The sequence below is a fragment of the Procambarus clarkii genome, chromosome 43 (genome assembly GCF_040958095.1).
Source record: "Procambarus clarkii isolate CNS0578487 chromosome 43, FALCON_Pclarkii_2.0, whole genome shotgun sequence".
NCBI classification, from domain to species: domain Eukaryota; kingdom Metazoa; phylum Arthropoda; class Malacostraca; order Decapoda; family Cambaridae; genus Procambarus; species Procambarus clarkii.
This window is the reverse complement of record NC_091192.1, coordinates 15,444,253-15,551,837: the sequence shown is the minus strand read 5'-3', so window position 1 is coordinate 15,551,837 and position 107,585 is coordinate 15,444,253. Positions and strand designations below refer to the sequence as shown.

At 44.9% G+C, this 107,585-nt stretch overlaps 2 protein-coding genes across 11 annotated transcripts in view; one reads left to right on the top strand and one right to left on the bottom strand.

Annotated features, from left to right (window-relative positions):
- Positions 1–11,832, bottom strand: part of LOC123755786 (uncharacterized) — an 85,409-nt gene extending 73,577 nt beyond the window's left edge. For all 5 annotated transcript variants that reach the window (XM_045738579.2, XM_045738575.2, XM_045738577.2 and 2 more), the window contains exon 1: positions 11,611–11,832. The gene's annotated coding sequence lies outside the window, so the exon portion shown is untranslated. The remainder of the gene's footprint in view (positions 1–11,610) is intronic.
- Positions 11,833–30,111: 18,279 nt separating this feature from the next.
- Positions 30,112–95,143, top strand: Tbp (TATA binding protein). 6 transcript variants are annotated; one of them, XM_045738583.2, is made up of 8 exons: positions 30,112–30,172; positions 35,152–35,419; positions 36,336–36,481; positions 43,584–43,827; positions 60,415–60,518; positions 68,354–68,448; positions 93,464–93,543; positions 94,163–95,143. In XM_045738583.2, the coding sequence occupies exons 2-7, from the start codon at positions 35,180–35,182 to the stop codon at positions 93,538–93,540; spliced, it is 906 nt and encodes a 301-aa protein (XP_045594539.1). In that variant the 5' UTR covers positions 30,112–30,172; positions 35,152–35,179; the 3' UTR covers positions 93,541–93,543; positions 94,163–95,143. The 6 variants fall into 6 exon arrangements, with proteins under 6 accessions (XP_045594539.1, XP_069156163.1, XP_069156162.1 ...); XM_069300061.1 differs by having other exon boundaries at positions 30,135–30,259; positions 94,163–94,275; XM_045738584.2 differs by having other exon boundaries at positions 30,168–30,292.
- The last annotated feature ends 12,442 nt before the right edge of the window (positions 95,144–107,585 follow it).

Below are 107,585 nucleotides of genomic sequence, written 5' to 3'. Positions count from 1 at the left end.
TCCCCCCCCCTAGTCGTCCTATATTATGTGATGGGTGGTTAAGTTGATGCTATCAAGCATCTTGTGTGTGCAAGATAATGTGTTATACATGTGTTATAATGTTATATTTGTACAATTATAACAAAGTTCCCCCCCCCCCCCAGGCTACATTATAAAACATGTTATATTTAGTGTCAATATAAACTTCTTAAATATTACTCATTGTAATCTATTATTATAATTATATTAATATTATAATTAAGAATATCAAGATATTCCTCACTCAAACTCTTGGTAAATAAATATTATATATATATATATATATATATATATATATATATATATATATATATATATATATATATATATATATATATGTCGTACCTAGTAGCCAGAACGCACTTCTCAGCCTACTATGCAGGGCCCGATTTGCCTAATAAGCCGAGTTTTCATGAATTAATTGTTTTTCATCAACCTAACCTAACCTAACCTAACTTTTTTGGCTACCTAACCTAACCTAACCTATAAAGATAGGTTAGGTTAGGTTAAGTAGGGTTGGTTAGGTTCGGTCATATATCTACGGTAATTTTAACTCCAATAAAAAAATTGACCTCATACATAATGAAATGGGTAGCTTTATCATTTCATAAGAAAAAAATTAGAGAAAATATATTAATTCAGGAAAATTTGGCTTATTAGGCAAATCGGGCCTTGCATAGTAGGCCAAAAAGTGCGTTCTGGCTACTAGGTACGACATATATATATATATATATATATATATATATATATATATATATATATATATATATATATATATATATATATATATATATATATACGAATATAATAAATATAAACAATACTTTAGTTCCTCGCTCTTCATAAAATATATAAAATATCTTTCTTGATACTTTGTAATGTTTTTAATGAAGGATTGTTGCCTTAATCATATCACCCAATAATATTGGTTGATATGTATAATCAATTATATTCCTGCCAATGGCTGCCGATGACACTACAGAGGATAATCACGGCAGAGGCTTGGGACAAGCTACAGGAAAACCCGGACACACTTTAAGAATAGTCTAATAAGTGGCTGCAAGAGTTTAACTGCAGCAAATGCACATTCAACAACGAGGGGAAGAGGTGGACACCACACCACACGTGACGGGGAAGAGGCTGCTGCGAACAAAGAAAACGGGTAGATAGCCAGCCCAACCTGTCTCTTGAAGCACACTCACCCGGGCAGCATCACCTGTACACCAAAGCTCGACCAATATTATGACTGTCTTCATAAACCTCAACACGGAGCTATTTAGCAGGCGGGAATATGCGGCGCCAGCGAGGACTCTTATTTCTCCTCAAGCAAGACACAATTGGACACATTGGAGAGGTGTACTACCAAATTAGTCCCCGAGGTGAGAGGTGTGAGCGAGCACTCCTCCAGCCGCAACCTGTCCTCTTAAAAATAACGTCGCTTATGGCCGTTTGCCCGTATGGCCGAAAGTGGACGTAATTTGAAAATGAAAAAAAATGAAAATAAATTTGGGATTTTTTTTTCAACAACAGTAAGTTAAGGGTCCTCTGAGAGGTTAGGTGGGCAGGAAATTCTCATAAAGTTTCAAAACGTTATGAAAAATGTTAATTGAAAGTTTCCTCTCCTAACCTGTCCGAGTAACCCGGACGACTCAAACAGAAAACGGGACAGTACGTCACTTTTGTGAGTCGATTTCATTTCAAATTACGTCCACTTTTGGCCATAGCGCGCATACGTAGTGACGTTATTTTTAAGAGGACGGGTTGGCCTGAGGGGATGACGCAACACACAAGGCTCTGCTCACGGCATGCAAAATACTCGGGGGAATTTTTGTTTAGTTTATTTTCTATCACAGATGTGGCCATACATTTATACAATGGTAAAGAGCATATGTACATGTTACGTCTGTCTTGTATAGACGGGGTTAAAATTGATAGCGTAGGTAACGATAAAGTGTTTGACATGAGTTGGACACGTACTAGGGAGGGGGGGGAGGAGGCCCAGTGACCTCATCAACACAAGCTTATAACATACACAAGAGACACAAACTCAGTGCCGAGCAGCAAATAAATGGGATAAACTAGGAAGTAAAGTGGTGGAGGCAGACGCCATATACAGCTTCAGATGTCGATATGATACCTGGTTGATGAGGTTCTGGGAGTTCTTCTTCTCCCCAAGCCCAGCCCGAGGCCAGGCTTGACCTGTGAGAGCTTGGTCCACCAGGCTGTTGCTTGGAGCGGCCCACAGGCCCACATATCCACCACAGCCCGGTTGGTCCGGCACTCCTTGGAGGAAACAATCTAGTTTTCTCTTGAAAATATCCACAGTTGTTCCTGCAATATTTCTTATGCTAGCTGGGAGGACGTTGAACAACCGCGGACCTCTGATGTTTATACAGTGTTCTCTGATTGTGCCCATGGCACCCCTGCTCTTCACTGGTTCTATTCTGCATTTTCTTCTGACAGAGGCTAATTGAATAACCTTAGGTATCTGCACAGCAGTTGATTGAAGATTGCAAGGCGGGGCCTAAGAGCTATAGTCCAGCTCTAGGAAGCAGAGATAGTTGAGTGGAGCAGGCGAAGTGGTCAACCGCAGGAGTAAGTAGGGCAATTCTGGTGGAAACCTTTGTATCATTTACACGCGCGGCGGCGGAGTATGGTGAGAGTAGGAGTACTCACCTGCGTGTGCTGGCGCGCCTCACCTTCCGCTCATTGATCCCGCCTCTCAGCCGTCACTCTACTGGTGTACAGGTTCCTCACCTTCTCCAGCTCTATCATATCTACACTTGAAACTGTGTATGGAGTCAGCCTCCACCACATCACTGCCTAGTGCATTCCATTTACTAACTACTCTGACACTATAAAAAAGTTCTTTCTAATGTCTCTGTGGCTCATTTGGGTACTCAGCTTCCACCTGTGTCCCTTTGTTCGTGTACCATCCGTGTTAAATAATCCATCCTTGTCTACCCTGCCAATTCCCCTGAGAATTTTGCATTTAGTGATCATGTCCCCCCCAAGCTCTTCTGTCTTCCGGCGACGTGAAGTGCAACTCACGCAGCCTTTCCTCGTAACTCATGCCTCTTAGTTCTGGGACTAGTCTAGTGGCATACCTCTAAACCTTTTCCAGCTTCGTCTTGTGCTTGACAAGGTACGGGCTCCATGCTGGGGCCGCATACTCCAGGATTGGTCTTACATATGTGGTATACAAGGTTCTGAAGGATTCCTTACACAAGTTTCTGAAGACAGTTCTGGTGTTAGCCAGCCTCGCATACGCCGCTGATATTCTTCTTTTGATGTGGGCTTCAGGAGACAGGTCTGGTGTGATATCAACGCCTAGATCTTTCTCTCTCTGTCCGTTTCGTGAAGGACTTCATCTGCCATTCGGAATCCAGTGTCTGGCCTCCTAGTTCCTCCCCCTAGTTTCATTATCTTACATTTACTTGAACTTTAGTAGAAATTTGTTGGACCATTTGTGTGTGTCATAATGGCTTGGCGCTTTCCCCATAATAGTTCCCTTCCCTTGTTGTGTGTGTGTGTGTGTGTGTGTGTGTGTGTGTGTGTGTGTGTGTGTGTGTGTGTGTGTGTGTGTGTGTGTACTCGTCTAGGCCTATAGCTGTACTTGTGGGAACTTTAAATCTTCAGTCCCGCCTTTCAATCTTCAGTCGAATGTCTCTCTTTCTAATGGTATCTTAAACTAAACTATAAACGCCCAGTCTGGATGAACAAGTAATAGATGAACATGACAGTGGTGAAGAAAGTGACAGCTGAACATGACGGTGGTGAAGAAAGTGACAGCTGAACATGACGGTGGTGAAGAAAGTGACAGCTGAACATGACGGTGGTGAAGAAAGTGACAGCTGAACATGACGGTGGTAAAGAAAGTGACAGCTGAACATGACGGTGGTGAAGAAAGTGACAGCTGAACATGACGGTGGTAAAGAAAGTGACAGCTGAACATGACGGTGGTGAAGAAAGTGACAGCTGAACATGACGGTGATGAAGAAAGTGACAGCTGAACATGACGGTGATGAAGAAAGTGACAGCTGAACATGACGGTGATGAAGAAAGTGACAGCTGAACATGACGGTGATGAAGAAAGTGACAGCTGAACATGACGGTGATGAAGAAAGTGACAGCTGAACATGACGGTGATGAAGAAAGTGACAGCTGAACATGACAGTGAACAAGAAGGTGACATGTGAGTATAGTGACCAAGTTAGGACGAACAAAATAACATATGAGCAAGCCAAGGAGAACATAAATGAACAAATGAACAAACCAAGGAGACTTCTAGAGTAACACGCGTACAAGCCAAATATCTGAACCAGGAAAAATAGAACAATAACATGAGAAAAAGTGAGCATGAGGAGCAGAATAACACTGTGAACTAGAGGAGAACACTGAACAATACAGGAACGGTAGAGCAGTACGACACGTTCAAGTTGACAAAGGACAGTGATCTATGTTGCGCTGCCTGACGCATGAGGCACCTCCACCCTTCAAGAACATCGTGCCAATGAGATTCTCTTCTCTGGGTGTGAGGTGTTCCAGGTGTGTGAGGTGGTCCAGGTGTGTGAGGTGGTCCAGGTGTGTGAGGTGCTGCAGGTGTGTGAAGTGCTGCAGGTGTGTGAGGTGCTCCTTCAGGTGTGTGAGGCAGGGGGGGGGGGTTGGTTGACACCATGGTGGCAGATCTGGTGTCATCTGGAAGAGGCTGGTGAAGAACTTGTCAACTTTCTCATGATTGTTTATGTGCGTCACGAGGTGTCCCCCCCCCCCAACACTGGTCCTGCATGCTGCCTGGGCTTTCTTCTACATAACATTGCTTAACTAACAGTGACTGTGGGGGAAGTGACCTCTAGCTCCTCATGCCCTGTCTACTTCCCTTCCGAGCTAAAGCTGTAGATGGAGGTGGCTTCCACAACTTCCTTCAGTGCATTGTACTTATTCACCACCCATACAGGAGTATTAAAGTATGTCCTTACATTTCTACGACACATTTGGGCTTCTAGTTTTAACCTCTTATGTCCTCTAGTCCTAGTTGTCCTGCCTTTAATGAGTCTTGTCCTCGTACTGACCGCAGTATCTTGTGTTAGGGTCGTATCCCCTGTCTTGTCTCTAGGGTTGCCACATTTACTTCCTTCAACATATGTTCGTCGCAACTTTTGAAGTGCAAACTTCAGAACGTTATAAAGTTTCCATTTGCGCTGCCAAAGGTGCAGACTGCAGGTCAGTGCTCCACACTAGTGTACCACTATGACAAATGCTATGCACATGGTTTTGAAAGAGTCCTGCTATGGGCTTTAAGGGGGCGTTATTCGGGTATATTAAAGTTGTTGTTTAGTGGCAACCATAATTTTTGACTAGTTGTATATGAAAAGGGCTACAATTGTTCGAAGTTTCAGCACTGTAGCCTAAATAGTAAGGGAGATTTTTAATTTTTTTATTTTTTTCAACGAATTTTACACATTTTCAAGTGTAAATTTACAACCACACCTTTCAGATATAATCATTCTATGACACTTTTCTGACACATTAACATATAATAAAGGATCTCTAGCAAAAGATTTTCCAAAACGTCTTTAGTTTTCCTAATACAAATAGTCTAAGTTCCCCCCCAAAATTATGCAAATATATCATGTTTATTGCTATTATAAAGTCAATAAAGAACTCAAGATAAAAACATTTGCAAACGATTTTAGAGACATAAAATTTATATATAATGTGTAAGTTTCATGTAAATTGCATAAAAAATGAAAAAGATATTCACGTTCAAGTAACAAACTTTCAAGTAAGTAAAAAATAAAGTCTAAGGTGTTGCCCTCTGTGGCTGAAGTTGACATCAACCAATTTCCTCCAAAATTGACACCCTTACAGATAGGCTTACGTGCAGTCAGGTGTATAAGTTTCATGCAAATCGCCCCATAAACAAAAGAGAGATAAAATTAAAAAAAAAAAAAGTGAAATTTGACTTTTTTTTTAACTAAATTTTTTGTTAATAAAACTAATAATAATTTGTTTTTAATATATGCTATTGTGATACCTGTGAGTCAGACATGATTTCAGTTGACATTTTTGTTTGATAATCTTTTTTGACCATTTTTGAAAATTTTTGACACATAATTCAATATTTTTTTCATCCTTCCTATTTATGCTACGATGCTGAGACTTGGACCAAATGAAACCCTTTTCATATACAACTTGTCAAAAAAGTTTGATTGAAATTGAACGAGTTTTCATTTTTTGCATATTTTGTGAATAACGCCCCCTTAAAACTACGTGTTAATATTTGACACAGTCCGACATGCATCAGGTGATAATAGCCTGTTGATGTGTGCATCTGGTGGTGTTATGGCAATTATATCTACTACTATTTTTTATTTGTTTTCATATTCCTGTAGTTGCCTTCCACTTGTGTGTTTATATCGTCATCGTCTTGTGTTCGTCTCCTCCTGCACTTCACAAGGTGCACACATTCCCTGGGTTTCTTCCGTTCTCATCTTCGTGACCTTACACTTGTTGGTAATGAACTCTAGCAACACTTTTGTCTGCCCCGCTCTAGGAGCTTGTCAAGGTCATCAATTTCTTGTCCTCCTTATGTGTGTGTGTGTGTGTGTGTACTCACCTAGTTGTACTCACCTAGTTGTGTTTGCGGGGGTTGAGCTCTGGCTCTTTGGTCCCGCCTCTCAACCGTCAATCAACAGGTGTACAGATTCATGAGCCTATCGGGCTCTGTCATATCTACACTTGAAACTGTGTATGGAGTCAGCCTCCACCACATCACTTCCTAATGCATTCCATTTGTCAACCACTCTGACACTAAAAAAGTTCTTTCTAATATCTCTGTGGCTCATTTGGGCACTCAGTTTCCACCTGTGTCCCCTTGTGCGTGTTCCCCTTGTGTTAAATAGACTGTCTTTATCTACCCTATCAATCCCCTTCAGAATCTTGAATGTGGTGATCATGTCCCCCCTAACTCTTCTGTCTTCCAGCGAAGTGAGGTTTAATTCCCGTAGTCTCTCCTCGTAGCTCATACCTACGAGTGTGTGTGTGTGTGTGTGTCTGTGTGTGTGTGTGTGTGTGTGTGTGTGTGTGTGTGTGTGTGTGTGTGTGTGTGTGTGTGTGTGTGTGTGCGTGTGTGTGTGTTTACTAGTTGTGTTTACTAGTTGTGTTTTTACGGGGGTTGAGCTTTGCCCTTTCGGCCCGCCTCTCAACTGTCAATCAACTGTTTACTAACTACTACTTTTTTTTTCCCACACCACACACACACACACCCCAGGAAGCAGCCCGTGACAGCTGACTAACTCCCAGGTACCTATTTACTGCTAGGTAACAGGGGCATTCAGGGTGAAAGAAACTTTGCCCATTTGTTTCTGCCTCGTGCGGGAATCGAACCCGTGCCACAGAATTACGAATCCTGCGCGCTATCCACCAGGCTACGAGGCCCCCTTTGTGTGTGTGTGTGTGTGTGTGTGTGTGTGTGTGTGTGTGTGTGTGTGTGTGTGTGTGTCTGTGTGTCTGTGTGTGTCTGTCTGTGTGTGTGTGTCTGTGTGTGTGTGTCTGTGTGTGTGTGTGTGTGTCTGTGTGTGTGTCTGTGTGTGTCTGTGTGTGTGTGTCTGTGTGTGTGTGTGTGTGTGTGTGTGTGTCTGTGTGTGTGTCTGTGTGTGTGTCTGTGTGTGTGTCTGTGTGTGTGTCTGTGTGTGTGTGTCTGTGTGTGTCTGTGTGTGTGTGTCTGTGTGTGTGTGTCTGTGTGTGTGTGTCTGTCTGTGTGTGTGTGTGTGTCTGTGTGTGTGTGTGTGTCTGTGTGTGTGTGTCTGTGTGTGTGTGTCTGTGTGTGTGTCTGTGTGTGTGTCTGTGTGCGCGCGCGCGCGCGTGTGTGTGTGTGTGTGTGTGTGTGTGTGTGTGTGTGTGTGTGTGTGTGTGTGTGTGTGTGTGTGTGTGTGTGTGTGTGTGTAGGCGTGTTTGATGGTAGAGACTTCAATGCTGCCCAAGGGAGTAATCCTGGTATTGTTCTTGTGAGTACTCGTGTATCAACACTCGCAGGGTGAACCTTCACCTCCTGGGACTCGCCTCTCAATCGTCAATCATCTTGTTCTCTATTCTATTGTGGGTCCGTGCATGGGGTGCATGTGCTGCTGCAGCAACTGAGCTCCGTGTATTGTGCCCCGCCTTACCTGCTGACCACTGCACTGTCTCCTGAACATTTCTGCTCATCATATCTGCATTTAAAATTATGAATAGATTTAGCCTCCATGACTGTCACTGATACATTGAACGTGATGACAACTCTCACATTTCTCCACCTATATCACCACGATCTGCCTCCCACACCTCGGCCTATTTTAAGCAATCACTCCATGTACATTTTGTCAGCGTCATCGAATATTTTGTATGCTGCAATCAGGTCTCCTCTAGTTTCATTTTCCAGTGGTGATAAATGCAGTTTGTGGTTTCCCTTCTGGTTGTACTGTTCCTCTCCTTGCATTTGGTGGGATTTAATTCCAGTAGCCACCTACTGGTTCATTTTTGCAGTTCCTTTGTCATCTATTGTGGGTATTTTTATCTATTTTAATTATTCCCACATCATTTGTAGTGTTCAACATTTCCAACAAAAGTTTTCTTTAAGGCAAATGGTTGAAATTTAAAGGTTTCAAAACCAGGATAAACGAAATTTTGTAAAGTCTTTTGATATTGTTGAAGAAATTTAAGCATATTTTAGTTTGTGAATGCTGGATAAAAAAAATTGTTAGGCTTTGAACAATTAATTAATTATACAATAAATTTGTCAACCCAGACTGAGCAGTTGAAGCCAACTTTGTGAACACTTATTGAACAATAAGCTCAGGACAAAGGTTGAACAAATAGTCAAGCTTCTGAAAACATGACAATTTTTTTTTACTAAAGGTTTGTGAACACAAACTGAACAACGAGGTTATATTTATGAACACAAACTGAACAACGAGGTTATATTTATGAACACAAACTGAACAACTAGGTTATATTCTTGTTTGAAGAATTGGAAAGTTTCTTAGCCTATTCCTAGACAAGAGACTCAACTTCAGCACTCATATTCAACACATAACTAAGAAAGTCTCTAAGACAGTTGGTATATACTCTCCAAAATCAGATATTATGTTCCTAACTCTGCTCTCCTCTCACTATATTATGCACTAATCTACCTCTATCTTAATTATGGTATCTGTGCATGGGGGTCTACCACTGCAAACCACCTCAAGCCCATCATCACACAGCAAAAATCTGCTATCAGAATAATACTGTAACTAACTCTGCTTTCAGACAACACTCAGCTCCCTTGTTTAAATCCCTTAACTTGCTAAATATTAACTCCCTCCACACATTCTCTTGTGTCAACTACATTTACAAAACTCTGTTCTTAAATGCAAACCATGCTCTGAAACTCTCCCTGGACAGATGTAATAGGACCCATTATCACCACACCAGAAATAAATATATCTTTGATATCCGCAGAGTCAAACTTAATCTGTGTAAACACTCTATGCAAATTAAGGGACCCAGTCTATGGAACTCACTTCCAAGTGAATTGAAAAGCTGTCAAACTTTTGCCTCATTAAAAAGCAAAACCAAAAAGTACCTAATTTCATCTTCATAGTTTCCTACACTGAGCTTTAAATTTGCTCTGTATCTAGTGTTACCCAATCTCCCAATCTTTATGTACTTAACCCAAACAACTTTATCATTGTGTTCATTGCTGTCTTCTTTTATGTGGTAGCTATATGCTGTATTGTGACTACTAATTTTTGTTAAACTACCATTCAAGCTGTCATTGAAATCAATCTCAGCTACCTATGTGCTTTAATATACCTACAAATTTCTCTCATCTTCCATTTTTTTCTTGCTATGTAACTGTTACCATTTGTATAAATTTTGCTTGTATTTACCTACTTAAAATTTTTAGAGTAAGGACCTGCCCGAAACGCTGCGCGTACTAGTGGCTTTACAAGATTGTAATTACTATGCTATGTATCCTCACAATCCCAATGTACCTTCTTGTATATATATAAATAAATAAATAACTATGACAGGGAGGATCTCGCTGAAACTTAAAATACTAAACAACACAATTTGAAGGATGTAGACCCAAACAACTTCTTCATAAGGTCAGATGTAACACGAATAAGGAGCAACGGGTTCAAGCTCAACAAGCCACACTGTAGCACTGTAAACAGGACACGCTTTTCCACCCACAGGGTTATAAACCCGTGGAACCGCCTACCCGCCGATGCCGTAAATGCCAAAAAAAAAAAAACGGTTGAATTTTAAAATCCAACTGGAAAAAATCATCAGGACAAATGTGGGGGACCTTTGACAAGCCGCCGCCTTCCTGTCCTCGTCAAGGCCACTCGAAGAGATAGTGGCCCTCAGGACAAATTCAGGTAAACATGCGAGTGAACAACAATGAACAATATAATCAATGGGTTAACAATTAAGATGATAGGTCAATAGTGAATTAATAGTGAACAGTTATGAATTAAGTAAATTTTAACACTAGATGAACACGAGTGGATAATTATAAATACGGGGTCAGCTATTATGAAAACATCTGGTGAATAATTAGGCCTACGAATGCAGAAATGAATAATTAGGCCTAGCTACGAATGTAGGGTGAATATAATAGGCTTACGAGTACAGGGTGAATAATAGGCCTACGAGTACAGGGTGAATAATAGGCCTACGAGTACAGGGTGAATAAATATGCCTACGAATAATTCCCTCTAGGTCTTCAAACGGTGGATAATTATTTCTATGATCACGTTATAAATTATGCCTGCAATAACAAAATGAACAGGCCCGGGAACATGGGGGTGAACAACTAGGCCCGGGAACATGGGGGTGAACAACAAGGCCCGGGAACATGGGGGTGAACAACAAGGCCCGGGAACATGGGGGTGAACAACAAGGCCCGGGAACATGGGGGTGAACAACAAGGCCCGGGAACATGGGGGTGAACAACTAGGCCCGGGAACATGGGGGTGAACAACAAGGCCCGGGAACATGGGGGTGAACAACAAGGCCCGGGAACATGGGGGTGAACAACTAGGCCCGGGAACATGGGGGTGAACAACAAGGCCCGGGAACATGGGGGTGAACAACTAGGCCCGGGAACATGGGGGTGAACAACAAGGCCCGGGAACATGGGGGTGAACAACAAGGCCCGGGAACATGGGGGTGAACAACTAGGCCCGGGAACATGGGGGTGAACAACAAGGCCCGGGAACATGGGGGTGAACAACTAGGCCCGGGAACATGGGGGTGAACAACAAGGCCCGGGAACATGGGGGTGAACAACTAGGCCCGGGAACATGGGGATGAACAACAAGGCCCGGGAACATGGGGGTGAACAACAAGGCCCGGGAACATGGGGGTGAACAACTAGGCCCGGGAACATGGGGGTGAACAACAAGGCCCGGGAACATGGGGGTGAACAACAAGGCCCGGGAACATGGGGGGTGAAGAACTAGGCCTAAGAATAACTGACATGTGGGGGTGACGATAAGACGTGTTCTTGGGCCTAGTTCTCTAGGCCTAAGAACACGGGGTGAACAATTAGGCACTCACCTATGGCAGGCAGACAGGCTGTAGCGGCCGCTGCTATCACAATCCACCACACGACCCCCATGTCTACCACAGCCGCCCACCGCGTCTCTCACACTAACTATTTGTTCACTCTCCTTCCTAAACACATGTTATATTCCACCTACATGGGAATATATCGCACATGAAGCCATTTGTGTATATAAGACGCACACACGGAAGTCATACACCCGACCACACCAGCGTCTGGGGAGCTACTGAGGGTCTAACTTTCCCCGACACCCTCAACTTCTTCATCACAGTTGCCACATATAACAATATAAGGAAATACAATAGCAATTAAATCTTCTTTTTAATAGCTTCTTGTGTCTTAGGCCGTGACTGAACACACTTGCTGGATGTTATCAATGTTCTTTTGGACATGTAATAGCCTATTGTGCTTTATTTTTTACGCCCACACTATGTCTTACCGTTCATAAGTATGCTTTTGTATAATGCAAAAATTTTGTATAGTGTAAAAGTGGGATGTGTTTTACCTGCCTATAGCGAAGCCTACACAATGCAGCTACGTATCTTTATATAGCTCTGTGTGTAGTTATATATATGTAGCAGAAGACGCAGTGATGGTGGAGACAGGAAGTGAAACTGCGTGTGTGCTCATGTTTACGCAACCCGGCTTAAACACACCTCGATAATTACCTCTATATTTCCTTACATTTAAAAAGATATTCATTCGCTTTTATTTTATTATAAATACCTACTGCATACATATATATTCCGACCTCTTTATTTTCAAGTATTATGTTCTTGTTTTTTTTTTTAACAAACACTGCGGCGGGTTTTCTCTATTCTATATGGTTTAAAGAGCTCGTCCTCTGACCAAATCCATTACCATGAGACCCCCCCCCCCTCAAATCACCTGAATAAATATTTGTAATCATATTACGGTTCTAGTAATAATCTAAGTGTAAACTAGCAAGTGAACCTTTATCGTAAACAATTAGTCTCGAGTTATCACTTTATTGTAATATAGATCGTTGGTTTAAAATATAAAAAATATATGCTGAAAACGTTTTTTGTAAGAATTTGGTTTTCTGTAAACGGAATTTTCAGGTACACTCAAATAGTTTTTGAATTCCCTATTTTTTTTTTGAGATATATACAAGAGTTGTTACATTCTTGTACAGCCACTAGTACGCGTAGCGTTTCGGGCAAGTCCTTATCCTATGGTCCCTGGAATACGATCCCCTGCCGCGAAGAATCGTTTTTTCATCCAAGTACACATTTTACTGTTGCGTTAAACAGAGGCTACAGTTAAGGAATTGCGCCCAGTAAATCCTCCCCGGCCAGGATACGAACCCATGACATAGCGCTCGCGGAAACTTAATGAAACTTCCTGAGAACCTGAGAACAGGTTGGGTTTGAATTGGTTATCATATTCCGGGTAGGTGGGAGAATCCTGTTAATCTTACCAACAGGAGATCCAAATTGGTCACCAACTTCAATGTCCTTCCTTACGATGCAATCGGCAACAGTTGCCTAATTACCAGGTACCTGAATTTACCTGAGGGCCACCATCTCTCTAGTGGCCTCGATGGGAACAGGAAGCCAGAAGTTAGGCAAAGGTTCCCTATTTTCCCCTAATGATGTTATCTTTTCCAGTTGGATTTTAAAATGTAACAGAGTCTTGGCATTTACAGCTTCGACGGGAATTTTTGATCAACTGGGAGAGGTCAACCATCTTACCTCTCTCCCAAGACCAGCCCCCAACATCTAGAGCTGGTCGCCCAAGGTAGAGTTGCTTTATGAGTCCTTATAGGGATAGTCAATTCATTGCCGTTCAGGTCAAGTAGGGAGTGTTAAAGTGACAGGGAGTGAACATATTTAGATTTTGTTTTAGTTTTCTTTTAATAAATTAATTAGTTAATATTTTGCATTTTTATTATTTCCATGTGTTTATGTGAACTTGTCCTGGTCACGTGGTCCACACGAGGCAGAGTTGGATTGGGCGCCGATTCTAACACCAAATCGGAAGTCATCTTTACCGTGTAATTAATTCCACACTCTAAGTTTCCAAGGTCATCGGTTACTAGTGGGGATCAAGCCCCAAGGTTGATTAATTAGCATGATCGATCCAGACCTCGATCATTGCTCTGTGTTACTGGTCTGGTGGTGGCGGCGGAGGCGACTCTAGGGTTTTGCTCAAAGCCTAGGTCACGACATACGGGTTGTAGAATCCTAAGTCGGTCAATCGTCTTAGGACCACATGGCGTGGAGTCGGCTTTAGTAAAAGTTTTGGAGTCCCTTGTAGAGAATAAAAAGTAAGAATACGGGTAGAGGGGGGAAAAGAAGGAAAGATCATTAGTGAACACCCTCCCCGTGTTACAGGTAGGTGGTTCCATGGGTTTATAACCCTGAGGTTATGGACGCAATGTATGAACACAATGCGCAAGATGTATTTATCAGGCTTCTGGTATTTGTGTAGAAGCAACGTCTTGCAACAATCAACCAACGTAAACTCCTGACAATGTTCCTAGGGGGCCGAGAGACTGTGCCCGCATTCTACTCTTATTCCCTCTGGCTATGTGCCTGCTTGTCGTCCCAGTATGTAAGGTTAGTTCCGCCTCACTGGGCACTCCCACTGTGTGCTCCTTTTGTAGCCAGACTCGGTCGTCAGTACTGTATAGAGAGACAGGTTCACAGCTCGCGATTTTACGGGATCACCATAGCCCGTGCAACTTGGAACTTTTTGTTTTGAGTAGCTGACTCTAAAACAAGAACAACAGCTCGCGAGGCGGTTGCAGGTTATCACTGAGGCTATGGTGCCAATGTCAGAATTGTCAAAATGATGTACCTGGCATACGTCAGATCTTTAGTGGATTATGCTGAACCTTTGCCTGCTTTAGTGTCTGAAAGAGAGCTCAATGGCTTGACAAACTGCAGAACAAAGCCTTGAGGCGGGTGTCCGCGGGTGGACAAAAGATGGACTAAATATGAGAAAGGAACTTAATATTCCGAGCGTCATTGGGAGAGTTACTAATATTAAATTTCTAATGAGTAATCAGGAAACAATGATTTCTTGAATTGGAATGGTGAAGTAGGCTATTTTTCAGGTGTTATGTCTCCAACATACACATGTACGTTATCGATCCTAACTCAGGTTAGCTCATCCTAACCCTTGCCCAAAAACCCTCCAGATCTTTCTTACTGAAGGTCGGCATTGTTTAAAATGGATTACTAAAACTGCAACTGAACTCAGAATGACACACAGAAATCACAATTGCGTGATGCATCAAATGAACAAAATTTGTGATCTCTGTGTGTAATGAAGTAAGGGCGAAGAGGGAGAACGGCCTATTGACATAGCTCGAGTGCATGGCGGGGAGTTGTGTAAAACCCTGGTTTGTGCCTCGGAGAGGCTGCAGGATCCAGTAAGTTCAGTAGAACTTCGGTTTCAACTCCTTTTGACCATGTCGTAGCTCAGTCGATTAAGGCAGCGTCTGGGATGCTCTCGGACGCATGTTCAAATCCTCGTCACGGCCCTTGTGGATTTGGTCATATGACGATGACTGCATGTGTATCATGAAATGGTAGCTGGATTTGTTCATGGGGTCAAGGTAAAGTCTATTACATCCACATACACCTATTTTATCCATATTTGCATTATGCGTGTAAAACCCAGACAATAATTGTATAAATCTTCATATGACGATATCCGTATTATCCTGTGAATCAACAGTTGACGATGTCCGCAGCCTAAAGGTTCTACTCCCTCTCTTTCCACCCAAGAAATAAATTAGAGATCAGCCCAAGCTTCGTCTTGAGGCAAAGCTCAACGCCTTAAGCCATATTGATGCTCTGTCCACAGAGCATTCTCTCTCTCAAATCATATACACTAATGGTTCCTTACACCGCCCCACGGGTGCAGCTGGAAGTGCAGTTGTCCTGACAATGGGCGATGGCTTATATTGTGAGTGGGGAGTCCGTATAAACAACTGGGCCTCTACCCTTCATACCGAACTATTTGCCTTGCTTCTTGCACTGAAATGTCTCCAAGTCTCAAATGTGTACAAGTCTCCAAACATGATACATTAGTTGTAAGTGACTCTTTATCATCCTTAATTGCTCTTAACTCTTTAAGACATAACTGTAAAATGCTCGTGTCTGAAGCTAGACACAAATACAACAAAATTATTAATGATGGTAAGAGAGTTCATTTCATGTGGTCTCCATCTCATGTTGGCCTCCGAATGCATGATAGAGCTGATAAGTTAGCCAAAGAATCTGCCTTCAAATGAGTTGATTATAACCTTGGATTGCCTATAAACAGTCTGAGAAAAATAATACACCAAAAACTTCAACAGCACCTTGTAGATCTAAGGTAAAGGAAACTGTACACCAGTGATTCCATCTATCATACTATCATGCAAGAGGAGCCACACATCTATGGTTCATCCAGTAAAATCAGCAGATTTCTAGATGTTACAACTGCTCGGCTTAGACTCGGCGATATATTTTTTATTACCTGCTAATGTAGACCTGACCATATGTAAACTGTGTCAACTAAATTATTCACAAATCCTTCGTCAGTATGTAATGGAGTGCGAAAACATATATGAACTTAGAAACAGCTGTTTAACAAGCTCAGGAAATATGTAAATATTTCATTCAAAATGATCTATTATCAGAAATTTTAATAAAATATCCCCAGTTTGCTAACTGTAGGTAGTAACTGTGAGTGATTTATACTTTCTTACAATGTATTTTTGTACTTTCTTACAATGTATTATTATACTTGCTTACAATGTATTTGTATACTTGCTTACAATGTATTATTATACTTGCTTACAATGTATTTGTATACTTGCTTACAATGTATTATTATACTTGCTTACAATGTATTTGTATACTTGCTTACAATGTATTATTATACTTGCTTACAATGTATTTGTATACTTGCTTACAATGTATTATTATACTTGCTTACAATGTATTTGTATACTTGCTTACAATGTATTATTATACTTGCTTACAATGTATTTGTATACTTGCTTACAATGTATTATTATACTTGCTTACAATGTATTTGTATACTTGCTTACAATGTATTTGTATACTTGCTTACAATGTATTATTATACTTGCTTACAATGTATTTGTATACTTGCTTACAATGTATTATTATACTTGCTTACAATGTATTTGTATACTTGCTTACAATGTATTATTATACTTGCTTACAATGTATTTGTATACTTGCTTACAATGTATTATTATACTTGCTTACAATGTATTTGTATACTTGCTTACAATGTATTTGTATACTTGCTTACAATGTATTATTATACTTGCTTACAATGTATTTGTATACTTGCTTACAATGTATTTGTATACTTGCTTACAATGTATTTGTATACTTGCTTACAATGTATTATTATACTTGCTTACAATGTATTTGTATACTTGCTTACAATGTATTATTATACTTGCTTACAATGTATTTGTATACTTTCTTACAATGTACCTATAAACATTTTTGTAATTTTGCTAGAAATTACCTTCTTACAATTATAAGTTAGATTAAGGCTCTGCCCGAAACACTATGCGTGCTAGTGGCTTTACAAGAATGTCAAACGTCAAATCTCTGTACTCTCATGAACCCAATGTACCTTCTTGTATATAAGTAGATAACATCAAATAAAAAAAAATGTAACCTTTCCCCCGCTGGAAACTGGAGGGGGGGGGGCGGGAATGGTGATAGGGAAAGCGCCAAGCCATCACGGGGGGGGGGGGGGGCAGCATAAGTAAATCAAATTATAGTCTAACTCACTGCATATTGCTTAATTTAGAGGCTGTACTGTTGACTGTCAGGATCGCTACGACCCTCCACCACTTTCCTCTGCCTTCACTTTTTTATATTAACCAGCTGAGGTATACACAGATATGTGCTGCTACCCTGTTATATTAACCAGCTGAGGTATATACAGATATATGCTGCTACTCTGTTATATTAACCAGCTGAGGTATACACAGATATGTGCTGCTACCCTGTTATATTAACCAGCTGAGGTATATACAGATATATGCTGCTACCCTGTTATATTAACCAGCTGAGGTATACACAGATATGTGCTGCTACCCTTTTTATATTAACCAGCTGAGGTATACACAGATATATGCTGCTACCCTGTTATATTAACCAGCTGAGGTATACACAGATATGTGCTGCTACTCTGTTATATTAACCAGCTGAGGTATACACAGATATATGCTGCTACCCTGTTATATTAACCAGCTGAGGTATACACAGATATGTGCTGCTACCCTTTTTATATTAACCAGCTGAGGTATACACAGATATATGCTGCTACCCTGTTATATTAACCAGCTGAGGTATACACAGATATGTGCTGCTACCCTGTCATATGAAAGATCACAGTGTAGGTCAAAAACTGGCTATAAGTTCATCCAATACTCCCATCTCACAGGATAGTCATACATGGAATCTGGGGAGAAAATACCTGCTTCAATGCACAAATAAATTAACTTTGACTAAATAATACCTTCACGATTTGTATAAGAGCCAAGACTAAATCATGAAAATATTATTTTATAATTATTTTTACCAGTTTCTATAAGATTCCTCTCAAATAATGTCTTTTTGTAACAAGCTAAGGTATACACATCAATGTGCTGCGTCCCTATTCTGTATGAAAGACCAAACAGTGTAGATAAAAAAACAGCTATAAGCTCATCAACATCCCTACCTAACAGGGCGGCCAGTCATATATGGAGTCAGGAGAGAACATGGAATGTAAGGCTGATCTATTAGCCTCCACTAGCACAGTCTGGGTACAGCACAAGAATATCTTCCAGTATTCCTAAGTGTATGAAGTGATTACAGAGCTCAAAGTACCTCATAACCTTTGGTCTGAAGTCACTTATAACAAGGCAATCACAGATATAGTGTTGGGGAGTATGTCCCAGCTCTTGTTCACATAGTTTACAATTGGAATGTTCACCATGGGGGGATTCATTACTTGCAGCCGCCTGCCATAGTTATTGATATCCCAGCATAATTCTGGCAATATGCTGCACATGACTAAAGCTAGGACAAACAGAAATTAGAAGCTAGAAGTTAACATTCTGCCATCCTGTATACAAGCACGACACAGCTGATCTGACGATCAAAATAATAACAGTCAAGCGAGCATCCATCCAGTACAATAATAGCTCCGCCCTCGATACAATAGATATGACACTTTTACTACTCCTGAACAAATAGCCTGGATGTGTCACAACGGAAAGGTTGATGATATTCTTGAGAGATATAAGAATTTTGCACCAAGACTAATATTTTCTTGAATTATCTGCATGTCTCTTGCAAATTGTCTATACAGTATACCTAGGTCATAAAGTATTTGTGTGTACGTCTGATAACATACTACTTGTGAAGGAGGAAATGTATATGTTTATCTCTCAGAATGTTTGGTAATATGTTTATTTGTGATGTGTGTCTATGTATGTATTAACACGTTGTACTGAACGGGGTGAGAATAGCTTGAGCTACCTCATCCCTTTGTGTGTATTTTACCTCAATAAACTTATTTCAATTTCAACTACATTCACCCCGTTTAACATTTAAGTAACATAATCCCGAAGATGTGTTGGGGAACCTGGGAACTTGACCTGGGCATATTCTGGATTCACGTCTACGACCTCAACCCCATCAACTAGAGAATCATTTTTGCTTTGCCGTACCTGACGTTTTAGTAGGACAGGGCCTCTGCAAGCAAGCCACGTAGGTAGTGTTCGCCCTGAAGTAGACCTTCTTGTATGCTGGAAGAATCGTTCATGTGGTATGCAATTTGTAGAGGTACACAACAGTGATCGAATAGAGAAGAGTACATCAGGAAGAACAACTTCTCATTGGGATACATCTAAGCCTCTCGTCCTAAGAGCTAGCAGCACTGTCTTCCAAATAATCCCATTGTACTTCTCAGCCTGGCCATTTTTTCTTGGGTTATAACAAGTCGTACGGCTAGTTGCTGCCCCCCTTTTTTGAGTAGAAAATCCTTCAACTCCTCAGACATAAAGGAAGTTCCCCTATCAGAGTGTATATATGCAGGCATACCAAAGACTGCAAACAACTGCACCAGGCACTGAATTACTGTACCAGTAGTCATATCTGAACAAGGGAATGCAAACGGGAATCTAGAGAATTCATCGACAACAGTAAGAATATATTTATTCCTTGAATGTGATGGAAGTGGTCCTTAAAAATCTATGTTGAGTCTTTCAAATGGCTGAGTAGCTTTAATCAAATGCCCAGAGTCAAACTTGCAAAACCGAGGTTTAAGTTCAGAGCATGTTGAGCAAGAATTAGTCATCTTCTTCACTTCTTCCACAAAATAAGGCAAATTTCGACACCGGACAAAATGAGCCATACGAGACACTCCAGGGTGACACAGATTGTCATGAAATTCCTTAAGTTCATCCACACTGGTGGCACCACATACACGTGAGAATGCATCAGCGGGTATGTTCTTTGTACCTGGGCGATACACAATGTCATAGTGGTAACATGAGAGTTCGACTCGCCATCTACCTATTTTATCATTTTTAATCTTACCAGCTGATTTAGAGTTAAACATAAAAGCAACACTGCGTTGGTCTGTCACAAGCCGAAAATGACGTCCAATGAGATATTGTCGCCACTTCCTTACGTGTGGGCAACACAAATACCTTGGTGTTGGTATCATCAGTGACACTGTAAACGATCTACACCGTTGGTTAAAAGAAAGATTTAAACCACTGAAAACACTAGTAAGAATATTGGAATATTAAATATGCTAGATTATTCTATATGATGTTTGTTAGATCTCTAGTTGATTATCATGCTTTACACTTAATTAACTTCCCCGTGGAGCAACGTAGTTTATTAAGAGACCCAGCTTGTCCACGGTGAGAGTAGTTTGTTGTACTGCTAGAGACAAGTTTTGGGACGTCTTGAGCCAGTGACGCCATTCTTGAGCGGCGGTGGTGGAGTTTTGGGTCAGTAGCAAACCGCTCAGGCAGTAGGAACCGCTCCATGTTCATTGGCTGAATTATTTGATCAATAAATTGAGGTAAAGAAAGGCATTGCCATACCTGAGGCATTATTTAGAACATAATTATAGTACAGTTACATCCTGCAATAATACAAGCCATATAATATGCAATACATATATACAGTTTATAGTCACTGCTTCCCAAAGCGGTGAAGTTTCTGTGGGAAGAAAACGTATTACCATGAATTTGTGTCTAACCGACTAAGTTGTGCACGTGCGCGCATTGAGCGGGGTACTTAAAGCGCGCCCGCGGATTTAGCAACCTCTTGTTCGCCTCCTCCTCGCCAGATACACTACAAATCGCTACAAAAGCACTGTCTATTCACTTTCAACACTAAGCAAACAGCATATACCTAAAGCTAGGACAAACAGAAATTAAGCTAAAGTTAACATTCTACCATCCTGTATACAAGCACGACACAGCTGATCTGACGATCAAAACAATAACAGTCAAGCGAGCATCCATCCGGTACAATAATAGCTCCGGCCCCCGATACGGTTTGCTTTCAACTGTTGTTGTCACACTTGTGCCAGGTAAGTCCACTACGGGCTCCCCATAGCCTGTGCTACTTGCGCCGCTCCTGTGCCAGGTAAGTTACGGGCTCACCATAACCCGTGCTACTTGGAACTTGTTCCGAGTAGCTGAATCTATAACAACAACAGGGAGATTTAAATAGGGAGATTGAAGAAATCGAGCGGAAATTGAAACACTCATATCAAACTGAAGAAAGGCAGTTAGAACAGAAAGCAATTCAGGAAATAAAGAAAAATCCAAAATATTTCTTCTCATATGCGAAATCAAAAGCAAAAACCACTGCCAGTATTGGACCTATTCGTACAAGTGAAGGTTCATACACGGAGGATGACAAAGAAATTAGTGAAATCCTAAAAAAGCAGTATGAGGACATGTTTAGCACTCCAATAAACAACATGAAGGTGGAAGATCCAGACAATTTCTTTATGCGGGATATTCAAACCCCTGTAAATATAACTGATATAAACACGAGCGCACTAAATTTTGAAAAAGAAATTGAAAACATGCCCATGCACTCGGCCCCAGGTCCAGACTCCTGGAATTTAATATTTATAAAGAAATGCAAAGTGCCGGTAGCACAGGCACTCAGTATAGTATGGAGGAAGAGCTTGGACACGGGGGAGATACCAGATGCACTTAAAGTAGCAGACATAGCCCCTCTACACAAGGGAGGGAGCAAAGCATTGGCAAAAAATTATAGACCAGTTGCACTAACATCGCACATCATAAAAGTATTTGAGAAAGTGATTAGGAGTCAGGTCACCAATTTCATGGAGACCAATGACCTTCACAACCCAGGCCAACATGGATTTCGAGCGGGAAGATCGTGCCTCTCACAGCTACTTGAGCACTACGACAAAGTCACTGAGGCATTAGAAGAAAAACAGAATGCTGATGTGATATACACGGACTTCGCAAAGGCTTTCGATAAATGTGACCATGGCATGATAGCACACAAAATGAAGTCAATGGGAATAACCGGTAAAGTAGGACGCTGGATACTCAGTTTTCTGTCAAACAGGACTCAGCGAGTAACGGTCAACCATATAAAATCTAGTCCAAGTGCAGTGAAAAGCTCTGTACCTCAGGGTACAGTCCTTGCACCGCTGCTGTTCCTTATTCTCATATCAGATATAGACAAAAATACAAGTCACAGCTTCGTATCATCCTTTGCAGATGACACAAAAATCAGTATGAAAATTACCTCGGCTGAGGACATTGAAAAACTTCAAGCTGATATTAATAAAGTTTTCGACTGGGCATCAGAAAATAACATGATGTTTAACAGTGATAAATTCCAGGTACTCAGGTACGGTAAAAATGAGGACCTTAAACATAATACAGGGTACAAAACAAAATCAAATGTACCCATAGTAGGAAAACAGCATGTAAAGGATTTGGGAATAATAATGTCTGACGACCTAACGTTTAGGGAGCATAACCAAGCAAATATTGCGACAGCCAGAAAAATGATTGGATGGATTACGAGAACTTTCAAATCCAGGGATCCCATCACAGTGGTTGTACTCTTCAAGTCACTTGTGTTGTCCCGTCTTGAGTACTGCTCAGTACTCACTTCCCCCTTCAGAGCAGGAGAGATTGCTGAAATAGAGGGAATACAGAGAACATATACGGCACGCATAGACGCGATAAAGCACCTAAATTATTGGGACCGTCTCAAAGCTCTCCAAATGTACTCACTAGAAAGAAGACGAGAGAGATACCAAATAATATACACCTGGAAGATACTGGAGGGCCAAGTACCAAATCTACACAGTAAAATAACAACGTACTGGAGTGAACGATATGGAAGAAAATGCAGAATAGAACCAGTGAAGAGCAGAGGTGCCATAGGCACAATCAGAGAACACTGTATAAACATCAGAGGTCCGCGGTTGTTCAAAGTCCTCCCAGCAAGCATAAGAAATATTGCCGGAACAACCGTGGACATTTTCAAGAGGAAACTAGATTTATTCTTCCAAGGAGTGCCGGACCAACCGGGCTGTGGTGGGTATGTGGGCCTGCGGGCCGCTCCAAGCAACAGCCTGGTGGACCAAACTCTCACAAGTCAAGCCTGGCCTCGGGCCGGGATTGGGGAGTAGAAGAACTCCCAGAACCCCATCAACCAGGTATCAACCAGGTAACAACAACAACCGATACAATAGACTCCTGGTTCAACCTTGACGACGCGCGGACGTCTGGACGCCACCTCCGCCTGGGAGCCGTTGGATCACGTTCTGTTTTCGCGCTTTGGCTTTGCTACTGCCGTTTGGCATCCCTATTCAACGGTCCGGTTGTACGACGCCTGGCGTACATATCGCCTTGGGTCACGGGATTGTTGATAGTTTTTTTTTTTTTTGGCGTGTTCTGGCTGGTTCTCCCGGCGGGGTGACGGTGTTCGGCGCCGGTTTGGCCGAGAGGTGCCGGGGGTTGGCGGGTCTTGGTGGGCTCCTGGTGTGCCCTCAGCCGGGGTGGGTGGCCGGCTCCTGCTCTGCCGGACGACTCTGAATGACCTTTGCGTTTTAGTTCGGGGGCCGAGTTTTTGGTTTTGCTACCTGGTGTTCTCTGTTTTTGGCGGGGCCGGTGCTTGTCACCCTGAGGGACTCCTGGGGCGGGGCCGGTGCTTGTCACCCTGAGGGACTCCTGGGGCGGGGCCGGTGCTTGTCACCCTGAGGGACTCCTGGGGCGGGGCCGGTGCTTGTCACCCTGAGGGACTCCTGGGGCGGGGCCGGTGCTTGTCACCCTGAGGGACTCCTGGGGCGGGGCCGGTGCTTGTCACCCTGAGGGACTCCTGGGGCGGGGCCGGTGCTTGGCACCCTGAGGGACTCCTGGGGCGGGGCCGGTGCTTGTCACCCTGAGGGACTCCTGGGGCGGGGCCGGTGCTTGTCACCCTGAGGGACTCCTGGGGCGGGGCCGGTGCTTGGCACCCTGAGGGACTCCTGGGGCGGGGCCGGTGCTTGTCACCCTGAGGGACTCCTGGGGCGGGGCCGGTGCTTGTCATCCTGAGGGACTCCTGGGGCGGGGCCGGTGCTTGTCACCCTGAGGGACCCCTGGGGCGGGGCCGATGCTTGTCACCCTGAGGGACTCCTGGGGCGGGGCCGGTGCTTGTCACCCTGAGGGACTCCTGGGGCGGGGCCGGTGCTTGTCACCCTGAGGGACCCCTGGTGGGGGCCGGTGCTTGTCACCCTGAGGGACCCCTGGGGCGGGGCCGGTGCTTGTCACCCTGAGGGACTCCTGGGGCGGGGCCGGTGCTTGTCACCCTGAGGGACTCCTGGGGCGGGGCCGGTGCTTGTCACCCTGACGGACCCCTGGGGGGGCCGGTGCTTGTCACCCTGAGGGACTCCTGGGGCGGGGCCGGTGCTTGTCACCCTGAGGGACCCCTGGGGGGGGCCGGTGCTTGTCACCCTGAGGGACTCCTGGGGGGGGGCCGGTGCTTGTCACCCTGAGGGACTCCTGGGGGGGCCGGTGCTTGTCACCCTGAGGGACCCCTGGGGGGGGGGCCGGTGCTTGTCACCCTGAGGGACTCCTGGGGCGGGGCCGGTGCTTGGCACCCTGAGGGACTCCTGGGGCGGGGCCGGTGCTTGGCACCCTGAGGGACTCCTGGGGCGGGGCCGGTGCTTGTCACCCTGAGGGACCCCTGGGGCGGGGCCGGTGCTTGTCACCCTGAGGGACTCCTGGGGCTCCCCAATCATCTGCCTGTGTGAGTTTCTTTGCCGCGAGGCATATTAGTTTCCAGTGATTAGTGTCACTTGTTTCGCGATTTGGCTTGGCGTTTCACCTTTCCGGGCTTCGTGATTAACTCTTAATGGAGACCCCGGGGCGCATCCGATCCCACGATCGTCGTCGGCCCTAAATCAACAACACCAACAACAACAACAACACACATAAGCATGGTTCTAGTCTCTAGACAAGAGTATATGCCATTTAGCACAGCTCATATGCGTCGATGTAAAAGCTATGAAGACTTTACAACGAAGTCAAATAATGTCAAATTAATTAGTTTTCCTGAGTGTACCTCTAGCTAATCTACATCATTTTGTTTTAGTGTAACTTAAGTAATTAACTGTATTGTAATTATAATATTATAGTAAGTAAGTTTTATATTTTATAGAATTATTAATTGTTAGCTGATTTATATTGGTCATCTATTGAAAGTACCTTTAAGCAACCTCATTTTCTGTATAGTTATATACATATATTTTTTATATCTAGATCTTTTTATAATTATCTTTTTTTCTTTTTTTTTGTCAAACAGTCCTCTTATGCAAACTAGTATTGACCCAGACCTAAACCTCTTATCTAGTATCTATGACAATCATCACTTTAATGATCAAAATTGCAGGTATTATACAGCTCTTGATGTGAACAATGTTTTAACATGTAATCACAATGTTTCTGTAATTAACTTGAATGTAAGATCTCTAAGCAAACACTTTGATGATGTTAATGCCCTGATCCAAACAGTTGACAACAAATTCTCTTGTATTGTGTTTACTAAAACGTGGTTAAAAGAGGATACTACTCAACTCTTCAACATACCAAACTACTCAGCCATTCACAACTGTCGTCCTGTACAAAGAGGTGGTGGTACTTCTCTTTACTGCCACCATGCACTGACTTGCTTAAAAGTAATTAAATCTAGAGACCCTTATGGAGAGTATATATTTGCCTGTTTCAGAGTCAAGGGTAACGATGCTGTCTTGACTGTGGGAGCAGTCTACAGGGTTCCTAACACTGATGTGACTGAATTTAACTCTAACCTGAGAAATCTTATACTAGAGAACAGACTGAACAAAAACCACCTAATTATTTCTGGGGACTTTAACGTTGACCTCTGCGAGCCTGATAACTCTCCTGCTGCCAGTTTCCTCAACTGTATGAATTCCTGCTTCCTCATATCCTTAATCACTAGACCTACTAGAATCACTGACAGTACTGCCACAGCTCTTGATCACATCTGGACCAACATAACCTCTCCGCTTACTTCAGGGATAATCATCGATAGCACTACACACCACTACCCCACATTTCTCCTAACTAACCACCTCTAGATACAAGGAAGATAAGCTTTAGGCTGAACAATGAAACTTCTATAGGCAATTTTATAGCTGCTGCTGCTAATGTCAACTGGGAGTCCGAATTAGGTACCATAGGGGACATCAACCTAGCAGTGCAATCATTTCTTCAAAAAACTCTCAGCCTTTATAACACCCACTGTCCTATGCTAACGAAACAAGTCACAACTAAAAGGCTAAACAATCCCTGGCTTACAAAGAGGATACTTAAATTTATTAATAAAAAACGTGAACTTGAGAAGAAGTATAGGTTAGGTATCGTCTCCTAAGAATTTTCAAAGAATTACTCATCATTGCTATCTAAAATAATTAAAAGAGCCAAAATTTAATACTACGAAGATAAATTTACCCAAACAAAGGGCAACATGAAGAAAACATGGAGCACAATTTCACAAATATTGGGATCAAAAAAGATTTTAAATAACAAACCAATACTCCTGTCCAATAACGATGGTCAGCTTTCAGCCTCTGACACTGCTATTGAATTCAATAGGTTCTTCTCATCCATTGGGTCATCCCATGCTAATTTTTTTTTTTTTTTGAGATATATACAAGAGTTGTTACATTCTTGTACAGCCACTAGTACGCGTAGCGTTTCGGGCAAGTCCTTAATCCTATGGTCCCTGGAATACGATCCCCTGCCGCGAAGAATCGTTTTTTCATCCAAGTACACATTTTACTGTTGCGTTAAACAGAGGCTACAGTTAAGGAATTGCGCCCAGTAAATCCTCCCCGGCCAGGATACGAACCCATGACATAGCGCTCGCGGAACGCCAGGCGAGTGTCTTACCACTACACCACGGAGACTGCAATGATATTCCATCTTCCAGTACTGATGTTAAGGACTATCTTACAGGTAACTACCCACAGTCTCTGTACCTAACGCCCGCTAATTCCACTGACGTAAATGAGGTAATCCTTTCCCTTAAGACCAAGTCTAGTGCCCTCGAGGAGATACCAACTCTAATCTACAAAAAAGCCTCCAGATCTCTAGCCCCTGCTATTGCTTTGCTCTTCAACAAGTCACTTGAACTCCAAACCTTTCCAGATATTCTAAAAAAAGCGAGAGTAACGCCTGTCCACAAATGTGGTGATGTCACAGATGTTAACAACTACAGACCTATATCAATTCTGCCAAACTTGTCAAAAATATTTAAAAAACTAATCTACAAGCAGCTTTACTCTTATCTAGCCAAACACAATATACTAAGCTCTTGCCAATATGGCTTCAGACCCAAAAAAGCACTAACGATGCACTTATTAGTATGATTAACTTGATACATGCAGCTCTTGATAAAAAGGAGTTCCCTGTTGGGTTATTTGTGGACCTGCGTAAGGCTTTTGACACTGTCAACCACCAAAACCTTCTTCTTAAATTACATTATTATGGAGTCAGAGGTCACTCCCTGCAATACCTTCAGTCCTACCTTACTGACAGGCTCCAGTAAGTTTCTGTGAATAATTCCATTTCTCCGACACTACCTATAAACATCGGTGTTCCCCAGGGCAGCATACTTGGCCCTCTCCTCCTTCTCATCTACGTTAATGACCTTCCAAATGCCTCTCAACACCTCAAAATAATCTTATTTGCTGATGACACAACTTTCATTTTCTCCAGTCCTGACCCTCTTCCTCTAAATGTCACTGTGAATATTGAACTGAATAAAGTCCATCTGTGGCTAACTGCTAACAAACTCACCCTTAACATTGACAAAACTTTCTGTATTTTGTTTGGTAATAAATCCTCAAATGAAACTAATTTAAGAATATACAATATTCAAATCAGTAGTAAAGTTGATGGTGAATTTCTTGGTGTCCTCATAGATAACAAGCTGAATTTCCAGGGACACATTCTAAATATATCAATAAAGTTTCAAAAACTGTTGGCATTCTTTCTAAGATCAGATATTATGTACATCGCCCTGCCCTGGTGACGCTCTATTACTTCCTCATATATCCATATCTCAACTATGGTATTTGTGCTTGGGGTTCTACTACCCCAAGCACCCTAAGGGAGCCGGTCGGCCGAGCGGACAGCACGCTGGACTTGTGATCCTGTGGTCCCGGGTTCGATCCCGGGCGCCGGCGAGAAACAATGGGCAGAGTTTCTTTCACCCTATGCCCCTGTTACCTAGCAGTAAAATAGGTACCTGGGTGTTAGTCAGCTGTCACGGGCTGCTTCCTGGGGGTGGAGGCCTGGTCGAGGACCGGGCCGCGGGGACACTAAAGCCCCGAAATCATCTCAAGATAACCTCAAGATAACCCAAAATCATTTACGTCCTCTAATTACTCAACACAAAGCTGCTATTAGGACAATATCTCTGGCCCCAGACATCACTCGGTACCCCTACTCAAATCTCTGAATATGTTAGATATTAAGTCACTGCACATCCTCTCATGTGTATTATATATATATAAAACGCTGAACTGTAATATTAATCTTGACCTCAAAAGCTTCCTAGAAGGTTGTAACAGATCCCATGAGCACCACACCAGAAACAAATACAGTTTTGATATTCCAAGAATACGACTTAATCAAACCAGAAATGCTCTACAAATCAAGGGACCCAGAATGTGGAATGACCTTCCCAACCGTGTTAAAGACTGTACCTCTCTCAACTTTTTTTTTTTTTTTGTGATATATACAAGAGTTGTTACATTCTTGTACAGCCACTAGTACGCGTAGCGTTTCGGGCAGGTCCCTGGAATACGATCCCCTGCCGCGAAGAATCGTTTTTTCATCCAAGTACACATTTTACTGTTGCGTTAAACAGAGGCTACAGTTAAGGAATTGCGCCCAGTAAATCCTCCCCGGCCAGGATACGAACCCATGACATAGCGCTCGCGGAACGCCAGGCGAGTGTCTTACCACTACACCACGGAGACTGTGTTTTAGTTTAAAATAAAAACGAAGCACTTCCTAATAAATTCCCTGTAACCTACCTTACCCCTATATTGTCAACCCATGTCTGTTATTTTTTAAACAACACTTACCTGTCCTCTTAAAAAGAACGTCGCTTTTGGCCGTTTGCCCGTATGAACGAATATGGATGTAATTTGAAAATGAAAAAAATGAATATAAATTTGGGATTTTTTTTCAACAACAGTAAGTTAAGGGTCCTCTGATAGGTTAGGTGGGCAGGAAATTCTCATAAAGTTTCAAAACAGTATGAAAAACGTTAATGGAAAGAATCCTTTTCTAAGCTGGGACGACTCAAACAGAAAACGGGACAGTACGTCACTTTTGTGAGTCGATTTCATTTCAAATTACGTCCAAATTTGGCCATAGTGCGCATACGAGCCCAAAGTGACGTTATTTTTAAGAGGACGGGTTGGTTTGTCGACCTAATTGCATTTGTGCTGCTTTTTCTGCCATGTTCCCCCCTTTTTTATTTTTATTTTCATTTGTTCTCAACACATTTTATACTTTAATCTCAATTACTATTAAGTTTTAGTCTTTAATGTTTTTCCTGCCCGAAACGCTTTGAGTGGCTTTAGGTATTGTATGTACTACCTCTATCTTTAAATCTAACAGAATGTTTGTACTGTAACGCTGCAACTATGTATGTACTGGTACTAAATAAATTATTATTATTATTATTATTATTATTATTATTATTATTATTATTATTATTATTATTATTATTATTATTTTATACACAAAGTCCCTGTTACAAACGTTTCCAGTAAAATCTAAAATACAGGTAAATAAAATAAAATAAAAATAAAATAATATGCTCATTTTTTTTTAAATATTGCAGTTATCAACGTCAAATAAAGAGGAGGTTTGGTTCAGTTGTTAATTAATAAATTGTAGACAGTGTTCGAGGTTTGTTTACATGTAGCGGGGCAGCGACGGGTTAGTGGGTGAGTTGTGAGGCTGTGAGAGTTTACCTCAGTTGTGGTGGTGTGGAGGCTCACAGGACAGCGGTGGAGCTGCACACACACTGACAGGTGTGTGCTGCTGGTGCTCACGTGTGCTGTTAGGTGTGTGCTGGCACCTGAGTGTAGTATAGGAGTAGTGGAGCAAGCTGTGCATCAGCCAACTTCAGACGTGCTGATGCTACACAGGTGCTTCGATAAGCACTTTACCATCTGATAAAGCTTGAGATGAACTGAGCGACTCTTCGTTATCTGATGCTGAAAATAGTTTGCAAGTTGGACAGTTAATGTCAATGTATTTTGCTCGTCTAATGATCTCAAACGACGATGGTCCTCGAATTTGCTCCTTTTCGTGGCATCCCGGTCACACCGTGTCTTGTCCTTGCCATCCTTCTTGGTTGCTATTGGGCAAATAAAAAATCCTTGTCCTCTTTTGATTTTGAGGAGGATGAATGTGCCCGGATGTGTCGTGTTCAATAGATTTTTTAACCCTCTTACTGCACAAGCATTACAAGAGACCCTCTGGTGCACAAGAAAAATGATTTGAAACAAAATTTGTTGTGTTAATATTGTTAAAATGGGTTCCCTGTTAATGTGAAGGCATAAATAAAATCAATATCGCACATACTTTGGCTGTAGTGAAGTGACAGAATGTTGCCATGGCATCACAATTTCCTGGGCGTTCGAGGAGGCATCACCTGGAGTGGGTCGTGCTATTTAAGCAGCAAGAATTGCCACAATTATTTATTTATAATATTTTATGAATGTCGTCCACTTTTTTTGTTTGTTTACTGATATTGTGCAATATGCTATCATAATGATGCACTAACAGGTATGAAACATCATAAACACAAATACCTGTATGTGCATTTCACTAGTATACTAACCAATATGGTATATTATTCACCAGTTTATAATGTTTTTATCATTTCCACTCCCACTTGCTCACTTCGACAAACACTATTTACATGTTTATACTCCATACTACACACTTAAAAGTTCAGTAGAATAAATATTTGCCTGAGGGCCACTAACACTAGTGACCCCGATAACAATGCCACTTCCTGTCCTCAATGAGGACAGGAAGCCGGCAGCTTCTTGAAGGTCTCCCTATATGCTTTCATGATCTTTTCCAGTTGTACTTTAAAATTTAAGAGTTTTTGGCAGTTATGGCTTTGGCGGGTAGGCAGTTCCTTGGGTTTATAACCTTGTGGGTGAAAAAATCATCTTCTGTTCTCATTGTGGCTTACTGAGCTTGAAACCGTTGTTCCTTGTTTGCATTACACCTGACCTTCTGAAGAAAGTGAGCAGTTCAACATTCCTCCAAATTGTTCAGTATTTTAAGTTTCAATGAGATCCAATGAGATCCACCGAGTCATGCCTGGTCTGCAGTGTTGTTAGCCCTGAGCCCCTCAACCATTCTGATATGTAAGTTGACCTAGCTCTGGAATGATTTTTATTGCCCAGTGTTGCACCTTCTCCAGGGCAGCTATGTCATTCTGGAGATGAGGTCATGATATTCGGGTGGAGGTGGCTTTGGCGTTGCATGCGCATTCTAGGCTGCTGCAGCATGCTAGGTTAGTTGCTCACCCGGATGCCTCAAGCCTGCCCCCCTTTGGTTATAGGGACCCGGACTTTGGGGTATTAGGCGCCTCGACTTTGATTTCGTCTGCATCCCCTTGTCCTTTCCCTGTTGTTGTTCATCCTGTTCCTTTTCCCCTGCTTCCGCTCCGGAGCGTCTGAGAGTTTCGGAGTTGGGGCAGGGTGAGATAGTCAGATGCAAATAATAGTGAGGGGCAAATAGTGAGACTCGGGCCGTTTCGGGGAACCTTGGAATGCTCCATCCGGTGTGGCGCTGGCAGCATTCAAGCCCGTTCCTCCAGTCGGTGCTTCTGGTCTGACCAGTGGGCCCCCATTGTTCCAGTTCTTCCCAGAAGGGTCATGCAAGGGCTCTGGATTTCTCCTATCGTGGTGGGCCAGTAGTGACAGTTTCTAAACCAGTGCAGCCTTCGAAGCCGGCGGCGTCCGGTCAGCGCGGTAATCGCTCTGCTTGTTGGTTGGCTTCTTGTAAAGGACATTGACCCTTTCGCAATTCGTCCCATTGACGGGGGGGTGGGGGTGGGGGGGGGTTAGGCTCGCGTTGTTTGCCCACGCCTGGTCCCACGATTTGTTAGGATTTGTTGGGTCGTTTCTTGTGGCTTGCGTTGGGTAGCCCATCAACCTTTGGGCGATTCAGAGTTGGCGGGGCAGGCTTCTTCTCCTGCACTGTCAGGTCATCTCGAAGTGGGTTCGCTTGGGCATTGTTGAAACAACCTCATCCCTCCGGTGGGTTTCCTGCCGGAGGGATTTTTACCAAGGGAGACTTGTCCTTCTGGCCCCTTGGTGGCCGGCCCAGCCTTGGTTTCAGGCGCTGATTGCTCAGTGTCCAAACCCCAAGGGTCTTCCCACAGCTCCGCCTCTTTCAGCAGATCGGTCCAGTCCGTTATGTGGCTGATTCGATCTTCTTGAGTCTTCGTGTCTGGTGTTTCTGACTAGATTCTATCACCACTTGTATGGTGAGCAGGTGGCTTCGTTGATGGTGTTGTAACGTACGATTATGTTACGTTGTTGGGTTGATTAGATACAGTGTTTAGTGAGTTTCATATTTATTTAGTAGTCCTGGATACAGCAGTGTCGTAGACGTTGAGACGAAGCCTGAAGCAGAGCAGAAAGCCGAGCGTGGCCGGAGTCGCGGAGCTCTATGTGGGAGAGCGTTGTAGCTGGATGAGGTCGTAGTTTGCTGCCTGCTCTGTGTCGAAGCTGTAGCGTCTTGGGTCGATTAGAACTGCCTACACCGAGTACTACATTCTTGACTGGAGATTGTACTGTCCGCTATTCATCAAATCGCTTGTTTAAATACGATGACTACACCTCACAGTAAGATAGGAGGGTGGAAAAACCGTTACCTGTAAATAGGGATAGGATTATAGCATGTGTAATTAGTTATGCCATTAAGATAATGAGATAATGGAGCGAGTATTAGGATTACTCGCTACAGTGTCCCACCTGCGTGCTTCGTCTCAGTGGCAGTATGAAATTTCCTGGTGGTCCTTCCGTTATTTCATATCCCTTCATAGGTTTCCTTTGGTCTCTGATAGGGTTGTCTTGTCCTTTCTTTAGTGGTTGTTTCAGTACCATCGTCTTATTCCGAATACTGTTGCTTCATATTGTGTGGCACTGGCGGAGTCACTGCAGCTTGTGTTCGGCATTGATGTTACTTCTGCACCGTTCTGCAAGCTGTCTCGTGCATTGTTTCACCTTCGGTCTGCTCAAGTGCCATCTGAGCCGTCCTGGTCGTTGGACAGGGGGGCTCTTTTCTTTCGTCTCCTCGGTTTGTATTGGCCCCTTTGGTTAAGGATTGTTTTCCTGTTGGCATTGGCCTCTGGGGGTCGGGTTGGGGGAGCATCATGCTCTTCTCCGGCGCAGGAGTTTCTGCTCTTTTGGTCCTGGTAATAGGTTTGTTCATTTGCAGCCATTTCCTTTTCTGGCGAAGAATGAGTGCTGCTGCTTTCCGGACGGGTCCTTGTGTTGTTGGTGCTTGGTTGGTTAGGCCAAGGGTGCTTCATGTCTTGTGTCCGGTTGCGGCTCTGCCGTTACCTGCGAGCCACGGCCTCCAGGGCCAGGGATGCGCTTTGGGTTGATCCGGTTTCCCCCCTTCCCTGTTCCAGGGTTCAGGTCTTCCAGGTCGTCTGCAGTGTTATTCGGTCCAGCCAGCCTGCAGTCTATCCTTGTGCCCATGACGTTCGTAAGTTTACTGCGCTGGCTGCCATCTTTGGTAACATGTCTTGGGCTGACATTTGGGCACGTGGTTTTTGGAGATCGAACAGGGTCCTGGCCGTTTGCTACCTTGTCATTGTTCCTGGGCCTAGTCATCTAGTCAGGTTGTTGCTGTGGATGGGTGGTTGCAGCCAGTTGTCTTGACTTCGCGTTGAGGAGCGAGGGCCGACCGCCTCTCAGGTAAGTCCCTCTTGTTTTCTCTTTCGGTAAGTAGCTCCGGGAGTCGAAGGGACTATCGCCAGAAAGCTAGCGTTGAATGTAGTAAAATGCCAGTTTCTGGGTGAGACCTGAAGCTTCCCGGCATCACTCCCTCCGTTTGGCGGATTTTTGACATCCAGCCTCAGAACTGCAGGGTGAATAGCCGGCATGGGGGTCTGGGGCTCTCTCTTTTCCCTCCTGGGGAGGTGGGGGAGATGTTTGCGCAGACAGCGACCCGGTGACGTCATGCTCATTTGCTCGTTTTCATTTGGGGAGTTCTGTCCGTTAGTTTGGCTTTCAGTAGCAATATTTTAACCAGAATAGGGGTTTGACTTGAGGCGCTTGCCTTTCTGGGTGCCTGACCTGGTCGATGGCAGACAGAATGCTTCCAACCACACGGGAGTGTCTATAGGCCATTGCTCCTTGTGTCTTTCTGAGGAAGCAAAGTTCTGGCTTGTGGTCCCCAGTAGGCCTAAAACTCGATGTGCATTGACTGATGCCAGGGTCCAATACATTCATATCAGCCCGGTTAGCTCCGGGGCGTCTCCGGGTCTCGCCCAGAAACTTGCGTTTCATTACATTCAACGCTGGTTTTTTATGCATATCGGTGCAGCACATGATGCAAAATCTCTGAAGATGATGATCGCCATTCTTTGTTGACTGCTCCGTGGTTGATTGTTGCAATGGAAGGTGGTTTATCTCTTGGTTTTAAAAAAACAGTGATATGCTGAATGCAAAAATAATCTGATATTTATAATACTATACATGATTAAAGCTCTAGGGCAGATTAGTAATTAGTTTATTTACTTGGCCTACTATCTGTAATTGTTAGTAATTATAGGTGTGATTTTCTTCTTCAATTTATAGATGCAATATCTTTTTTTTTTTAATTTGAGTTTGTCAGTGAGATGGATATAAAACAACTTATTATTTTTGTTTGTTACTTTCAGAGTTTAAGTTGTTGCCACTACCGACATCATGGATCACATGCTGCCCTCTCCGGGATTCAGTATCCCAAGTATTGGGACACCCCTGGCACCTGCAATGGGTGAGGAAGAGATGATTCTCCCGTCTGCTCAGCAGCAACAGCAGCAGCAATCTGCACAACAGCACAATCAGCAGCAACAGTCACAGCAGCAAGGGCAGCAACAGCAGATGACGCAACAGACTTACAGTAGTGGGTTCACACCCCACAGCCTGATGCAGCCACACACTCCGGTTAGTTGTGAGTTGTTGTTGTTGCTGACAGAGATGTGAAGACGTGTCCTATGGCACAAGGCTGAACTTGTACCAAGGTGTAATGTAACTCTGAATGAGCCATTCAAAGTGTGGTGACTTTTTTAAGTTCATCACAAACAAAACATTGTATGCAACAAAGAGTTTTATATATGGTGTTACTCATAACATTTTTCTTTAGTTAACTTGGACTTGAAATTTCACATCAGATAAGTTTTGATAATTCTTTTTTAAATTTTTTTAGTTCATTTAACAGTAAATAGGTACCCAGGATTTGGGCAACTGTTGGGGGTTGCATCTGTGGGAATGTCGATAAGCCTAACAGGCTTCCTGTCCCTGACTGTCGGATTGGGGGGGGGGGGGAATTATTATTATTTTTTTTTTGTGTAATGAGTGTGAAGTAAGAGTTGTTTGAAGGAAGCATAATAGCTGATTATTGGTGCTACTGCATTGGGGTGATAATTTATTCTACCAACAACAGCTGGTAATATTTGCCAGGCCCAGGGGGTTCTTATGAAGGCCAGAGGACCTGTTTGATCTTTATATGATTTGGAAACATTTTTTAGGCAGGTGGACTGTGATCACTTATTGTAATTTTGGTCTGCTTTTCATGAGTCGACCTCTTCACCAAAGGGTTAAGTGTATTGCAGACAGGAAAACACTTAACACCTGTGCTGACACAATACTTTCTTGTTATGCATTTCAACTGCACTGAAAAAAAATGCATTTTGGTAAAATATACAAAATTATTTAGTGCTTTTCTTGGTTATTTTTACCCTAGGTAATAATTACTCCTTAATTTTGATTTGCATCAGTATTTTGATATTTTTTAGTCGTTTATATTAACTTGAGGAAATTTGACTATTTAATTTTTAATTGTCACTCGTTGACATTTCAGAGTATGATGTCACCTGTAGTAGGAGGCGGATCACAAGTGGGTGCAGGCATGTTTGGGCCAGCCACAGGACCCTCCACTCCAGGTGGGGGACCCATGACTCCCATGACCCCACATTCCAATGATCCAGCCATCGTTCCACAGCTACAGTATGTGCTTGCCTTGGTTTCCTGCCTGTGTCTGTAAGGAATGAAATTGCAGTAGCTTTAGGGCCCCAACTCTGATCCCTTGAACCTGGTGCATTTATACCTTTGTAAATTCTAATGCTCTGATATCTGGTTTGAAGCTGTGATTCGTTCATATTTTCTGCAAGCGTATTCCATTGGTTTACCCCAGACACTGTAAGTGCTGCTACAGCCGAGCCTTAAGGAGCTGCACCAGGCATCCGAGACCCACCCTTGCCTAACAGGAGCCAGGACCAGAACGTGGCTTTTTCTACAAGAAAAAGAGAGCTTAGAGATTGACCCAAAATTGAGAAATCCCAACTTCTGGGGAAGAAAGGGGAATTTGTTTGGAAAGGTCCTAGGTTTGCCCTATCTTCCTCATTGTGTCTTTGTTTTAGCTAGGCCTGAGGGGGTTATTTTCCAGTGAAGTTTATCTTCCCTCCCTGAGGCCTCCTCTGTCCTTTCCCTTGGGATAATTTTCATAGCCCAGATTTGTTGCTTGGTTCTGCTCACGGCAGATTTCTGCAATCTAGTTTCCCTGAGTTTTGGTTTGCAGAACCTTCCCTGGATCTTGCAGTGAAGCCTTGGTTTTGAGTTTACATTTATTGAGATTTTACCCATTTGGCACATTTTCTGACCCTCGGTGCTGTGTTTGAGACTTTTTGGGTGATTGGTCACTGTGGTTTCTTGCTTGTGTCTTGAGGAAGTGTCTTCCTTTCTCTTGCTCTTCCACAATGTTCTCAAATGACAGTATAAACACATAAAAATATTTGTTTTCTGGATATTTATTATATTGCAAAAAACCAGCGTTGAATGTAATGAAACACCATTTTCTGGGTGAGGCTCCTTGGAGCTATCCAGCTGATACGAATGTATAAGCTTTGGGCATCAGTACATGGAGTTTGAGTACATGTAGTCCCCAGTAGGCCTAGAACTCCAAGCTGGAACCTGCCCCCTCAGAGAGGCCCGAGGAGCAATGGCCTATAGAGACACCTTATATGTGGTTTAGAAGTACTCTGCCATCGACCGGGTTGGGCACCCAGAAAGATAGAAATCCCAAAACACCCCTTTCCCCATTCTGGTGATGAAATGCTACCAAATGCTGAACGAGAGGATAGAACTCTGTGAAGAAAAACGATCAATCGAGCATGACTTCATCTCGCCTCAAACGTGCCGCTGTCTGCACAACCCCTCCCCCCCCCAAGGAGCCCCAGATCCCCTGCCGGCTACCTGAGCCTGTCGGTTCTTAGGCTGGATGTCAAAACACGTGAAAAGAACCGCTGACCGGAGGTAGGGGGGATGTCGGGGAGCCTCCGGGTCTCGCCCAGAAACTGGTGTTTCATTACATTCAACGCTGGTTTTCTCGAGGGGGAGCCCCTTCATTTCCCTGGAGTTAACTACCCAAAGAAGGACAAAAGAGGGACAAACCCGGGAAGTGGAAACCACACGCCCGAAAGCAAGACACCTGGCAACACAAAACGACCCCTGCAGACAACCCAGGAATCCCAAACCCTGGAACAGGGATGAAGGTAACCCGGGCAACTCAAAGCACGTCCAGGGCGACAGAGGCCGCGGCATGCAGGCAATGTCTGTAAACCACAACCTGACACAAGATGCACCCCCGGCCAAACCAACCAAGCATCAACAACCCCAGGGACCCCTCCGGAAAACAGCCGGCCCAGCCTTGCCAGAAAAAAAAGAGATGGCTGCAAACGAACAAACTGGACACCAGAACCCAAAGGAGCAGAAGCCTTCAAGAAACATTCTCGAACTGAAGGAGCCATATCAAACCGAGGGAAAGAGAAGAGTGCACCCAGGCCAAGACCAGAATGGCTCAGGCAGCACATGACCTGGCCGGAGGTGAAACAACGCCTGAGACAGCTTGCGAAACAGTGCAGAAGAAACATCAAATCCGAAAGCAAGCTTTAGCGGCTCCGCCAGAGCCGCACGAGACAAGGCGACAGTATGCCGCACAAAATGACGGTCCTGAACCACCACGAGAGAAAGGACAAGACCACTGCAACAAAAAGCCCAGTAAACCTACGATGAAACGAAAAGGAAAAAGTATCGCCAGTAAACCACATACTGCCACTGAGATGCAGCACACAGGTGGGACACCATCAACAAAGCCACCTGATCACCAAACAGATGGAGTTAGACTCGAGTTAAAAGTACCTGAAGTGAAGATTTGAAGAGAAGATTGAACCAGCCACGTAACAGACTGGACCGAGCATCTGAAAGAGGAAGTTTTTAGATTTTAGGTTTTCCATCTCGCCATGGAAAAAAACCCTGGTTGCGAACACTGAGCAAACAGCGCCTGAACCAAGGTTATTAGGGAACTAGATGAAACCTCTGCTAGGGCACCATGAATCCAAACCCGGCGAGCCGGGAAAGAACCAAATCCCTGGCGAGCAGAAACGCCCCGACCGGGAGGAACCCCCTCCCAGGACCGCCGAAGGACCAACAAGTCCGACACGGACGACAACTAGAAGCAGCAGCTTGCAGAAACTGCCCAACTGCAGACTCCGCAAACAGCTAGGACAAATGGCGACAAAAACCGAAGAGCAAGGGCCCAGGCAGAAGCAAACGAGGAAACGAGCACCACTAGCCGACATGCAAGACGTGAATCGAAAAGTTGCAACACTGCATCCCGCAGGAACAGAGGAAACGGCTCCAGCAGAGCAGACGACACATGTGCCACCGATTTATGGAGGAAGAGAACACTGGAGGTCATGTACTGCACTAAAATACAAAGATTCAGTACGTAAAAGAAATACAAATAAAAATCCGCAGCCAGGGCTGGAAATCCTAGTTCCTCTCGTGCTAATGACAATGAGATTTAGGGGGGCAAGAGTAGTTGATAAGAGATCTACCTCCACCTGCCGACATGTCAACAGATCAGCTTGTAATATCGTACAAGGAGAAGAGGAAGTAAAACAGTTCTATAACTGAACACTGGCACTGTGCAAGATCAGGAATCCGAACACATACATAGTCTAGCCTAGCACTATTAGTGTTATGGCCAATATGCACACTAAGAAACACCGCTCTCGTGAACCTTGTTGTATGAAGTATGCAAATATGCAAGTAAAAGACCATAAATATGACCCAAGTACTGTTAACTAGGGACAAGAGTACATTCAAGAAAATGAAGTAATATGATGTAGGTAGCCAGTGGAAATGTAATATATAAAAGCTATTACATATACAGAACGATGCCAAGATATATAAAAGGAGTCAGTCAGGCATTGAATGACTGTCAATGAATGAGCAGCCAAATTGCAATGAATGACTGTCAATGAACGAGTGTCCAGTCAAGAAAAGATTGTCGTTGAATGAAAATCGGGGCTAAGCACCAAAGTGTAACGATGAACAATATTTGTTTGTTACAATATTCTAAATTTCCATCATACAACCCATCCAAAAATTATAGTATTTATAGGAACTCTTGGTTAAATGTACACAGACTTTTAAACCCAAAAGTTCAAATCTTGTACAGTGGCACCTCGACTTACGATTGCCCCGACTTTCGATAATTTCGAGTTACGATGTAAATTTGATCGAAAAATGTGACTTGACTTGCGATAGTGTTGTTGACTAACGATATTTGTTGGTACACGTTCGGGTCGACCGAGCGCGCGGTTTTCGGTCATGCGGGCCGACCTGCCTCAGTTTACTAGAGCTGCCAGCTTAGTGACAATCACGCCTATAAGAAATTCCATTTTTGTGGTGATTTTTTTTGCTTTTTGAACATAAAACTAATTATTATATATCACGCCATGGGTCCCAAGAAAGTCAGTGGTAAAGTTCAACATATGAAAACCATGTAACGATGACCATAGAGCAAAAACGAGATCATTTGTAAATATGAAGATGGTGTGCGGGTTGTTGAACTAGCTAGGCAGTACAACAAATCTGTCAACGATATCCACCATACTTGGTAAGAAAAAGGACATTATGAGTGCTAAAGTGGCAAAAGGCGTATCAATAATTACGAAACATAGAACACAAACACTTGCGGATGTTGAACAGTTATTATTAATTTGGATACACAGCAAGGCGTTAGCAGGCGATAGTTTCAGAGGCCATCATTTGTGAAAAAGCAAGGAAATTGCATGAAGACCTTTTAAAGAAAACCCCTGGAATGAGTGATTCAAATGATGCAAATGTGAAAGAGTTTAAGGTGAGCAGGGGATTGTTTGAGAAATTTAGAAAAAAAAGTGGCATTCATAATGTTCTAAGTAATCGCAACACAGACTTTTTATCGCAACACTAAGTAATCGCACTAAACACTAACACAGTAATCGCAACACAGACTTTTTATCGCAACACTAAGTAATCGCACTAAACACTAACACAGTAATCGCAACACAGACTCGCAACACACAACACAAGTGTTGTGTGTTGCGAGCTGGTGGAGGAACACAGCAAAGAACTGACCACCAAGGAACGTCACAAGGAGCAGCAACGAGAGACAGCTGAGGAAATTTCTTCAGGGGAGGAGGAGACAGTACAGAATGTTCCTTCCTCGTTAAGAATATGTGTGCAGCATGGGAAGAATTGCAAACTTTTGCTGAAACGACTCGCCCAAATCACAGTGCAGTAGGCCGTTGCCTTAACCTTTTTAATGAGACTGTGATGCCTCACTACCGACAAAAATTAAAATGTATGGAAAAACAAAAATCTATGGAAAGGTTTTTAGTGAGACAAACAAGCAGTGAATCACGACCAGGTCCTAGTGGTATGCAGACAAAACGTAGGAGAGAGTGTACCCCAGAAAAGTATGTTGTTGTTGTTACTGATTTAGCTACTCAGAACAAAGTGTCCATGTAGCACGGGCTATGGTGAGCCCGTAATTGAGTTTGGCTATACGTGATAACCTTGTTTCTGTGATATTTGGGTCTAAGTTTAAAATAGAGTAGGGGATTCCTCCTTTTTCCATGTTTATTTACCAGAAAAGTAATCACTGCCTGATGTTATAATGGAAGGGGACTCTCCTTCCAAACAGTAACACCTCTTCTCCTCCCCCCTCCTCACCATCTTCCATACGCATCAAAAGTCCTCCATAAAGGTAAGATAAACATATGTACTGTATTGTAGTTAGAGAAAAAAATTGTTTTCAGCATAAAATGTATTTTTAAGTTAATATTTTTGTGGGTGTGGAACGGATTAATCCAATTCCCTTTATTTCTTATGGGGAAAAATTGCTTCGACTTATGATATTTCGACTTACGATACGTCTCTGGGAATGGATTACCATCATAAATAGAGACCCCACTACATTATTGTAATACTCAAAATGACATACAACCTATCCTATCCTAAGCCTAAATTAGCAAACCTAGGCCCTAATATATGCCATCTTAGTCCTAATTTAGCTTGTGCTATACCAGGCCAAGGTAACTTTAGATTTGGTTGCCTTTTCTAATGCCCTACACAAAATTAATAGTACAAAATGTGAACTTTTGTGGGTGCTGCAGTAAATTTTTTCACATTCAACTAATAGTTGGCATAAATAGTGTCATTTATTAATAAGAACATAAGAATGAAGGTAACTGCAGAAGGCCTATTGGCCCATACGAGGCAGCTCCTTTAATATCCACCCAATCTCATTCATATATAGTATGTCTACCTACGCTTGAAACAATCTAGGGATCCTACTTCTATTATGTTGCATAGTAATTGGTTCCACAAATCAACAACCCTGCTACCGAACCAGTATTTACCCAGGTCTTTCCTAAATATAAACTTATCCAATTTATACCCATTGTTTCGTGTTCTGTCTTGTGTTGATACTTTTAATACCCTATTAATATCCAATTTGTTATGTCCATTCATCTACTTGTACACCTCCATCATGTCACACCTAATTCTTCGCCTTTCTAGAGAATGTAATTTAAGGTTGTCAATCTTTCTTCATATGATGGTTTCTAATTTGGGGGATTAACTTTGTCATCCTTCGCTGGACGCGTTCTAGTGAATTTATATCCATTCTATAGTATGGCGACCAAAACTAAACTGCATGATCTAAATGGGGCCTAACAAGAGTAAGATATAGCTGAAGAACACAAAGTGTCTTGTTACTAACGCTTCGATTAATAAATCCCATTGTCCTGTTTGCCTTATTACGAACATTTATACATTGATTCTTTGGTTTTAATTTCATACTAATCATAACTCGAAGATCCCTTTCGCAATCCGACTTCGCAATCTCGATACCATCTAGCTCATATCTTAACTCTATCATTACCACCTAGCCTCAAAACCTTAAATTTGTCAGCATTAAACTGCATCTGCCAATCTTTTGACCATTTCAAAACCCTATTTAGATCGTTTTGAAGTGATAGCGAGTCTTTTTCCGTGTTTATTTCCCTCCCGATTTTTGTATCATCGGCAAATTTGCAAATATTGCTGCTCAAACCTGAATTTAAATCATTTATGTATTATGAATAACAGAGGTCTCAGGACAGAGCCTTGAGGCACTCCACTTACATTTTCCCACTCTGACTTAACATCATTTAGACTAATTCTTTGTTAGAAACAGGCTGCATCATGTGTATTGGTCAGGAATTTTTAACATTCACTGTACTGTAAATAGAGAATGATGGCAAAGTTATTCCTGGGCATTAGGAGATGAAGATACAGTAAAAAGGAATATGACTGAAGTGTACAAGTGGAGGAGAAGGGTTTAACTAGGGTGGATATAAACAAGTTATGAAAGTATTCACCCAAGCTAGAACACAAAACAATTATTTAAAATTTGTTCAGGTTTAGATTTGGAAGAAAAAACTAGGTAAACATTACCATAGTTTGAAAGTAGGGTTATACTGTATGTAGTTCTGTGGAACAAGTTGTCATGTGCACACTGTAATGTCATAGAATCATTATCACAAATATTTAGAGCAGATACCTTATTAATATTGATAGTGAAATATTTATTTAATATGTATGATGAGGTACTTATTAATGCACAGATGGATTAAATATTTGATTATACATTGCAATATGTTACATGGATAGACTCTAAAATTTCCTAGCATTTAACATGTAATGACAGGTACAAGTAAGACCCCCTTGTCTTTTACAGGAACATCGTTTCTACAGTCAACTTAAATTGTAAGCTCGATCTAAAGAAAATAGCTTTGCATGCTCGTAATGCCGAATATAATCCCAAACGTTTTGCAGCCGTCATCATGAGAATTCGTGAACCCCGAACAACGGCACTTATCTTTTCCTCTGGGAAAATGGTATGTACAGGAGCAAAGAGTGAAGATGACTCCAGATTAGCTGCAAGGAAATACGCTCGGATTGTACAGAAGTTGGGCTTTCCTGTAAGTTGATCAGAATTTAAACAATTCTCATTTACTTTACATTACAGCTTCATTATACAGTACTGTACAGGGATTACATGAACACTACTGTATACTTAAGTTACTGGTGTGCCAGTATACCATTGTCACCACACTTGACTGAAGAATATTGCTAAAACTTATAAAGATATTGTGATAATTTTCATGTGTTTTATGTTAGAGCATAAAATAGTAAGAGGAGGAAAAACATTATCTTGCATATACGAGATAGTTATTTGTTGTAATTCAGCAGGTTGTTGCTAACTTCTTTCTGATCTTCCTCTTGTGTTTTCAAGATTTACAGCTTTGTTAGACAAGAAAAAGCTGCCCGAGGAATTGTGTGTGTGTACTTACCTAATTGTACTTACCTAATTGTGCTTGCGGGGGTTGAGCTCTGGCTCTTTGGTCCCGCCTCTCAACCGTCAATCAACTGGTGTACAGATTCCTGAGCCTATTGGGCTCTATCATATCTACATTTGAAACTGTGAATGGAGTCAGCCTCCACCACATCACTTCCTAATGCATTCCATTTGCTAACTACTCTGACACTGAAAAAGTTCTTTCTAACGTCTCTGTGGCTCATTTGGGTACACAGCTTCCACCTGTGTCCCCTTGTTCGCGTCCCACCAGTGTTGAAAAGTTCGTCCTTGTTTACCCGGTCGATTCCCCTGAGGATTTTGTAGGTTGTGATCATGTCCCCCCTTACTCTTCTGTCTTCCAGTGTCGTGAGGTGCATTTCCCGCAGCCTTTCCTCATAACTCATGCCTCTTAGTTCTGGGACTAGTCTAGTAGCATACCTTTGGACTTTTTCCAGCTTCGTCTTGTGCTTGACAAGGTACGGGCTCCATGCTGGGGCCGCATACTCCAGGATTGGTCTTACATATGTGGTGTACAAGATTCTGAATGATTCCTTACACAGGTTCCTGAACGCCGTTCTGATGTTAGCCAGCCTCGCATATGCCGCAGACGTTATTCTCTTTATGTGGGCTTCAGGAGACAGGTTTGGTGTGATATCAACTCCTAGATCTTTCTCTCTGTCTGTTTCATTAAGTACTTCATCTCCTATTCTGTATCCTGTGCCTGGCCTCCTGTTTCCACTGCCTAGTTTCATTACTTTGCATTTACTCGGGTTGAACTTCAACAGCCATTTGTTGGACCATTCACTCAGTCTATCCAGGTCATCTTGTAGCCTCCTACTATCATCCTCTGTTTCAATCCTCCTCATAATTTTTGCATCGTCGGCAAACATTGAGAGGAACGAATCTATACCCTCTGGGAGATCATTTACATATACCAGAAACAGTATAGGTCCAAGGACTGACCCCTGCGGGACTCCACTTGTGACGTCTCGCCAATCTGAGACCTCACCCCTCACACAGACTCGTTGTCTCCTGTTGCTTAGGTATTCCTCTATCCACCGGAGTACCTTCCCTCTCACTCCAGCCTGCATCTCCAACTTTCGCACTAGCCTCTTGTGTGGCACTGTATCAAAGGCTTTCTGACAATCCAAAAATATGCAGTCTGCCCACCCTTCTCTTTCTTGCCTTATTTTTGTTGCCTGGTCGTAGAATTCAAGTAACCCTGTGAGGCAGGACCTGCCATCCCTGAACCCATGTTGATGCTGTGTTACAAAGTTCCTTCGCTCCAGATGCTCCACTAGTTTTTTTCGCACAATCTTCTCCATCAGCTTGCATGGTATGCAGGTTAGGGACACTGGCCTGTAGTTCAGTGCCTCCTGTCTATCCCCTTTCTTGTATATCGGGACTACGTTAGCTGCTTTCCAAGTATCTGGCAGTTCCCCTGTTGCCAGTGATTTGTTATACACTATGGAGAGTGGTAGGCTCAGTTCTCTTGCTCCTTCCTTTAGAACCCAAGGGGAGATTCCATCTGGGCCTATAGCCTTCGTCACGTCCAACTCTAGTAAACACTTCCTTACTTCCCCACTGGTAATCTCAAACTCTTCCAGTGGTTCCTGGTTAGCTATTCCCTCACTTACCTCTGGAATTTCTCCTTGTTCTAAGGTGAAGACCTCCTGGAATTTCTTATTCAATTCCTCACACACTTCCTTGTCATTTGTAGTGAATCCTTCCGCCCCTATCCTTAATCTCATAACCTGTTCCTTTACTGTTGTTTTTCTCCTAATGTGGCTATGCAACAATTTAGGCTGAGTCTTTGCCTTGCTTGCGATGTCATTTTCGTATTGTCTTTCTGCCTCTCTTCTCATCCTGACATATTCATTCCTGGCATTCTGGTATCTTTCTCTGCTCTCCAGTGTCCTGTTATTCCTATAGTTTCTCCATGCCCTTTTACTTTGCTGCTTAGCTAGCCTACATCTTTGATTAAACCATGGGTTTCTCATCTTCATTTCTCTGTTTTCCTTTTGGACTGGGACAAACTTGTTTGCTGCGTCCTTGCACTTCTGCGTGATGTAATCCATCATATCTTGGGCCGTCTTTCCCCTGAGCTCTGTTTCCCATGCTATATCTGTTAGGAATTTTCTTATCCCCTCATAGTTTCCCTTTCGGTATGCTAACCTTTTGGTTTCGGTATCCCTCCTCGAGTTCAATAACCCTTCTTCAATCAAGTACTCAAACACCAGTACACTGTGGTCGCTCATTCCTACTGGGTCCTCAAAACCGATTTCTCTTATGTCGGAGTCGTTCAGAGTGAAGACTAGGTCGAGTCTCGCTGGTTCATCATTGCCTCTCATCCTTGTGGGTTCTCCGACATGCTGCGTTAAAAAGTTGCTTGTCACCACCTCCAATAGTTTGGCTCTCCACGTATCCTCGCCTCCATGCGGTTCCTTGTTCTCCCAGTCAATCTTTCCGTGATTGAAGTCGCCCATGATGAGCAGGTGGGATCTATTTCTACAGGCAGCAGAGGCTGCCCTCTCAATTATAGTGTTAACTGCCTTGTTGTTGTTTTCATACTCTTGACTTGGTCTCCTGTCATTTGGTGGAGGGTTGTATATTACTGCTACTACTATTCTTGGTCCTCCCATTGTTATGGTGCCTGCTATGTAGTCTCTGAACTCCTCACAGCCCGGGATGGCCATCTCCTTAAAACTCCATTCCCTTCTCATGAGTAGGGCCACTCCGCCTCCTCCTCTACCTTCCCTCTCTTTCCTTATTACTGTATACTCCTGGGGAAACACGGCATTCGTTATGATTCCAGAGAGTTTTGTTTCAGTGAGTCCGATTACATCTGGGTTAACTTCTTGTGCTCTTTCCCTTAGTTCACTTGTCTTGCTTGTGATCCCATCTATGTTCGAGTACATCACCCTGAAACTGACTCTCTTCTGCTTCTTTTCTGGGGGGGACCTTTGGGATCTGGGGTGAGTGGGAGCTGGGGGGACCTGGCACGGGGGGATTGGTGGAGGAGGGGATAGGGGAGATGGGGGGGCTTGGGGGAAGAGAAAAGGGTGGAGGGCTTGGGGGGCGTGGGGGAAAAGGGAGGGCTGAGGTGGGTGAGGAAGAGGGGAGGGTTTAGGGGAGTGGGGGAGAGGGGAAGACTTAGGTGGGGTGGGGGAGAGTGGGGGGCTTAGGGGGGAGGGGGAGAAGGGAGGGCATGGGGGTGGGAGAGACGGGAAGGCATGTGGGAGAAGGGAGGGCATGGGGGATGGGGGAGAAGGGAGGTCCTGGGGAGAGGGGTGAGGGGGAGAAGGGGGGTGAGTGGGGGGTGGGGGGTGGGTGGGGGGAGGGTGCCCTAGGTGGGTACTTAGTGGGGGGCTGACAGGGGATGGGGCAGGTTGGGTGTCTGTTGGGTAGAATTTGGGGGTGGTGCCCCAATCCCTGTGGCTGTTGCACTGTTTGAGGAGGGTTCTCCACTTCCCTCTGGGATTGTAGGGTTCTGGGTTGTGGTACTCTGATTTCCTTCTCTCTTCCTGCGCTCCTTCCTCGCGTCTGCTGTCCGTATTCTCTCTTCCCTTGTCATATCCCTCTGCAGGAATATTTTCTTGAACTTCTCTACACCTTTTAGACAACACTTCCTTGCTAGCAGTTCCTCTTTCGCGATTTCGCTCATGAAAACCACCTTTATCATTCGGTCTCTGTCCTTGTTGTACTTTCCAAGCCTGAAAACCTTTTCAACATTTCGCTCAGCTCCCTCCATCCTTACCTCTTTAAGGATCTCTTTAATCATGTTTTTGTCCTTGTCTCTCCGCTCCTTTGGTCTGGTCCCTGTTTGTTCTTCAATGCCTGCTACTACTACTGCTCTATTTCTCTCTATCAGCCGGCTAGTACATCTAGCTGCTTCCTGAGAGGAAGCCACTTCCATGGCAACTTCCTTAACCGCAGACCTAGCTTCAGGGCTCTTTTTAAGCATTTCAGCAAATGAGATCTGGGTTGTGGTGGTCCCCTCCACAGTAGCATTCCCATCTCCCTGGGGTACGGTTTGTGCCTGGTATTGTGGAAGAGTCTCCTTTAGGTATCTTATCTCCTCCTTTGCTGCCCTTAAATCATCTTGCAGGTTGGCTACTGTCTCCCTCATTACCCTCAGTCCTTCACTGAATTCATTCTGCATTTGCTGGAGTACTTCCTTCATCCAGGCTTCCTGTTCCATCCCATCCTCTGTGTTTGTTCCAGTTGTGAATTTCCTGCGTTTGGCAGTCAGAGTTCGTCTCCCTTCCATGATTTCCCTATGAGTGTGTGTGTGTGTGTGTGAGAGAGAGAGAGAGAGAGAGAGAGAGAGAGAGAGAGAGAGAGAGAGAGAGAGAGAGAGAGAGAGAGAGAGACAGACAGACACAGAGAGAGAGAGGGGGGGAGGGAGAGAGAGGGGGGGAGGAAGAGAGAGAGGGGGAGGAAGAGAGAGAGAGGGGTGGGAGCGAGAGAGGGGAGGGAGAGAGAGGGGGGGGGAGGAAGAGAGAGAGGGGGAGGAAGAGAGAGAGGGGTGGGAGCGAGAGAGGGGAGGGAGAGAGAGAGGGGAGGGAGAGAAAAAGGGGAGGGAGAGAGGGGGTGAGGGAGAGAGAGGGGGAGGGGGAGAGAGAGAGGGGGGGAGAGAGAGAGGGGGAGGGGGAGAGAGAGAGGGGGAGGGGGAGAGAGAGGGGGGGAGGGGGAGAGAGAGGGGGGAGGGGGAGAGAGAGGGGGAGGGGGAGAGAGAGGGGGAGGGAGAGAGAGAGGGGGGAGGGAGAGAGAGGGGGGAGGGAGAGAGAGAGGGGGGAGGGAGAGAGAGGGGGGAGGGAGAGAGAGGGGGAGAGGGAGAGAGAGGGAGAGAGAGGGGGAGAGGGAGAGAGAGGGGGAGAGGGAGGGAGAGGGGGAGAGTGAGAGAGAGGGGGAGAGGGAGGGAGAGGGGGAGAGTGAGAGAGAGGGGGAGAGGGAGAGAGAGGGGGAGAGGGAGAGAAAGGGGGAGGGAGAGAGAGAGAGAGAAAGGGGGAGGGAGAGAGAGAGAGAGAGAGGGGGGGAGAGAGAGAGAGAGAGAGAGAGAGAGAGAGAGAGAGAGAGAGAGAGAGAGAGAGAGAGAGAGAGAGAGAGAGAGAGAGAGAGAGAGAGAGAGAGAGGGGGGGGGGGGGAGAGAGAGAGGGGGGGGGAGAGAGAGAGAGAGAGAGAGGAGGTGTGTGAGTATATGGGGAGAGGTGGAAGGTGGAAGTGAGGGAGGGGGATGGAGAGGGTGTGTGGGGGTGGGTTAGTGCGGGAGGGTACAGAGAGAGATTGTGTGTGTGTGCGTGTGTGTGTGTGTGCGTGCGTGTGTGTGGTGTGTGTGTGTGTGTGTGTGTGTGTGTGTGTGTGTGTGAGTGTGTGTGTGTGTGTGTGTGTGTGTGTGTGTGTGTGTGTGTGTGTGTGTGTGTGTGTGTGTGTGTGTGTGTTTGTATGTGTGTGTGTATGTGTGTGTGTTGAGTGCGGGGGTGTTTGTGTATAGGGGGAGGGGTAGGGGGGTGTCTTGGGGTACTGTAAGGCGTGGGAACGTGAGGGGTGAGGGTGGGTGAGTGAGGGTGAGCGGTCACCAGTGTGTGCGTGCGTGCATGTGTGTGTGTTTACACTGGCTTGTTGTGGTGAGGAGGAGGGGGGGGGGGTAGGTCTAGTCAGTGGCGGTGTAATGTCACACACAGGTGTGAGAAGCTGGTACCAAGCTGAGGCTCTTGAGCTACTTTTTCGTATTTTAATTACTTATGTTCAAAGCTAATTACTATATAAAAAAAAAAAAAAAACCACTGTACACCTTATATGACTGACTTTGAGAGGCACTCACCTCCGAGTAAGCATCCCACAGCACAATTAGGTGATTTATGAAGCGATGTCCGATATTGTTGTTGACGTCCCCGCCAGAGGTCCTCCCACGTCGTGGTCCAAAACTCTTCCCTTCGCGGCCTCTGGTGCCACCGTCTTGCCACAATCTCGTTCTTTTTCAATTTTTTTTCTTATCAAACGTTATAAGAATTCACTATGTTGCGTTATCACTGCGTTGCTGTACCTTTCATATGCCCAAAAACTATGTTTTGGGCTCACTGGTACGTAAATATCCCGAGAATATTGAGGTAATTCGCGGACTGCACGTCCTACCCTTGTTCACTGACCGCCGTCCTACTGCCTACTACTGCCTGTGTGTGTGTGTGTGTGTGTTTGTGTGTGTGTGTGTGTAATTACCTAAGTGTAGTTACAAAGCGTCATATAACGCTTTGAAATTACTGACAGTTTTGGCCTCCACCACCTTCTCGCCTAACTTGTTCCAACCGTCTACCACTCTGTTTACAAAAGTGAATTTTCGTATATTTTTCTGGCAGCTTTGTTTCGTTAAATCTATAACTCCTTGTTCTTGAAGTTCTGGGTTTCAGGAATTCTTAAGAACATAAGAACAAAGGCAGCTGCAGAAGGCCTATTGGCCCATACGAGGCAGCTCCTATCTATAACCACCCAATCCCAATTCTTCCCTATCAATTTTATCGATTCCTGTTACTATTTTGTACGTAGTGATCATATCGCCTCTTTTTCTTCTAGTTTTTGCATGTTTAATGCCTTTAACCTCTCCTTGTAGCTCTTGTCCTTCAGTTCTGGGAGCCACTTAGTGGAATGTCTTTGTACCTTTTCCAGTTTGTTGAAGTTCTTCTTAAAATATGGGCACCATACAGCCGCTGCATATTCAAACTTTGGTCTAACAAAAGTCGTGAACAATTTCTTTAGTATTTTTCCATCCATGTATTTAAAAGCAATTCTGAAGTTAGAAAGTGTAGCATACGCTCCTCGCACAATGTTCTTAATGTGGTCCTCGGGTGACAGTTTTCTATCTAGAACCACACCTAGATCCCTTTCTCTGTCAGAATTCTTTAAAGATTTCTCACATAATTTATAGGTTGTGTGGGGTCTATGTTCTCCAATTCCACATTTCATAACATGGCATTTATTCATATTAAATTCCATTTGCCAAGTGGTGCTCCATATACTTATTTTGTCCAGCCCTTCTTGAAGGGCATGACAATCATCTAGGTTTCTTATCTTCCGTATTATCTTAGCATCATCAGCAAACATGTTCATATAGTTCTGTATACCAATTGGTAGATCATTTATGTAGACAATAAACATCACTTTTGCTAGAACTGAACCCTGTGGTACTCCACTTGTGACATTTCTCCATTCCGATACATTGCCTCTGATTACTGCCCTCATTTTTCTATCGGGCAGAAAATTTTTCATCCATGTTAGAAGCTTCCCTGTCACCCCTCCAATATTTTCCAGTTTCCAGAACAACCTCTTATGTTGAACTCTATCAAAAGCCTTTTTTAGGTCCAGATAGATGCAGTCAACCCAACCATCTCTTTCCTGTAATATCTCTGTGGCTCGATCTTAGAAACTGAGTAAATTCGATACACAGGATCTTCCAGATCGAAAACCATACTGTCTGTCTGATATTATATCGTTTCTCTCCAGGTGTTTTACCCATTTAGTTTTGATTAGTTTTTCCAATACTTTCACTATTACACTTGTCAATGATACAGGTCTATAATTGAGGGGGTCTTCCCTGCTGCCACTTTTGTAGATTGGAACTATGTTAGCCTGTTTCCACACGTCTGCTACGATTCCTGTACACAGGGATGCCTGAAAGATCAGGTGAAGTGGAATGCTGAGCTCAGGTGCACATTCTCTCAGAACCCATGGTGAAACGCGATCTGGGCCAGCTGCTTTGTTCTTACCGAGTTCCTTGAGCATTGTGTGTGCGTGTGCGTGCTCCAGGTTGGTATATATGATTAGAGGGCATACAACGCCAGGCCATTACTGGGTATACAGGTCGGATAATGAAACTTTTTCACCCTAGTGTTTGCATTCTCAGTAAAGTATTATGCTCTGACAAACAAGAAAGTTGGATGCGCATATTTATACATTTGACTCGATTTTTACCAATAGTGCTTAGCCACGTATAGTAGTAAATGTCTTATATTTTCATTATACTCTATTGGAGATTATACCATCATTATTTAGGACTATCCTGTATATTTATTAACCCTTAAACTGCTCAGCATAAGGAGGCAGGGAAGCGAAAAATATTCAAATTGTGTAAAAATTACTTAATGTTAAACAAATCTCCAACTTATTAGCTTCAGCATCTTTTGTTATATATCATATAAATACATTGCCCAATGTTAATATCAGTTACTTTCATTAATGTCCAAAAACTTTTTTTTTATGGGATTTTTTTTTTTATTTAGGATTTATTTTTTCTCCTTTGTTTATTATCTGATTTTGTTGTAACCTTTACATCCTGGAGAGTGCATACCTGTCCCTAACTATGTGAAGACAGAATTAAATTGGTCAACAAATAAATCGGCCACAAGTTGCAGAACTTGGGACTTTGAATATTTTTTGGCCGATTTTTTTCAGATTTTAAACTTTATTTTCCTTGTCTCTTTAGGTTGTTTTGATGATTAGGGACCAGATTAGGGCTTTTCTGGGGGGAGTCCCTACGGCTCCCCGGAGCTATCCAGGCTGATAGGGATAGTCCTAACTTTTGGCATTCAATCGATGTGGTTGGAGTTCTAGCCCTACTGGGTACCACGGCCAGAACCTGGTCCCCCTCAGAGAGGCATGAGGAACAATGGCCTATAGAAATGCAGATGTGATTTTGGAGCATACTATATCTGCCATCGACCGGGACAGGCACCTAGAAAGGTAAGCGCCTCAAAACAAACCCCTATTCTGGTAAAACCAACGAAAATAACAAAACAAAGGGACAGAACTCCCCCAAGGGAAAACGAGTAAATAAGCATGGGGTCACACGAGCTGCGCTGGTCCCCCCCTCCCCGAGAGGGGGAAGGGGAGTCCCAGACCCAAGTGCCGGTGATCCATACCTTCAGTTCCTCGGTTGATGGGATAAGGCTTAGTCATTGTGGCTCCAGATTCTCTCTGTGCTGTGCCTGGGTTCAGTACTTCTCTTCAGTGGTGTGTGAGGTGGGAGACATATTCCAGGGTACTCGGGCTGCATACGCTTGGGGGTTAACTTCCCTAAGTGCCCTGTAAGTACTGCCCTAGGGGCTTGGGGTTACCTTCCACAAGTCATCTTGGGTCTATCTCTGTTGGTCTTTTGCTGCTTGGCGATTGACCGCCCCGAGTGTCTGGGGGATTCCTCCCTTGTTTGCCTTTGGGTAAGTGGTAGTTTTTGCACTGGTAGGGACACGGGGTACTGCGTAGCAAGTTTTCACTTATAACAGCAGCCGGCTCTGTTCCCTCTGAGTATGCTGTACTCTTGCGAGGTTTTTCTTTTTTTGTTTTTGCCTGGTGGGGAGGGTCTGCCTTGGCGTCCTTCCCCCTTAATATTAGGGTTGTTTGTGTTTGGTGGTACCCCCTGCTTTGCCCTCGTGGGTGGACACATCCCGAGGGTTCAGTTTTAGCAGTGTTGATTGGTAGCTTAGGCTCCGGTTAGCAGTACCCTGCCTGGGATAACCCTTAGCAGACCCGTCTAGGGGCCTTGGAAAACCCCGCGGGGTGCTCGGGTCCGATGGATGTGACCCCTGAGTCTCCTCTCGCGTTTTGTGAGTTTGAGGGTTGCTCTGTCCCCTTGTCTTAGGGCGACGCTCATTGTTTTTGCCTTCGTCATGCTGACTCTTGGGTCAGTGACACATTCGACCCAGAGTCCTGCGAGCTTGAGTTGAAAGAAAACCGCCTGGGTTTTCTGACCCTCCAAGCAGGGGTTGCTGTTACAAGGAGTTGGGTTTTCTTTTCTCCCCTCTAGGTACGACTTGGATTTGGGTTTGGTTCAATGTCCCTGCGGGTCCTTCGGTTCCGTCCTTCCGGATGGTTTCGGCTTCCTGTATCTCTCCACCTGAGGTGCGGGCGGCCATTGCGGCTTACCTCCTACGCGACCCGGATTATGCCTCTATAATTAATCCTTCTTCCTTCAGGTTTGAGTCTTCGTCTCCATGCTAGGTTCGTTATGAGGTTCCAGAGTCTTCCTGGCTAGCGAACTGCCATTTGTTTTCGCTGGATGCTTGGAACATCTTCTGTCGTACCAACGTGCTGGAGTGGCGCGAGGCATTGACTGTGGTACAGGTTTACCTGGGGGCAACTTTGCGGACCTTAAGGAGTGCCTTTTTGCTCCGGCTCTTCTGAGGGATGTTGGCGCGGTTCAGCATCACGTGCAGGTCCCCTCCTTGTCTGCAGCACTTGTAGCTGAGGACTTGCGTGCACGGGGCGCGTTAGCTTCGGTCCTGTGCTTCTTTTCCCTCCTTGAATTGTCTACGGATTGGCTTATGGAGGATGTAGAGGCGCTTGGGGCCGTTCCTAGGTCTAGCGCCTTGCCCTCGGCTGCTTGTGTGTTGTCTGCCCTTTTGAAGCTGTTTGCGTCGATCCTGCCAGATGCGATGTTGGGGTTTTCGCCGCGCACCTCGTATGTCGGCAGGTGGTGCTCGCCTCCTCCTTGGAATCTGCTTGGGCCCTGGCTCTTAGATTGTCTTCGCCCTTTTGTCCTTTTGCCGTTTGCTGCTTTTGCGGTCGAACAGTATTTGCAGGCGGCTTCTTCCAGCTGCCACCCGATGTCTGACCTCTTGGTTCTCCGGGGGTCCAGGGTGGGTTCCTCCCGGAGGGGTCGTGCCAGAACCCGCGGTACCGCCTATCGAGGTGGGCCACAGGTCCCGGTTTCAGAGTCGGCTGCATCTTGTCGGCGCGGTGCTCGCTTTGTGTGCAGGTCAGATTCTCGTAATGGGCATCGGCCCTTTCGCGGTTCGCCCCATTGATGGGGTGGTAGGGGGGAGGCTTCCTCTGTTCGCTCATGCCTGGTCCCCACGATTTGTGGGCTTTTCAGGTCATTTCTCACGGCCTTCGGTGGCTTTGGGTGGCTGCTCCTCCTTCGGGGGGGTTCGAGGCTGGCGAGGCAGGTCTCTTCTCCTGCGCTCTGTTAGGTCATTTTGGAGTGGGTGCGCTTGTACATGGTCGAAACGACGATGTCCCACAGGTGGGTTTCCGGCCCGTTTCCAGTTCCGAAACGGGACTGTGCGGACCAGCGGTTAATTCTGGACTTGTCCCATATGAACCCCTGGGTTTTTTGCCCCTCCTGTCGGATAACCACTCTGTCCCAGGTCCGGCTTCTTTTGGAGCTGGGCTCTTGGATGGTGTCCCTGGATCTCGGGGACTCGTATTGGCACGTCCTGATTCATCCGAGGTTCAGGGACTGGCTCAGTTTTGTTGTGGGGCATCAGTTACCACTTTCGTTCTCACCCGTTCAGGTTGAACCTGGTACCTCGCATGTTAAGGTTCCACCTTGCATCTAGCGTGTACAGGCTTGCCTGAACCAAGGGGGTTCGATGCAGTCTTTGGCTCTTTGGAGTTGGTCGCTTCGGGTGACTCGTCTGCTGAGTTCTCGGGGGTTTGGCTCTCCTGGTGGTTCACGTCCGGGGGGTGTCCAGCGTCCTGGCAAACGGCCTGTCCCGATTCGTTCCTCTGTCCACGGAATGGACGGTCGACGCCGACTCATTCAGGTGGCTCTGTCAGACGTTCGGGCGCACGGAGGTGGACCTCTTCACGTTGGCGTGGTCGAGGCGTCATCTGGTATATGTGGTGCCCTTCCCCGACCACGAGACCGTTGGGACTGATGCCTTTCGACATGACTGACATGACTGGTAGAGGTGGGGGTTCCTGTACCTCTTTCCTCCGATTCAGCTGTTGCTCCAGGTCTTGGCTCGCTTGGAGACTTACCAGGGGCAAGTTGGCCCCTGATAAGTCTAAGAGTCTTGGCTACATGGTGGCCAGCCCAGCCGTGATTTCAGGCGCTGCTTGCCCTATGTTTGAACCCAGAGGTTTTTCTGCGGCTCCGCCTCTTTCAGAAGATCGGCCCGGTCCATTATGAGACTGGTTTGCTCGTCTCCTTGAGTCTTCCCGTTTGGTATTTTTGACTCGAGTTTATCACCAGTTGTATGGTGATCAAGTGGCTTCGTTGATGGTGTCCCACCTGCGGGCTTCATTTCAGCAGCAGTATGAAGTTTCCTGGCGGTCCTTCCTTTTCTTTTTGACTCTCCGTCGTTGTACTTTGCTTTCGGTTCGGGTTGTGGTGTTCTTTCTCTCATGGCGGTTCCAGGAACGTCATCTTATGCCGAATACTGTTGTCTCGTATCGTGCGGCGCTGGCAGAGCCGCTTCAGCTTGCTTTTGGTATAGATGTTACTTCTGCTCCGTTTTGCAAGCTGTCTCGTGCGTTGTTTCACTTCCCGCCTGCTCATGCACCGCCTGAGCTGTCCTGGTCTTTAGACAGTGTATTCTCCTATCTCTCCTCTCCTCTTTTTGTTGTGGCCCCTTCAGTTCAGGATTGTTTTTTGAAGGCTCATTTTCCTGTTGGCATTGGCCTCTAGTCGGGGAGCTTCATGCTCTCCTCCGGCGCAGGGGTTTCTGCTCTTTCGGTCGTGGAGATAGGTTTGTTCGTCTGCAGCCGTCTCCTCCTTTTCTGGCGAAGAATGAGACTGCTGCTTTCCGGAGGGGTCCTTGGGTTGTTGATGCTTGGTTGGTCAGGCTGGGGGTGCATCATGTTTTGTGTATGGTTGAAGCCCTTCACTGTTAATAGCGCACTATGGCTTCTGTGTCCGGGGACGCGCTTTGGGTTGATCTGGTTTCCCTTCTTCCCTGTTCTCGGGTTTGGGTCTCTTGGGTCGTCTGCAGGGTTATTAACACTATAGCACTCCATTACCGCCACCTGTCGTCACTCATTTTTCTCCCGCTTCTGAGCGAGTGACTATGGCTCGCTTCATGTATTAAAATATATGTAAAAAGATCAGTTTTTATCCGATCAACTTCTTTGTGGTTTCGAAATGAGTGCCTTTAGATTGCGCACAATTTGATACCAAAATGAAAGACGTAATACGAAATTGATGTCAGAACACTGGAAAGATATAAATAATTTTGTGGTGAGCGTGAAAAAGTGTCCAAAAGTTAAAATATTTGTTAAAATTCCATTTATTGTTCTATTATTATGGGACTAGTTTTAAAATATGCGCCTTTATTTTGCGAGCAATTTGATACCAAAATGAAGGACGTGACGTGAAAATTGATGTCCGAAAGATAAATACTTTTGTGGTCCAAATATTAAAATATTTGCTAAAATTCCATTTATTGTTCTATTACTATGGGACTAGTTTTAAAATACACGCCTTTATATTGGGAACAATTTGATAACAAAATGAAAGACATGACACGAAAATTGGTGTCAGAACACTGGAAATATATAAATAATTTTGTGGTGATGAGCGTCCAAAAGTTAAAATATTTGTTAAAATTCCATATATTGTTTTACTATTATGAGACTAGTTTTAAATTACGCACCTTTATTTGCGAATAATTTGATACCAAAATGAAACTCGTAACACGAAAATTTATGTTATCATACTGAATGAGTATATACATTAGTCTGTAGGTGTGCCAATTGGTGCTCGTTCACAGGTAACTTTGCCGACTTTAGGCTTTGCTGTGGGGAGTCACGGCGGGCTTTTGGATCTTATATGCATATACCCCTATAGGGAATTCTATTGCGAACACAATAATACCAAAACGAACGACGTAGCACGAGAATTAAGGTTAGAAAACTGAAACGAGTATTCACTTTTTGGTGTCGCCGCACGTTCGCCTGCACCGAACAGTGCGTGATAGTGTTAAGTCGAGCTAGCCTGCAGTCTATCCTCGTGCCCATGACGTTCGTAAGTTCGTTGCTCTTGCTGCCATTTTTTGGGAACATGTCCTGGGCTGACATTCGGGCGCGGGGTTTTTGGTGGTCCCGGGTAAGTCCCCTTTTTTCCTTAGTCTTTGAAGTTGCTCCGGGGAGCCGTAGGAGCTCCCCCAGAAAACCAGCCTTGAATGTAATGAAAAGCCATTTTTTGGGCGAGCCCCGGAGGCTTCCCAGCAATCCTCCCTCCCTCTGGTTGGCGGTTTTCACGTATTTTGATATCCAGCCTCAGAACTGAAGGTGTGGATCGCCTGCACAAGGGTCTCCCCCCACTTACTCCTCCCGGGGAGGGTGGGGGGAGCTGTGCAGACATGCGGTGCAGCTCGTGTGATGTCATGCTTGTTTGCTCGTTTTCCCTTAGGAGTTCTGTCCCTTTGTTTCGTTATTTTCGTTGATTTTACCAGAATAGGGATTTGTTTTGAGGTGCTTACCTTTCTGGGTGCCTGTCCCTGTCAATGGCAGATTTAGAATACTCCAAAATCACATGTGCATTTCTATAGGCCATTGCTCCTCGTGTCTCTCTGAGGGGGAAGGGGGGACAAGGTTCTGGCTGTAGTCCCCGGTAGGCCTAAAACTCCAACCACATCGACTGATGCCAAAAGTTAGGACTATCCCTATCAGCCTGGATAGCTCCAGGGAGCTTCCGGGACTCACCCAGAAAGGCGTTTTGGAGAGGTAGAAACTCCCTACAATCCCAAGGAAACAAGCAAACAAGCAAATAACACACTACTGCCGCACCAATCGTCCACGCAGCCCGCTTCGAGAGGGTGAGGGGGGAGCCCCAGACCTCACCGCACCGGCTGCCTATCATCAGTTCGTACGCTAAAGTCAACCGCCGGGACAGACGCTTCTCTGGCCTCGGTTTCCTAGGCGGTGTTTGCCTTTCGTGGCGTTCACAGCTGTGTGTTGTGTTGTGCGGTGGCCAGGTGTTCCTCATCAGTACCAGGGCTGCATGCGCTTGGGGGCTTCCTTCCCTAAGCACCCGTGTGAATACTGCTCCTGCATGACAGTGTTATCTTTCCTGGGGCGTTTGGGAACCATTCCCATAGAGGTTCTTGCTGCTCGGCATTTGCCTCGCCCTTGGGGCCAGCTGGGATTTGGGGCCCTTGTTTGGCCCTGGGTAGGGACTGATGCTAGGCAGGTCCGGGGGACCCCCCTCCCCCTCTCGGGGAGGGAGGGCCGAGCGGACAATCGGCGCGGCAGTAAAGTGTGATGTTTGCTTGTTTCCTTGTTTCCTTGGGATTGTAGGGAGTTTCTACCTCTGTGTTCGGTTTTCTGTTTTAGTTTTTTACCATGTGGGGTTTGTTTTGTTATGCCTACCTTTCTGGGTGCCTAACCCTGGTCGATGGCAGATAAGGAAAACCCCAACCACAAGGGGGTTTTCCAGGGCCATTGCTCCCTGAAACCTCTCTGAAGGGGCCAGGTTCTGGCGCTGGTCCCTGGTAGGTCTGAACTCCTTAGCTAATGTTCCCTTCCGGTCTAATATAACATACATTAGCCCGATAAGCTCCAGGGAGCCGTAGGGGCTCACCCAGAAAATGGTGTTTCATTACATTCAACACTGGTTTTTTTACTTGTTACTTACACACTTCACTCTTACACACACACACTCACTCACTTACACACACACTCACTCACTCACCCACAAACTCTCACTCACTCTCTCACTCACACACACACACACACACACACTCACACACACACTCTCTCACTCACGAGTGAGTGTGTGTGTGAGTGAGTGAGTGAGTGAGTGTGTGTGTGTGTGTGTGTGTGTGTTGTGTGTGTGTGTGTGTGTGTGTGTGTGTAAGAGTGAGTGAGAGAGTGTGTGAGTGTATGAGAGTGAGAGAGTGTGAGTGAATGTATGTATATATGTATGTATGCAGATAGATTTGCAGCAGATTAATGTAATGAAGGGGAATTAGATTAGCCCAAAAGAAGGATGGTGTGGGGAAGCCACGGCAGCTGAACAGGGTGTGTATTCATGACCAATAGGCCAGATTGGAGCCGTTTCCCCAAGTAAAGGTGATGTTGAACCCCCTCTCAGAGTATACAACGATTTCAGGGTGAACCTCCAATATGCACTCCTGTGTCCATCACTGATTGGTTGACGACAGCAGCAGTAGTGCAGTGGTTGATTTAATTTTATCAGGGAAGTAGTAGGGAGGGGGGAGGTCTGTTTGTTAGTAAGTAAAGTTTAAGTAAACCAAAGCTAAGTATCAGTTTATCAAATCTTGATATGATACAGTATACAGTAAAGTTGCAGAAAGTATTAATCGAATGATGCAATAATGGTAATGAAACGTTCCGCAGTGTTGTAGATGCGGTGAGGCATTCCACCACTTACTGTTGCTTGAGTCAATATGTTATTACATGTCATCAGGTTTGTCCAAAGCTTTTGTGTTGCTAAATTTATATCAGTTCAGTTGTCACTGTATGCTATATCTTGCAGGCAAAATTCCTCGAGTTTAAGATCCAGAACATGGTAGGCAGCTGCGATGTGAAGTTTCCAATCAGACTGGAAGGCCTTGTCCTCACTCACAGCCAGTTTAGCAGGTGAGTTATAATCTGCATACTTTAGTTTTATTCCTAAGGCTAACGGTATGTTGCGGTTGAATTGATCCTCCACCCTGTTAGTTTGAATCTCGTTGCTTGGGGCTATGATCTCCAGGTTCTTTGCATGGTTATTTATTGATCATTTGTGTGCCATTAACTTTCTTCATTCATCTCGACTATGTTTCAGGATTATCTTCCTAGGTGCTATTTGTCATTGACCTTCAACCTCCGAGATAGTTTTCTGGAGGGTGCACCTTCAGCTACCCGGAGCTATCCGGGCTGACATGATTGTATTAGATCCTGGCATCAGTCAAACCAAATAGTTTTTAGGCCTACTGGGAACCATGAGCCAGAACCTGGCCCCCTCTGAGAAGCACAAGGAGCAATAGCCTATAGAAACCCCGCGTGTGGTTGGAAGCATTTTATGTCTACAAACCCTATCTGGTTAAAATATTGCTACTGAAAACCGAAGTGATGGACAGAACTCCCCAAACGAAAAATGAGCAAACGAGCATGATGTCGCAATCATCACCACGCTGCTGTCTGCACAGCTCCCCCCTCCATGGGAGGGGAAGGGGGAGCCCCAGACCCCTGCACCGGCTGTCCACACCATAAGTTTTTGGCTGATGTGTGACCTGGCGGGTCATGCGACCCTGGCTCCAATCCTTACAGTGCAGTGCCTTGTAGTGCGGTCCTGTCCAAGTGGTGGTGTGCGAGCCATTAATAGTTTCATCTGTACTTGGGTGGCATGCGCCTAGGGTTACCTTCCCTAGGTGCCCTGTAAGTACTGCCCTTGTGGCTTGGGGTTCTATTCCACAAGTCACTTGGGGGCTACCTCAAGGTCTTTTGGTCTTTTGAGGTCTTTTGCTGCTTGGTGATTGCCCGCCCTTTGGGTCAGCTGGGGTGTTTCATGCACTACTGATTGTCTCCGAGTAGGAGTTAGCGTCATCACTGGTAGGGTCGCAAAGTACTGTGCAGCTGTTCTTCATCCGATTATAGCGGCCGGCACTTCTGCCTGGGCATGTTGTACTCGTACGGGGTTTTTCTTTTGTTTTTGTTTTCTGCCTGGTGGAGGGTTTGCCCTTGGTGTTGTTGCCACTTGTATATATATATATACAGTATATATATATTGTCTTCTTGGTAGTCCTCCACTAGGTCCCCATGTGTGTACATGTCCTGGGGGTTCAGCTATTAGTTGTTTTGCTTTGTAGTTTGTGGTGCTGGCTAGCAGTACCCTGGGCTTCACTTAGCAGAGCGTCTAAGGGTCCTGGAAAACTCCACTGGGGCTCAGTGGTTCGATGGATGCGTCCCCTGGGTCCCATCTCACTTCGTGCGAGTTTGAGGGTTGCTCTGTCCCCTTGTCTCATGGTGACAATTACCTGTTCTGCCTCTGTCATGCTGCCTTGTTAGGTCAGTGACACCTTCAACCCGGAGTCCTGTGAGTGGTGTTGGTTGCTTGCTTGCTTCTCCAGATCACCCAGTCTACTGATATTGATATTCGGGTGCAGGCAGCTTCATCGTTGCATGCACATTGTAGGATGCTGCAGCGCGCTAGGTTGGTTGCTTGCCCAGATATCCCGAGACTGCCCTGTTTTGGTTATAGGGACCCGAAATTAGGGGGGGGCTGGTCGCTTCGACTTTGGTTTCGTCCGCACCTTCAGGTCCTTCCCCTGCTGTTGTTTGTCTTGTTCCTCCTTTCCTCTGCTTCCGGCTCCGAAGTGTCTGAGGGTTTTGGAGTTGGGGCAGGGTTTGGTTGGTGTTGAGAAACTGGCGGTTTTGGGGGATGCCCCATCCGGTGTGATGACAGCATTATTCAAGCCCGTTCCTCCAACCGGTGCTTCTGGGTCTGACCAGTGGGGCCCCCTTCGTTTCAGCTTTTCCAGCGGCTTCTGCCTTTTCTTTTGAGGCAGGGAGCGGGACTACTATTTGTTTTTTTCCAGGCATATTCCTGCGCCTCTGGCTGGCCCACTAAGTGTTGCTTGTTTCTGTTTTACATGGGCGGAGTACGAGTATTTATGACTCGTATATGTCGCTTCAGTAAGAATTTGGCCCATGTGTTACCAACTTCTGTTCTGTTAAATCGAAGTTGAAATCTTAATGGATTTGTAACTCTGCACTGTGTTAGATAATGTTCCAGTGGTCTGTCTGGCATTTCTCCACAGTGCTGACATTTCCTCTCATCTGCTGGAACCTGTAAGCCTATTTCCCATGCACATGGGTATCCAAGCCTGATACAATGTAAGTGTACTTCTGTTGTTCTACTGCTCCCTTTCATCAAAATAAGTGGTTCATAGTTGGTTGAATTCTTGTACCAACCCACCAATCCTGATGTTGCAACTGCTGTGTTGTGGTCACTACATCTTTTGCATTGCTCCATTTCTATTTACTTTCTTAATCTGTGGTATGTAAATGTTTACATTTCTTCTCTTAGGTGCAAGTTTTGCAGCTTGGTCTGCAATGTCATTTCCTATTATTCTCCACTTGTTGGTGCAGGGTGGGGGGGTTTTCTTATCCCCCCTCCTTGTACGAGTTTGGTATGGCATCAACCCCTCCCTGGATTTGATTCTGGGTTTTCCTGGGTACTTCGGTTCCTTCCTTTTGGAGGTTTTCGGCCTCCTGCATCACGCTGCATGAGGTGTGGGAGGCCTTTGTGGCTTACCTTCTGCACGACCTGGATTATGCCTCAATAATGGATCCTGCTTCTTTAGAGTTCGGTTCTTCTTTTTGTTACTGGGTTCATTGCGAGGTTCCAGAGCCGTCCTGGTTGGCAGACTGCCCTATCTTTTTGTTGGGAGCGTAGCATACTGTACATTCTGTCAGGTACTCATGCTTGAGTGTAGAGAGACCCTTATGTTGGTTCAGGTTTACCAGGGGGGTGAGTTTGAGTGCCTCTGCATGTTTGTTCGCCCCCTTCCCTTCCACGGGATGTCGGCCTTATTTAGCTTCACGTGCAGGTTCCTTCCCTTTCGGCTGCCCTGGTTGTTGAGGACTTGCACGCCCATGGCCATTTGGCCTTGGGACATGCGTTTCATTTTCTTTCTCAAGGTGTTTTCTGACTGGCTTGAGGAGGATGTGGAGGCGCTTGGGGCCAATGCTGGGTCTGTTGCTCTGGTCTCGGCTGTGCGGGCATGAGTTGCGCTATTGAAGCTGTTTGCTTCGATCTTGTGGGAGGTGTGTGTGTTCTTTGCGTACCGACAGGTGGAGCTCGCTCAGTCTGTGGAATCTGCGTGGGCCCTGGCTCTTAGGTTTTCTATGCCTTTTTATCCTATGCTGTTTGCAGAATCTGCAGTGGTGCAATATCTGCAGGTGGTTCTACAGGGTGCCCGCTGGGGGTCTTCCTGGAAGGGGCGTGCCAGGACTCGAGGGTTCCTCTCATCGTGGTAGGACAGTGGTGCCGGTTTTGGAGCCGGCGCAGCCTTTGGAACAGATGACGACTAGTCGGCGCTGTGATCGTTATGCTTGTAAGTAGGCTTCACTTAAGGAGTGTTGGCCTTTTCATGGTTCGTGCCATTGATGGGGCGATGGGGGAAGGGGGGAGGCTCATGCTGTTTACTTACACCTGGTCCCATGATTTATGGGCGTTTCAGGTCGTTTCTTGCAGTCTGTAGTGGCGTTGGGTGGCCCCTCCTCCTTCTGGAGGTTTAGAGTTGGCGGGGCAGGCTTCTTCTCCTGCGCTCTGTCGGGTCATCTTGGAGAGGGTTCGCTTGGGTTTGGTCGAAACGACCTCATCTCTCTGGTGGGTTTCTCGTCTGTTTCCAGTTACAAACAGGACTGCACGGACCTGAGGTTCATTCTGGACTTGTCCCATCTAAACCCCTGGGTCTATTACCCTTACTTTCAGATGACTACTGTACCCAGGTCTGTCTTCGTTTGGAGCTGGGTGCTTGGATGGTGTCACTGGACCTCCTGGGATGCGTACCGGCACGTCTCGATTCATTAAAGGTTCAGGGACTGATTAGGTTTTGTTGTAGCGCGTCAGGCTTACCGCTTTTGTTGCCTTCCTTTCGGCTTGAATCTGGCACCTCGCATTTTCACATGCCTTACCCGGGTTGTGGTGGTCCGTTTGTGTCTGTTAGGGGTTCGGGTTGTAGCCTACCTCGACGATTAGCTGGTGTGGTCTCCCAGCCAGTCTGCGTGTCTGCTTGCCAGGGTTTTGGTTCTTTCCCAGCTCGCCAGGTTCGGGTTCCTAGTGAACTGGAGGAAATCCCATCTGGGTTCTTCTCAGGTTCGGTCTTGGCTGGGTATATTGTGTGACTCTCGGACCACTTCCTTGTCTCTCCCTCCTGTGGCTCTGCTGCAGCTGTGGTCTCGTCGTTGACTGTTTCTGGGGGGCTCCTGCGTCACAAGGCTGTTGCTCGAGGGTTTGTGCGTGAGTCTGAACTTTGCAGTGATGGTCTACCAATCGGGTAGGGTTTGGCTTTGTCGCCTGTTCTAGTTCCATCGGGGATGTCCCTTCCACTTCTCTCACGATCGCTGGGTTTGGCCTCTGAGCGCCTTACATTGGCTGTTGCATCGCCGGCTTTCTCTTTGGGTTTTTTGTGGTTCACTTGCCTTAGGTGCCTACCCGAGCCCTCACTTGATGTGTTCACGGACGCGCCGTCTCTTGGCTGGGGCTTTGTGACCAGTGCTCGTCAGGCCAGCCAGGGGCAGTGGGATCCGTCCTTCCGTCGGACCCACAGCATGGTGTGGGAGTTCGCGGCAGTGTGGCAGGCACTTCGGAGAGTTCGGGTCGCTCGAGGATCGACGATCCTTCTCCATTCGGACTGCTTCCCGGCGGTTCATTGTCTGAACCGTGGGGGTTTAATGTAGTCCTTGGCTCTTTGGGGGTGGTTGCTTCGGGTGAGTCATCCGTCTTCAGAGTTTTCGGGGTTTGGCTATCCTGGCCGTTCACGTTCGGGGGTGGGGTGGGGGGGTGGTTCGGTCCAACGTTCTGGCGGACAGCTTGTCTCAGTTCATTCCCCTGTCCACAAAATGGATGGTCGACTCGTTTGTTTGACTCTGCCGGACGTGCAAGCTCCCGGAGGTGGACCTATTCACCTCGGCCTGGTCAAGGCGTCTCACAGTATATGTGGAAAGCTCTTCCCTGACTGCGAGGCCATCGGGGTCGATGCCTTCAGGCAGGGCTGGTCGAAATGGGGGGTTACCTGTACCTCTTTTCCCCGGTTCTGCTGTTACTCCAGGTCCTAGCTCACTTGGAGAAACCAAGGGAGAGTAGACCTCTTCGCCCCTTGGTGGCCGGACCAGCCTTGGCTCAAGGCGCTGATTGCTCGGTGTCCGAACCTGAGGGTTTTCCCTGAGGCTTCGCTTCTTTCAGCAGACGTGGCTGGTTCAATCTTCTCCTCAAGTCTTCATGTCTGTTTTTTTCTGACATGGGGTCTATCACCATTTACATGGTGAGCAGGTGGCTTCGTTGATGGTGTCCCACCGGTGTGACTAGACTCGGCGGCAGTATGAAGTTTCTTGGTGGTCCTTTCATTATTTCTTGCCCCCTGATAGGTCCGTCTGATGGGGTGGGTGTGCGTGTGTGTGTGTGTAATTACCTAAGTGTAATTACCTAAGTGTAATTACCTAAGTGTAGTTACAGGATGAGAGCTACGCTCGTGGTGTCTCGTCTTCCCAGCACTCTTTGTCATATAACACTTTGAAACTACTGACGGTCTTGGCCTCCACCACCTTTTCACTTAACTTGTTCCAACCGTCTACCACTATTTGCGAAGGTGAATTTTCTTATATTTCTTCGGCATCTGTGTTTAGCTAGTTTAAATCTATGACCTCTTGTTCTTGAAGTTCCAGGTCTCAGGAAATCTTCCCTGTCTATTTTATCAATTCCTGTTACTATTTTGTACGTAGTGATCATATCACCTCTTTTTCTTCTGTCTTCTAGTTTTGGCATATTTAATGCTTCTAACCTCTCCTCGTAGCTCTTGCCCTTCAGTTCTGGGAGCCGCTTAGTAGCATGTCTTTGCACCTTTTCCAGTTTGTTGATGTGCTTCTTGAGATATGGGCACCACACAACAGCTGCATATTCTAGCTTTGGCCTAATAAAAGTCATGAACAATTTCTTTAGTATATCGCCATCCATGTATTTAAATGCAATTCTGAAGTTAGAAAGCGTAGCATAGGCTCCTTGCACAATATTCTTTATGTGGTCCTCAGGTGATAGTTTTTGTATGTAGAACCACCCCTAGATCTCTTTCTTTATCAGAATTCTTTAAAGATTTCTCACATAATATATAGGTTGTGTGGGGTCTATGTTCTCCTATTCCACATTTCATAACATGACATTTATTGTGTGTGTGTGTGTGTGTCTGCATGACGTGTGTGTGTCTGCATGACGTGTGTGTGTGTGTGTCTGCCTGTCTGTCTGTCTGTGTGTCTTTCTGTGTGTCTGTCTGTCTGTCTCTGTCTCTCTCTCAAGGCTCTGCCTTCCTTTTTGTTTAGCCTGGGGTTGCCCTAGGTTATCCTTATCCTGCTGCACAGGGCTTGTTTATTGTATGCAAAGTGTGATAGCTTTGCACTTTAGGGCATGAAATATGGTTTGAAGGCCTAGCGCCTGTTTTCTCAATGGGATGCTCATGGTTATTGTTGCGTGTGCTCCAAGTCATGAAATTGGAAGATAGGTTAAAAACTTTTGCCTGCCTTTCTTGGTGAATCAGGATACTTTTGATATCATTTGCCTTGTGCATTTCTGTTCTCATATTGGCATCCTTGGTGATATTTAGCGCCCTCTGATTATTCTGCACATTTGATGGTGCTACATAGCCTTCCCAGTTTAGTGCCATCTTTTGATAATTACTTAATTACTTTTGCCTGTCTGTTCATGAGACAGTGGAATGTACACCTTTCTTATGGAGTTCAACAGTGCAATGGTGCAAATTGTTCAGTACTGTGTGAATGAGAACTGAATTAGTTATGCCTTATAGTGCATATATGAGTTTCTATGCTGTTGGTGGTAAGGACAACCATTTATAGAACATAGTAAGTGGGATTCAACACCCTAGGGGTGTTGGGTCATTCTAGACGGTGCCCATCTAGATCCAACCCCTCTCCCTGATGTATCTATCATGTCTATTTTTAAAACGAGATACACTTTTTGACTTCGATGATGGATGGCGAGCTATTCCACTCTTCTGCCATCCTGTGCCAGACAAACAATGCCCATATCCTTTCTGGATCTGACCTCTTCAAGGTTACAACCATTGTCACAGGCTAGGAATTGATCTGATGGTTTCAAGACCTTGATTATGTCTTCTCTTGCTCTGAACCTCTCAAGATATGCAGTCTGAGCTCCCATAACCTCTCCTTGTGCAGGGTGCCTGAACCCCAGGAATCAAGTCTGGTCTTCTTGCGTTGGATTTCCTTAAGGGAATAGTTGTCTGTTTACTGCTGATGCTTGTGGTTGAAACCAAAGCAGTATACTCATTTGTTACAAGTGTTGATACAGTGCCATCTAGGATTTAAGTTATTAGTATTACCAGTATTTATCACAAAATCTATTTCACAACTGGATTTGCAAAAATCTGCATCATTCATAAAGTAGACAGTTCTACTGTAATATCTCCAGTTTGACTTTATGGTACCAGGATTAACATGGTAGCTACTTACCCATTCAAACTTTTTTTTTTTTAGCTTTAGTTATAAAAAGTGGGTGGGTTAAAAAAAATTGTTTTGCTTTAATGGCCAACTTAGTTATTTCTATTTAAATTTAAACTTTAAAGAGGCCATTTATATGCTTTACAAAATAATTGCTCTAAGTACTTTGAGTATTAGAGTATGAAGTGAATATATAGCTTAAGAAGGTTGGATGAATATTGAGGTGTCCTTGTGTCCCCCAGCTACGAACCTGAACTGTTCCCGGGTCTCATCTACCGCATGGTTAAACCTCGTATTGTACTTCTCATATTCGTGTCTGGCAAAGTTGTACTCACAGGTAAGTGTTGTGTTGTGTTCATCAGTTTAGGCAGCTTTTTACTGCATTAAAGCAATTTAAACAGTCATGTTGATCATAGAAGTAATCAATATTTAGCTCTTCTTGTAGAGGCTTTGGCATGTATGTAATTGCCCTGTACTAACTATATACAATATTGCCAGTTATCTGTACATTTACATTGAACTGAATCAAATGCAGTAAGCAGATTTTAAATGAACTCTTGTGTGGGTAATTTTGCAAGATGGCATAAGAGATGGATGAGTGATGTGCTACTTTCGTGGTAGCTACAGTACAGTATTTGCAAAAAGTCTTTTCCCGATTTGTCATGCATATTGCACTGCAGTACTGTACTTAAGGGACAGTTCATGTGTATTTAAAGATGTTTAATTATAAATGGCAGCTCTGAGTATCTTTAGATTTTCAGTTTGTATACATATGGGCCTAGAAATATCAAATTGTTAGTTTATTCGGTAACACTCGACCGTTCAACACTACTGCCGAGTTAGTTAGGCAGCACAGGTTACGGCTCATTCTTAACACCTTGCACGTTGCTACTCTGAGACACAGCACAGGAGTTTGAAAAGGTTCATACTCAACACTTTATCTTTTTATGTTTTTATTCTTTCATTTTCTGTTGATGCTGCCTTACCCTATGCTTATTTATGCAATAGTCATGTTGAAATGACTGCGTTGATAAGGCATTCCATTCTCTCAGTTTACCGCTATATAAACATGCAATATATTAAGTGATTGGATGGGTTGCAGTAGTTAGGGCTCTTGAGTAGCCATGTATCCCATTTACTGGTGGTGATCACGTTGGACGCCCACTTTATTCGGGTGATTGCATTGCACGGCCACTTTATTGGGGTGATTGCATTGGATGGCCACTTTATTGGGGTGATTGCATCAGACAGACTTTACTGGGTGATTGCATCAGACGGATACTTTATTTGATGATTGCATCAGACGGACACTTTATTGAGCGATTGCTTTGGACAGCCACTTTACTGGGCGATTGCATCAGATGGACAGTTTACTAGGTGATTGCATCAGATGGACACTTTATTGAGCGATTGCATTGGACGGACACTTTACTGGGTGATTGCATCAGACGGACACTTTATTGAGCGATTGCATTGGACGGACACTTTACTGGGTGATTGCATCAGACGGACACTTTATTGAGCGATTGCATTGGACGGACACTTTACTGGGTGATTGCATCAGACAGACACTTTACTGGGTGATTGCATCAGATGGACACTTTACTGGGTGATTGTGATGCACGGACACTTCACCCAGTAAAGTGTTGAGTGTGATCACCCAGTAATCACATGGGATGGACACTACTGGTGCTGATTGCCAGGAGACGGACACTGTACTGGTGACCATTACTCTGTCCTATTTATATACTGATTGCCCTCAAGAGATTGAAATGTCATTGTATTGTATTATATCTTTTCCAATTTCCATCTCAATCTAGATGAACAATGTTTGTTACCGGTTTTCCTCTTTCCTCTTGTTGGTCTATTAGGTTGTAATTTATGAAGTGTATAGCTGTGGTATCCAGCAGTTATGTGCCACAAGTCATCCCCCATGATGTGGGGGGGGGGGGGTGACCTTTGATGTTAAACCAGTTTTCCCTGTTTAACCCTTAGAGAGCAGTTATCATCATGTGTTGATTCACGGGGGAATGAGGTTATCGTTATATGACCATTTAAACAATCATTGTCTGGGTTTTACATGTATGATGCAAATAAGGATATAATGGGTCTCTGTGGATGTAAAGGAGTTTACCTTGACCCATGGAAAAATCTCGCTATCAATTCATGGTTATGTTACTATACTATGTGTAGTTACTATAGTAGGTGTTACTATATGAATACGGTTATCATGAATGTTACTAGATGAATGCGGTCATTGTTATTGTATAAAATTCCACCATAATTACATAAAATGTATTCCAAAGATGTTCATATAGCATTCACAACTCTGTATGGTTGTAATGAGGTATACCAGGTAAATCAATCGTCAATTGAACCAGTATTGTGTTAGATGTACTAGGAACTTGTCGGCAGCCAACCCATCCTCCTGTTTACAGAGCACTTTTTGTAACTATGTGCACCACCGTACATACATAGATGTAATGGACAATTAGATAGTAAAATTTGTTACTATTCACTTTATATAGTCAAAAAAACAAAAAACAAAAAACAAACTTAAATGTTCTTAGGCCTAGTATAGCACACATGTACTATATTAGGCCTCAGATAGTGTGTGTTAGGCCTAGGAAGGCCATGTTAAGTTTTCTTTGCAATCTCGGTAGAAACACTTTTCCGGTTTGTCCAATTCAGTAGTGCCGATTTCTACTTTCTAATTGCCTCTTATGTCAGTGTACAGGGGTACCTCGGTTTAAGAGTTTAATCCATTCCTGGAGACAGCTCGTATTCCGAAAACTCGTATTCCGAAGCTAATTTCCCCATAAGAAATAATGGGAAATGAATTAATCCGTTCCTGACTATCCCAAAAACCCCACATCAAACTAAATTTTTATACCTAATTCATCTAAATAAACCTACAAAACTATGTTCAAGTTATTACTTACCCTTGCTGAGGACTGCTGTTGGCTGTATGGAAGATGTGAGGAGGAGAGGTGTTACTGTTTGGAAGGGAAGTCCCCTTCCATTATAACATCAGGCAGTGAGGACTTCACTGGTATGCACACTCTGGCACATGTTGCCTGCATACCGACTAGGACTTGCTTGTTTTACTAAGAATCTGTCTAAAGACACTTGTTTTTCCCTACATTTTAACACTTGTCTGTAGTAAGACATCACATTGTAATTTAAAAGGTCAATGCAACGGCCTGCTACAGCTTTATCTGGGTGAGTTTTTTCAAAAAAAACTTTGCAGTTCTTCCCATACTTCACACATTTTCTTAATCAAGAAGGGACATCCTCTACCTGCCTCTACTCACAGCTATTTTCTTAGGGTGAACCTTACCAATGGCTTTCTTGAGACCCATGGCTAGATATATAATGACAACTTTTATGCTCAAATGGCCAAAAAAACGACAAAAAACTAAATCCTTGTGAAGAATTCAGGTGGGATAGTCACTGGGCACGAGACACTGGTAAACTGAGGCGCGATCGCCATGCCACCATGCGCTAGTCGGCCTGTACACATATCAACAAACTCGTGTTCCGAAGTAACCCTCGCCTTCCGAGGCACATTTTCCGAGCAAATCCTGCTCGTATTCCGAAAAACTCGTATTCAGGGACATTCGTATTCCGAAGTACCACTGTATGTACGATGGTAGTCATTGTTTCTGTAGGTACTACCTAAATAGGAGGATGGGCTGCGTGATCTGTGGGTCAGACATTGGTGGCATACACCTTTGTTTCATTTTATACTCTCGCCCATATGGTGCCAATTAGGCCATATGTCATGGCCCAGAAGCTTACACCATTGTATGTAGGCTATATTGTATATTATGTTTATATGCTTTCCAATACAGTACATTGTTGTAATGAAGTATACCAGGTAAATCAATTGTCAATTGTAACATTATCATGTGTTATGTGAGTTATGTGATTTATCAAGTTATTCAACACACATACTCTTGTAAATAAAAAGAAACAAGTGATAAATAATCAATGAAACATCCGAGAAGAACACAGGAGTTGTCTGGCATACCCGTGTCCACAAAGTCGGCCATCGTGTGTTGACAGACGCCAGATCACAGCCACTGCGCAACCATTCAGAGCATCTACACCCAGTAAAAAAGATAAATATCCACTTATTTTCATGTGATTCTTGTATTCTGCATGTTATTAATAATTCTATAATGAAAAAGTATTTAATTTTTTTTATTTTTTGCTCATAGGAAGGATTGACCATATTTCTATAACCGCTGTCTAAGGGTTAAATCATCACGTGTTTGGAGCTTTGACCTTGCCACAGTTGCTGCTCCCTTTATGACCTTAAGGTTATCTTGAGATGATTTCGGGGCTTAGCGTCCCCGTGGACTGGTCCTTGACCAGGCCTCCTTTTTGTTACCCCCTCCCCCCTAGGAAGCAACCCGTAGCAGCTGTCTAACACGCAGGTACCTATTTACTGCTAGGTAACAGAGGCATCAGGGGTGAAAGAAACATTTTGCCCATTTGACTCTGCCTCCGCCAGGGATCGAACCCGGAACCTCAGGACTACGAATCCGAAGCACTGTCCACTCAGCTGTCAGGCGCTGTGTATATGTCTATCATAGTCTTTCTTGGGTTGGCATGTGTTTATCATGCTGGGCTGACACACAGGTGTCAGTCCAGTATGATTCTCATGCTAGGCTTGTACTTCAGTGATTCAAGGGTTATCATGTTAAGTTGGCACTATAGACATGGATTTTGGACTTTACATCCTACTAGTACTTGGCACCCTATAGGCATTATTATTGTACTGCTCTTGCAATCCAATGATGATAATTAAGCCTTCAGATGTTCCAGTACTCTCATACTTGCTTTTGAAACCGAATGATGATTGCTTCCGCCGCCTCCTGGTTGAAGATTATTCTGCTTGTTTACCACTCGCTGCACATGAGTATTTCTATACATTTCATTTATATGTACTTCTGTCTGTGCCTTCTTGACATGTTGCCTGAAGTCTGGAACGTTGTGATCACATCGCCTTGTGTCTTCTTTCATACAGTGTCAGTAGTTTCAGCACATTTAGCGTGGCCCTCATAGCTAATTTCTCGTGTTTGTGGCACCTGTCTTGTGGCAAATCATTAGACTTTCTCCATTTTCTTGTGCTTTATTGGGAGAGTATTCAGTGCTGGAGCTACTTGGTCTTGAACTGGCCAAACATATGCTGTGTATAAGATATTGAAGGATACCACAGACAGATTCTTGAAAACCATTCTTGTGTGTATTTGCAAACCTTGCATAACTTGCTGATGTTATTCTGTGAATGTGTTTCTCTGGTGTTACATTAATTCACAGGTCCTTTTTTATTTATTATTTTTTCTTGGGGGAACCTCGTCGGCTCCCCGGAGCTTTACCAGGCTGATATGCTAATGTCAGACTTTGGCATCAGTCATGTGTATGGAGTTTTAGGGCCTACCGGGGACCACGACCAGAACCTGGCCCCCTTGGAGAGGAAAGGGGAGCAATGCAATAGAAACCCCCGTGTGATTGGAAGCATTCTATGTCTGCCATCGACCGGGTCAAGCATCCAGAAAGGTAAGCATTCCAAAACAAACCCCTATTCTGGTTAAAATTGCAACCAAAAGCCGAACTAGTGGATAGAACTCTCCAACAGAAAACAAGCAAACTAGTATGACGTCACACATCACCGCGCCACTGTCTGCGCAGCTCCCCCCTCCATGGGAGGGGGAAGGGGGAGCCCCAGACCTCTCACGCCGGCTATCCACCCATCAGTTCTTCGGCTGATGCTATAGGCACTGGTTGTGTGCTCCGGCTCCATTAGTTGTTTCAGCACTGTACCTAGTTCTCATTACTCTGAGAGAGAACTCTATCAACATCAGAGGCCCGAGACTGTTCAACACGCTTCCACTACACATAAGGGGCATAACTGGTAAACCCCTCACAGTGTTCAAGAGAGAACTGGATAAGCACCTCCAAAGGATACCTGATCAACCAGGCTGTGACTCATACGTCAGGCTGCGAGCAGCCGCGTCTAACAGCCTGGTTGATCAGTCCAGCAACCAGGAGGCCTGGTCGACGACCGGGCCGCGGGGACACTAAGCCCCGGAAGCACCTCAAGGTAGCCTCAAGGTAGAGTGTGGTGTCGTGTCTTCTAGGTGGTGCGTGAGCCAGGGGTGAGTCTCCAGTACTCGGGCTGCATGCACCTAGGGTTCCCTTCCCTAGGTGCCCTGTAAGTACTGCCCTTGGGGGCTTGGGGCCACCTTCCACAAGTTCCTTGGGTTCTGCCCCTGCTAGGTCGTTTACTGCTTGGTTTTCGGCCGCTCTTTGTGTGCTCGGGTGTTCTGTCTCCCTTGTTCGCCTTAGGGTAAGGGGTCGTTTTTGCACTGGTGGGGCGCAGGGTGCTGTGTAGCCTGTTTTCACCTATATGGCGGCCGGCTCTGTTTTGCTTGGGTACGCTGTCCTCTTGCGGGGTTTTATTTTTATTTTTGTTTATCTACCTGGTGGGGGGGTCTGCCTTCGTTCTTGCCCCCCTGTGTCCCTTGTGTTCGGAGTATTATTCTGGTGGTTCCCCCTGCTAGGTCCCCGTGAGTGTACAAATCCCGGGGGTTCAGTTCTTAGAAAGTTGTTTGGTAGATTTGTGTGCCAGTTAGCAGTACCCTGCCTGGGATTACCTGAGCGCGAGTCCTATTATAGTAAACGCTCAGGACCCAGGGAAACCCCTGGGGGCACGCGGGTTCGATGGATGTGACCCCGGAGTCCCCCCTCGCTTCCAGTGAGTTTGAGGGTTGCTCTCACCCCTTGCTCAGCTGACTTTCTGTTTTGCCTCCGTCTGCTGCCTGTGGAGTCGGTGACACCTTCGACCCTGAGTCCTGCAAGTTTTGTTGCTCATTATGGATCGGTTACCGAGTTGTGTGCTGACTAAGCGGGTGCAGGCAGCAGGGGCATTGCACGTTGAGCTTTGGTGGTGGCAACGCTCTCGTTTGTTTGCTCTCCGGAAGCCCCGGGGCTGCCCCATTTTGGTTCGATGGTTTTGAGACTCGGGCGGTCTCGGGGAATTCCCCTTCCAGGGTAGTGACGGGGGTACTCGCGCCTGTTCCTCCAGCTGTGTTATAAGAGTCTGCCAGTGGGCTCCCTTCCTTAGTATTTTTGCGGCTGCCCTGGTTTTCTGGTACGGCCGGGGCTTTGGGGGGACGGCTCAGCCCCGAGGCTGGGGAGGGGCTGCCTTGGGGGGCCTCAGGCCCCGTAGGACCCCGCGTTTTTTTTTTCTCCTCTCTAGGCGGGGCTTGTAGTTACGCAGAACGGGGGTTTTCCTCCCCCATCACCGTACGAGTTGTTGGGCGTCGGCCCCTCCCCGGGCTTGGTTCCTTGTCCTTTGAGTCGATTGGTTCCTTCCTGTAGGTGGGTGCACTTCTCCGTTGCTCCCCCTTTTTTGGGACGAGGGTATCTTCGTCATGTTTCCCCGTTATTGGGGTTCTACATGACTTTTGGTCTTGGGTGCGACTGTACCTTTGTGTGCCTTTGGGACTGGTGTTTGCTTCTGTGTTCTTGAGGGTTAGGGTAGGTTTTCGCTACTTTCCGTATTATTGGAACGTCTGTCGGCTCCTAGTCCGGGTCGCTGGATTGGTCTACTTGTAGCACAGTTGGGCTGCTCGTGGCCCGGTTGGGTTCCCATTGGGCTCCTTGTCTTCGCTTCGTTGGCCGGTTATGTTGTCGCTGCTTCCTCTTTTGCCTCCTGTCCGTGTGATGGGTTGTCTTTTTTAATTAGCGGTTCTCTAGGGTTGCGTTCTGTTTGGCTACTTTTCTTGAGCAGTAGTCCTAGTTGGCGCCTTCCCGCAGAGCGGGTTGTGCGGTTCGGCCGGCGTGTCCTGCGCATGTGCCATGGGAGTTTGTTTTGGTTTGGGCGGCGTGTTTCATTGCTGGTGTTTTGCGCCCTTTTTTCTCGGGTGCTTCGCCTCTCGCGCTTCTCCCTTCTCCGGTATGTGCCCCGTCGCTACGGGGGTGTCCTGGATTACACCTGTGGGGAGGACGCCAAGGTTTTCCCTGTGTCATGGGTGTGGGCCTTCTCCTTCGCCTCTACCCTGCTCTCCTGCGTGTCCGGCTTTGGCTTCTTCACCTGGCGGTGCTCCCGGGATCTTCTTGGCACTGTTGGGTCGTGTCACGTTTGTGCCTCCGTTCGACAGGCGAGTTTCTGCGGTCTGGCGTCTTTCAGCTGGGCGCTGGATGCGGAGATATTTATATACCTGTCTTTATTTAGGTATATTTATGTAAAAATATGAGGCCATCGGCACTCCGGTGACTGTCCCTTTTCAACCCTTCCAGTCCCGCTCATAGGCATGGGTTGTGGTGTTGGTTATGTACTCACCTGGTTGGGCTCGCTTGGTTGTGCTTGAGGGGTTTGAGTTTTGGCTCTTTGGTCCTGCCTGTATGGAAGAACATGCAGGATAGTACCAGTGGAGTGCAGTGGTGCCATAGGCACAATCGGGGAACACTGTATAAACATCAGAGGTCTGAGGTTGTTAAACATTCCTACCTGCGAGCATATAACATATTGCTGGTACATCCGTGGACATCGAGAGAACACTAGCCTGTTTTCTCAGAGGTTCCGGACCAACCTGGCTGTGGTGGGTATGTGGGCCTGCGGGCTGCTCCAAGCAACAGCTTGGTGGACCAACCTCTCGCAAGTCAAGCCTAGCCTCGGGCCGGGCTTGGGGAGTATATGAACTCCCAGTACCCCATCAAGCAGGTATTGAGCAGGTATCTCCACCATCGGTCGCCTGGTGTGCAGGTTCCTGGGCCTGCTGGACTCTGTCGTGTCTCCGTTGGCCCTGTCTGGGGTTGGCCTGGGGTCTGCCTGCACCGTTCTCTGCCTTCGCAGAGACAAGTTGGTACATATATGCTGCGTGTTGCGTGTGGTGCATGTTGCTGCTGCACATGTGCATTGGTAACGTGTTTCACGGTGGCGTGTCCTTGTTCCTGTGTCGGGTTGTGGTGTGACACTTTGCTGCTGTTTTGTGCCTGGGGTTTGCGTGTTGGGGATTGCTTGTGTTATTTTTCGTGGTCTTTGGTTCCCTGGCTTGGCCCTTCCATGTGCGTGGGGTTCTGTCCATGCCTGATTGTCCACCCCTGGTTGTGTTTCCTGGGAGTTGAGCTTTGGCTCTTTCGTCCTGCCTTCCCCCTGTCGCTTCCCTGGCATCTCTTTTGCTCTGTTTTGCCTGCACTTGCTGCTGTATGGGGGAAGGGGGTCTGGCACTTTCCTTCCTTGTGCGTTCCCTTTGTTTCCTCCTCTGCCGCAGGGTTTTTCTTTGTGCGTTCCTTGGCTTCTTGGGCGTTTCTTCAGCCTGTGTCCTATGGTGCGCTTATGTGTCTTGGTCTGTTTTTGTTGCTCGAACCCCTTGGTTCGGGTACTGGTCTGGTGGCGACCCTTACACCACCTTCGGTTTTCCTGGCTTGCCATGCCTGTTGGTTTTTCAGGATCTTGCGATGTCTCGCGTCGGACCTGTCGTTTCTGATCTCCTGGCGGTCTTGCTCGCATTCGGGAGCTTTCTGTTCGGCAGACGTTCCATCTCCTTTTTGCCGGCTTGGGTTTCTTTGGTGGTCGTGCCCGAGAACTTCCTGTGGCTCCGCCTTTTCCTGGGCTCGGATGAGTCTTGTCGGGGCTGCTTACATTCTGCCTCGCGTGTCTCGCCTCCGGTTGGTGGTCTGGTGGCTTCGTTGTTGGTGTCCCACCTGTGTGCTTCTTGGCGGCAGTATGGGGTATTTTGGCAGTCCTTCCTTTTCCTCCTGTCCTTTCTTAGGTGGTTGCGGTTGTTAGCGTCGGCTTGGTTTTTCTGGTGGGGGTTGGGGGCCGTCGTCTTGCCACATACTGTCGATTCGTTTCGTGCGGCGCTGGCGGAGCTGCTTCGGCTTGCTTTCGTTCTTGGTGTTGCTTCAGCACCGTTAGTAAGCTTTCTCGTGCGTTGTTTCACCTTCGGCCTGTTCGTGCGCCGCTTGCACAGCCCTGGTCTCTGGTCAGTGTGCTCTGTCTTCTCCTCGGTTGGTGGTGCCCCTTCGGTTCAGGTTTGTTTTTCGTCGGCTCTTTTTTTCCTGTTGGCATTTGCCTCTGGTGTTTGGGTCACTGGGCTTCGTGCTTTTCTCCACAGGGGTTTCTGCTCCTTCAGTCTTGGCGTTTTGGTTGTTTGGTGGCAGCCGTCTCCATCTTTTCTGGCACGGGATAGGGTTGCTGCGTTCCGGAGGGGTCCTTAGTTTGTTGGTGTTTGGTTGGTCGGGCCGGGGGTGCGTCGTGTTCAGTGGCGGCCCTCCGCTGTTATTTGCGTGCCGTGGCCTCTATGTCCGGGGCGCGCTTTGAGTTGATCTGGTTCCGTTCTTCCCTGTTCACAGGTGAATGTGTCCCGGGTTGTCCGCCGTGTTATTGCGGCTAGCCCGCCTGTGTTCTTTACCCATGCCCGTGGCATTCGTGGCTTCACTGCTCTTGCTGCCGTCTGGGCGGCGTGTCCTTGCTGTCATTCGGGCATGGATCTTTTGGTGTTCATACAGGGGCCTAGCTGCTCGTTGTTTCGTGCTGTTCTCGGGCCCTTTCGGGGCTGTGTCGCCTTGGGTTGGCGTTTGCTGCTGGTTGTCTCGCTTCCATTGAGGGGGTATGTGGTGTCTGCATCCCAGTTCCGTCCCTTTGACCATCCTCTGTGGGTAGTTAGCTCCGGAGAGCCGACGGGGTTCCCTCCCCCCCCCCCCCCCCCTCCCCCAGAAAGCCAGCGTTGACTAATGAAATGCCATTTTCTGGGTGAGACCCGGAGGCTCCCCGGCAACCCTCCCTCCCTCCGGTCGGCGGTTTTTCGCATGTTTTGACATCCAGCCTCAGAACTGATGGGTGGATAGCCGGCGTGAGAGGTCTGGGGCTCCCCCTTCCCCCTCCCAGGGAGGGGGGAGCTGCGCAGACAGTGGCGCGGTGACGTGTGACGTCACACTAGTTTGCTTGTTTTCTGTTGGGGAGTTCTATCCACTAGTTCGGCTTTTGGTAGCAATTTTAACCAGAATAGCGGTTTGTTTTGGAATGCTTACCTTTCTGGATGCTTGACCCGGTCGATGGCAGACATAGAATGCTTCCAACCACACAGGGGTTTCTATAGGCCATTGCTCCCCTTGCCTCTCTGAGGGGGCCAGGTTCTGGCCGTGGTCCCCGGTAGGCCCTAGAACTCCATACACATGACTGATGCCAAAGTCTGACATTAGCATATCAGCCGAGTATAGCTCCGGGGAGCCTCCCGGGTCTCACCCAGAAAATGGCGTTTCATTACATTCAACGCTTTTTTTTTTTTTTTTTAATGTACCTTTCTTATAAACTAATTGGTCCTTGTGTCCTTCTTTCTCAAACCTCACTACATGTTAAATAAAAAATTTGATTAAACTCCATTTGTTGAGTTGGCACTCTAGTGCTGGTCATTATCAATACCTATAGGAAGCCTAGACTTTCTCTTACCAGATCGTACTTGGCACTCTAGTAGTGGAGTGGTTTTTTTGTCTCATTGTCTAAGTGTGTTAGTGTCTCAAGCCTACTTCGACTTGTGTATTTATATAAGAGCTGCCATATTGTGGATAGGTAGGTTTCTCTGCCTCCAGCTCTTTAATTCAATTAAATTCTCCTCCAAGACCCTATTATTTTTGCATTACCTTCAGCAGCCATAATCTCAAGTTACTACTTGGCATTATTATTGATTCCTCTGTTCCCTAGGATTTTGGCACACCTTGCAACACAGCTGCCACATCTGAATAAAATTGCAAAGTCAAAATTAATCACATTAATTTTTTTTCCCAGGTGCAAAATTTCGAATCCAGATATACGAAGCTTTCGACAATATTTACCCCATTTTAAAAAGCTTCAAGAAACAGTGAACGGTGACCTGGACACTGTTCCGAGTTATGAGTCTAGTGATGTGATGTTTACGAAACAGAAATGCAACTTATGAATTGAAACAAAGTGGACATAACAATAAGTGTATAATAAAGCAAAACTGATTGTCAGTTTAGACAATTATATTTTATACTTTCATTGTTTACACAGTCCATTGATAAAAAGTGACCACTCGACACATCCACATAGGAGACTGCCATTAATGGGTCTCTTGAAGCTAAGCACTAGATACTAATATGATCGTGGTGTGGTTAACTAATGAAAGACAGATATTGATGTGCCAGGTGCTCTAGAGTCCATGCACTCCCATCATGACAGTTCTAGTGTTGAGTCCTAGGCTAGGGGTAGTCCCGACCTCCTGCACAAGACTCTGATGAAAACATACATGGCTAAGATTTGTAGTGTTGAAATGTGTGTGATGCTCATTGAAAACGTCAAACATTTTGTACTTGATTTGCCAGAAGCTTCTTGCACATTTCATACTCAGATTGCAAAATTGCAAATTTCATATTACAAAATATGCAGATAGCCATGTTAAAGTGCAATGCATTTCTTACAATGTTAAGAGGTCCAATTGTGAATTTTGTTAACTATAAAGGTAGTGGGTGAGAGTAAGATCAGTGTTTTAAGACGGAAGGTAGTGAGGGTTATCATGCTGGCCTCTACTACAGTAATCCCAAGTGCAAACTTATTTTGTGACAGTAATTCCAGGCTTACAATTTATAGGCTATGTTGTCAGTATTTCAGACATGATCTGATTTGCATACATACATGAAAAGAAATGAAAGTGATGGCATTTATGTTAGCTCAGTTTTCATACTTCTCCCACTATCTGTCACTTCTTGTCACCTCACCTTCCCTCTGGTCTTATATTTGCTCCTCTCCCACTCTTGCATCACAACTTCCAGGATGGACAGAAATGTCGTCACTTTCAATTCACGTGTGTGAGGAGAGTTATGTTTTCACCCACTATATTGTGACAGAGAGAAAACATGCCTGCCATCTGTTTTAATATTAGTAAATTCTCTTTGAAGATGTGATCTTTACACCACCGTCTTTTGTTGCAATCCCCTCATCTTCAGCTACCATCGCCTCACCTTTGGCTACCATTTCCTTACCTTTCTTCCAGACTCGGTAGAATAGATAGATGGCATGTATGGGAAGAACTTCTAGAACATCTAGATCTAACAATGTGTGTGTTATAGGCAACTTTGATTTTAGTAGAATAAATGGACTAACTAAACAAGAAAGGCTGATGTAGATGATTTTTTAGAAATAGTTGATGACTGTTTCCTTAAACAACGTATGAAGCCAACATGGAAATATAGGATTTTAGAATTAGTGCTGGATAACGTGAAGACACAAATACCAGTACCATCAATTTATGCAATGAGATAGGGAACACTGATCAAGAGGAAATCAGACTTAACAGTTCTATCCGACAAACTTTTCCATTGTATGTTAGGGACCAGATTTCTGAAAAGCTGATTTAGTGATTTGGAAGTTTCTTGGTAAGAGTAGACTGGGCAGACCTGAGCATGGGAGGTGGGCTTGCCTTGGGACATGACAATAGTCCAGCAGTGGGAGAGGGAAGAGTAGACAACATAGGTCACAGAAACCTCCAATCAGATGTAAATAGGTCTTTCAATGGACTACAGAAAATAATATGGTATTTAATGAAGATAAGTTCCAGCTCCTGCGCTATGGAAGAAATTAATATATATATAAAAAAAGGAAACCACGTGCAAAACGCAGTCAAATCATAACATAGAACGAAAAAGCGATGTAAACGATTTGGGTGTACTCATGTCGGAAGACCTTACATTTAAATAACACAATAAAGTAGCTGTCACATCTGCAAGAAAAATTACAGGTTGGATAACGAGAACTTTTCTCACTAGAGATGCTATACCGATGATACTTTTCAAGACTCTAGTGCTCTCTAGAATGGAATATTGTTGCACAATGACAGCCCCTTTCAAAGCTGGAGAAATTGCTGACCTGGAGAGCGTGCAGAGCTCTGAGCTCTGAGCTCTGAGCTCTGAGCTCAGAGCGTGCAGAGCTCTGACCTGGAGAGCCTTTACTGCTAGAATTCACTTGGTAAAACATCTAAACTATTAGGACCAACTAAAAGGCCTAAATCTGTAATCTCTAGAGTGCAGGCGGGAGAGATGCATAATTATTTACACGTGGAAAATAGTAAAGGCGCTGGTTTCAAACCTGCACACAGAAATAACATCACATGAAACCAGGAGGCATGGCAGGATGTGCAGAATACCCTTGTTGAAGAGCAGAAGTGCAATAGGTACTCGGAGAGAACTCTTATCACATCAGAGGCCCGAGACTGTTCAACACGCTTCCATTACACATAAGGGGTATAACTGGCCGACCCCTTGCAGTGTTCAGGACAGAACTTGACGGACACCTCCAAAGGATACCTGATCAACCCGGCTGTGATTCATACGTCAGGCTGCGAGCAGCTGCATCCAACAGCCTGATTGACCAGTCCAGCAACCAGGAGGCCTGGGGCCAGATTCTCGAAAGCACTTATGCAAGCACTTACGAACCTGTACATCTTTTCTCAATCTTTGGCGGCTTTGTTTCCCATTATTAAACAGTTAATGAGCTCCAAAGCACCAGGAGGCTGTTTATAACAATAACAACAGTTTAATGTGAAGTTTTCATGCTTGTAAACTGTTTAATAAATGTAACCAAAGCCGTCAAAGATTGAGGAAAGATGTTCACGTTCGTAAGTGGTTGCGCAAGTGCTTTCGTGAATCTGGCCCCTGGTCGTTGACCGGGCTGCGAGAACATTGAGCCCCGAAAACATCACAAGCTAAACGCAAGGTGGGTGACATGTAACTGGTTTATGGTGTACATACAAATTATAACTTGATTAAAAACATTCTTAGTAAAGCCCAGGAACATAGTACAGTATATCATATGAATTGAAATATTTGTCAAATAACAATGAGGCAAAAAGGAATCCTTTGGGACTAAAGAATCTGACCATAAAAAGTTATATAAATGTGTATTAAGTAGTCCAAATCAAGATTACTCATGGACAGGCTGCATAAAATCCACCTCATGACACTGGAAGACAGAAGAGTAAAGGGAGACATGATCACGACCTACAAAATTCTCAGAGGAATTGACTGAGTAGATAAAGATACTGTTTAACATGGGTGGTACATGAATACAGGGACATAGGTGGGAAACTGAGTACCCAAATGAGTCACAGGGATGCTAGAAAGAACTTTTTTTAGTGTCAGAGTAGTTAACAGATGGAATGTATTAGGCAGTGTTGTGGTGGAGGCAGATTCCATACACAGTTTCAAATGTAAATATGATAGGGCCCAGTAGGCTCAGGAATCTGTATACCAGAACTGAAGGCCAAGAGCTAGGAGGGGAGGTTAGAGGCATTAAATATGCAAAAACTAGAAGATAGAAGAAAAAGGAGATATGATCACTACATACAAAATAGTAACTGGAATCGATAAAATTGATAGGGAAGAATTCTTAAGACCCGGAACTTCAAGAACAAAAGGTCATATATTTAAACTAACGAAACAAAGCTGCTGGAGAAATATAAGAAAATTCACTTTTGTAAACAGAGTGGTAGGCAGTTGGAACAAGTTAGGTGAGAAGGTGGTGGAGGCCAAAACTGTCAGTAATTTCACAGTGTTATATGACAAAGAGTGCTGGGAAGACGGGACACCACGAGCGTAGCTCTCATCCTGTAACTACACTTGGGTAATTACCAGTTGATTGACAGCTGAGAGGTGGGACCAAAGAGCCAGAGCTCAACCCCCACAAGCACAACTAGACGAGTACAACTAGGTGAGTACATGGTTTCAGATTTATATTTCTTTGACATTTACCTTTAAAACATACATATGGTTACCTAAACTTTAGGAGGGTTTTTTTGTGGGGAGCCCCAGAGGTTCCCTGGAGCTATCAGGCTAATGTATGATATATTAGACTGGGGCATTAGCTATGGAGTTTGACCTACCAGGGACCACGAGCTAGAACCTGGCCCCTTCAGAGAGGTTTCAGGGACTGTGGGGCGCCTGTCACTGCCGTCTCTTCCTCATTTTGAGACCTGAGGTGCTGTTGCCTCTTGGGTATGTCCACCTTCTACTTATCTTTGAGTAGTTAGCTTCAGGGAACTGACAGAGCTGCCCCACAAAAAACCAGCGTTGAATGTAATGAAATGCCCTTTTCTGGGAGAGCTCTGGAGGCTCCCTGACACCCTCCTTCCCTCCGGTCAGTGATTTTCATCGTTCAAGAACTGGAATGGTAGGGAGCCTGCTCCCACTTCCCCCCCTTTGGAGTGGGTAGCACTAATGCTAGTTGCTAGTAGTTGCATGAAGTGTTGCTTGTTAGGCTTCTTTCTAGGAGAGTTATTTTGATCTTTTAGAATGTAGATTGCACAGGTTAACCAGACTGTGGTCTGTTTTGATTTGCCTACCTTTCTGGTCCTTACCCGGTCGATGGCAATTATGACATATTTTAAATGTAAGGTGCTCATAGGCCATTGTTTCCTGCACCTGTCTGAGGGGACCAGGTTCTGGCTCATGGTTCGTGGTAGGCATAAGAACTCCTGTGACTGATGACCCCAAACTAATATAGCACATATCAGTTCGAATAGCATCAGGGAGCCTCCGGGGCTTACCCAGAAAATGGCGTTTCATTACATTCAATGCTGGTTTTTTTTCCCCTCCCCTCATATGTGGTTCCTCTCCCCATTCTAAGCCAGACTATTTTTCTCATGCTCACTGGATTAACTGTGGAGAGGCCCCACTCAGTAATTTTGCATTCATGCCTTCATTATAAGTTTGAAGAGGCTGTCCTCTTTTGACATCGAGATCATGGTTTTTCCTTGAAGCAAAGTGCCAGGTTTCTCTTTTTCAAAGTGCTTAGTTTCTGTTTTTTTGGCATGACTAATGCTCATGCATTATGTTGTGCCCCACCCTTCCTCAGATCCACAATGGTTTCTGTGCTTTGGACCCCAGCACATCCACAAGCTCCTCTTCTTCGCAATACATGCAGTTTGCAGGAAGATTTTTTCCTCCCGATGACTGCACGAGTTGTCATGTTGATAGATGTGGCACTTTCGGTGGCGCATCATCAGAATTTGGCAGATGTTGGAAATTATCGATGTCTTGTATTTGTGTGAGGATAATAATAAAAATAGACATACAAGTAGAAATGGTCTTAGGATGGCAAAGATGATGGGTGGTGTTAATGGTGGTATCCAAATGTTGCTGTATTATGAAAAGTGTGGATTAGTCAAAAGACAGATTGTGAGTATGTATGTTTGGGAATTAGTCACAATTCAGATAATTTAGGGTAGATTATGGTAGGGAGTTAGAATACATTAAGTAACATGGGGTTAATGTGTATAAGGTTAGGTTTGGTTGGGGTAGGTTAGGTTAGGTTTGGTTGGGGTAGGTTAGGTTAGGTTTGGTTGGGGTAGGTTAGGTTAGGTTTGGTTGGGGTAGGTTAGGTTAGGTTTGGTTGGGGTAGGTTTGGTTGGGGTAGGGTAGGTTGGGTTGGGTTGGGTTAGGGTAGGTTGGGTTGGGTTAGGGTAGGTTTGGTTGGGTTAGGGTAGCTTGGGTTGGGTTAGGGTAGGTTGGGTTTGGTTGGGGTAGGTTAGTTGAAGAAGGGTTGTTATGTTGTCGTATTTTGGATTTTTATGTCTGGGATGTGATTACATCGGTCTTCTGTGACGTGCCAGTACAGTAATACACTGTGTTGAATATCTGGGAGTGGTTGGAGGATTTGTCGTGGGAGAATGTAGTTTGTGATTTTTTAGTCAAAGTGCCAGGTCGTTGGGAAGTATTGTACGGCTGAGGATTTGTACTCCCGGTGCCGGTGGTTGGGGTTTGTGGCAAGTCAGCCTGGGGGAGTGACTTTAGTAAGGCGTGCTATTTAGGAGTTTTTCCATCATCAGTTTAAACGACGTGTACTTGGCAATGGTAGCTGTGTTTAGGCGGATGTCATTGTCTGTAGATATCAATGTGATGTCTGTTGGGTCAGCCTCAGGGGTGGGTTGAGTTACTTGTGTAAAGAATTGTTAGAAGTCGGTCCACAAGCTCATCTATTTCTGCTCTCGTACAATCTGAGTCTTTGCATATTCTGCCAGTGAAACTGACCAACCTGCCTCCCCAGTTTTCCTCTGCCTGTTGTTTTTCTGTCATCATTCCACCTCTTTAATCTTCTTTGTCCACTAAATGACCATCTGACTCTCGGTCCTGTCTTTCTTTTCATTCCAACCCCATGTCCTTTGGCCCTACACAACATGTGACTGTTTGGGTTAATATCCTCCTGTCTGTCCTCATGTCATCCACTCACGTTCTCCTACACCTGAGATGATTGCAGCTATCTCGTCCCAGTCAGTTAAAGTATATGGTCATTCCTTTCTCTCCTCCACTCCAACTTCTGGTAGCTCTCTTGATCCGGAACGATGTTCATTTTGTTCGTTTTCTTCTTCAGTTGAATATTCATTGTACTGTTGCTTGTACTGTATATTTTTAAATACTGTAAATGGTATTCTATATGTTCTGTATATCTCCCTCCTCATGTTCCGATTTCACTTCATGATCTCGAGCATCTTTTAGACTTGCTGCAGAAGCCTGTTGCTCCTCTTGGCTGATTTTTAAGAGTTGTCATATAAGAAAGGGGTCCTGATCAGGATCAGGATCAGAGAAATTAAGATTGGGAGGCATAGGCAAATTCAGCAGAGACAACGCAGCTGAGTGTGTCACAGGAAGGCGCACAGGCAAGTCTGGGTCCAGTAAGGATGAAGGTACATAGAACCACAATAGAGATGGAAAAAAGAACCTTTGGCAAACTATGAAAGTGGTGCCTGTGTGTGTGTTCTTGCTACCAAGTTTGGTATGTCTAAATCTACGATCTCTACAATATTTACAAATAAAGAAGCCATCAAAAGAGCTGATGTTGCTAAGAGAATGAAAGTGGTTATGAAACAACAGATCACAGTTGCAGAGGTTGAGAAATTGTCGTTGATTTTGATAAATGAACAAGAATTGGCTAGTAATTATCTAAGTGTAGTTACAGGATGAGAGCTACGCTCGTGGTGTCCCGTCTTCCCAGCACTCTTTGTCATATAACGCTTTGAAACTACTGACGGTCTTGGCCTCCACCACCTTCTCCCCTAACTTGTTCCAACCGTCTACCACTCTGTTTGCGAAAGTGAATTTTCTTATATTTCTTCGGCATCTGTGTTTAGCTAGTTTATATCTATGACCTCTTGTTCTTAACGTTCCAGGTCTCAGGAAATCTTCCCTATCGATTTTATCAATTCCTGTTACTATTTTGTATGTAGTGATCATATCACCTCTTTTCCTTCTGTCTTCTAGTTTTGGCATATTTAATGCCTCTAACCTCTCCTCGTAGCTCTTGCCCTTCAGTTCTGGGAGCCACTTAGTAGCATGTCTTTGCACCTTTTCCAGTTTGTTGATGTGCTTCTTAAGATATGGGCATATCTTGCCCATTGAGTCAGTGATAGTATATTTGAGGTCATCATTTGTGAAAAAGCAAAGCAACTGCATGGTGATCTCTTACAAACAAACAAAAAAAAACTGGAATGAGTACTGACAGTGAAATGTTCAAAACCAGTCAAATATTTGAGAAATTTAAAAGAAGTGGCATTCATAATGTAGTGAGGTATGGGAAGATTGCTAGTTCTAACAAAGACTACCAAGAAATTTGTTACAGTATTGAGTTAGTGACTATGTAGAGGCTGAGGGTTTTATTATTTAGACTGTGGGGGGAAGCATACACATCACCCCTGCATGTCTTGCACTACCTTGTGTTCATTTAGCAACCCTGTTTGTATTGAGAGTTTTGCTGGCCCAAGGATACAGTGATGAGACGGGCTTGTTCTGGAAAATGATGCCAAAAAGGACTTTAATCACTCAAGAGAAGAAGTCATTGGCAGGGCACAAACCAATAAAGGACTGACTTTTAAAGTGAAACCTTTGCTAGTCTACCACTCGGAGAACCTGAGGGTGCTTAGAAGAAACAAGGTGATGAAATGTAAGTTACATATGATGCAGAGGTAACAGCAAAGCGTGGGTAACCAGGCAATTTTTTTGTTGAATTAATAAAGTGTTTGGTCTTAGTTTCAAGGAATACCTTGAGGAGAAACAGTTGCCTCTGAAGGCTCTTCTTGTGATGAACAATACTCCTGCTCATCCTCCAGGCATAGAGGCCAAGTTGCTGCAGGAGTTTAATTCCATAACAGTAAAGTTCTTTCCCTCCAACACAACTCCACTCATCCAGCCCATGGACCAGCAGGCCATTTCTAATTTTAAGAAGCTGTCCATTAAAGCACTGTTCCAAAGGTTCTTTGAAGTGGACTCTGATATCCAGTTGTGACCCTCCATGAATTCTGGAAGAACCATTTCAACATCCTCCATTGCTTAAGCCTCAGACAAAGCCTGGGGAGGGGGGGGGGAAGAGTCTCTTACAGGACCATGAACTCTGCCAGGAGGAAATTGTGGCCACATGCTGTAGCAGAGAGGAACTTTGAAGGCTTTGAGACTTGTAGAGGATATTGTGTGTGTGGGCAAGTCATTGGGGAAGGAGGTTAGTGTTGATAATGTGGAAGAGTTAGTGGAGGAGCACAAAGCAGAGCTCACCATGGAAGAACTGCAGGATCTTCAGAAGGAGCAGCGACACATGGCAGCCAAGGAACAGTCTTCAGAGGAGGAGGGTAAGGAGGATGTCCCTAGTTCTCCAATAAAAGAAATGTATGCAAAAACCTATTGAATGACAATGCTTTGTCTCACTTTAAAACCTAGGGGGGAAAAACAAATCATTGGACAGATTTCTTGCAAGAAAAGCATCCAGAGTGTCTCAAGAGAGAAGTAGAAAAAGACTGGAAAGAGAGAACCCCACAAGCACCATTACCTGAAGTTTTTATGGTTTGGGGACACTCCTGCCAAACAATAACTTTAAGCTGCTCCCTCTGAAGGTCCTGCAGTTCTTCCGTGGTGAGCTCTGCTTTGTGCTCCTCCACTAACTCCTCCACATTATCTCTCCTCCTCACCACCTTCCACATACCTCATCAACTCTAAGTACATACAGGTAAAGGGAGAATAAATTTGCATTTATTTCATAAATTGCATTTGTATACAGTACTTTATATGATCTGGAACAGGTTAATCCAATTTACATTACTCCTTATGGGGAAAAAATTATTTGGTACTCGAACAGATTGTCACTCGAACTGCCTTCTGGGACCAATTAAATTAGAGTACCGAGGTTCCACTGTGTATTGTTTTCCCTATGTTGGTGCCATAATATATTGTTTAAGAAAATAATAATCCACTATTTCTAAATATTTTTCTACATCCGCAAAACCCATTTTATTGATACAGTTTATTCTACAATAATTTTACCTATTATACAAACCCTGTCAAACTTAAAGGCCTTAAATACCTGTGGCCATATATGCCTTCTTTCCACTCTTTCAAGGTTTGATAGCCTAATAGTAGGAGTTACATATAGGCTAACATTATTTTCATTTAATTCTATCCAAACAGTTTGTATGTGGGGCTTAGCTTTGATTTCCCTCCTTGACACTACATTTTAAGTTTTCTATGATGTATGTTGATACTCAACCTCTCCTTGTGAAACCCAAGACAATAGTTCTTAGTTTTCTGTGTTTTCTGTGTTTTCTGTGATTGTGTTAGCACAATAATATCAATTACTTCTGTGCAGACAAGTGCACTTAAGTCATCTATTTTGTTTTTAATACTACTACTGTTTGTGTAATACACCTTTAGTGTGTTATATGCATGTCCCCATCCACCTCTCTTATTTTTCCTAAGATTTTTACATTTACTTCTCAACTCAGGTTTCCATTTACTTGTACATTTTCTTAATATGAAAATTTTCTTGGTTTGCTACACAGCAAAATGAACAAAAGATTGGCAGATGCAGTTTAATAACACTATCGCCCACTAACGACGCAGCATTGCGTGTGTGTTTTTATTAGACGGAGTTCCACGAACGACGCAGCATTGCGTCGTTATTGGCGGCAAATTGGGGGCGGCTTCGGGAGGGGCGCGCCGTGGTTTTCGGCATTATATGCATATACTCTTCTAGGGAATGTCATTGCGAACACAATGATACCAAAATGAAAGACCTAGGACCAGAATTGAGGTACGAAACTTGAAAAGAAAAAAAAAACACTTTATTGCTCTTTATTAGCGCTCACTGGAGTAACGCTCCGTCACTTTCTCTGTTTGCTGTGGGTGGTACACCTGGCTTTTGGACTTTATATATACATATAGTTCTGAAGGGAATTCTATTGTGAACACAATGATACCAAAATGAAAGACCTAGGTCGAGAATTGAGATGTCCAAAGTGAAGAGAGTGAACAGTGGCACCTCGACTTACAATTGCCCCTACTTACGATAATTTCGAGTTACGATGTAAATTTCATAGAAAAATGCGACTCGACATCCGATGGTGTTGTCGACTTATGATATTTGTTGGTACATGTTCGGGTCGACCGAGCGCGTGGTTCCCGGTCACGCGGCCGACCTGCGTCAGTTTATTACAGCTGCTTAGTGACGATCGCGCCCGTAAGAAATTTCGCTTTTGACCATAGAGCAGAAACGAGATCTTTCGTAAATATGAAGATGGTGTGCGGGTTGTTGGACTGGCTAGGCAGTACAACACATCTGTCAACAATATCCACTATACTGGCTAAGAAAAAGAACATTATGGGTGCTAAAGTGATGCATCATTACAGACAAATGTTAAAACGAAGGGAAAAACAAATGTCTCTTGACAAATTTATAGTGAGACAAACAAGCACTGAACCACAACCAGGTCCTAATGGTATTCAGGCAAAACGTAGGAGAGAGAGAGTGCCCCAGAGAAAACATCACTGCCTGATGTGATAATGGAAGGGGACACCCCTTCCAAACAGTAACAACTCTCCTCTTTCCCCATCACCATCTTCCATATGCCATCAAGAGCCTTCCATAAAGGTAAGATAAACTTAGGTACTATATTGTAGTTAGAAAAAAACATTGTATTCAGTATAAAATGTATTTGTATGTTAATATTTTGGAGGGTGGGGAACGGATTAATTCAAATCCCTCTATTTCTTATGGGGAAAATCGCTTCAACTTACGATCCGTCTCTGGGAACGGATTAGCATCGTAAGTCGAGGCCCCATTGTACACATTTTATTGCACTTGCGTGCTCCCAGGTAACACGCTCTCACTTTCTCGCCGGGCTTTTGGACTTTATATGCATTTAGTTCTGTAGAGAATTCTATTGCGAACACATTGATATCAATTTGAAAAGCCTAAGACAAGAATTGAGATGACAAAGTAGAAAAGATTATACACTTTTCAGTATTACTGCGCTGTCTAATGTAAAGAGAGGAGCCTTGGGGGTGGCACCCTGGTTGATGGCACCCTGTGGCGTAGCACTCTCTTTCTGGTAACCTTGGCCCACTTCGCCCATATACTCCAGTAGAGAATTTCATTGCAAACACAATGATATCAAAATGAAAGACCTAGGACCAGAATTGAGATAATAGTTGGAAGGAGTATACCATTTTATTGCTCTTGATTAGCCCTCACGGGGGTAACGCGCTGTCACTTTCTCTGTTTGCTGTGGGTGGTATGTAGGGCTTTTAGAGTTTAGATGCATTTACGCCTCTAGAGAATTCTATTGCGAACACAATGATACCAAAATGAAAGACCTAAGACGAGAATTGAGGTGACCAAAGTGAAAAGAATGTACAGTACACATTTTATTGCTCCTGTGCGATCCCGGGTAACTCGCACTCATTTTCTCTGTTTGCTGCGAGTGGTAAGCTGGGCTTTTGGAGTTCATGTGCATTTACGCCTCTAGATAATTCTATTGCGAGCACATTGATACTAAATTGATAAACCTATCACGAGAATTGAGGTGACAAAGTTGAAGAGAGTACAGTATACACTTCTCAGTATTACCGCGCTCTCTAATGGAAGCCCTGGAGCTCTCTTCTGGGTAACCGCGGCCTGCTTTCATCACATCAGCGGGTGGAGCGCCTCTACGGTTTTTGACATTATATGCATATACTTCTGTTGGGAATTCTATTGCGAACACATTGATACCAAAATGAAAGACTTAGGGCCAGAATTGAGGTGACCAAAGTGAAAAGAATGTACACATTTTATTGCTCTTGCGCTCCCGGGTAACACGTTCTCATTTTCTCTGTTTGCTGCAGGTGGTAAGCCGGGCTTTTGGAGTTTATATGCATTTATGCCTCTAGATAATTCTATTGCGAACACATTGATACTAAATTTAATATCTTAGGACGAAAATTGAGGTGACAAAGTTGAAAAAGAGTACTGTATACACTTTTCAGAATTACCGCGCTCTCTTCTCACCCTCCCGGGGAACGCCAATCCCCATCTTAGATAGGACGTCGTTCGCGGGCGCAAAGTGCGAAAGTGTTATTACTGAAAACTGTAAGGTTCTGAACTTGGGTAATAATAATACTACAGTACTAAGTTACCAGATATCAAATGGACTAAACTTGATATTGTGAATTCAAATTGCAAAAAATATCTAAGCATCTAATTAGTTGCCATCTTAAGCCAAGAAAAACATTGTATAAATGGAATAAAGCAAATGTGGTGGGGAGTTGTCTTGAAGCATTAGCAATAAGACCTCTAATATTATTATTTAGCTGTGTTGTCAGGCATCAATTTAGATTATGCCATTGAGTTTTGAGATATCTACTTAGAATGGACATAAATTCACCAGAAATTGCTCAGAGAAGAATGATGACAAGTTAATCCTAGGCATTAGAATCTTCCCCATATGAAGGGAGATTAAAAAGACCTTATTTACGTTCTCTAGAAAGATAGATTAAGGGGTAATACAATTGATGTACTGTATGTAAATGGATAAAATTTAGTAATGAAGAGACTATACATGAGATTATAAATACTGTATACAGTATCAATACATAAGAACACAAAACAGAGGCTATAAATTGGAAACTTATAGCCTTATAGCCTTATAATATAGAAACTTATAGTTTAGATTTGGGAAAGAGCTGGGTAGATACTGGTTTGGAAACTGGGTTGTTGCTTTATGGAACATATTACCAGATAACATAATAGACGTGGGATTTGCTAGATTGTTTAAAGTGTAGGTCAAAAATTTATATTTACCCAAATTCATTTATATATAGGAGCTGCCTTGTATGGACCAATAAGGCTTTTGCAGTTATCTTTGTTATGTTCTTCGGCTGCTGTCCCCCCACGCCTTCGGCTGCCGTCCGCTCATCCGAAATCTTTGGTATTACTGTCTTATTATTTTTACATTCCTTCCACAACCAACTGAATTTCTTGCTTAGACAAGATTTAAATCTAAATTTTTTTTTTTTTTATTTTTTTGCAGGCGCAAAAGTTCGAGAACAGATATACGAAGCTTTCGACAATATTTACCCTATTTTAAAAAGCTTCAAGAAACAGTGACTGGTAAGCTGGACTCTTATTATGAGTTTCGATGCTAGTAATATTTTTGTGATAGGTATACATAATACAGGTAGATTCAAATTATATTACATATAGCAATTATGCAAATCTTAATTTTTACTTCTACAGTACATGCAGTATTAGCTACAGTACCATGGCCCTATGCCCAATAAGTCAGAGTTGACAAGTTCAGTACTGTACAGTACATCAACCCTGGAGATTGCCAGTACTGGGTCTCTTGAAGCTAAATATGAGACCTAGGCATTGAATGCCATATGATTGTGATGTTAACTAACAGGAGAAAGATATTGATGTGCTAGGTGTTCGTGGGTCTACTCGCTTCCATCGTAACAGTTCTGGTGTTGAAGCCTGGGCTAGGGTAGTTGCAGTCTCTCACAAGACTATGGGGAGAAGCACACATCACCCCTGCATGTCTTGCACTACCCTTTGTTCAACTAGCAACCCCTGTTTGTATTGTGAGTTTGGCTGGTCCAGGGATACAGTTCACGCTCAATCAACCCATATCTATTTTGCACGTTTAACAACACAGATGCAGTAGTTCATTATTTCTGCCACAACTGTGTGCATAGCCAGAATTAACCTCCTCAAATTTTTTTCCCAGGTGCGAAAGTTCGAGGGCAGATATATGAAGCTTTCGACAATATTAACCCTATTTTAAAAAGCTTCAAGAAACAGTGACTGGAGAGCTGGACTCTGCTACAAGGCTAACAACTTGTTTTTAATAAAATAGTTCATAATATAAAAAGATGGTACAAACTACAGTTTAAATAATACTTTGATGAGTGCATTATGAAACAAATATGCTGCAAATCACTCAACAGGTTATACTGTACATATTTGTCTACAAAAGTTCCATTGTCCAATAAGTGGCCATTTGATCATTCAACACATATCCATCTTGGAAATTGCCAGCAATACCTGTTGGAACAGAACACAGGACAGAGGTGCTGGATATTCAGATCTTGATGAGTGTGGTTACGGTCAAGGAAGGTCCAAAATGACTTTAGTGTGCACATGTACGTTTACGTGTTCATGACAGTCCTCTGGTTGGTTAGTCCCAGCCTTCCACACAAGATGTGGTAATACCATATATGGCTAGGATTTGTAGTGTTGAAATATATGCGAGGCTCGTGGAACATCTAATTTTTCCAACTTGATTCTGCACAAATTACTTACATATTGCATACTCAAATACATGTTAGTTGAATAAGCAGACAGCCATATGTGCAAACCCAGCAAACTTCGATATTTTTTGCTTACTAATGAGAGAACACTTTGTTAGAAGAATGTATGCAGGAGTAAGGGAAAGTACAGTATTTGGGAGGGAAGAGGGGAGGATTGGGAGGGGGGGGGGTTGTGAAGACAGCATGAAGGGGAGTATGAAATGTTTAGAGGAGTAAAGGCAGACTAAGGAGGTAATGAATAAGAGCAGTGTTTGCCAGTTAAAATGTTTTTCACACCATAAATGTTTTTATTAAATTTGCTGTCATAGTTGTATAATGACTCATTTCTTGTTTAGTTTGTATCTTTTTTATAAAACAAATAAAATAAAATGTCAATCATGACTTTTGAGGATATTGTACTACTGTATATCATTCCAAAGCCCTCTTGGGATTTTCCCAAACCAAAATTTCACAATGCTTTGTAAATCTGGTTCTGTCTTTGAGACAAGGGAAGCTTGCAAATTAGACCAACCCAAAATTGAGAAAAAATGCCAGAAATAAGTAAGCAAGCTAGAAACTCCATGAAAAACAGTAGAAACCCAAAAGCAATCATTTCATATTGGTCCTATTTTACCTGTTTCCATCAGGTGGCAGCCCAGGTCATCTGTGGCTGCCAGTCATCCAGTTCACTCAATCCTAAGCTATGCCTACCAAAACTCTCCATTCCACAGCTTTTACCTGAAATGGAGCTTAATGTCGATATCATACTCCTTAGCTGGTCTCCTCGCTCACTAGCCTCTAAACACTTCAGCAGTTCCACCTCTCTGCACTCCCAATTGTAAATGTTCTGGACTCTGCTCAAGAGCTCCTAAAGTGTGTTTACAGCTTGGGCCCTAAGCCTCTGGCTGGCCCACTAAGTGTTGCTTGTTTCTGTTTTACTTGGGCAGAGTATGAGTATTTATGACTCGTATGGTCGTTTCAGTAAGATTTTGCCGTATGTGTTTAACAACTTATTCTGCTCTGTTGAATCTAAGTTGAAATCTTAATGGGTTTGTAACTGTGCACTGTGTTAGATAATGTTCCAGTGGTCTGTCGGGCATTTCTCCAGTGTTGACATTTCCTCTCATCTTCCGGAACCTGTAAGCCTATTTCCCATGCACATGGGTATCCAAGCCTGACGTGATGTAAGTGTACTTCTGTTGTTCTACTGCTCCCTTTCATCAAACTAAGTGGTTCGTAGTTGGTTGAATTCTTGTACCAACCCGCAGATCCTGATGTTGCAACTGCTGTGTTGTGGTCATTGTACATCTTTTGCATTGCTCTGTTTCTAATTACTTTCTTAATCTGTGATAGACTCTGTGGGATGTAATATCTGCATTTCTTCTCTTAGTTGCAAGTTTTGTAGCTTTGTCTGCAATGTCATGTCTTATCATTCCCACATGACTTGGCACCCAGTGATAAATACCCAACGACCTTGTCATTTGAGTGTTTGCATTAATGACATGACATTTGTGATCAGATGGATGTTATCACATGTGTGTTCTTGTTGCAAGGTTTCAGTGGCAGTTCTCGAATCTGTACGTATGATAACATGTTGTCGGTGTTCAGCAAGAACATGTTCCAAAGCCTTTTGAATAGCTAGCATACCTAGAAGTGGTGGAAAGAGCTCGTGTATGCCTCCCTCGGGATCCTCCCCCCTCTCAGGTCCCTCGGCACACACCCCGGCTTCAAAAGAAGCTGGGGTGTGTCTGGACCTCAAAGATGGGCGTTGGCACGTTCCTATTCATCCAGGGTTCAGAAACTGGTTTGGTTTCATGGTGGGGCATCAGGCTAACCGCTTTAGTTGCCTTCCTTTTGGCTCGAATCTGGCACCTCGCATATTCACGTCTCTTACCTAGGTCGTGGTGACCCATCTGCATAGGCTAGGGGGTTTGGGTCCTGGCCTACCATGACGACTGGCTGGTGTGGGCTCCCAGTCTGTCCATTTGTCTGCTCGCCAGGGGTGTGGTACTTTCCCAGCTCGCCGGATTTGGGTTTCTGGTGAACTGGAGAAAGTCCCATCTGTTTCCATCCCAGGTTCGGGTCTGGCTGGGTCTTGTTTGGGACTCTTGACTGCTTCAATGTCTCTCCCTCCGGAGGCATTGCTGAGGCTGCAGTCCCACCTTCAGCTATTTCTGGGGAGAGTCACTCGGTGGTTGCTTGAGCAGTTATCTGAACTTCGCCGTGCTGGTTTACATGCTGGGTCGGGTTTGGCTTGGGCGACTGCTCTGGTTCCTTCGGGAATGCCACTTCCGTTTCTCTTGCAATCGCTGGGTTCGTACTCTGGGAAGCCTTGCGTCAGTTGGTGTGACTTCGGCTTCCTGTTCAGGGTTTTCGGGGGTTCAGTGCCTTGGTGCCTACCTGAGTCCTTGCTCGATGAGTTCACGGACGCTTCGTCTCTCAGCTGGGGCTTTGTGACCAGTGCTCGCCAGGCCAACCAGAGGGCGATGGGGTCCGTTCTTCCATCAGGCTCACAACATGGTTTGGGAGTTCGTGGGGTTTGGCTGTCGCTTCGGAGGGTTCAGGTCGCTCGGGGTTCGACTATCTGTCTCCATTTGGATTGATCTCTGGTGATTCAGTTCAGTCCTTGCCTCTTTGGAGCTGGTCGCTTCGAGTGGCTCTTCTGCTGGCTTTTATATTTCTTATCATCTTTGGCTCTCCATGCGGTTCATATCCGGGGAGTGTCTAGGTTCATTCTTCTGTCCATGGAACAAACAGTCGATGCCAACTCCTCCTGTTGGCTCTGCCGGACGCATGGACTTCTGGATGTGGACCTCTTCGCGTCGGCATGGTCTCAGCATCTCCCGATCTATGTGGCGCCCTTCCCTGACTGCGAGGCTGACGCGGTGGACGCCTTTCGGCAGGAATGGTCAAGGTGGGGTTACCTGTACCTCTTTTCCCCAGTCCAGCTGTTGCTTAGAGTTTTGGCTTGGTTGGAGTCCCACCAAAGGAGAGTAGTCCTCGTGGCCCAGCCTTGGTTCCTGAGCGCTGCTTGCTCAGTGTGCAAACCTGGGGCGTTTTCTGCGACTCCGCCTTTTCCAGCAGATCAGACCGGTCCAGTACGTGGCTGGTTCGGTCTTCTCCTCCACTCTTCGCGTCTGATCTTTTGGACGCGGGTTTATCACCATTGTATGGTGATCAGGTGGGTTCTTTGATGGTGTCCCACCTGAGAACTTCTTCTTGGCAACAGTATGATGTTTCCTGACTTTCTTTCCACCATTTTCTCTCTCTTCGTAAATTGTCTTCTATTTCTAAACGGGTTGTCTCGTCCTTTCTGTTTTGGCTTTTTCAGGGCCGTCATTTGATGCCTGATACTGTTGCCTTGTATCATGCGGTGCTGGCAGAGCGGCTCCAGCTTGCATTCGGGGTGGATGTCACTTCTGCCCGTTCTGCAAGTTTCTCGTGCTTAGTTTCACCTCCAGCCTGCTCATGCGCCGCCCGAGTCGTCCTGGTCCTTGGACAGGGTGTTCTTTCCTCTCCTCAGTTTGTGGTGGTCCCTTTGGTTCAAGACTGTTTTTCCAAGGCTCTGTTTCTATTGGCATTGGAATCTAGAGGTCAGGTCAGCGAGCTTCATGCTCTCCTCTGATGCAGGGGTTTCTGCTCCTTCGGTCCTGGTAGTCAGTTTGTTTGGTTGCAGCCTTCTCCTCTCCTTTTCTTCTGACAAAAAACAACACGGCTGCTTTCCGGAGGGATTCTTGGGTCATTGATGCTTGGTTGGTCAGGCCGGGGGTGCATCATGTACTCACCTAATTGTGCTTGCGGGGGTTGAGCTTTGTCTCTTTGGTCCCGCCTCTCAACTGTCAATCAACTGGTGTACAGATTCCTGAGCCTACTGGGCTCTATCATATCTACATTTGAAACTGTGTATGGAGTCAGCCTCCACCACATCACTGCCTAGTGCATTCCATTTATTAACTACTGACACTGAAAAAATTCTTTCTAACGTCTGTGGCTCATCTGGGTACTTTGTTTCCACCTGTGTCCCCTTGTTCGTGTCCCACCCGTGCTGAAGAATTCGTCTTTGTCCACCCTGTCAATTCCCCTGAGAATTTTGTAGGTGGTTATCATGTCTCCCCTTACTCTTCTGTTTTCCAGGGATGTGAGGTTCAGCTCCTTTAGTCTTTCCTCGTAGCTCATACCTGTCAGTTCCGGGACGAGCCTGGTGGCATACCGCTGAATCTTCTCTAACTTTGTCTTGTGTTTAACTAGGTGTTGTGTTTTAATGATTTGTCCAGTTGCGGCTCTTTGCTATTACCTGCGCACTTTGGTTTTGGAGGCTGGGGATGTGCTTTGGGTTGATCCGGTTTCCCTTGTTCCCTATTCCAGGGCTTGGGTCTCCCAGATCGTCCATAGGGTTATTAAGTCTAGCCTGCAGTCTATCCTCGTGCACATGACGATAGGAAGTTTGCTGCTGTGTTTGGCAACATGTCCTGGCTGATATCTGGGCACGGGGATTTTGGAGGTCGAACAGGGTCCTGGTGACCCACTATTTGGTTAATGTTCCTGCTCCTGGGCATTCTTGTGTTGCTTTGGGTCGCAGGTTGCAGCCAGCTGTCTCAACTTCGCGTTGAGGAGTATGTGGTGGCCGCCTCTTGGGTAAGTCCCTCTTTTCCTTATCTTTGGTTATGTAGCTCCAGGGAGCCATAGGAGCTCCCTACAGAAAACCAGAGTTGAATTTAATGAAACACCATTTTCTGGGTGATCCCCAGAGGTTCCCTGGCAACCCTCCCTCCCTCTGGTCAGCAGTTTTTCACATTTGATGCTTAGCATGACAGCTGAGGGCCTGGTAGCTGGGTGGACAGTGCTTCGGATTCGTAGTCCTGAGGTTCTGGGTTCGATCCTGGTGGAGGCAAAAACAAGTGGCAGAATTTCTTTTACCCTGATGCTCCTGTTACTTAGCAGTAAATAGGTACCTGGGAGTTACAGCTGCTACGGGCTGCTTTGTGGGTGTGGTGTAACAAACAGGAAGCCTGGTTGAGGACCGATCTACGGGGATGCTAAGCCCCGAAATCATAAAGATGACCTAAAGATAGCTTATGAAGTGAAGTGCTAGATAGCCAGTGTGGGGAGGTCCGGGGCTCCCCCTCCCCCTCTCGTGGAGGGGAGGGCTGCGTGGAAGAGTGACACGACGGTGGAGTGTGATGTTTGCTTGTTTTCTTGGGATTGGGGGGAGTTCTGCCTTTCGTTTCGTTTTTTGTTGTAATTTTCTTACCATGTGGGGTTTTTGTTATGACTATCTTTCTGGGTACCTAACCCTGGTCAATGGTTGATAAAGAAACCCCCTCCCCCCTCTACACAGGGAAGTTTCCAGGTGTCATTGCTCCTTGTACCTCTATGAGGGGGCCAGGTTCTGGCTCGTGGTCCCTGGTAGGCTAAACTCCATAAGCTAATGCCCTGGTCTAATGTATCACATATTAGACCGATAGTTTCAGGGACCTCCAGTGCTCACCCAGAAAATAGCGTTTCATTACATCCAACACTGGTTTTTTCTCTTATTGGCATCCTCAATCATATTTAGCTTCTTTGAATATCCAACAACACAGGATGGTGCTACATGGTCATTCCAGCTTGGCATCTTCTTTTCGATAATTAATTTTGTTTAACTATCACTTGAAAAAATAGTTTGTTTTTTTAATGTTCTAGAGCATGGATGTAAAAAATAGGTGTATGGATAATAGATTACGTGTGATAGCGCTGCATATGTGTTGACAAAAACTTCAACATTCCCCATTTATTTCTCAATGTAAATAAATAATTTAGAAATGTATACACTGATCAATCTATATACAGTGGAACTTTGAGTGATGAGCGACTCCAGTTACGAGCATTTTGAGTAACGAGCGAGCCACTTGCAGAAAATTTGTCTCGGTTGACGAGCTTTCGCTCGATTAATGAGCAAACTACAAGGTGCTTCCTAGCGTTCCCGCTGGTTCTCTGACGCCTCCGACGACAGTGTTGTTGTTGTTTCACAAGAAGGGCATTTCACATGACAAGCTCGGTGCCGGAATGGATTAAATTCGTTAATCGATGCACCACTGTACTGTAGCTGTAAAATTTAAAAATAACAAATATTTTTCCATTAGGTAATTTGTAAATTGAGATAAAATATACACAAGCAGAGGCATCGTTGTGACAGGAAGGTCGGATGTGGTAATCCCTAGGTGGTCCTCTGATGAGCTAACGTCAGTATAACCGATGCTATATAGATATTCACACTGCGAGTGCTTAAAAAAAATAGATAGTAACGCATTTTAGCATCATTCGAACGTTTACTGTTGAACTGTAGATGATGTGTTTTAGCTTCATCTGAATGCTTAAATGTTAAGGTATCTCTTACAGCTGTCTTTTCTAGCCAAACTACTTTTGCTAGTAGGTACATTTCTACTCAAAAGTTAAGCAGTATCAAAAGAGAAAAGAATGAAAACTCCTCGAGTAACAAAAGGTCCCCTGCACCAGTAGTCAACATGCACCTGCTCAGAAAAGTTCCACACTGTGTGATAGGTCACAGAAAACACTTCATTCTATAGTTGAGAGTATTAAGGGTGAGGATTCAGTTCATATTTACCATGAACAGGTTGAAAGTTAGTCCTTCCAGATTTGTCTAACTTTCTCCTGTAGAAAAAAAAAATCTGGAATTTTAGCGCTTCCATTTTACAGTGTTGAGTTCCAGATTTTTGAGGTTATGCTGCATTCAGAACTAAAACATTAATAAGACAAATGCAACAAAGACTGGGCAGATATACAGTACACAGAGATAAACATTTTTTTAAATAATAATAAAAAAAAAAAAAATCTAAATGTCTGGTATATGTGTATGTACAGTACTGTAGAGATGATTACTTTTAATGCAAGAAATTATGTGAAAGTACAGTATTATATTTTCCATAAAATCTGGATTAAAATTTTTTATGTTATTTATATATGACCTGCCTTTTATTGTACAGTATAAGCAAAAACAAGAATAATAACACCTGTGTATTTTAATTACCTGCGTGCTTTAATGTTTGTGGTTGGTCTGTGTGTACATGGGGACGGGTGTTGTCATCCCTCCGTGTGTACATGGTGACTGGTTGTGTCATACCTCTGTGTGTACATGGTGACTGGTTGTGTCATCCCTCTGTGTGTACATGGTGACTGGTTGTGTCATACCTCTGTGTGTACATGGTGACTGGTTGTGTCATACCTCTGTGTGTACATGGTGACTGGTTGTGTCATACCTCTGTGTGTACATGGTGACTGGTTGTGTCATACCTCTGTGTGTACATGGTGACTGGTTGTGTCATACCTCTGTGTGTACATGGTGACTGGTTGTGTCATACCTCTGTGTGTACATGGTGACTGGTTGTGTCATACCTCTGTGTGTACATGGTGACTGGTTGTGTCATACCTCCATGTGTACATGGTGACTGGTTGTGTCATACCTCTGTGTGTACATGGTGACTGGTTGTGTCATACCTCCATGTGTACATGGTGACTGGTTGTGTCATACCTCCATGTGTACATGGTGACTGGATGTGTCATACCTCCATGTGTACATGGTGACTGGTTGTGTCATACCTCCATGTGTACATGGTGACTGGATGTGTCATACCTCCATGTGTACATGGTGACTGGTTGTGTCATACCTCCATGTGTACATGGTGACTGGATGTGTCATACCTCCATGTGTACATGGTGACTGGTTGTGTCATACCTCCATGTGTACATGGTGACTGGTTGTGTCATCCCTCTGTGTGTACATGGTGACTGGTTGTGTCATACCTCTGTGTGTACATGGTGACTGGTTGTGTCATACCTCTGTGTGTACATGGTGACTGGTTGTGTCATACCTCTGTGTGTACATGGTGACTGGTTGTGTCATACCTCTGTGTGTACATGGTGACTGGTTGTGTCATACCTCTGTGTGTACATGGTGACTGGTTGTGTCATACCTCTGTGTGTACATGGTGACTGGTTGTGTCATACCTCCATGTGTACATGGTGACTGGTTGTGTCATACCTCTGTGTGTACATGGTGACTGGTTGTGTCATACCTCCATGTGTACATGGTGACTGGTTGTGTCATACCTCCATGTGTACATGGTGACTGGATGTGTCATACCTCCATGTGTACATGGTGACTGGTTGTGTCATACCTCCATGTGTACATGGTGACTGGATGTGTCATACCTCCATGTGTACATGGTGACTGGTTGTGTCATACCTCCATGTGTACATGGTGACTGGATGTGTCATACCTCCATGTGTACATGGTGACTGGTTGTGTCATCCCTCTGTGTGTACATGGTGACTGGTTGTGTCATACCTCTGTGTGTACATGGTGACTGGTTGTGTCATACCTCCATGTGTACATGGTGACTGGATGTGTCATACCTCCATGTGTACATGGTGACTGGTTGTGTCATCCCTCTGTGTGTACATGGTGACTGGTTGTGTCATCCCTCTGTGTGTACATGGTGACTGGTTGTGTCATCCCTCCGTGTGTACATGGTGACTGGATGTGTCATACCTCCATGTGTACATGGTGAGTGGTTGTGTCATACCTCCATGTGTACATGGTGACTGGTTGTGTCATCCCTCTGTGTGTACATGGTGACTGGTTGTGTCATCCCTCCATGTGTACATGGTGACTGGTTGTGTCATCCCTCCATGTGTACATGGTGACTGGTTGTGTCATACCTCTGTGTGTACATGGTGACTGGTTGTGTCATACCTCTGTGTGTGCATGGTGACTGGTTGTGTCATACCTCCATGTGTACATGGTGACTGGTTGTGTCATACCTCCATGTGTACATGGTGACTGGTTGTGTCATCCCTCTGTGTGTACATGGTGACTGGTTGTGTCATGCCTCTGTGTGTACATGGTAACTGGTTGTGTCATACCTCTGTGTGTACATGGTGACTGGTTGTGTCATACCTCCATGTGTACATGGTGACTGGTTGTATCATCTCTGTGGGTGTGTGATGATACAACCGGACACAAAACACGATGTATCTCCGGCCTAACCAACTAAGCGTCAACAACCCAAGGACCCCTCCAGAAACCGTCCGTCTCATTCTTCGCCGGAAAAGGAGAAGGCTGCAAACGAACAAAACGACCCCCAGGGCCAAAAGAGCAGAAACCCCTGTGCTGGAGAAGAGCATGAAGCTCCCCCACCCAACCTGCAAAGGCTAAAGCCAACAAAAACAAAGCCTTGAGAAAACAATCCTGGACCAAAGGAACCATCACAAACAGAGGAGAAGAGAGAAAAGAGAGCACCCGGTTCAAAGACCAAGAAGGTTCATTTGGTGCAAGTGCAGGCCGGAGGTAAAAAAAACGCATGAGAGCGTGTGCAAAACAGAGTGGAAGTGACATTCATCCCGAAGCAAAGCTGGAGTGGCTCCACCAATGCCATACAATAAGAAGTGACAGTATTTGGCATAAGATGCTGGTCCTGAAAGAGCAAAGAAAGGACAAAATGACTGGAACAGATGCTGACAAAATCCTACAAAAGTTAAGAAAATGGCAGAAAGACCACCAGGAGATTTCATACTGTCACTGAGAGGAAGACCGCATTTGGGACACCATTGATGAATCCACCTGATCACCATACATACGGCAATACACTCGCAAAAAGAAAAAAAAAAAAGATGCGAAGCGCGGAAGAGAAAGTCGAACCAGCGAGGTACCTCACTGGTCCGATCTGCTGAAGAGAGATGTAACCGTGGGGAAAACGCCTGGGTTTGGACACTGTGCAAGCAGTGTCTGAAACCAAGGTTGGGCTGGCCACCATGGGGCCAGGAGAACCACTCTCCCTCAATAAGATTTGAGCCGTGCCAGAACTCAAAGCAACAGCTGGACCAGGGGAGCATCCACTGTGAATGCCTCACAGTCGGGGAACGGTGCCACATATGTGGAGAGGCGCCTGAACCAAGCCGACGCAAAGAGGTCCACCTCCGGGCGCCCGAACGTCTGACAAAGCCAAAGAAAGGAGGCGGGGTCGACCGTCCACTCCATGAAAAGAGGAACGAGGAGAGACAGGCCATCTGCCAGGACGTTGGACACCTCCCTGAATGTGAACAGTGCAGAGAGTTAAATCCCGAGAACTCGGCAGAAGAGCTATCTGAAGTGACCAACCCCAAAGAGCCATGGGCCTTAGAGACCTCCCCTTAACGGTTGAGACAATGAACCACAGGAGAGCAGTCCGAATGAAGCAGAATCACCAAGCCCCGAGGCAACCAAATCTGCCGCAGTGTCAGCCAGTCACAAACTCCCGCACTGTGCCGAGAGCCCAACAGAAAGACGGGGCCCACTGCCCCTGGCTGGCCTGGTGAGCGCTGGTTACAAAACCCTAGCTGAGGAATGAGGTATCTATGAATACATTGAGTGAGGGAAGGGGAAGGAGCCAAGGCACCGAATCCAGAAAAACCCGAAGAGGAAGCCAGACATATAACAACCGATGCAAGGACCCCAGAGGCTGAACCCAGCGATTGCGAGAGCGGCAAAAGAGGCTGCCCTGAAGATACTAGAACAGCTTATAAAGCCAGACCCTGCCCAGCAGAAAAACCAGCAATACAAAGTTCAAGCTCCCACACAGCTGCTCTAGCAACTGATGAATGACCCAAGTCCCTCTCAAAAACAGCAGACGACGGACTTCAGCCGGAGCAAAGTCACAGGAGGATGAGAAATGGATGCAGTCAGAGAATTCCACATGCGGCCCACCCAAGTCTGAATCCGAGATGGAACCAAATGGGACTTGCTTCCAATTCACCAGGAACCCGAACCCGGCAAGCTGGGAAAGAACCATGTCCTTGGTGAGCAGACATGCAGACCAGCTTGGAGCCCAAACCAACCAGTCGTTGAGGTAGGCCAGAACCCGAACCCCTTAGCAGACAAAGACAGGCCACCATGACCTGGCTTAAACATGTGAACAAGTGAGGTGCAAGATGCAAGCCGAATGGAAGGCAACGAAAACGTTAAGCCTGAAGCCTGACCACGAAACCTAGCCAATCCCCGAACCCTGGATGAATAGGAACGTGCCAATATGGGTCTTTAAGGTCCATGCAGGGATATCATCCAAATACCCAGTTCAAGAAGAAGCTGGACAAGGGACAAAGAAGTCATTTGTAAGGAGGGGGCTAGGAATCCAACGGTTCAAATGGGACAAGCCCAGAATGAAGCGTAGATCCACACAGTCCCGATTTGGAACCGGAAACAAGTGGTAAACCCACTTGAAGGACTAAGTCATGCCCCCCCCCCCCTCTCTGCACAAACAACGAATCAGAAACAGGGCGGCAACTGGCACATGCTGCCGACAAAAAACGAGTAAACACAGTCCTCTGGAAATAATAAGGGACAGAACGGAGACAAAAACTGTAGAGCCAAGGCTTAAGCAGAATCTAAAGAGATAGCGAGGACAGCCTACCAACATGCAAGACGAGAGGCAAAAAACAGAGAAACTGCTTCCTGGAGGATTGGTGCAAACAGCTTCAACATGGCAGCCGAAACCAGAACTCCGGCCGTAGGCCCACCACTCAACGCCTCCACATCCTCCAAAAGCCAATCTATGGACTGATCAAGAAGACCAAAGCAAATGACCCCAAGTTCGATGGTCATCCGCCACCAAGGGCAGCCGAAAAAGAGGGGACGAACATGTAACTGTCCCAGACCCACATCACGGGAAAGCGCAAGGGAGAAGAGGCATTAATTGAGGAACTCCAATGAGCCCCTCCCCCTCCCCAAACCCCGGGAACCCATGACACAGGCCTCGGGGCAAAGCCCACATTCATGCCCGCTATCCTTGAAGAAGAAGCTTTTCCTTTTGGGCCCCTGCCTTAAGGAGAGGAGCCTCCTGGGTCAACTCCGAAACCTCGGTGAGGAATTCGGGCTCAACCTCCATCCATCCATCCCCGATTTGGAAGGGGCAACACCCCCCCCCCCCCCCCGAAACCACCCCAAGCCTCGTCACAAGTTAAACCCCGCCCCAGCCCAGTAACCTTCAAACATTTAGTAGGGGGAGAGGAGCAGAGTGAACAGCACCCATCTAGGAAGGAAGCAAGGGCATGGACTGAACCAAGGTTGAAGTAACCAACACCCCCTATATCCTGGTCCCTAAAATCCAAATGGGCCAGCTCTGGGGCTTCCAACCTAGCCCGTTGCAACACAGAATACCTTGCATGCAACAAAGCCGCCGTCTGACCCCCAACATCCTCAGACGAGGAATGGATAAATTAAATAACAAGCGGGGGACATGTCCTACAAGACTCATGGTCGTAGGTGTCTCCGACCCAACAGGCAGCATGACTGAGGCAGGATGGATGACCACCACCACGAGGCAAAGGCAACGAACACCCCTTGGCATCGAACAAGGCGAGACAAGGCTCGGAAGACACGTCCACGGTCCCACCCCCACCCCGAACCCTTTGGTGATTTCCAGGGCTTGTAGGGTTACTTGAACCTTATGGGGAACCCAGGCACTGTGGCCAGCTAAGCTGATAACTCCTGTCTGCTGCAGGCAACCTGACAACTGGCATCACCATGATACATTGTACAGTTGATAAACTCGATTTAAGGAGAGGTCACTATGGGGAACTTTGAAATTTTTTTAATGAGTGTAATTGGACAGAATTGTTACTAGGCAGGGAAGTAAATGAAATGTATGCCAAATTTTTAAAAATATACGAGGAAGGCACACAAACATTCATACCAAAACAGAGAGGCAGGGCCAGAAAACAGGATTGGTTCGACAGAAATTGTGAGAGGGCCAGAGACCAAAAGACACAAAAATGGAATCAGTATAGGAAGAGGCCAAACCCCCAAACATACCAGCGATACAAAGATGC

Coding starts and splice junctions, on each gene's coding strand:
- Tbp (XM_045738583.2), top strand. CDS start 35,180: ATGGATCACATGCTGCCCTCTCCGGGATTCAGTATCCCAAGTATTGGG. Junction 35,420..36,335: donor TGATGCAGCCACACACTCCG/GTTAGTTGTGAG, acceptor TTGACATTTCAG/AGTATGATGTCACCTGTAGT. Junction 68,449..93,463: donor TGGCAAAGTTGTACTCACAG/GTAAGTGTTGTG, acceptor ATTTTTTTGCAG/GCGCAAAAGTTCGAGAACAG.